Source organism: Oncorhynchus nerka, linkage group LG18 (assembly GCF_034236695.1).
Source record: "Oncorhynchus nerka isolate Pitt River linkage group LG18, Oner_Uvic_2.0, whole genome shotgun sequence".
In the NCBI taxonomy this organism is placed as follows: Eukaryota; Metazoa; Chordata; class Actinopteri; order Salmoniformes; family Salmonidae; genus Oncorhynchus; species Oncorhynchus nerka.
In genome coordinates, this window is record NC_088413.1 from 50909474 (window position 1) to 51031369 (window position 121896).

At 41.6% G+C, this 121896-nt stretch overlaps 6 protein-coding genes and 3 pseudogenes across 14 annotated transcripts; 5 read left to right on the top strand and 4 right to left on the bottom strand.

Annotated features, from left to right (window-relative positions):
- Positions 1 to 18987: 18987 nt before the first annotated feature.
- LOC115146044 (pinin-like) lies at positions 18988 to 24208 on the bottom strand. Its single transcript, XM_029687805.2, has 9 exons — positions 24064 to 24208; positions 23368 to 23439; positions 23202 to 23279; positions 22028 to 22103; positions 21845 to 21939; positions 21665 to 21740; positions 21313 to 21468; positions 20990 to 21128; positions 18988 to 20860 (listed from the first exon to the last, which is right to left on the bottom strand). Exons 1-9 carry the CDS (start codon positions 24174 to 24176, stop codon positions 19584 to 19586), a joined length of 2082 nt encoding a protein of 693 aa, XP_029543665.2. The 5' UTR covers positions 24177 to 24208; the 3' UTR covers positions 18988 to 19583.
- Positions 24209 to 25067: 859 nt separating this feature from the next.
- Positions 25068 to 27671, bottom strand: LOC115146608 (gem-associated protein 2-like). 3 transcript variants are annotated; one of them, XM_029688679.2, is made up of 10 exons: positions 27365 to 27670; positions 27171 to 27255; positions 26731 to 26820; positions 26586 to 26645; positions 26389 to 26502; positions 26235 to 26279; positions 26041 to 26109; positions 25844 to 25954; positions 25604 to 25662; positions 25068 to 25516 (listed from the first exon to the last, which is right to left on the bottom strand). In XM_029688679.2, the coding sequence occupies exons 1-10, from the start codon at positions 27481 to 27483 to the stop codon at positions 25477 to 25479; spliced, it is 792 nt and encodes a 263-aa protein (XP_029544539.1). In that variant the 5' UTR covers positions 27484 to 27670; the 3' UTR covers positions 25068 to 25476. The 3 variants fall into 3 exon arrangements, with proteins under 3 accessions (XP_029544539.1, XP_029544538.1, XP_029544540.1); XM_029688678.2 differs by having other exon boundaries at positions 27356 to 27670; XM_029688680.2 differs by lacking the exon at positions 26235 to 26279 and having other exon boundaries at positions 27356 to 27671.
- LOC135561629 (melanoma inhibitory activity protein 2-like) lies at positions 27667 to 31185 on the top strand (annotated as a pseudogene).
- A 1558-nt stretch (positions 31186 to 32743) lies between these two features.
- LOC135561630 (uncharacterized) lies at positions 32744 to 33956 on the top strand (annotated as a pseudogene).
- A 3012-nt stretch (positions 33957 to 36968) lies between these two features.
- Positions 36969 to 57680, top strand: LOC115146045 (melanoma inhibitory activity protein 2-like). Of its 2 annotated transcripts, none has more exons than XM_029687806.2 (23): positions 36969 to 37294; positions 39432 to 39563; positions 39675 to 39785; positions 39947 to 40018; positions 40171 to 40281; positions 40432 to 40503; positions 40851 to 40955; positions 41185 to 41307; positions 43875 to 43986; positions 44173 to 44219; positions 44310 to 44400; positions 44704 to 44842; positions 45289 to 45390; positions 45656 to 45716; positions 45821 to 45856; positions 48359 to 48426; positions 48547 to 48629; positions 48914 to 49051; positions 49625 to 49753; positions 53438 to 53581; positions 55740 to 55789; positions 56302 to 56473; positions 56708 to 57680. In XM_029687806.2, exons 1-23 carry the CDS (start codon positions 37193 to 37195, stop codon positions 56776 to 56778), a joined length of 2271 nt encoding a protein of 756 aa, XP_029543666.2. In that variant the 5' UTR covers positions 36969 to 37192; the 3' UTR covers positions 56779 to 57680. The 2 variants fall into 2 exon arrangements, with proteins under 2 accessions (XP_029543666.2, XP_029543667.2); XM_029687807.2 differs by having other exon boundaries at positions 36992 to 37211; positions 56708 to 57596.
- Positions 57681 to 59422: 1742 nt separating this feature from the next.
- LOC115146046 (F-box only protein 33-like) lies at positions 59423 to 79355 on the bottom strand. The gene is made up of 4 exons (XM_029687808.2): positions 78809 to 79355; positions 67922 to 68032; positions 66558 to 67225; positions 59423 to 63950 (listed from the first exon to the last, which is right to left on the bottom strand). Exons 1-4 carry the CDS (start codon positions 79234 to 79236, stop codon positions 63685 to 63687), a joined length of 1473 nt encoding a protein of 490 aa, XP_029543668.2. The 5' UTR covers positions 79237 to 79355; the 3' UTR covers positions 59423 to 63684.
- A 407-nt stretch (positions 79356 to 79762) lies between these two features.
- LOC115146047 (protein FAM177A1-like) lies at positions 79763 to 86763 on the top strand. Of its 3 annotated transcripts, none has more exons than XM_029687809.2 (5): positions 79775 to 81694; positions 84509 to 84685; positions 84790 to 84856; positions 84953 to 85050; positions 85183 to 86763. In XM_029687809.2, the coding sequence occupies exons 1-5, from the start codon at positions 81638 to 81640 to the stop codon at positions 85375 to 85377; spliced, it is 594 nt and encodes a 197-aa protein (XP_029543669.1). In that variant the 5' UTR covers positions 79775 to 81637; the 3' UTR covers positions 85378 to 86763. The 3 variants fall into 3 exon arrangements, with proteins under 3 accessions (XP_029543670.1, XP_029543669.1, XP_029543671.1); XM_029687811.2 differs by lacking the exon at positions 79775 to 81694 and adding an exon at positions 81710 to 84056; XM_029687810.2 differs by lacking the exon at positions 84790 to 84856 and having other exon boundaries at positions 79763 to 81694; positions 84509 to 84716.
- Positions 86637 to 95692, bottom strand: LOC115146772 (serine/threonine-protein phosphatase 2A regulatory subunit B'' subunit gamma-like; annotated as a pseudogene).
- An 811-nt stretch (positions 95693 to 96503) lies between these two features.
- On the top strand, positions 96504 to 121111 carry LOC115146049 (mitochondrial ribonuclease P catalytic subunit-like). Of its 4 annotated transcripts, XM_065004161.1 has the most exons (9): positions 96507 to 96607; positions 96797 to 97801; positions 97911 to 97958; positions 98146 to 98278; positions 108232 to 108339; positions 117627 to 117775; positions 117997 to 118192; positions 118348 to 118866; positions 119552 to 121111. In XM_065004161.1, exons 1-8 carry the CDS (start codon positions 96570 to 96572, stop codon positions 118477 to 118479), a joined length of 1809 nt encoding a protein of 602 aa, XP_064860233.1. In that variant the 5' UTR covers positions 96507 to 96569; the 3' UTR covers positions 118480 to 118866; positions 119552 to 121111. The 4 variants fall into 4 exon arrangements, with proteins under 4 accessions (XP_064860234.1, XP_064860233.1, XP_029543673.2 ...); XM_029687813.2 differs by having other exon boundaries at positions 118348 to 121111; XM_029687814.2 differs by having other exon boundaries at positions 96563 to 97801.
- The last annotated feature ends 785 nt before the right edge of the window (positions 121112 to 121896 follow it).

Below are 121896 nucleotides of genomic sequence, written 5' to 3' on the forward strand. Positions count from 1 at the left end.
CACGTAGCCTAAGGCTAGTCGTCTCCCTACTGAGTTTGAAACGTGGGAAAGCCAAATAAAAAATGGATAAGAAAAGGCAATCGAGTTTGACATTTTTTAAGTCCAAAAATACAGAGAAAGATGGTGAATTGAACACAGAACGAGCCAGAACTGTCAGTGCCGGAGGAGAGGGGCAAACTTTTCCTGATGGTGATGTAATCCTTCCAGTTCAGCATCACCAATGGCACATCCACTAGCTAGTAGGCCTACTAGCGAGTCAGACTCAGCAGTATAACATGCAAAAAGGTAGGGAGCTTGGGTCTATAAACTGGAGGGATTCAACTAGAAAAAGAGTGGGCGGAATGTACAGTAACATCCTCTGACGTAAAAATAAAGAGCTCTCAAAAAAAATTGTTTTTGAACATGCCTAAACCAAGGCGCATGTGGTGGCAGCGAGCCTTGTAGACCAGGCTAAAGAGGACACCCAGGTTACAGTTAACACTCAAAATAAAAAAAATACTGTACAGCCAGAGCCTTCTGAACAGTCTTAGGAGGCTAAACGTCACAGGTTCGCTCATAGCTTTGAGCAAGAAATTGACTGTCAGGAGTTAAATGGACTTGACATGAGGGGAGTCATTGTGGGAGGTTTTGAAAACAAATGTATTTTTTTTCTTTACAAACTTCTGTACTGTTAAGTTAATCTGAATATGTGCATCATATCGTCACATAGGCAGGAGGCCTATATATTCTCATGTGTGTTCTGCTTTAGCCTACATTGACCCATTTTATTTGAAGTTATATTCCAATATTTGATCTACTGCTACATTGTTTTTAATTATTTGAAATTCAGGTCCTGTAAAGCCCACAGCTGAGTATATGTGCATATGGCCGGTGTTCTGCAGTGACATCTACAAGATTTGCTGGACATTGTTTAGAAAATTAGGCTATAAGAAATCTGACTTGTGTAAGCCCGCAGCTATACTCAAGTGTGTGGGCATACTGCAGTGACATCTAAAATGCTTTGAATTAATCAGCACCTTGGAGAGGGCTGTCCATTTCACCACCATAGAGAGAAGGCTACTTGGCTGTTTACGCGGTCTGCTGCGCTGCTAAGTTGGGTTTGACACTTTTCTCAATGTGTTTCGGTTCCGCAGAGCCACCCCGATAAACACCCCCCACACCATGTTTTCCAGGACCCCCCGATTTACAAATGAACACAGTCTCCAGGCACTATCGCATGAGCCTGAAGCCAGACTGGCCAAACGTGTTTATAAAGATGTATTCAAAGGCACTAAGTCATTTTGTTTCATTTGTATTTCATTCTAAGTCACAGCCTATATGCGCAATATATAGACTGATTTAATACAACAAAATGTTTAAATGCCAGCTGTCGTGGTAATTTCCTGTATTACTAAACATTAAGAGAGCAAACCACATACAAGTCAGAGTTATATTTTAAAGTCCATCTTTAATTATATATGAGCTTCACCATAGCCCTGTGACTCTCAGATCAATTCAGTGTCTATAAATGAATTCTCTGAGAGTGCTTACAAAACAATTCTTAGTATCATTTATAGCCAAGACACACCCCTCTCAACTCACATGACGAATAACAGATCTTAGTGTAATGGTTTTCTGGGGAAAGAGAGGCGGACCAAAATGCAGCGTGGTTAGTTTTGTACATCTTTAATAAAGATGAGAGTACAACAATCTACAAAACAAGAAACGTGAAAAAACCAACAGTCCTATCTGGTGCCACAAAGACAGGAACAATCACCCACAAAACCCGACACAAAACAGGCTACCTAAATATGGTTCCCAATCAGAGACAATGACTAACACCTGCCTCTGATTGAGAACCATATCAAGCCAAACATAGAAATAGACAAACCAGACACACAACATAGAATGCCCACCCAGCTCACGTCCTGACCAACACTAAAACAAGGAAAACACACACGAACGATGGTCAGAACGTGACACTTAGGAACATTACAAAGGAATACTTTTTTTTTTTTAATTACCCCTTTTTCTCCCCAATTTCATGGTATCCAATTGTTTTTAGTAGCTACTATATTGTCTCATCGCTACAACTCCCGTACGGGCTCGGGAGAGACGAAGGTTGAAAGTCATGCGTCCTCCGATACACGACCCAACCAAGCCGCACTGCTTCCTAACACAGCGCGCATCCAACCCGCTATAAATTATTTTTCAGTTTGGTCTCTTTAGACGAGATTCTAATCTCGTTCTTGGTACCACTTAGGACCAAAACATTATCTCATCCAATGGCATATATCAATTGTCAATTCTAGATACTCCCATCTCAAATACACCCCCTCCTGGACAAGATCAGAAAAGACAGTGAGCCTCTTAGGTCATATACTAAGTCAAGATAAGGGCAACCTCAGAGGGGACATACAATAGTTAGACACATTCCCATAAGACAAGCCTCCATTCTGTCCTCCTCCCCTTCTGATATTCTTCATAGCATCACATGGTTAGATACATTGACATATGAAGACAAGCCTGACCTCTCCCTGGAGAAGAGAGAGGAAAATGCAACTGCCAACAGTACTATCCAAAAGAAGACATTCTAATCACATATCTCACATAAGCATTATGTAAATAAAACATCTTATTTATCAATGTTACCTAACTAATTCTGATTCTGCTACGACACAGCCTATTGTGTCGCACTCGCAAATGATTCACAATGTATCTCTTTGTAAGCTATAGCCTTGAAATAGTATCGCCTAAATAATTCATTTTTGGCTCTCTTAGTTGCAGGTTGGCAAAACTTCTGCTCATATGCCCTGGTATGGGAGGATGCAGAGCGCTTAAAATCTCCTAAATTTTAAATGTACTTCGACTTGACCTCTAACACAAACAGGAAATGGCATCACCAAAACTAGCTTTTATGCTAGCAAGCTACATCTGTTTACATCATACCCAGCGTAGCAGCGTGAGCAACTAGTGAAAGCAATCCAGTGAACAACTATCACAGAATGAAAATATTTAACACGAATAACAAGTAACACAAATCAATTCAGTACCTGTTAATGAATCAAGCTGACACTGACCAGAATAATTTTACATAGGGTCCTCTCGCATATTGCTTGGTCTGCTGCTACGTCGGTGTATAAGGGCACAAGGCGAGACCCAGATGCAGACATAGGAGGCAGATGGTTAGAATCCAAGATGTTTATTAACAATCCAAAAGGGGTAGGCAAGAGAATGGTCGTGGACAGGCAAAAGGTCAAAACCAGTTCAGAGTCCCAGAGGTACAGAATGGCAGGCAGGCTCGAGGTCATTGCAGGCAGAATGGTCAGGCAGGCGGGAATGGAGTCCAGAAAACAGGCAAAGGTCAAAACCGGGAGGAATAGAAAAGCAGGAGCATGGGAAAAACCACACTGGTTGACTTGAACATACAGTAGGGCAAAAAAGTATTTAGTCAGCCACTATTTGTGCAAGTTCTCCCACTTAAAAAGATGAGAGAGGCCTGTAATTTTCATCATAGGTAAACTTCAACTATGACAGACAAAATGAGAAAAACAATTCCAGAAAATCACATTGTAGGATTTTATATGAATTTATTTGCAAATTATGGTGGAAAATGAGTATTTGGTCAATAACAAAAGTTTATCTCAATACTTTGTTATATACCCTTTGTTGGCAATGACAGAGATCAAACGTTTTCTGTAAGTCTTCACAAGGTTTTCACACACTGTTGCTGGTATTTTGCCCGGGCGGTGTGTTTGGGATCATTGTCATGCTGAAAGACCCAGCCACGTTCCATCTTCAATGCCCTTGCTGATGGAAGGAGGTTTTCACTCAAAATCTCACGATACATGGCCCCATTCATTATTTCCTTTACACGGATCAGTCGTCCTGGTCCCTTTGCAGAAAAACAGCCCCAAAGCATGATGTTTCCACCCCCATGCTTCACAGTAGGTATGGTGTTCTTTGGATGCAACTCAGCATTCTTTGTCCTCCAAACACGACGAGTTGAGTTTTTACCAAAAAAGTTATATTTTGGTTTCATCTGACCATATGACATTCTCCCAATCTTCTTCTGGATCATCCAAATGCTCTCTAGCAAACTTCAGACGGGCCTGGACATGTACTGGCTTAAGCAGGGGGACACGTCTGGCACTGCAAGATTTGAGTCCCTGGCGGCGTAGTGTGTTACTGATGGTAGGCTTTGTTACTTTGGTCCCAGCTCTCTGCAGGTCATTCACTAGGTCCCCCCATGTGGTTCTGGGATTTTTGCTCACCGTTCTTGTGATCATTTTGACCCCACGGGGTGAGATCTTGTGTGGAGCCCCAGGTTAAAGAAGAAGTTACAGGTCTGTGAGAGCCAGAAATCTTGCTTGTTTATAGGTGACCAAATACTTATTTTCCACCATAATTTGCTAATAAATTCATTAAAAATCCTACAATGTGATTTTCTGGATTTTTTTTCTCATTTTGTCTGTCATAGTCGAAGTGTACCTATGATGAAAATTACAGTCCTCTCTCATCTTTTTAAGTGGGAGAACTTGCACAATTGGTGGCTGACTAAATACTTTTTTGCCCCTCTGTACAAGACAAACTGGCACAGAGAGACAGGGATAAATACACCAGGGGAAATAAGCGACACCTGGAGGTTGTGGAAACAATCACATGGACAGGTGAAACAGATCAGGGTGTGACAGTTGTGGACGTTTCCCGGGTAAGCTAAACAACCATTTTTGAGTTTAAAAACGACAAATAGCCAGAATAGTGGTGTTTCACTGTGAAGCTAATATTGCATTGCATTAGGACTGCTGGTGTTTTATTTCAATGAGCAGGCTTGCATTGTGATAAATAACACCCATGCTCTTACACCCGTGCATATTATTAAATGACACTGATGTTAAAGATAGATTTTATATTCACCTTATGCATTGATAACTAATTGATAAGTGATATGATGCATTACTAGATTAGAAAGCCTAGACTACTTCATCCTAATGTAACCTAAATGCATTGAATACAAAATACACACTGGCATATTATAAAGGAAAACATGTCTAATTTCATATTATGCATGCATATCAAACAGGAATATATATTAAATTAAATTAATACACCATTGAAATATTATTAATGCTTTTCACTCCTTGCAGGGGATTAGACAAATGAAATGCAGTCCCCAGATGCCTAAACCTCAAAACCGTGGGGACACAACACTTGTCATTTAAAAACAATATGGACCCTTTAATTGGTTTTCCTGTATCTGTGTATGAATTCTTACAACACAGTCCAGTGTACAAAAGAAGTCACATTTCAAGTTTTATTAGTGCTATGTACAGGACACACATGGTCCAATGAAATGCTTACTTGCAGGTTCCTTCGACTATAAAACAACAATAAATAATAAAAGATAATACGAACATAAAATAAATGGCTCAGTAGAATAGAATAAACCTTTTAGCATCCCCAAGTAAGGCACATCAAGGAGATTAACATTCAAAAGCTTGTTCAGTACACGAGGGCACATTTTGTCATAAAAGCCACAGGTTTTTTATACAGAGGACAGGAGTTTACAGGTTTTTGTTCCAGCCTTTCACAAACACCCCATTCAACTTACTGTGGTCTAAATTGTAGACAATAAATAATTTAACATGATTGCTGGGCAGGAATAAAAATGCACACACGGTGCAGTACCCTGGGGCAGAAATCACTCGTCTGTATTTTAGAATGAGCTTTAAGTTACAATGAGCTGACAATTCTGCATGATAGAGAATAACGTGTGGATCTACTTTTAACATAGTGAGGTTTGAAGTTCGGGAAAGAGGTTTGCAAGTTCTTTACATCTGTCTGGCTGATGGGGTGGGATGTGCTTAAACCTGAGGAGAACAGAGCAGGAACATAATGCCAAAGGAGGAGAAATTAACCTTGCTGCTCAAATTTCAGTGCTGGTTCCAGTTGCTGAGAACCAAAACTACCTTGTCAATGTGCAATGATTTTGTAAACAGTTTTGTAAACAGTTTTACATATTCATATACATATTCATATTCATAAACATTTTCTTTATATGCAATGGTGAAATACGAGGGGAGGGGAAAGTAACAAGAAAGTTAGCGAACGTCAGGTGAACAGACTGCATGCATGTATTGACTGATCATGTATGAATGCACAAATAACTTGGCTGGCTGGCTAGCAAGCCTAGATTGAACAGAACACAGGTAGCTGCATTTCTTATGTTTTTAATCAAATGTTGTTCAAATGTCTTGCCTCCAAACCAGTTGGGCACAAATATTTTGTCCTGCCATGGAGTGAAAGGAACGCATCAGTTGCCATCTGTCCCTGAAAACAAAACAAAAAAAAAAAAAAAAAAAACGATTTGCCTCATGTTTAATTAGCTGGCTTGCAAGTTCACAAATTCAGGATTTAAAAAAATGTCCGGTTCTTCAGAATTGACACTGATCATTTTATAATTAGCTTGTTTAGTTAATAACCAGGACGAGATCTCCTGCTCGCTAGCCATCGTGTCCTACGAGCTAACTACGAGCTAACTACTACGAGCTAACAATCACTTTTTATAGCTACTGTTTGCAGGCCTCCTGGGCCATATACAGCGTTCCTCACTGAGTTCCCTGAATTCCTATCGGACCTTGTAGTCATAGCAGATAATATTCTAATCTTTGGTGACTTTAATATTCACATGGAAAAGTCCACAGACCAACATGTCTCTGGACCCACTCACTGTCACAGTCATACGCTGGACCTAGTTTTGTCCCATGGAATAAATGTTGTGGATCTTAATGTTTTTCCTCATAATCCTGGACTATCGGACCACCATTTTATTACGTTTGCAATTGCAACAAATAATCTGCTCAGACCCCAACCAAGGAACATCAAAAGTCGTGCTATACATTCACAGACAACACAAAGATTCCTTGATGTCCTTCCAGATTCCCTCTGTCTACCCAAGGACGCCAGAGGACAAAAATCAGTTAACCACCTAACTGAGGAACTCAATTTAACCTTGCGCAATACCCTAGATGCAGTTGCACCCCTAAAAACTAAAAACATTTCTCATAAGAAACTAGCTCCCTGGTACACAGAAAATACCCGAGCTCTGAAGCAAGCTTCCAGAAAATTGGAACGGAAATGGCGCCACACCAAACTGGAAGTCTTCCGACTAGCTTGGAAAGACAGTACCGTGCAGTACCGAAGAGCCCTTACTGCTGCTCGATCATCCTATTTTTCTAACTTAATTGAGGAAAATAAGAACAACCCGAAATTTATTTTTGATACTGTCGCAAAGCTAACTAAAAAGCAGCATTCCCCAAGAGAGGATGACTTTCACTTTAGCAGTGATATATTCATGAACTTCTTTGAGGAAAAGATTATGATTATTAGAAAGCAAATTACGGACTCCTCTTTAAATCTGCGTATTCCTTTAAAGCTCAGTTGTCCTGAGTCTGCACAACTCTCCCAGGACCTAGGATCAAGAGAGACGCTCAAGTGTTTTAGTACTATATCTCTTGACACAATGATGAAAATAATCATGGCCTCTAAACATTCAAGCTGCATACTGGACCCTATTCCAACTAAACTACTGAAAGAGCTGCTTCCTGTGCTTAGCCCTCCTATGTTGAACATAATAAACGGCTCTCAATCCACCGGATGTGTACCAAACTCACTAAAAGTGGCAGTAATAAAGCCTCTCTTGAAAAAGCCAAACCTTGACCCAGAAAATATAAAAAACTATCGGCCTACATCGAATCTTCCATTCCTCTCAAACTTTTTAGAAAAGGCTGTTGCGCAGCAACTCACTGCCTTCCTGAAGACAAACAATGTATACGAAATGCTTCCGTCTGGTTTTAGACCCCATCATAGCACTGAGACGGCACTTGTGAAGATGGTAAATTACATTTTAATGGCATCGGACCGAGGCTCTGCATCTGTCCTCGTGCTCCTAGACCTTAGTGCTGCTTTTGATACCATCAATCACCACATTCTTTTGGAGAGATTGGAAACCCAAATTGGTCTACACGGACAAGTTCTGGCCTGGTTTAGATCTTATCTGTCGGAAAGATATCAGTTTGTCTCTGTGAATGGTTTGTCCTCTGACAAATCAACTGTAAATTTCGGTGTTCCTCAAGGTTCCGTTTTAGGACCACTATTGTTTTCACTATATATTTTACCTCTTGGGGATGTTATTCGAAATAATGTTAACTTTCACTGCTATGCGGATGACACACAGCTGTACATTTCAATGAAACATGGTGAAGCCCCAAAATTGCCCTTGCTAGAAGCATGTGTTTCAGACATAAGGAAGTGGATGGCTGCAAACTTTCTACTTTTAAACTCGGACAAAACAGAGATGCTTGTTCTAGGTCCCAAGAAACAAAGAGATCTTCTGTTGAATCTGACAATTAATCTTAATGGTTGTACAGTCGTCTCAAATAAAACTGTGAAGGACCTCGGCGTTACTCTGGACCCCGATCTCTCTTTTGAAGAACATATCAAGACCATTTCAAGGACAGCTTTTTTCCATCTACGTAATATTGCAGAAATCAGAAACTTTCTGTCCAAAAATGATGCAGAAAAATGAATCCATGCTTTTGTCACTTCTAGGTTAGACTACTGCAATGCTCTACTTTCCGGCTACCCGGATAAAGCACTAAATAAACTTCAGTTAGTGCTAAATATGGCTGCTAGAATCCTGACTAGAACCAAAAAATTTGATCATATTACTCCAGTGCTAGCCTCTCTACACTGGCTTCCTGTCAAAGCAAGGGCTGATTTCAAGGTTTTACTGCTAACCTACAAAGCATTACATGGGCTTGCTCCTACCTATCTCTCTGATTTGGTCCTGCCGTACATACCTACACGTACGCTACGGTCACAAGACGCAGGCCTCCTAATTGTCCCTAGAATTTCTAAGCAAACAGCTGGAGGCAGGGCTTTCTCCTATAGAGCTCCATTTTTATGGAACGGTCTGCCTACCCATGTCAGAGACGCAAACTCGGTCTCAACCTTTAAGTCTTTACTGAAGACTCATCTCTTCAGTGGGTCATATGATTGAGTGTAGTCTGGCCCAGGAGTGGGAAGGTGAACGGAAAGGCTCTGGAGCAACGAACCGCCCTTGCTGTCTCTGCCTGGCCGGTTCCCCTCTTTCCACTGGGATTCTCTGCCTCTAACCCTATTACAGGGGCTGAGTCACTGGCTTGCTGGGGCTCTCTCATGCCGTCCCTGGAAGGGGTACGTCACCTGAGTGGGTTGATTCACTGATGTGGTCATCCTGTCTGGGTTGGCGCCCCCCCTTGGGTTGTGCCATGGCGGAGATCTTTGTGGGCTATACTCAGCCTTGTCTCAGGATGGTAAGTTGGTGGTTGAAGATATCCCTCTAGTGGTGTGGGGGCTGTGCTTTGGCAAAGTGGGTGGGGTTATATCCTTCCTGTTTGGCCCTGTCCGGGGGTGTCCTCGGATGGGGCCACAGTGTCTCCTGACCCCTCCTGTCTCAGCCTCCAGTATTTATGCTGCAGTAGTTGATGTGTCGGGGGGCTAGGGTCAGTTTGTTATATCTGGAGTACTTCCCCTGTCCTATTCGGTGTCCTGTGTGAATCTAAGTGTGCGTTCTCTAATTCTCTCCTTCTCTCTTTCTTTCTCTCTCTCGGAGGACCTGAGCCCTAGGACCATGCCCCAGGACTACCTGACATGATGACTGCTTGCTGTCCCCAGTCCACCTGACCGTGCTGCTGCTCCAGTTTCAACTGTTCTGCCTTATTATTATTCAACCATGCTGGTCATTTATGAACATTTGAACATCTTGGCCATGTTCTGTTATAATCTCCACCCGGCACAGCCAGAAGAGGACTGGCCACCCCACATAGCCTGGTTCCTCTCTAGGTTTCTTCCTAGGTTTTGGCCTTTCTAGGGAGTTTTTCCCAGCCACCGTGCTTCTACACCTGCATTGCTTGCTGTTTGGGGTTTTAGGCTGGGTTTCTGTACAGCACTTTGAGATATAAGCTGATGTACGAATTTGATTTGATTTGATGATTAACTTAGCTTGGCTAGCGGGCTGCTAAACAGCGGTGACTTAACATCTGAATTCAAAATTCATATGAAATCATTTGTAAAAAACAAAAATGGATTGGTAAATAAATATAATACTTACATTTAACAAAGTTATTTATTCCTTACATTTTCTCCCAAGTGGGGAGGATTATATATATTTTTTTGCTGTGTCGCAAAGTGTTATGGGATAGCTTCTCTGGCGAAGGGAACGAAAAAGTATGCTCCCATGTGTGCTTCATTTTCCAGACCTCCCAAGTATGCTAATAGAACTTCCGGTATACTTATGTTGTGGAAATTCTTAAACAGGGACACTCGAAGTCAATCTTAAATCAATCATTGTTTATTGTCAGCGCACTGGTAAGGTTGCAACCAACTCAATGCACCATAGTACACATGTCAATCAGGAGTTCTCCTTGGGCCACCTCAGTAAACAATGGACCTGATCGGACAGCTCAGAGCTTCTACTCTTTTCTGTCCATAAAAAACAAATGGATTGGTGGAAGAGGCAGGGCAGACCAGGAGCAAGGAAGGAGGGTGTGGTCAAGCAAGGCATCCCCTGAGGCTAAATGCCCTAAGGTTTTTATCAGAACAGGCGTAGATTAGTTTCACCTTTTTCTTTTCCCGAACATGAGTTTGTGGTGTTTAAAAAAGGAAAAAGAAAAAAGTATATATTAATTCATCATTACAGTTTTGTTTCATTCATGTGATTGACCAATACCTCACGAGGCTTCTTCTCTCTAAGCTGAGACCTTGAAATTGAGATATATTTCGTTCTCAAAACAAGGTCTGGGCGTACTGCCAAATTGCAGCTACTGATAGTGAGGATTCGTACAGTCAGTCACTTGCATGAACACAGAAAATGGTTATTAGAACAGCACATGAATAGAACACAAAAATGAGTTATAAGAAAAGCACATGTATAAAATATCCATCACACTTTTTTTTTTTAAATGTATATTTTTTATTGAATATCCGAAACATACAATATACTTGCAGTGAAGCCGCTCAACAACTACATCATACCAGTAATCCTAACAGATTCCCATTCAGAGCGACACACAGAAGCATCCAGGGTCAGTGCCCTGCTCAAGGGCACGGTGACAGATCTACCACCAGGCCAAAAAACGTGAACCCGAACCTTCCAAGATCCCCCCTCAGTTCACAAAAGCTGCCCCTCAACCAACTACTGAGAAAAAAGGAAAAGACAGAAGAAAACAGCAAAACAGCAATGCATTTAAAAAATAATAATAATAATAATACATTTAAAACAAAGGATATCAAGGACAACTAAAATCATAACAGCAATGCCAACTGTATCTGTTTGTGTGCATGTCTGGCACAATTACATATATGTGTGTGTTCTTGTATGTGTTTATTTGAATGAGAGTGTGTGTATATGCATGTGTACAAACACCTGCACGGCATCAGCCTCAGGCAAACCGGCATTGGTTGTAAAAACACTGCCCCTCAGTGTCATTCAAATGTATGTTTTATTTTGACTTTTTTTATTATTTTTTATTAAAAACGTTTATCTTTGACCATCATTCACTCCCACACAGCAACTCCACTCCCACTTGTCTCCAATTCCGTCACACTTAGTACTTTCCTTTTCACGTTCTTATGTTTGGAATCGCCCTTGAAAAATGACAGTTTACTTCCGGACTCGCTAAACGCTCTAGTCTAGATAGAACACAAGTATGGATTTTGGAACACACCCCTAGTGTGTTCCAGCTAGTTTGAGCTGGCTTTAGGGGACACACAGCAGCTTCTAAAGAGCCCTGTGGTCTCATTAAGCCCAGCTCTACCCCCACCCACCCTCTGCTTTGAAGCTTGAAGGGAAAAATCTCACTATTGATCTGAAAATCAGACTACTCTCAAAACAGCTGACCACTGAGAAAGTACTAGAGCTCAAAGAACACCTAAATGCAAGAGTCAGGAGGATTAGATCATTCAGTTCCGCTGTATATGATGAAGGGCCAAGAAGAGAAGTATCGTAACTTATTATTAAACCCTCAAATTATTGTTGACGTCATTTCTCCAATAGCTTGCCTCTTTCACACAGTCACTTGAACTTTTTGGCAATTACCTGATTCTGTAGGAAGACCAGGAACCAAATACATAAAGTTTTTCATAACCCACTCCTGTTTATCAGGCTGGTCACTCACACTGCCCCTCTCTACCATAGTACCCCCCCTACCCTGCCTCCCCCTACACCCCAGCACCTTAACTGTCCTGATGGGCAGCTCTCCAAGAACCGTCCCTTATAGGCTTGTGGACAATCCTCAAAGAGGGCTTTAGTTTTTGAGATGAACAACCATGTTATTTTACACCTGTAATGTCTGCGATTTATGAAATGGATGGTTGTGAAAAAAATGTTTTACCCGAAAACGTGGTTAAATTGATAGATATTGTGACACGCTCTAAACTCAAAAAGTGAATGCCTGGTTGTGGGGGACATAAGCTCGTGTAACTCAATATTGCAAGCTCTGATATTGCTAATGTGGAATACAAGTAGTCAGTTGTCTGCACTACATGCACAAATAAACAGCATTAGGATATCTTAATGCATCTTGGAAATATAGAGATACAATAGGTGGAAATATAAACTATGAATATTTATGAAAGTAAGCTTGGCTTTTTGGTAGCTGATTAATAGACAACTTGCTCTCATTCAGTGCTGCATGGTCCTGTATGACAAAAATACCTACAGTTACACGTTTTTTTGATTTTGTGGGTATTGTAATCTAATCTGTTCTAAGGAAAACAAGTGGGATGAAACAGTGAAAATTGTCTTTTTTTTCAGTAAAAGGTTCCTCTGTGGATGTTATATGTTTAGCCTCTTGCAATTACGTAAGGTGGCTCCGCCCACATTTGACTCCAAATACATTATGGTTGCCACAATACCATTATATATATATGGTGGTTTACAGTTTTCCACAATTGTTTACACACGTTTGCTGAATCTTTGGCTCATTTTCCCAAAACTCTAAACACAAAAAGCAAAAAACTCTACAAATCTCTAGCAAAAGCAAACACTGCATTCAAAACTGTTCTCTTTCCAAAATGTTTTTTTTATGCATCAAAATGACACACACACGTATCATATGAATACATCTGTCTACCAACCAACAACACACTGATGTGCTCAACACAAAACACTACTATGAATATCCCATAAGTAGGTTTATGCCTTTTGCATTTTCAGTGTTTCACTGTAGCCGTGTTACACTGTAGCCGTATTTTTAACACTTGTGTTTTGTATGTAACACTTTCCATACCCAACAGGAGAAAACCAGGAAAAACATTCAGTTAATAAAGACAGAGACTTCATGGAACTTCCACATATCAGGAGGCCATTCAACAGCCAAAATGCCATCCGACCAAAAGTATGTGGAGACCTGCTTGTCGAAGATCTCATTCCAAAATCATGGGTATTAATAGTGAGTTGGTCCCACCTTTGCTGCTATAACAGCCTCCACTCTTCTGGGAAGGTTTTCTACAAGATGTTGGAACATTGCTGCGGGTACTTGCTTCCATTCAGCCACAAGAACATTAGTGAGGTCAGGCGCTGATGTTGGGCGATTAGGCCTGGCTCGCAGTCACGTTCCAATTCATCCCAAAGGTGTTTGATGCGGTTGAGGTCAGGATTCTGTGCTTCAAGGATTCTCAAGTCCTTCCAACCCGATCTCGACAAACCATTTCTGTATGGACCTCACTTTGTGCACGGGGGCATTGTTATGCTGTTGCCACACAGTTGGAAGCACAGAATCGTCTAGAATGTCATTGTATGATTTAGTGTTAAAATGTCCCTTCACTTAAACTAAGGGGCCTAACCCGAACCATGAAATATGGCCCTAGACCATTATTCCTCCACCAAATTTTACAGTTGGTACTATGCATTCGGGCAGGTAGCATTTTCCTGGCGTCCGCCAAACCCAGATTCATCCGTCGGATAGCCAGATGGTGAAGTGTGATTCATCACTGCAGAGAATATGTTTCTACTACTAGTCCAATGGCGGCGAGCTTTACACCACTCCAGCCGATGCTTGTCATTGCACATGGTGATCTTAGGCTTGTGCAGCTGCTCGGCCATGGAAACCCATTTCAGCTCCCGACGAACAGTTCTTGTGCTGACGTTGCTTCCAGAGGCAGTTTGGAACTCGGTAGTGTGTGTTGGAACTGAGGACAGACTATTTTTTACACGCTACGTGCTTCAGCACTCGGCAGTCCCATTCTGTGTGTGGCCTACCACTTTGCGGCTGAGCCACTTCACAATAACAGCACTTACAGTTGCCCGGGGCAGCTTTAGCAGGGCAGAAATTTGACTAACTGACTTGTTGGAAAGGTGGTATCCTATGACTGTGCCACGTTAAAAGTCATTGAGCTCTTCAGTAAAGCCATTCTACTGCCAATGTTTGTCTATGGAGATTGGGAAGTCCAGAATACCCTTCCAGTCATACAGGAAGGATACTGCCCTTGTCGCTGCATCTTGCCCAGAATGACCAGTTAGCTGTTCAACTGGGTAAGGCCCCAGAACTACAACCACAACTGGCTACTTTGTCTCCTCACCCTGTTAGGACACACAGGTCCGGGTCACCTCAAAGACTTTGAATCAACCTTCAGAGGGGGAAAGTTAGACCTGCTATAGTGGCTGACTGTTGTATTAAAGGTTCCTTTCCTGCAACTTGGTTATGCTACTATGGCTACCTTTACACAGGCAGACCAATTCTGATATTATTTCCACAAATTGTTATTTTGACCAATCACATCAGATTTTTTTCAGAGCTGATCTGATTAGTCAAAAACCCAATTAGTGAAAGAATTAACAGAATTGGACTGCCTGTCTAAACACAAGTCTATGTCCTTGTTTCATGAAAAACATTAACACATTGAAAAGGTAGTTGGCTTCAGCTAATCAAACATAACAGAGGCATGGCAGTGCTCATAGTCCTAGTTATAACAAGAGCCGTATGAAACCATTTTAAAGACAGAATGACATAATAAAAATAAAAAACCTGGGCAATTTACATTACCAGTCAAAAGTTTAGACGCACCTACTCATTCAAGGGTTTTTCTTTATTTGTACTATTTCTACATTATAGAATAATAGTGAAGACATCAAAACTATGTATCTCTGTGTTTACCAGTGTTGGGGAGAAGTGAACTGCATGTAGTTTAGTAATTTAACTACATTTTGCAGTAGCTTCATTGTAGTTGAACTTAATTCAAATCTAGGTATTGTTTTCTGTACTTCATTACTATTTTGCTATGTAGTTACCTACTGGAACTACAGTACTCTTTTTTGCCTTGTCACTAGCCTATTATTCCACATCTGTTTATCAGACTGGTCACTCAGTCCCTCCCCTACCCAGCACTCCCTTACTCCACTTACTTCACTTCTGAAATATTGAGAACTGAAGATCTTTCAAATACTTTGACCGTTTTCTCATGCCAGCCTGGAGTGCCAGGGTTCAGTTTTAACACTATTCTATTGGTTCCATTGTGCAAGGCAAGCTCAAAAAGTATTTGAACCCAGGTCTGGTACTGTTTATCCAGCAGTTTTCTTCCGGTGGATCAGTCAGTTGGCTGTTGGGTGGAGGGAGGGAGGATGAGGATCAATAGAAGGGCTGCATTATCCGGCCTCATCAGACGCAGGATGCTAATGAGCCGGGAGAAAGAACAGCTGACTACTCACTTTTGTCCCTTACACACCCCCGGTCTTCTCCAGAGAATCATGCACATCTTCTGGCCAAACACAATATCAAACACCAACCTCCTTAGACAAACAAAGCAGGAAGCCATGGATGCCATACTCAAGAGACCCTGCTGGATTGGACAGGTCCTGAGAAAGAGTGCAGACTCCATCCCAAGAATAGCTGTCCATTGGACTCCAGAAGGCATACGTACAAATTAAATTAAATCAAATGTATTTACAGTGCCTTCAGAAAGTATTCATACCCTTGATTTATTCCACATTTTGTTGAATTCAAAATGGATTACATGTCTTTTTTTTCTCAACCATCTAAACACAATACCCCATAATGACCAAGTGAAAACATGTTTTTAGAAAGTTTTGCAAATTGCTTGAAAATGAAATATAGAAATATATAATTTACATAAGTATTCACACACCTGAGACACCAATACATGTTAGAATCGGCAGCAATTGCAGCTGAGTCTTTCTGGGTAAATATCTAAGAGCTTTACACACCTGGATTATACAATATTTGCATATTATTCTTTTTTTACATTATTCAAGCTCTGTCAAGTCAGTTGTTGATCATTGCTGGACAGCCATTTTCAAGTCTTGCTATAGATTCTCAAGACGATTTAAGTCGAAACTGTGTCTAGGCTAATCAGGAACATTCAATGTCGTCTTGGTAAGCAACTTGTGTATATTTTAGGTTAATGTCCTGCTGAAGGTGAATTTGTCTCCCAGTGTCTGTTGGAAAGCAGACTGAACCAGGTTTTCCTCTAGGATTTGCCTGTGCTTAGCTCTATTCCGTTTATTTGTATCCTAAAAAACTCCCTAGTCCTTGCCGATGACGAGCATACCCATAACATGATGCAGCCACCACTATGCTTAAAAATATGAAGAGCCGTACAGTGATGCATTGGATTTGCACCAAACATAACACATTGTATTCAGTACATAAAGTTAATTTCTTGCCCACATTTATTTCTGTTTTAATTTAGTGCCTTATTGCAAACAGGATGCATGTTTTGAAATATTTTTATTCTGTGCAGGCTTCCTCCTTTACTCTGTCAATTAGGTTCGTGTTGTGGAGTAACTACAATGTTGTTGATTCATCCTCAATTGTCTCCTATCAAAGCCATTAAACTCTGTAACTGTTTTAAAGTCACCATTTGCCTCATGTTGAAATCCCTGAGCGGTTTCCTTCCTTGCTGGCAAATTAGTTAGGAAGGACGCATGTATGTTTGTAGTGACTGGGTGTATTGATACACCATCGAAAGTGTAATTAATAACTTCACCATGCTAAAAGGGATATTCAATGTGTGCTTTTTTTTTTTTACCCATCTACCAATAGGCACCCTTCTTTGCAAGTCATTGGAAAACCTCCCTGGTCTTTGTGGTTGACTCTGTGGTTAAAATTCACTGCTCAAATGAGTGACCTTACAGATCATTGTATGTAGGGGTACAGAGATGAGGTAGTCATTCAGAAATCATGTTGAACACTATTATTAGACCTACGTGACTTAATCCCATTTTTACTCTTGAACTTATTTAGGCTTGCCATAACGATGGGGTTGAATACTTTTTAATTTTAAAAAAAAGTCTAAAAACATGGTCAACTTTGACATTATAAGGTATTGTAAATTAATCCATGTTAAATTCAGGCTATAACACAACAACATGTGGATAAAGTAAATGGGTGCAAATACTTTTTGAAGGCACTAAGAGGTGGAAGCCCAAGACAATGTGGTGGAGAACAATCAAGACCGAGGTCCAACAACAGCTGGGGCACGGTGGAGAAGATGGGCAGAAACAGACAAAAATGGAATGCCTTTGTTGCTGCCCAATGCACAAGCCGGCGTGAAGGTGATTAGTGGGCAATGGAGGAGAAACAAAGTTAGAGTTATATTAAAGGAGTCTTGTTTAGATATATTGTATTACATACATGGCAACACAGTATATGGTTTCAACAAGAACAACTCCGAGCAAAGGGTTAGGGGAAACATCTGCCTTGCTACAGCGATTCAGGGGGAGATCTTGGGGACACAGCTAGACCTCACTATCCACTAGCAGGCCTAGTAAACAACCTTTATCCTTGCACTGACCCCAAATCAAAAGTAAATATTCTATACAGTTAAAAGATAACGAACAACATTGCAATTGATTATGTGGACGCCTGTGTGGCACAGCGGTCTAAGGCACTGAAAGAAGCTTCACTACAGTTCCTGGTTTGATTCCAGGCTGTATCACATCCGGCCGTGATTGGTAGTCCCATAGAGCGGTGCACAATTGGCCTAGGTAGGCCGTCACTGTAAATAAGAATTTGTTCTGAGCAGACTTTCCTAGTTAAATAAAGGTTCGGTTTTAAAAAAAATAACCATTCAGTTCAGCATTGTTTGTCTACGAGTACTCAATGGCTGCATTTACACAGGGAGCACAATTCTGATCTTTTGCCCAGTTATTGGCATGAGCCGATCCTATTGTTCCAAAGATCAATTAGTGGAAAGAAATCTGAATTGGGCTACCTGTGTAAACGCAGCCAGTGAGTCAGCAACAGAAACTCACTGAGGCACTACTGACACCAAGTGGACTTCACAAGTATTGTGTCTCTGGTATAACTAGAACGAAGGACTGACGGCACAAAACATCTATAAAGTCTCAACTTTCTGGGAATTTACATTTCAGAGACATTGTTAATGCCTTTGCATCCAGTGTGATTTGTACAGTTTAACTACATTTGTATGCAGTCACACTACCCAATAACCTTGTTTTAATATTTCCATTTATATGCCAGTTATGAAGAGGGTGGTCAGTCATCTACAAACTTAAATTGTCCATCTGTACATTTAGTACTGGACTCATTCAAATCGCTTTATCTAAGTAATATAACTAACAATAGCATTTGAGAAACACATTACTCTTTGCCTGCACCATGTTTAAATAGGACTACCTTCCATCAAGTCACTTGGCAGACAGCGGTATGAAGGCTGGAACTATGGCAATGAATGACATTACAGATTGAACGTCTGGAACACCATCCTCCATATATCAATGTAAAAAATAAAGTCCTAGTCGGTCAGAGTCTATCCATGAATTCTATGAAACATGTTTCATCAGTTATTCACCTAAAAACATCCTAAAGCGACACTCCGAAATACATGGGAGTCAGGAGTTCAGCATCCTAATTTGCATGTGGCATTTAATGAAACAGGCTGTACAAAAATATCTTGGAGCATTGACATGGAACCATTTCAGACAAGTCAAGTAATCATGTTTTTTTTTTTATTCAATATGCTTAGGTTTCATTTGGACAAAAAAAATATTAACATCACTTTCCAAAACAAGTGTCTTCAACAATGCATAGCTAGACATTGTACATGGTCAGACTGGCTTTATATGGATCAAAAAGCTGTAGGTTACAAGTGTTCAACATTATACAACTGAAAATGCACAATTACCACCAACAGTGGATTCAGAGAATACACCCAGTATGCAACCCACCCTATTCTCATTGCTCCTATGCTTTTGAACAAGTAAAGACATTTATGGGAGAGAAAATGTAAACTTGATGCATCAATTACAGTAAAAGCAGACAACAGTCTAATAAAATAAAAATCGAGGTAAAAGAAGTCCAGAAACCAGAGCAGCAAGACCATGTCAAAACTGACTGGTGACTAGAGAAAAAGCTTGATGATTAAAAACCCACATTATTCGAAGAAAATACACTGAGGCAGTTTAGCTTCCCTCTTCTGGTGAATTGCATTTAAGGAAATCCACAACCTTTCAGTTACGAAAATGTATTTATCAAAAGTAGAAACAAAACTAAGCATGACATGACAGCAGAACTCACTCAACTTTAACGCCTCTTTTCCTTCCTATCTGACTTGCGATCCCTGTCGCCACGAGAGGACCTCTTCCCTGACCGGCTGCCTTCAGAGGTGGTCCTCTTCCTGTCAGACTTGGAGCTCTTATCTTTGGAACCTTTGGATTCACGACCACTGCCCTTGGATGACTTGTGGCTCCTCTCAACTACTGCCTTCTTCCTCTCCCTGTCCCTCTCGGATGGCCTCCTCCTACGTTTCTTGTCCTTCCTCCCTCGGCTGCGGCTCCTGCTAGAAGAGCTGGAGGAGCTGCCACTGGAGGAACTGCTCCTGCTGGAGGAGCCAGTAGAGGAGGAGCCAGAGCTCCCACTGGATGAGGAGCCGGAGGAGCTGCTAGATGAGCTACTGCTGCTTCTGCCACCACCACCCTTCTTGTCCTTTGACTTCTTACGTCCCCTGCTGGCTTCCTTGCTCGGGGGCGCCAGCTCCTTGGGAGCCGCAGCATCATCCTGGGCCTGGGCAGGCTGGGCATTAGTGGTCTGCTTTATGGCACCTTGATCAGCCTCTTGGCTCTGCTCGGTTGTGAGCGGCTCTGGATCCGTTCCCGTCTCCAGTAGGGGGATCTGAACCTCAGGAGCCATAGATGTTACATCAGATACTTCCACACGAGGGTTGCACTCTGAGAGCAGGGGTGTGGCCACTTCTGTACGTGGCTCTTCATCTTCGTTTGGTTGCATTTCAATGCTCTTCTCCTGGCCGTCTGACACAGCTGTGAGGTCCTGACCGTGAAGGGGCTCCTTTTCTGCCTTAACCGGTTGCTGCTCTTCTACTCCTTTCTCATTACCTACCTCCACTGGACTATCCTCCATCTTCTGATCCCCGTCCCTGGCCTGCCCTTCAGCCTCCCTCACTAGTGCAGTACCCTCCATCTGCTCCCCCACATCTCTAAACTCCACTATTCTAGTGTCTTGATTGTCTTCCTCAGCCTCCTCCATCTCATCTGCTTTAGTCCCCCCCTTCTTAGACTCCTGCTCCCCGACTTTCTCTAATGGCTTTTTCTTTCTGTCCTCCTTACGTTTTACACCCTCACCCCCCTCTTCCTCCTCTATTGTTGCCTCATCTTCCTCCTCCATCTCCACATCAAACCTGTTACCTGTCACTTTGACTACCTGACCCGTGGGCTTACCCTCCTCTCGATCTTCTTTCTTCAGGTCCTTACCCAGAGCGGTGTCCCTCTGAGACTGGCGCCGAGGCCGAGCCTCCATCTTATTCAGATGTTCAGCAAATGCCTTGCGTCTCTCCTCAAACATAACTGAAAACAGGGATTTTTTTTATTTATTGTTTATATTCAGTGACACCACAATCCACACCAAGGATAGGAAGTGTATTATGGCTACTTGTTGGAGGGCAGAATAATTTGGCTAATTGCACAATTGCTTACCATTCATTTTTTTCTGAGACTCATCTAAGAGCTTCTGAGTGGCTGAGCACATCCTCCCAGGCAGAAAGAAGATGGGTGGCTTGGTCTTTGTGCGGATGTACTTGACAATTTTTGTGTTGTGCACATTCCACTCCTCTTGCTAGAATACAAAAAAGTTAATGAGCATTCACCCGTCCATTTACATATGGGGAAAACTGTCACACACACAAAGGTTTCATTTCACCTTAGTGCAATGTTATTACAGATTAAAACATTTTATTTTTTGGCACCAGCACAACCAATGAGGTTGAATATTGCTTTCAAGCTTCAAGAAAAGTCTTTACCAACTGAGCAAGCTCCACTTTCTGTTCCAACAGTCTCAGCTCTGTCTGCTTGGCACGCCTCTCCTCAAAGAGCTCTCGTCTTTCGCCCTCTACTTTTTTGCGCTCTTGTTCAGCTTGAACTTCCAATTTTTGTTCAATCTCAATGCGTTTCTTTTGCTGAGAAGAGAGATCAAAAATATATATAAATTCACACATACAATTTCCCCATTGAGCAAATATTCCAAACTATATCCTAACAGCTGGAATAATTTTCACCAAGCTAGCTCGAAGGCTAATTCTGTAAGGTGACTTTCATGCATTTACTGTATTAGAGTACTAGTTCACCAGTGTTAAGAGTAAACAATATTCCTACCCTATCCGTTGCCACATTAGATTCCTGCTTGAATTTCTGTAATGTTCCCATCAACAGGCCAAACATGCGTCGATTCCTATAGGGAAAAAGGACAAAACAAAGAATAACATTTACATGATTTCTTGGAGATACACAAACTAAAGACCATTATTTCCCTAAGCATGTACAATGACATGTTACCTTTGTTTTCCCCTCTCATCCATGGTCTGATCCTGGATCAGGTCTCGACGTGTACGCTCCTTGGAGGTAGCTACTACTGATGACTGCAACACTGGCTGTGTTTGGACAAAGGCAAGTGGAGAGTTGGACTTTTAAAAGATCAAGGTAAAAGAGTCAGACAGTGAGTGTATAATGATGGTCTACCTTTTTGACATCGTCATCATCTTCAGCGTCGCTGTCATGGCGTGAATCTCTCCTCCCTCTCTGGTCACCGGCCAGCCTATACAACAAAGACACGAGCAACACAAGTGTGTGATTAACAGGCCACATCAAATAGAAACCCATTTGAATGCCACCAGGTGTAGGACAATACCTTTTTAGGAGTGCCCACCGCCGATTAATTGACGCCATATGGAAGTGACTGCAATAATCATGCAACAAGGAATGACAGCCTACTAAGTGAAAGTTGGGTTCTTGCACAAGATAAGTCTGCCTTGTCAATACCCTCAGTGTCTATTAGTTTCACTTGTCTGTGCATCCATCCTGTGTACGGTAACTAGCAGATTTGCACTGGTTTTAGAATCTTTTTGTTAACTACTCAACCAAGCATTCGAAAATGAGGGAAGCAAAAATGACTTCATCTTCAAAATTCTTAATCTCTTTAGAGGACATGTATGAGATCTGTCAATTTTATTTTGCTGGATTAATCCCTAAAACATCCTAACACACTGCGAGCCAGTACCAGTTGATCAATTGTTGCAACCGAGAGAGCAAGCTCAAGACAGAGTGGACAGGCAGAGTAAGGAGATTATGCAATTGAAAGACAACTTGAACCAACCTCACTGCATACCCAGTGTGATTTATAGAGGATATTTACATGTTCTGACAACGCAATGTTTTAAATTTGTCTAATTTATAAAACAAAATTAAAAAACATTTTCCCACGCGCTGCAGATGGCTGTATCGATCCACTAATACAGCAGTAGTAAAGGCCCAGCGCACTAACATAACATTTGTCAAAGAAAAATCCCTGTGCTGCAGACTGCTATATCAGTCAGTTATTATTAATAATAACAATAACAACTACTTTTTAAATGTAACCTTTATTTAACTAGGCAAGTCAGTAATAAGAACAAATTCTTATTAAGAATGACGGCCTATAAATGCCAAAACCGGACAATGCTGGGTCAATTGTGCGCCGCTCTATGGGACTCCCTACAGCCTGGATTCCTAATACAAGAAGGCCCATTGAGTATTGTTTTTATATACATTTTTATTACGATTTTTTCAGGGGGTGTTGTAACACCCCTACTTCCCATGACTATGGACTCATCTCCACTACATCTGGAAATGGGCTAGATCTACAGATTACTCTTACCTCAGGAGGGCCCCTTCAATATCCCTCTGTTTCACTGGGGGTCCTCCTGGTCCACCGCTGATGTCGGAGAGTCCACGCCTGCAGACAAATACAAAATAAAGCTCAATGAATTACAAACATCACACATACTGTTGGAGATAAAGCCTAAATATGAAATATGTTTTACCTCAACAAGTTGATTCCTCGCCCCCTACCTCCTCCAACACCTGGGATGGTTGACCGTCTAACTTGGCCGGGTCTGTAAGGAAAGCAGAGAAATTACATTTACATTTAAGTCATTTAGCAGACGCTCTTATCCATAACGTTACATTTAATATAGATGACCAGAGCTAGCTGTAACTATCATTGTTTTTAGGAAAACGTAGCCAACGTTACATAGGGGGCAGGGTTGGAGGTATAGAATAAAAAAGATAAATTAATGTGGCATAGCTAACTACTGTTACTTCAAGTAACGTTAGTTACTCTGACTAGTCTGGAAATTAAACTGAAACGAAACTAGCCAGCCAAAGGACACTAGCGAGCAACAACCGAGTAGCTAGCCAACTTGCTAACTTTACCAGTTGAACAATATATGGACATAACGTTAGCTAAGTAAAAAACAGTAACTTTCGTTACCTAACTATAGTAATTGCATAAGTATTTGTAATTGCAGCTAGCTAGCCAATTAGCACACGGCCGATTCCATTCGACAGCACAGGCACGCAACCAAGCGGCTAGCTGGTTATGCACGAGAATGGAAGATGCCATTTTTGTCGTGGGATTGGCATTTGTTGCTAGCTATTCAGCATAGTTAGCAAAAGAGAACGAACGAATGCTGAAAAGGTTATTACAATTTAAGTTTTAAAATTTATTTTTGTCATACCTCAATTCATTAGGATCCCGACCAGTTAATTTACGAATATTATCGTCTACATTTTTCAAACTCTCTTTCGCTTTCTCAAGCTGGGCTTGCAAAGATCCCACTGCCACCGCCATCTTAGCTACAGTAACTGCCTTTCCTCGCGGGCACGCCAGATAAGTGTTGGTCGCTCGTCGCAAAGCATCACTGGGTGATAAGCGCGTTTCACTATCTTGATTGACAACTCAAAAGCCCAATCCGCAACTTCGTAATCTAAACGCACACGGCCATAAATTATAAGCTTTCTCCAGTCAACAACGTCCATTAGTTTGTTGATCAATGAATGATTTTGATAATGATAAATAATTTGTAATTTGGTTGTTTTGGTCCTAGAGATACACCACAAAACAGTGGAGCCTAAAATATCTGGTAACAGTCACTAAAACACTCATTCAGAATAAAAGGATGTCCAATGTCTTTATGGCATACAGTTTTTCTTGATGGTACAGAGCAGTGGTGGGCTTGTAGAGATGCAAGTGTAACCGATGTGAAATGGCTAGCTAGTTAGCGGTGGTGCCCGCTATTAGCGTTTTAATCGGTGATGTCACTCACTCTGAGACCTTGAAGTAGTGGTTCCCCTTGCTCTGCAAGGGCCCCGTTAGTGACTGTGGTTGATGTGTGCAGAGGGTCCCTGGTTCGAGCCCAGGTTGGGGCGAGGAGAGGGACGGAAGCTATACTGTTACATTGATTCTGTTGACCCGAATCACTGGTTGCTGTGGAAAAGGGGGGTGAGTGTAACCGATGTGAAATGGCTAGCTAGTTAGCGGTGGTGCGTGCTAATAGCGTTTCAATCGGTGACATCACTCTCTTTGAGACCTTGAAGTAGTGGTTCCCCTTGCTTTGCAAGGGCCGTGGAGCGCTAGGTAACGATGCTTCGAGGGTGACTGTTGATGTGTGCAGAGGGTCCCTGGTTCAAGCCCAGATTGGGGCGAGGAAAGGAAGCTGTACTGTTACACAAGCCACAACAATTGTGAAAGCAAACATTTTATTTAATTCCAGCAATAGCAGAAACTGAACACAAACTGTAATAGAAAAAAATAAACTGTCTAATTGCACCAGGTAGCCTAGCAGTTAAGAGCATTGGACCAGTAACCAAAAGTCACTGGTTTGAATGCTGAGCAGACTAAGTTAAAAATATGCTGATGTGCCCTTAAGTAAGGTACTTTACCCTAATTGCTTCTGTAAGTCACTCTGGATAAGAGTGTTTGCTAAATGCCAAATCTATTGGGTCAAATGTTCTCCATAAGACTCAATAGTTGCTTTATCTGAAGGCTTCAAATTGCCACAGATCCTAAATCGGAGCATGGTGATGGGTTCATAGAGCTACAGCTCATGGGGTGATGAGTTCCAGCCTGATCGTGGATTTCATCAACCCGTTTAGTCCTCCTTATCGGCCAAGTCGTTTTGATCAAAGTACCTATGTAAAAAATAAAAATAAATCAAACATGAGCAATCAAATGACACTATTTCCTGGCTATGAGTTTGTGAAGTCAAATAAATTTACCTAGCAACAAGGCAGATCATCAAGTTGAGAGGAGACAACCTTTCATCTTCTTGGTGTTCCTGTAATGGGAAAGAAAGAAACAAAATAATTACTATAATATACTCTGTTCATCATTATCAAATATTATCATGCAAACATTTGAGCATCTAACATTAATGTAGTTACATTGTAATTCTCCATAAGGAAGTTGGTTTGCAACCTTTCATCTCAACATTAATACAAGGCACTATATCACCCTACCAGATTGGTCCGCACTTCAGAACTCCGTCTGGCCAGCTGTCTTATTAGAGAATGTGCTTCAGGGAGGAGAGGTTTCTCAAGGCAAGCCAGCAGTGCATACTGCCATCTTCCCTAGAGAAGTTGAGCACATATTAGCCACGAAAGCATTAAAAAATGCACAAATTCTGTATTGATAATATTAAAGAAACTGAACTCACTAACTGTGGGACAAACTCTCTCTCTTCAAACCAGTTTACCAAGTACTCCAAAACTGCAGAGACTGTGGCCTAGAAGGGAATAATAATTTAGAGAGTGTCAAACACAAGTATTGTCATTTAGGTAATGAAAGAAAGCATCAATTGATGAGAAATTAGTGTAGTAAGTATCATGCCAATGCTGCGAAAACATTCACCTGATTTAACCTGCTCACTATGCTAAGGAAAGGTGGAAAACCAACCTGGTGAAACAGGTGGGTAAATGTCAAACATGATTCATGTCCATTTTTACACAGAAATCCTGCAAGATGCATCACTTAAATATTTCCTCTGTGGTCTATATACAGTTACCTTCACATAATCAAGGCCTGGATCTTCAGTAACATGGTCAGTTGGAGGAGAGTTCAGATAAACATTTTCACCCAGGCAGAACTTTTTCCATTGTTCCTCTGCATCCTGTTTTGGCTAGATACAGAACACGTACTGTAAGGTTGCTGTATTTTACAATTCACTTTTCCAACAACAACAAAAATCATCCTCATACTTACCATTAACACATTGTCATCTAAAGCTTGACCACTCCAGTGTAGTCTGTGCTTACTGATACTCTGCAAGTAGTAAAACATTATCAGAATAAGTCACTTCAAAACAAAGCGACAAACAACTCTAAAGGGTAGTCAAATCTATAGTTACCCGTCTTATTTCTGAGAAGTTGGTGACTTGCTCTCGCTGCCATTTTAAACTTGGTGAAAATCCTTGTGGAGCAGCTTGGCAACCCATGAGCTACCAAATAGAAGATTTGACAGGAAATTATACAGACAGACTCTCTTGCTCTATCTCCCCTTTATACATGTTTTATTTACTTATTTTATTAGGCAAGTCAGATAAGAACAAATTCTTATTTACAATGATGTCCTACACCAGCCAAACCTGAACGATGCTGGGCCAATTGTGCACCTCCCTATGGGACACAGCCTGGATTCGAATCAGGGTGTCTGTAGTGACGGCTCTAGCACTGAGATGCAGTGCCTTAGACCGCAGTGCCCCTCGGGAGCCCAAAAAATATCTGCCTTGGCTGGGAAAAATCAAGACCGTAGGCTACATTTAATTTGTGTCAGTGTGGTGAAACTTACCGACACATTCACTGTCTGTTTCTTTCTCAATTTCTTTGGATCAATCTTAGCCACCACAACATCTGGACAGAGAGACGCCTCTAATCTGAAAATGAGAAAGGCAGTGTTGTTTTTACTTACGTGAATGCGTGTTTCCTGATCATATGCGTGAAAAAAATATCAAAAGACCGAGCTGAGGGACTTACTGAACCTGCCTCAAATATTCCTGGGGATTTCTTGGAGGCTCGTTAAGATTGACGTCTTCCCCCGTTTCAATGCCGCATGTTTCCACAGGCAGAAGCCTTGGCATCAGTTCCTCCGCGTCAGATTTCATGATGATGCTGCAAACCTTATGGTCAGTGTCAGACTGATACAATGTTAAATTAACCAATGACCGTTGCACTTACTATTGTACTTCTTAAAATACCACTTTATAAAGGTTGTTATGTTGGATAACGACACAAGTCTCACATCAAAACAAACGTTGTCGCCATCTTGTTCGACTTTCGAATCAATCATGACGCATATAGAACGCGCCCGTTGCCATGGAGATTTAAAGAAGATGCTGCACGTGTATTTTGCATTCTAAGTTCCACAGGTCAAAGTCGAAAATAGAATGTTCCACATATTTTTTTCTAACTAAATCTACTACGCCATAAGGACTATACGAATAGTTTAAATCACTTGAAGGGAGATAGTTATAAAATCATTGGTTGTTTGTGTTTCTTAATGATCAGCTCTTAATACAATTAAATTGGTATCTTGTTACAAATTAATCATTACCCCTCTCAGTTACATTGTATCTTGAATCCCTCATTTAGCTATTGAAACGTCTATACTTGTTGAGATGTGACATCAACAGCTTGAAGGCACTGTCAATTTGACACTATGGAATTCAATGCAACCTGACTGTTCATCTCAAGGACTGCTTTAGTCAGGTTTTACATTACTGGACTTTCCAACATCAATATGGCTATTTCAACGATATACCTTTGGACATTTACTATTTGTATTTTTCCAACTCTAACTTGGGGATTATGAAAGTAAGTATATTTGTGTCATTCTCAAAACTTTTGGCCACGGCTGTACACAACAAGAGAAGAAAGAAATATGTATCTCATATAACAAATACATTTTTTCTATCCTTTCCTGTAAAGTAAAAATTCCTATGATTTTTTATTTATTTATTTTTATTTAACCTTTATTTAACCAGGTAGGCTAGTTGAGAACAAGTTCTCATTTGCAACTGCGACCTGGCCAAGATAAAGCATAGCAATTCGACACATACAACAACACAGAGTTACACATGGAATAAACAAAACAGTCAATAATAAAGTAGAACAAAAGAAAAGAAAAAGGCAAGAAATAGGCCATGGTGGAGAAGTAATTACAATATAGCAATTAAACACTGGAATGGTAGATGTGCAGAAGATGAATGTGCAAGTAGAGATACTTGGGTGCAAAGGAGCAAGATAAATAAATAAATACACTATAGGGATGAGGTAGGTAGATAGATGGGCTGTTTACAGATGGGCTATGTACAGTTGCAGTGATCTGTGAGCTGCTCTGACAGCTGGCGCTTAAAGGTAGTGACGGAGATATGAGTCTCCAGCTTCAGAGATTTTTTCAGTTCGTTCCAGTCATTGGCAACAGAGAACTGGAAGGAAAGACGAACAAATGAGGAATTGGCTTTGGGGGTGACCAGTGAGATATACCTTCTGGAGCACGTGCTACGAGTGGGTGCTGCTATGGTGACCAGTGAGCTGAGATAAGGCGGGGCTTTACCTAGCAGAGACTTGTAGATAACGTGTAGCCCCTGGGTTTTGCGACGAGTATGAAGCGAGGGCCAACCAACGAGAGAGTACAGGTCGCAATGTTGGGTAGTGTATGGGGCTTTGGTGACAAAACGGATGGCACTGTGATAGACTGCATCCAGTTTGTTGAGTAGTGTTGGAGGCTATTTTATAGATGACATCACCGAAGTCGAGGATCGGTAGGATGGTCAGTTTTACGAGGGTATGTTTGGCAGCATGAGTGAAGGATGCTTTGTTGAGATATAGGAAGCCGATTCTAGATTTAATTTTGGTTTGGAGATGCTTAATGTGAGTCTGTAAGGAGAGTTTACAGTCTAACCAGACACCTAGGTATTTGTAGTTGTCCACGTATTCTAAGTCAGAACCATCCAGAGTAGTGATGCTGGACGGGCGTGCAAGTGCGGGCAGTGATCGGTTGAATAGCATGTATTTCGTTTTATTTGCATTTAAGAGCAGTTGGAGGCCACGGAAGGAGAGTTGTATGGCATTGAAACTCGTCTGGAGGTTAGTTAACACAGTGTCCAAAGAGGGGCCAGAAGTATACAGAATGGTGTCGTCTGTCGTCTGATGACCTTATGTGACTTTTCATAGGCTTTCTGAGTCGGGTCAGGGTCACTAGAGCATCGGGGAGAGGACTGTAGATTCCTTAACTTCTAAATAGGGGATGTAGTATTTGTTTACCACAAACTCAGTGGTAAAGGAGATGATCTATGTACAGGAAGTGTAAGCGTTTTTCATTTACAACCCATATTTTTACAGAAAAGTACCACAATACAACTAAAATTACGATCAATTACATATATTTTGTTGAATGTGAAATATGCAATAATGTCTGTGCGCTAAACTGTATTTCAGATTGATAGACGATATTGGTATTTTCTAAAATATGCTGTGAAAATTTAGGAAATGTATGCAAATCACAGAGAAAGAAGTAGCCACACAGGTAATCTTTGCAGTGCTCTATGCATTTCCGTTTTGGGCCTGTATATCTGTACTGAAAGTATGTAAATTAAAGGGTGAATAATCTGTGCTTTAAACCTTTCTATTAAAGACATTCTGTTAAAGCTCTTCTTCTGTTCCTTCCAGAAACATGACTTCTTCTGCATTGATGAGTATGGCACATTAATTGATAATGACTCCAGTGAGTGGGACAATGAAGTCTATATCGGTTCAGAATTTCAAGAGATCACCACCAATAATGCTCCAGAATCTAAAACTTCCAAAGATGTCTTTGTGTCCAAACATTCATCACAGAGCAGTGATGAAACAAGAACAAAGATGCCAATCAGGTCAGAATGGAAGACTTTTCCATGGATACCAAACCTGCACCTAGCGAAAAAGGTGGGTCTCAGTGGATTGACTCTACAGTAACTGGATTGCTTGGTTTAGGTGGGGAAAGCCCTGATGATTCCAAAGATGACAACCCAGAACAGTCTTTCAAGAGAAGGAAACGTGCTTTGGACATTGATGGGAACCAATTGGAGGAAGAGACAAAGCAGACCGAAATGTCCGTCTGGTTTGGAGATGGACTGACTAGTGCCTTCAGTTTTGATGAAAAAGCTCCAGAGGAAAGGAAGTGGAAGAGCAACCCCCAACTTCTAACTCCTGGTTGAATATTGGCAATAGAGATGTCTTATATTTTGTCAGTCTTATCAGGATAAAGTTGAAGAGAGAGTACCAGCAGCAGGCAGAGAGGAAAACATTGATCCAGATGAAATGATATAACAGACCCACAGGACCTTGACATAAGTCAGTCTCATCATGATGCTACAGTGGAGCAAATAAAATAAACAGAGCACCACAGAGATGATGACACTGGTAAGGAGACAGAGAGAACAGACACACACCCCTCAAAACCTGTTGGGGATTATGACGACGGTCAAAAAGACCGTCAGGAAGAAATGGTGGTGAATTTAGAAAAGAGGAAGATGCAGGGTGGTATGGCAGAATCTATAACAATATTGCAGGCCTTTATGGGGAACAGGATAATGAAGAGGAGGAGAATATAGTTATAGACAAGGATAAAGAGTATAAAGATATCAGCCTTCAGTCAGAAGTCTCAGTCTGTCTTCTCATCCATGTTTGACACTCTGGCATCACTGTTTCAGGCAGATACAGATTATAAAAATGCTCAAATTGATGAGGTAACAGATATAAAACCGGCAGCCGCAGATGCCAATAGAGAGATCTCCGCTACTCCTCAGATGGCTATCCCAAAATGATGGTAATGACAGCAATGAGGCTCCACATCCCCCTCCATTAGATATACAGTGGGGAGAACAAGTATTTGATACCCTGCCGATTTTGCAGGTTTTGCTACTTACAAAGCATGTAGAGGTCTGTAATTTTTATCATAGGTACGTACACTTCAACTGTGAGAGACGGAATCTAAAACAAAAATCCAGAAAATCACATTGTATGATTTTTAAGTATTTGATCGCCTACCAACCAGTAAGAATTCCGGCTCTCACAGACCTGTTAGTTTTTCTTTAAGAAGCCTTCCTGTTCTCCACTCATTACCTGTATTAACTGCACCTGATTGAACTCGTTACCTGTATAAAAGACACCTGTCCACACACTCAATCAAACAGACTCCAACCTCTCCACAATGGCCAAGACCAGAGAGCTGTGTAAGGACATAAGGGATAAAATTGTAGACCTGCACAAGGCTGGGATGGGCTAAAGGACAATAGGCAAGCAGCTTGGTGAGAAGGCAACAACTGTTGGTGCAATTATTAGAAAATGGAAGAAGTTCAAGATGACGGTCAATCACCCTCGGTCTGGGGCTCCATGCAAGATCTCACCTCTTGGGGCATCAATGATCATGAGGAAGGTGAGGGATCAGCCCAGAACTACACGGCAGGACCTGGTCAATGACCTGAAGAGAGCTGGGACCACAGTCTCAAAGAAGACCATTAGTAACACACTACGCCGCCATGTATTAAAATCCTGCAGCACACGCAAGGTCCCCCTGCTCAAGCCAGCGCATGTCCAGGCCCGTCTGAAGTTTGCCAATGGCAATCTGGATGATCCAGAGGAGGAATGGGAGAAGGTCATGTGGTCTGATGAGACAAAAAGCTTTTTGGTCTAAACTCCACTCGCTGTGTTTGGAGGAAGAAGAAGGATGAGTACAACCCCAGAACACCATCCCAACCGTGAAGCATGTAGGTGGAAACATCATTCTTTGGGGATGCTTTTCTGCAAAGGGGACAGGACGACTGCACCGTATTGCGGGGAGGATGGATGGGGCCATGTATCACGAGATCTTGGCCAACAACCTCCTTCCCTCAGTAAGAGCATTGAAGATGGGTCGTGGCTGGGTCTTCCAGCATGACAACGACCAGAAACACACAGCCAGGGCAACTAAGGAGTGGCTCCGTAAGAAGCATCTCAAGGTCCTGGAGTGGCCTAGCCAGTCTCCAGACCTGAACCCAAGAGAAAATCTTTAGAGGGAGCTGAAAGTCCGTATTGCCAAGCGACAGCCCCGAAACCTGAAGGATCTGGAGAAGGTCTGTATGGAGGAGTGGGCCAAAATCCCTGCTGCAGTGTGTGCAAACCTGGTCAAGAACTACAGGAAACGTATGATCTCTGTAATTGCAAACAAAGGTTTATGTACCAAATATTAAGTTCAGCTTTTCTGATGTATCAAATACTTATGTCATGCAATAAAATGCAAATTAATTACTTAAAAATCATACAATGTGATTTTCTGGATTTTTGATTTTAGATTCTGTCTCTCACAGTTGAAGTGTACCTATGATAAAAATTACAGACCTCTACATGCTTTGTAAGTGGGAAAACCTGCAAAATCGGCAGTGCATCAAATACTTGTTCTCTCCACTGTAGGTAAGGTTCAGAGTGCTAATGAAATACAGGAGGCATTCAAAAAGCTCTTGACACTAGCAAGAATATTTAATTGTCCCACGACCCTCAATTAAAGAACACAACTGGCATACTGAATCTTGAAGTTGATACAGCTATCGCTGAGATCAGTGAAAATGATGAGCATAACTCTGCAGGTAGATTAGAGTTAGATGATGTCACCACCACTAATGAACCTTTCAGTTCTCGTGGAGATGTAGAGCCAAACCAATTTGTGTTGGACAATGAGGATGTGCGAAAATCAACTGTGCTCCTCAATGGGCTTATGCATTCAAGTGATGGAGATGTCTCTAATCACCATCAAGAGAGTCCTGCTGCTGACCTCTGAAAATAGCCTAGATGATGGTGAGCCTGATCATTCAGTTGGTCAGAACGTTTTAGAAGGCTCAGGGACTTCAAATCTATCTGATTTTACTCTTATTCAGACAAAATCAGAAATATTAACAGAGGAGCTACCTGATGTATCAAAGGACACGTCTGTAATGCATGCTAACGTGGAGGACATTGACACTACAGGCATTAAAGTGGTCTCATCCAATCAGACAGGAGAGGATAGTATTCTAGTGTCTCAGTGCCCGGCAGAAGAGGACAGTGATAATCAGACAAACACGCCAGCTACTGATGATGCTTCAGTGCTGGAGGAAATTGCACAGACACCTGACCCCTATCTGCATAATGCTGATATAGCTGAATCTATTCTGAATCTATCCCTAGCTGAACCTGTCACTGAAAATGTCTCAGGACAGGAAGGACATCATTTGATTACCTCAAGTGAGGAGGTGGATAAGTAAGGACTAGAATGAGAATACATTCAAGGCACCAGATAAGAATGTTCATGTTGAAGAAATCGACAAAGATTCAGTTTCTCTGAAAGACTCGTTCTCTTCTAAACTATGAGGGGAGTAATTCCAATGTAATGTAAGTTGTTGATCAAGAAGAATTTCTCTCCTCTGATCATTCCAAGGAGTGGCACGAGGCTGATCCCATAGATACAGTAGGGTTGATAAACATAACCCATGACCCAACGTTAGACTCAACTATACTAAATGATGACACTACAAGTAACAAACTTTTATCTGATAAAGCCAATGATGGTAGGGAATGTAATTGAGGACAAAAATCTGCCACAAGAAAACAGGAATCAGATGGATGACAGTAATCACATCTAAGAGTCAGTAGCAAGGAAATACTTTCAAAAAGGACCAAAGGATTGCATAATAAGATCAGTCTTGAGAAGGAGAGAGCACAGGAATTAGGCCAACAGGATAGCGAAACCGATGATGGGCGAATTAGCTTATGAAAATTTACGTGCAGTCAATCAGCTTTCCCCCACTGATGAAGCTAATGATGTCATTACTCTGTCAGAGAGAACAGTAGACCATGATACATTGTATTCAGGTGAGAATTTCCTTTCAGATAGTTGTTCTAATTATCAAGAATTATCAGAACTAAAGGGATGAGAAGAAGAATAACAAGAACCCCTACCTGTTATTCCTGACTTAGACCTCCATGAACCAGAACCACAGTCTCAGTCACCTTCAGTAGAGGACTCTGACAGAGCGACAACATTTTTGAAAGAATACAAGAATATCCAAAAGCACCTAAGTGCAGGTGAGAACTACTTTGTTGGACTTGTTTGGGAAGCACATACTAATGTGGCTTGACTACAACCTAAGACGCTCAGAGACTTTGAATGAGGGCCAAGATGGTGATAAGGACCTTGCTATAATATCAGGCTTTGAGAGGCTCCTGCAGTATTACATGGATTGGACAAAAACTCTGGAGGATGAAGACAAATCCACAAAACGTGTGTCACTACAAAACTAGAAATACTCCTGTCAAACATAACAAAAAGATTCCTACCAGTGTTTGCATGTCTCTTGCATGTCAATATTGGAAAGGTTAGCATATTTTGTCAAAGTTTTTGCAATTCTGTCATTGTTAGAAATGTTCTAAATCCGACCACCATTTATTGACAATGTCTTCATGTTTTAAGAATGAATTGGTGTCATAATACAACATGTTCTCCTGCAGATACAGACAAGACAAACTGCATCAATGATGATTGTTTTACTCGTAAGGAAAACGAAGACCTAACCAACCTGAAAAGAAAATATATCTACTGAGGGGGGCATTCAGACTGGCAGATGGATGGGCAAACCAGGGAGGGAGTTAAAGATAAGCAGGGGTGGAATATCTTTCGACTTCTGCACGTCAAGTCACTGGTGATACTATTGCTCATATGCTGATGGTTAAGGTGCTTCTGAAATGGCTCACTGTACAGGTAAGAATGCTTAAATGACTGCTCTAAATATACCCCTGTGTCATCTATTGAGATGTAATGAGATCTAATTTAAAAGGATTGGACTGCACAATGCATGTGTCAATATGAATGTCCCCTCTTCGTCATCATTATAATAGAATAGCTTAATTCTTCCAAGAGGGAACTTTGGTTGTGGCATTTGAATTAGACATAACAGCCCAATACAAGCTGGTCCTTTAAAACCTCTGGTATGTTTCTCTGGTATGCAATAAATCATCCATCACAGTCATCATCCAACACTTTGAGGAGTTGGCTTTGGTGACTAGGCTATTCACTGGACTGTGGTAGTGCAATAACATGAGCATTTTAAATAGAGAATAGAGATGGATGTTCAGGATGTTGACCAGGTGAGTGAGAGATAGTGTTTTGGACATGCACTGAGAAGTTAGCTGAAAGGTAAACTCCCAACCAACAACAACTTCTGGGCCTACTCTGAAAGGGCAGGGCAGCTGACAGCAGAGGGACTTTAGTAACAGTTGGTCTCAGCTGGAGGGAAAGGTCACTTATTCCATGTTTATAGATTATTTGAGAATGGGTATAGAGGTTGAATATGTGCTGTTTTCAAAACATTTTGTAGAGTACTACAATTTGCATTTGTTTCATCCAGGTTTCATCAGTTTGAGTGTAGGCAAGGATTGTCTATTATATTGACAAGATTGTAAAGTGACCCGCTCTAACAATGGAAAAATATGTCCTCAAAGATGGAAGTAGGCGAGATCAGGTGGGACCATTTTAGCCAATGATAAGGTAGATATGCATGTGAACAAAAGTCTATAGAGATAGAGGACTCATCTTTTATCTGTGCCACTATAGCATCTGTGACAGCATGGGCAGCGCCATTGAGGCTATCTCCATTTGAAAGTATTCAATGTTCTTCTTCTTCATTGGCTAATTGCTCCCAATTCATAGGAATCCCCATTCAGTTGACTACTTTAAAATGGTGGAACCCTCAATGGGAGCGTTGGGCCAGTAACCGAAAGGTTGCTAGATCGAATCCCCGAGCTGACAAGGTAAAAATCTGACATTCTGCCCCTGAGCAAGGCAGTTAACCCACAGTACCCCGGGTCATGATGTGGATGTATATCAAGGCAGCCCCTGAACCTCTCTGATTCAGAGGTTGGGTTAAATGCAGAATTGTATAACCAACGAGGTATCCCCCTTTCCCCACTCTAAAAGGGGTTATGTCCATGCTAAAACTGATTTCATCCATCATAAGCACCTACAATAACATCTGCAAAATGTGTATGACCAATAACATTTTATTTGATGGGTCCTCTATCTCTATGACAACACTGACAACTCTGATATAGTATTTTTTTCCAAAGATGCCGAAATGCCACGTGCCTTCACTTATAACACTGCATTCAAGGTATAACAGTGCATTTGTAACAAACTAACCATTACGAAATTTATAGTCAATCAAATAAGACTGACATAGCAAATTAGCAATTCGATTTTGTTATTCACCAAATTAGACACTGATTGACCTCCATACAAAAATTCCTCACTTCGTGGACAGATTTTGGGCTATTTGGAATCCTTTGGACGTCCCTAAACTAAATATTAACCCTAACCTTAACCTCTACTCTAACCCAACTCTAATTTTAACCGTTTAAAATGGCAACGTCATGGGTTAGGGGTGTCCCAATGATGCAAGATAGCATGGATAGTTCTACAATTGGTGACGTTGAGAATATACCAACTCAACATTAAAGCAGGAAGTGGGGCGCTGAAACATTTACCAATACTCCTTTTGAGTGAAAAGTCAAATAAACACATTATTGTGTAGGGTTAGAATTATACAAATCAACCAATATTCGTTTTAGGACAATATAAACGAAGTGAGTCGTTTGAGCGAGTTCTGGGTGCATAAAATAGCATCAACCTGCGCACGTTTGAGCGTCATACGTGTCCCAACTCTCTAGTTTCATGTTGCCAACGATACTTCAAGATGACAGCTGGGCATTTGTTTTTTCAATGTTAATATAATCATGGAAATAATATTTCAATGAAATATTCGACAAATGGAAGATCAAACAAGTGGTGAGGCAGTTGCTACCCAATTGGCTGATTTTAAAATGACAGCAAGGACCTATTACACTCTAGCCGTGGAGAAAGTGAGAGATGTGAGTGTCAAATCCAGTTAGCATGCTAGATGGCTAGCTTGGACTAGTCAATGCTAAAAACATCAAATGGTGTAGCTAGCGTTACCCAACATTGTAATTTCTGTGAATTCAATGATTCATTGTGTAGGACTGTCAAATATGGCTTATCTACATTGTTTAGTTAACTAGCTAGCTAGTGTCTTGTCTTGTTGTCCACGAGAACACTGTTTCCTTGTAAGATATCGTAACGTAAACTAATGACATGTTAGCTCATTTAGCCAGCTAACTAACGTTAGCTATCTGTTGCATCCTAATGTAAGTGTGTTCACACTTGACTTTGTCCCTTTCAGTCAATTTGTGTGAACTCATTGCGGTTCGCTTAATCATTTAAGCGAAGAGCCCCCGAAGCGAACCGATATCCTCTCGAGAGGTACGGTTCCCTTTTTAGGGTATTGTGAACACAAAACTCCCCAGGTTCGCTTGTAATTATTCCTGTACCACACACTAGACTACTGCAACACATGTCCCCCTACCATAAACCCTCGCATTGGTGCTACAAAAGAGAGAAGATGATGTGCAGATTCGCGGGGGAAAAGCGTGCTGTTTTTAGATATTGATTAAGGATTGTCAAGGATGCGCGGAAATTCAAAAATAGTGTGCGTGGTGCGGGTATACTGACAAGCGAACCTGGGAAGCTTTCTGTTCACATTGCCCTAAAAAAAAGTGAACCGGACCGCAGAATTCATGCAAACGGATCTCAAAACTAAAAAAGAAGCCAACCGCACTGAGTTCACAAATATTTACTGAAATTGACCAAGTGTTAAAACACCCTAAGTAGCTAGATAGCTGCCTAGTTAGTTTCACGTTTGAAGTTTAATGTCACATACACAAGTATAGTGAAATACAGTTCTTGCAAACTCAAAACCCAACAATGCAATAATCAATAACAATGTAATATAAAAAAAAATATATACAAATAAACACCCAATAAATATGACCAACACAATAAGTAAGTAAGCATACTATGTACAGGGTAAGTTACAATACTGTATTTACAATGTGCAGAGATACTTGAGTGATGGTAGATATTTATATGGGAAAGGTGTCTAGGCATCAGGATACTTGGGGATAGAAGCTGTTCAAGAGGCTGTTGGTGCCAGACTTAATGCACCAGTATCACTTGCTGTGCAGAAGCAGAGTGAATAGTCTATGGCTAGGGAGGTTGGAGTCTTCAACGATTGTCCGGGCCTTCCTACCACACTGCCTGATATAAATGTCCTGGATGCCATGGAGCTCTGCCCCAGTGAAGTACTGGCTGTCCTCACCACCCTCTTTATCGCCATGTGATTGAGGGCAGTACTTTTGCCATACCAGGCAGTGATGCAGCCAGTCAAAATACTCTCAATACTCCCTTTTTGAGGGCCCATGCTATCGCAGCTTCTTCATGACTGTGTGCGTGTGTTTGGACCATATTAAGTCTTTTGTGATTTGGACCCCAAGGAACTTGAAGCTCTCGAACTGCTCCACTGCGTCCCCGTCGATGTGGATGGGGGCATGCTCACTCCTCCTGTTTCCTGTAGTCCACGATCGGCTCCTTGGTCTTACTTACGTTGAGGGATAGGTTGTTGTTTTGGCGCCACACTGCCAGGTCACTGATCGCCTCCCTGTAGGGTGACTCATCGTTGCCGGGGATTCGGCCTACCATCGTTGTGTTGTCAGCAAACTTGATGATTGTGTTGGAGTTGTGCGTGGCCACTCATTTGTGGTTGAACAGCGAGTACAGGAGGGGACTAAGCACACAAGCCTGTGTTGAGGGTCAGCGTGACCGAGGTAATGTTGCCTACCCTCACCACCTGGGGTCGGCCCGTCGGGAAGTCCAGGATCCAGTTGCAGAGGGAAGTGTTCAGACCCAGAGTCCTAAGCTTGGTGACGAACTTGGAGTAGACAATGGTTTTAAATGCGAGCTTGTTGTGGCTCCTTGTTGCAATCACTTTACTTTTCAATCACTCACAACAACTAGCTGTGTGTCTGTGTTTAGAGGAAGTTGGACGTTTGCATTTTGACTGTTATGTACCCACAATCCAGGGCCTGAAACCTGAATAAAAATACTATAGCAAGTCTTTTGATTGTAAGCAATTTGTCTGATTTTTCTACCCAGGTTGTGTCATCCCTTCCTGATGACGTAAGGCCAGGTCCTGACCTGTATGGACTTCCATGGGAAGCTGTCATCATCACTACGTTACTTGGGTTGGGCACCCTCCTATTGTTCACCTGCAGGTTCTACCAATGTGTAAGTTGACTGTCTGATATTTATACCAGCATGCAAGTATAGAGATGAACAACAGCATTCTTTCTTTTGATCGGGGAGTGACCAAGCTCACAAAATTGTTCTTGTTTCCAGATAAAGAGCAGACTATATTCTGGCAAAGAGAGGCGGATGGGCCTGAAGGTGGCTCAACTATTAGATGAAAAGTGCAAAGTACTTAAGACTTTGAGTGAGGTTCAACAAAAAGTGAGTCCAATGTCAAAGATTGCAGTGTGTGTGTGTGTGTTTCTGACTGACTGGATTCGCAAACTATTCAATGCAATACTCTCGGAAATTACATGTTTTGTATAGACCTGTGTGTTATGAATGCCTTTGCTACTGTTTGTTTATTTATGTACCTTTTTTAGTATGAAAAACTGGAATCTGCCCTGCGGAATAGTGGCGTTTTGGCTCACGCCGCAGAGAGGGAGAATCTGGAGGTAAGACACAGAAATTACACAGTATAATTGTTCTCAATACTGAATAAAGATTCTCATATTTCACCTCTAAATACACTGGCAAATGGCATAAAAGGACTTGGTATGCGTGTGACTTTCAAGTCCGAGTAAACCTATAATGGTCTCCTCTTCAGGTGATGTTCCAGAGGCTGAAACAGTCAAATACACAGCTTGGAGATGATATAGAAAGGTTAAAGGAGGACCTACATATCCAGAGAGCGAGGAGGTTGCAGCAGGAGGAGACGGTGAGTTTGACTTCGGACTGGACATTTTTCACCTTTTCCTGTGTTTTGATGTTTATGCGTTACATCTTTTCTTTTTTCAGTTTCACTCTTTGCTCTCATATTTCACAGTTCATTTATTTTTGAGGTGTGGTGATTTGAGTGATTTTACAGATTGCAGATATGCAGGAAACCTTGAAAACTGTAGAAGAAGAAACCAGGGACCTCAAGTCCCAGACAGAACAGGTACACTGACACTGGTCCGCATTACAGTGTTATATATCATGAACAACACGTTAATGGTAATTCCTTCCTGTTTGGCATGTTAATCATGTCGGGGCGGCAGGTAGCCTAGTGGTTAGAGCCTAGTGTTGGACTAGTAACCGAAAGGTTGCAAGATCGAATCCCCGAGCTGACCAGGTAAAAATCTGTCGTTCTGCACCTGAACAAGACAGTTAACCCACTGTTCCTAGGCCGTCATTGAAAATAAGAATTTGTTCTTAACTGACTTGCCTAGTTAAATAATGGTAAAATTTAAAAAATGTCCACACACTTAGAGCCAGGATAGATGTAACACATTTTGCTCTTTTCAGGCACAGACAACCCTAAAAATATATGACATGAACAGTGAGAGGAATCAGAATAATCTGGAGGCAGCAAAAGAAGAGAAGGCCTTGCTCCAGGAGAAAAATGCACAGGTATGTAACCTGACATATAAGATGTCAATTTACAGCTATACAGTGCCCACGAATCAGAGCCATTGATATCTGTATGTATGGCTCTGTCACTTATTGTGTTTTATACTCCAGTTCCATATCAGGCCTGGTTGCCGTTTATACAAAGAACCTGCATGGGTTGTGCTGAAGAGAAAGCAGAAAGTGTCCTATATTCTGGTGGGGACCTCACTCTCTCCCCCTCTTCCCACAGCTGGTCCAGGAAGCAGAGGACTGGGGGGAGCGGATGAGTGAACTGGAGGAGGAGATGAGGATGTGTGAGAGCTCCTACACTGGAATGGTGCAGGATGCTGCCACCAAAGACGAGAGCATCAAGGTTTGCATTCATATTACTGCACTGGCAAAAACCACATGCAGCTAAATGTGTGCCTATAACAAACATTTGCATATTCTTCCCTGTACTGGGAAAAAAGCAATCACCACACACTTTGAATATTACTGAGGGTGTCAACTAGGACTGTTGCGGTGACCGTATTACCGCCACATCGGCAGTCATGAAGGCAGTCAAATTCCAGATGACTGTTTAGTCACAGTAATTAAGCTTCTCCAAGGGCTGCTGCTGGTCATTAGTAGCCTACCAAACTTGTTTACTACCTGGTACTCAGTTCTCTGTTGTCCCTCTAATCACTCTGACATCAATGTAAACACTTCATAGGAGCTCATGTTGCGCAACATTTCTATAGGCAATTGCGGGAGAAAACCGAGTGATGGCCGCTAATAAAAAGAGGATCCCATCAGCTTTTTATAGTTATTTCTCAACTTTCCTAATATTAAGCACATTGCTTATATTTACAACAGGAGTAGAGCCTACCTGGCTGGCATGAAAATAAACCACAGGGAAAAGCATCCTCTGTTTGCAGGTGCATGATAATGGTCCATTCGAAATCAAAACAAATGTCACACATAGTATTTAGTATATGTAAAGACCAGATTAAATCAAAGAATAGTCTGATCGGTGACAATATTAGCCTATCACTTGTGATTTCTATATTATCATTTGTGAATGATGCCCATCATAAGAAACAATCATAGTCGCACACCTCATGTAGCCTAGCCCATAGGTCTATATGGTTTGTATCACAACTAAAGTGGCCAAATAACTTCTTAAAATTAAGCACATTGATCAGTTTTACAAGGGGTGTAGACCCTAACTGGCATATATAAGCAGCGAGTGAGTTTCAAGATTGGGGAAGATAATTTTCACCATAAAATGCACCTTTTATAATAAAAGCATTACATGCATAATTGCATTTACGGTCATTTTTGATAATGTTGTTTTGAAACATTCGGGCCTATAGCACTTAACCATGTGCGCATTGCTGTGCTTATAATGTGAAGAAATAGCCTAATAGTTTATCAAAATTTTTAAGCTAAACATTCTGATCTGACGCAACGTCAGCCACATTGCATAAAAAACGTTTGCATCATTTGGGATCTATCACATCCCACAACTGTCCCAGACTGTTTGGAATATTTATTTGTTGCACAGAGTAGAATAGGTCGACTTTTGTACTGTGGGGGATAGTAGATTGACATAGGCTAGTGCTTTTGTTGTTTGTTAGGCAATGCACCTCTGAATTGGATAAGGGCGCAGTTGCGTCTCTGATGTTTCTGTCTTAACTTGTAGCCTGTGAGGAAGACCGATCTCAAAACAACAACAAAAAAGATCACGTGATGGAAAGCAGTGTGAGTGAGAGACGCTTCGGATTGCACAGCACACACCGGGAGAAGGGCTCAATGCAGCACTCTGGCCGCAAAAGGCATGGATTTTTTAGGGGGAGCGTTATGGCCGCAAAGGGGTTGCCGCCATGAAATTTGAGGAATTATCAAGTGCTTGTCAAATATGTGAATGAGACTATTTGTGTGTAGAGCCTTGCGCGAAACAAACAGACTTCATTCAAATCATCATTCATCTCATCATGCAGCATTACAATGTTTTATAAATCAAAACATATAGCCCAACATTTGTGGAACTTAAGTTACATTAATAACTCTAAATTAAGCATATAGGAGTACCTATTTCCTTGTTAACCGCTCAACACAGAATAGCCTCGTGTGCACTCACTCAAATTGTTTGGAGAAAATATTTATATTTGCTCAGCATATAAAATAAGGCCAGGGAATTCTAAGCAAATCTTGTCTGCTAAATTAACTAGTGTAGCCCACAGCCATTTGGCACAGCCACATCAGGACCTAACATAAGGACATCTGAGTTCTATTCTTTTCTTCTGAAATAGACTACATGTTCTTCATATCATGCTTCTTTAGACCTGTCTAAAATAATGGATTTATTGTGAAGGTGTAGGCTATATTACAGGAATTTATTAGAATTTTTAAAATGGCTTGTAGGCGGCAGGTAGCCTATTGGTGTTGGATGAGTAACCGAAAGGTTGCTAGATCGAATCCCCGAGCTGACAAGGTAAAAATATGTTGTTCTGCCCCTGAGAAAGGCAGTTAACCCACTGTTCCTAGGCTGTCATTGTAAATAAGAATTTGTTCTTAACTGACTTGCCTAGTTAAATAAATAAATAAGAAAATGTGTGGAAGCCAAGAGATGCTTAATGTTTTTATATTAACGGTCAATTACCGTGAGACCGACAGTTTATTTGCTTGACAATCACCGGCTGATGACATTTTGTGACCGCCACAGCCCTAGTGTCAACTAACAATTAGTTAGGCTGCGCCACTTAGGGTGTCAACTATTTGAGGCTATGGTCATAATGGTAATCCTCGATTGCCTGTTAATTATTTTAAATGGGATATACTGTGTTTTGTTGTATCACTCAACAAAATAAGTTTCCTTGGGGGGAAAAAACTATAGTTATTTAAATGGTAAAGCCTTCTCACGCTTTCTCTCGCTCTCACTCTCTCTCTCTCCATTAGTCCCTGACAGACTGCCTGTTGAAGATAAAGGACTGGGACTCAGTGCTGGAGGATGGAGCCAACGGAGAGGAGAGAAATGGGACACGAGGGGTGGAAAATCGAGAGGGGCCAGGTGAGGTTCCGGTAGATAAGACTATAACCGCCAGTAGGTATGATCAACTGGCTTTCGCTCACCATTTCTTCGTATTATTATGCAAGATCATCGGATGGGATTAAAAAAAAAAACATTTGTCAGGATATTGAGGAAGTGGGATATCTGTGTCTTCCCAGATTTAACTTTTTTTTTTTTTATACACAGATAACCATCAACGACAAAGAATACAGAAACTCATTCATGCAGCCAAGGTATGTCTTCACTTAAATAAAATTCCGTTTTACAAACAAAACTCTTGTCAGCAATAGATGGGAAATGAGACTTATTTTTTATTTTTTCAGATGAATGCAGACTTGAAGTCTGTGGATGAAGACAAGGACAGGGTGTTTGCCAAGCTAGCAGATGAAGTCAAGGCCATGGAGGATCTCAAAGGTAAGCAGAGTATTATGCTTTTCAGTAGTAACTTTTCACTGCGGAGAACAAAACAAGAATATAACAAAGTTAATTTTATAATGTACATAAAATGACTAGGTTTATATTGAAATGAGCTTCAGTTGTTCATAATACAACAGACACAAAGGGTTTGTTTCCCAGATGCATATTAAGCCTTGTCCTCCTGGATTAAAAAGGACATGCGTCAGTGTCCGGGAAACCGGCCTAAACTGCTGTAAACTTCTGACCTTTAACGAAAAACCTTGTCTAGTTTTTAACACCAGGTTGACTCTTGGGTTGCAGAGGGGATTAAGAAACTTGAGAATGAGAAGGACTCTCTGCAGACCGAGAGTGAGAAGTACACGGGCCAGGTGCAGAAACTACAACAGAAACTGCAGATCATGACAGAGATGTACCAGGAGAATGAGCTCAAACTACACAGGTACTGTACAGGAGCCACTCTAAGGCTGACCCAAATGCACAGCTTCATCCATGAACATTATGTAATTTTATACAGGCTGATCATAACAAACAAAAAAACATTTATGAAGGATTTATACGCATTTATAATGGCTGATTTATGAAAGTTTGGTTACACTTCATAATAACTATATTCAATAAGTGGGACTATTGAACTGCTGCATGCCTGGTAATATAATACTATATGTAATTTAGCAGACACTTATGCAAAGCAACTTAGTCATGCGTGCATACCTTTTTTATGTAAGGGTGTCCCCAATGGGCATCGAACCCACTATCTGTGGCATTGCAAGCGCCTTGCTCTAACAACTGAGATGCACTGGACCACACAAGGCCTGGTAATGTTTGTCTGATCATGGCTGTTCCACTCTGTGGTATGCATATAATGGGTGTTCTCCCTGGTGTCAGGATGCTGACGGTGGAGGAGAGGGAGCGTCTGCAGAAGGAGGAAAAGCTGACCAAGGCTGACAGGAGTATCAGCCTGGCCGTGGAGGAGCTCAGCAGCTACAGGTCGGCTACTGGACACACACACACACACAAACAAACCATCCCTGACTCCAGATATCACCTGTCTCCAAACCTACCCTGCAAATCTCTTGTTTACGGTGTTTTCATACAGGCCTGAAATTGAAAGGTATACTTCCAGTACACTTGCTGTCAATCGAATACATCCAATTAATTTTGTGAAACAGAGTTGCACATGTCCACAATTTTTCACAGGGCGTTTTGTATTGCGAGTGCTTGCATCAAGGTGCTGTTTTGTTTCCACACAAAGGCAAAGAGCACAAGACCTGGAGGATGAGCTGGAGAAGACCAACCAGGCCTACAAGATCCAGGTGGGAGATCTGACAGTCTGTCATAAGAGGCGGGAAAACATCAACCACATGCAATTATCTGATGTATGGCCAATAACAAATGTCATTCTCCCTCCATTTTTCAGATAACCTCCCAGGAAAAGAAGGCACACAATAACTGGGTAAGTACATAGTAGTAACATACATACACACACTATGGCGCACACCTCAGCTCATAGTCATGTTAAAGAGCAACTGAATGCATTTCTGGTTGAAAACAGCCTATATGGCATCGATATTAGAAATGTTTATTCCAGTGCCAAAATTGACTAAAAGTGTAAGTAGGATCATTTTGGTCATAAGGTCAGTATATTCCTAAACTGAGTTTTGTGAGATTTGTGTAACTGATGTCATCACAATTTACATAAGGGCTGGGTTTGGATTGCAACCATGCCCACTAACACGAGACGGTAACGCCAAAAATCTGATCTGATTGCGCTCTATCCAATCGCAGAACCTCCAGGCAGTGAGACAAACTTGCCCAAACACTGCAAGACAGATGCAAACTCTGGTAATGGATTGTAAAAAAAAAAAAATAAAATAAAACTGCACCGAAGCGCACATCGCCACTCGCCAGTGACTTGATAAGCTGATTAGCTAACGTGGCCTGCCTGCTAGCTACTACTACATGGAACTTAGCTAGCTAGTGATGTTTGGGCACTGGTAAACAGCGTGAAGCTTTTGCTTTATTTAAGATTTTTTGACAGCTTGCTGATGATGTTGTAGACATGTTCTCCGAAATCAGTCATGAGTGCAGCCAACAGCAGCTGACTCTGTACACTTGAGAAATACTGCACCAAACACCTTAGCTAGGTGTAAAATTGTGTGACTAAGACCTCCTTAGATCAATTCTAACCATTTTTAGAAAGTGATAGTGGCTATGTTGTTGCCACGGTGTCTCAAGAGGGACAAACAACAGTAACTTGCCAGGGTACAATATATACGAACATAACACAACACATTTTTTTACTTGAGAAATACTGCATCTAACACCTTAGTCACACACTTTTACATCTAGCTAAGACCTTAGATCAATTCTGACTATTTTGAGGAAGTGATAGTGGCTATGTTGCCACGGTGTCTCAAGAGGGACAAACAACAGTAACTACCATGGTACGATCTGAAAACATGACACACCCACATCAAGCCACACCCCCAAGACCCACATCAAATTTTTCTTGATGAGCAGCAGAAAGACACATGTGGGATCGGTGCTTAACCTGTTGCGACGAGCAATCCCGTATCCGGGATCCTATTTATAGCCTCAAGTTCATTACCATAACGCAACGTTAACTATTCATGTACATCACAAATGAAATAAATATATTTGCTCTCAAGCTTAGCCTTTTGTTAACAACACTGTCATCTCAGATTTTCAAAATATGCTTTTGAACCATAGCTAAACAAGCATTTGTGTAAGAGTATTGATAGCCTAGCATAGCATTCAGCATGCAACATTTTCACAAAAACAAGAAAAGCTTTCAAATAAAATTATTTACCTTTGAAGAACTTCAGATGTTTTCAATGAGGAGACTCTGTTAGATAGCAAATGTTCAATTTTTCCAAAAAGATTATTTGTGTAGGACAAATCGCTCCGTTTTGTTCATCACGTTTAGGTAAGAAAAACCCCGAAAATTAAGTCATTACAACGCAAACTTTTTTCCAAATTAACTCCATAATATCGACAGAAACATGGCAAACGTTGTTTAGAATCAATCCTCAAGGTGTTTTTCACATATCTATCGATGATGAATCATTCGTGGCAGTTTGGTTTCTCCTCTGAAGAAATGGAACGCGCATGGACCTGGAGATTACGCAATAATTTTGACGCAGGACACCGGGCGGACACCTGGTAAATGTAGTCTCCTATGGTCAATCTTCCAATGATATGCCTACAAATGCGTCACAATGCTGCAGACACCTTGGGAAAATGACAGAAAGTGCAGGCTCATTCCTGGCGCATTCACAGCCATATAAGGAGACATTGGAACACAGCGCCTTCAGAATCTGGGGCATTTCCTGTATGAAATTTCATCTTGGTTTCGCCTGTAGCATTAGTTCTGGGGCACTCACAGATAATATCTTTGCAGTTTTGGAAACGTCAGAGTTTTTTCTTTCTAAAGCTGTCAATTTTTTTATTTTATTTATTTATTTATTTACTTTTCTGCTCTTTTGCACACCAATATCTCTACCTGTACATGACCATCTGATCTTTTATCACCCCAGTGTTAATCTGCAAAATTGTATTATTCGCCTACCTCCTCATGCCTTTTGCACACATTGTATATAGACTGCCCATTTTATTTCTACTGTGTTATTGACTTGTTAATTGCTTACTCCATGTGTAACTCTGTGTTGTCTGTTCACACTGCTATGCTTTATCTTGGCCAGGTCGCAGTTGCAAATGAGAACTTGTTCTCAACTAGCCTACCTGGTTAAATAAAGGTGAAATAAAAATAAATAAAAAAATTACATAGTCGAGCATCTTTTCGTGACAAAATATCTTGTTTAAAACGGGAACGTTTTTATCCAAAAATTTAAAGAGCGCCCCCTATCTCGAAGAAGTTAAATAGGATTTCCTCAGCTTGGCGACTCATCTGTAATCTCTATTGTCTGCATTGTAGCTAGCAGCACGAGCTGCTGACCGTGACCTGGCTGACATTAAAAGAGAGAATTCACACCTCAGGCAAAAGTAAGTACTAAAGAAAACAGTCAGTTTCACCAGACACCAGTGTTGTCACGTGTTGCTACAAAATAGTATTTCCCTGCAGTGTGGAAAGTATTCTCCAGCTTGTGGTGTGTCTCCATGCAGATTGACTGATACTCAGTTCAAGCTAGATCTGGTGGAGAAAGACCCCTATGCTCTGGACAACATGGGCAGACCTCCATTCAGAGGTGAGTCTACAGTAACCCTCCTATCACTCTAACTATAATCATATCCTCCGCTGAATCCTAACTCGACCCCTAGCTCCTATTCCCTACATTGAGACGATTAGATAGGTGAAAGCAATATGGTGACAATCCAAAAGTCAAGATGAAGTTATTATTAACAGAACTACTTACAGTATATCCATCCAATCCTCTCAGATCTACAGGAGTGCCTATCGTGTAATAGGGACTAGGTGTTGAATAGGCCATTATTCTGATATTTGAACTTTCTGTCTCTCCCTGACCTGCAGGTGAAAGGTCACCGTATGGCCCCTCCCCCCTGGGTCACCCTGCCTCCGAGAACAGAACCTTCCTGTCTCCGCCCACCCTGATGGATGGCCCGCCACACCTCTCTCCAAACTTCCCTCCCATGGCACCGGGAGGCAGAGGTGACTTCTCCAGTCCAAACCCCCTCTTCAGTGCAACATGTGGCACTGCACCGCAGCCAAATGTACATGGCTTGAGGCGTGTGTCCTTGAAGCATTGCAGAGTATCATGTTCTAATCGTTGGCATGTCATGAGTTTATAATTAGGAATCTATTTACGTTTTCTATTTAGTACCAACTGATGAAAATGCCATTAAGAAAGCAGGATAAATAGATTATTTAATTCAGTTTGGATTATTATTTAATCCCTGTCAATTAAATTGAGTAAAGCAATGCTGAAGTCTGTTCTTAATCACCTGATACAAATACATGCTGAATCTTAATTTGCTTGAAGGTTGATGCATCTGTTACAGAGATGCTTATCTTTATAGTCTAAATTGCCTTGGTGGTGAGCATGCACCAGCAAAATGGGGAATGATATGCAGGTGTATCACCTACAGAGGGAGCATTGTCTTTGCACATGATGTATTATTCTGGTCTTGTCATCCTTGCTTCATGAACTCATTGACATTATGCTGTCTCTCTCTCTTTCTTGCTCACCTACCACTCCCACATGTCTCTCTCTCTCATAACCAGTATCCCGAGGCCTAGTAGATCCCACCGGTGGGATGGACTCTGATCGGAGTGGTGGTCCTCACTCTGACAGTGGCTCGCTATCTCCCACCTGGGAGAGGGATCGCAGGGGCCCACCTATACCCCCTCCAGGTACAGTGATGACCCCCCCCACACTTATGATCTCAGCAGCCCCTCCAATCACTACAGACAGAAGTTATTCTAATCTTCTAGCCTACTATATTGTGTGTGAAAAATACTCATTCAGTATCAGCCCTAAAGGGTGTGTGTTCGTTATTTATTTACGTCAGTATGATTTACCATCTTTTGCTATGTAAAGATGTCCGTAGTTTCTTTTGGGTTGTAGAGAAATATAATTAGTTATAGGGTGAGAGTGAGTTATATTTGTTAATCGACTGTCAGATTATTTCACAGCTAAACAATTCCCCTCAGTTGGTTACTGTTGTGGTCAGCCGGCCCTGTGAGAGGTTTGAGATACTCTTTATTGGTTCAAATCACTGTTGTTATCAGTCTGTGAGGTGCAGACCTAGTCGTGGTCAGTGAGTGTATGACTACTCTATATATACAAAAGTATGTGGACACCCCTTCAAATGAGTGGATTCAGCTATTTCAGCCACACCCTTTGCTGACAGGTGTATAAAATTAAGCACACGGCCTTACTGAGGAGCTCAATGACTTTCAATGTGGCTGCCTTTCCAACAAGTCAGTTTATCAAATTTCTGCCCTGCTAGAGCCGCTCAACTGTAAGTGCTGTTATTGTGAAGTGGAAACGTCTACATTTACATTTACATTTAAGTCATTTAGCAGACGCTCTTATCCAGAGCGACTTACAAATTGGTGCATTCACATTATGACATCCAGTGGAACAGCCACTTTACAATAGTGCATCCACTATCAGTATTGATACTGATGTATCATCAAATGAATTATCTAAGTAAGTCTCAGAAATTGCTAATATATGAATGTTATCTGATGTTTTTAGCAAGTTATTGATTTCATTAACCTTATTTCTAAAGGTTACATATATTAATATGGGCTATTTTCAGCCCTTTCCTGGGTAGCTTATCAGCGATAGACATAAATACTGAAAAGAGCAGACAAAGCAAAAGAAAAAAAATACATTCAGCAGTCCATTAATCAATTGGTGTGTGTGTGTGTGCGCGCGCTGCAGAGTTGAGGCTACAAACCATATGATTAGCTCGCTCATCCATTCCATGCTTCTGGGAGGGAGGGTGGACAATGAGCCTGTCATAGCGGATGTACGCAATGTCCCCACGCGCTCTGGCAGCTTTCATGGCAGGGATCAGTTCTTTCCTCTTCTGGCGCACAGCTTCAGGATAGTCCTCGTAGAGGAAGATATACTTTCTTGGCTCTTTCCAGAACAGCAACCTTGTCCTTGAACTTCAGGAACTTGACCACTATTGGCCTGGGCCTATCACCTGGGCCGGTGGTGGGTTTTCCAGTCATTTGTGCACGCTCCACCTCAATCTTCCTGTGGTCCATCTTCAATTTCTCAGAGATCATTTCCCTCACTTTATCCTCAGACTCTGTCCAGGTCTCATGTGGTGATTCCATCCACAACTATGTTGTTCTGCCTTGATTGTCCCTCGAGATAATCTGATTTATCGGTCATTGTTGTCATGAATTCACACACAGAACCGATGTCCTCAATGACTTACAGATTGCTGTCATCTTGCCATTCTCTTGTTTCAACTCATGGAGCTGACCCTGGGAAAACTGCAAACTGTTCTTCAGGTCCTGGAAATCTCTGGTCAGAATTTGGACAAAACACTTGAAGCTATTTTCTTGTAACAACTGCTCGTAGGTCTCTTTTGTTCAATTAAAATATCCTTCACGTGTGATAGACACCACTGTCCTCAATGGTACTCCCGACGGCTTTGGTCTTGTCATAGTAGCTAGCAACGTATGTTACGCTGTTACTCCTCTCAGTTCCAGACAGGGCAGGTCACAGGGAAGATTGAAAACAACAGCAGGGATCTAGACAGCCACAAACCCGGGACAATCCGCGGTCCCAGCCACAATGGCTAACCTCGTCGTGGGCTGCATTCAAGAAAACCTCGCTAGCTTGATATGCAGCTAGCTAGCAGCTAGGCTAGCTGCGATGCCAAATAGCTTCTCAGACCCCTCCTTGGTCAGCAGGATCACTGGAAAGAGATAAGTAATCCCAGAAACTGATGCCAACTGCTTTCCAACTTTCCAATACACTTTCCAAACAAAAACCGAGCTCTTCCTCATTTAACAGAAAGTGATAAGAGGGGAGGCCATTATATCCATAATTTGGCAGGCTAAAAGCAAAATTGTGGAATAATGGAGGGACAAATGACTATTCTACTCAAATCAACAGCTTCTGTTGTGTTCTTCCCCCCTTTAATAAAAACAGACCTGTGCATTACTAGTGAATGTTTATTTTCATTAATGAGTGACAAACGCTCACGTGCACACTCATGTTCATATACACACACTCATAACGTCACACTCGGCCACACAAAGACAAAAGCCCACCAGCAGGGGGGACCTATTGTGTCCTGGTGTCAGCTCAATGTGACCTCTGGCCATGTGGCCCCTGTTAACACAACAAGAACTAATCTCAGTCGCTGACCAGGCAGCAAACAAAACACTGGCTGAGGCTGTCGCTGCCTCCGGCGGCACTCTACTCTGCACAGCACTAAACCAGCCACAGTAGCAGAACCATCTGAGAACTCTCCCAGGAGAGAGGGAGCGAGAGAGGCAGAGAGAGAGGAGTCGAGGATAATAATAATAGGTCTAGGAGCAACCATGGGTCAGCCGTGAAGTGGTAGGCCACATAAGCTCACAAAATGGGACCGCCAAGTGCTGTAGTGCATAAAAACTGTCTGTCCTCTGTTGCAACACTCTACCTATTTCCAAACAGCCTCTGGAAGCAACTTCAGCACAAGAACTGTTTGTCAGGAGCTTCATGAAATGTTTTTTTTTTTTACAACGCTACCTGCCCGACTGCGTAGTGCCAACTGTAAAGTTTGGTGGAGGAGGAATAATGGTCTGAGACTGTTTTTCATGGTTTGGGCTAGGCCCCTTAGTTCAAGTGAAGGGTAATCTTAACGCTACAGCATACAATGACATTGTAGACGATTCTGTGCTTCCAACTTTGTGGCAACAGTTTGGGAAAGGCCCTTTCCTGTTTCAGCATGACAATGCCCCTGTGCACAAAGCGAGATCCTTACAGAAATGGTTTGTCGAGATCGGTGTGGAAGAAATTGACTGGCCTCCACAGAGCCCTGACCTCAACCCCATCGAACACCTTTGGGATGAATTGGAACGCCAATTGCGAGCCAGGCCTAATCGCCCAACCTCACTAATGTATTGAGGAGTCCGAGCCTGAGCTGCCACTGGTTTGTGTCAACTCGAACCAGGATCTCTAGTGGCACAGCTAGCACTGCGATGCAGCGTCTTAGACCACTGCGCCACTCAGGAGTTCCTGGAGCTAGGAACTTTTTAACCATTTAGTTAAGTTATCATGGGGGAGCAATTAGCATGTGGCATCAGTGTATTTTTGGTTAGTCAATGACAATTCCATCATACCCATTCTACTACTGTCACTGTTCTGTGTACTAAGTAAATGCATCATGATTTTATGCTTGTTTGTTTTCGTTGTTAGTTTTTTTGACCTGCAATTGAGGCTTCTGCTTTTGGCTCCAGTCCCCTTTGGACAGCACACTGGTTGTTTTGATTTGGACATTTCTGCTCTGATCCCCATCCTCAGTGCAGCTGGTCTGAATAAGGCTGCTGAAACGGTGCTCTCTCTCTCTGCTCATAAAGGGTATATGTATCCAGACCCAGGCCTTCCCTACAGGAGACCCCTGCCTGGAGCCTTTCCCCTTGGGCCTATGGGCCCTCCCCCACCCAGAGGCCCCGGTCCTGCTGAGCCCCACAACTTTGGGCACCATCCTGGAGATCAATCTGGTGAGAACCCTCCTTTTTGACCTTTTCTCTCTCTGTATTACAGCGCCGTATAATTAGTTTTAGTGATTGATACTGTATCTCTGCACCATAGCCACTCTGTCAAATAAACTTCAAAAGGATGTTTAGTGCTTGGAGTATGTAACTGAAGTGATGAAATACATTTCAGGACAGTATCTTTTTAATGCTGATGTGATTCAGACCAAGCTCCTTTGTCAGCAGCACACTGAATTAGGAGGAGTGTACATGATTAGTATACCTCTGAAGAATAATATAATGTTAGCTAGAGAATGAGCAGGATATTTTGCCCAGTGTTGGGTAACTCATTACGTAATCAGATTACTTTTATGAGTAACGGAGTACATTTTTAAAATTGGGTGATATTATAACATTCTTTGTCAACTAACGTGTGCGTTACTTTCAGATTCATATCCCTACTGGACGCGTTTCCATGATCCGATCTCGACTTGTTTCCTCATTTGATTCTTGAGCGAGCCATTGATCGCTTCTTTGATAGCAAAAGCCCGTAAAGGGCTTTCCATCTAGTGGCAAGTGTGCCCTCTATACATCTCTAGGGTCCGTATTACGTGTAATCTATAACCAGAACTGGGGGCTCGAGAGAGAGATTTTGAATGAAAAGATGGCCAGATATCTGTACAGATTTTCTTAGTGTACAGTGCATTTGGAAAGTATTCAGACCTGTTTTTCCACATTTTACATTACAGCATTATTGTAAAATGTATTAAATTTTAAAAAAAAAAAAAATCCTCATCAATCTACACACAATACCCCATAATGACAAAGTGAAAAACATTTTTTTTTAGAAATGTTTGCTAATTTAAAAAAACAAAAACAGAACTGAGACTCGAAATTGAGCTCAGGTGCATCCTGTTTACATTGATCATCCTTGAGATGTTTCTACAATTTGATTGGAGTCCACCTGTGGTAAATTAAATTGATTGGACATGATTTGGAAAGGCACACACCTGTCTATTTAAGGTCCCACAGTTGACAGTGCATGTCGGAGCAAAAACCAATCCATGAGGTCCAAGGAAGAGAGCTCAAGAACGGTTGTGTCGAGTAACAGATCTGGGGAAGGGTACCAAAAAATGTCTGCAGCATTGAAGTTCCCCAAGAACACAGTGGCATCATTCTGAAATAGAATAAGTTTGGAACCAACAAGACTTTTCCTAGAACTGGTCGCCCGGCTAAACTGCGCAATCGAGGGAGAAGGGCCTTGCTTAGAGAGGACAACGACCCTACGCACACAGCCAAGACAATGCAGGAGTGGCTTCGGTACAAGTCTCTAAATGTCCTTGAGCCAGAGCCCAGACTTGAACCCGATCAAGCATCTCTGGAGAGACCTGAAAATAGCTGTGTAGCGACACTCCCCATCCAACCTGACAGAGCTTGAGTGGATCTGCAGAGAAGGGGAGAAACTCCAAATATAGGTTTGCCAAGCTTGTAGCATCATACCCAAGAAGACTGGAGGCTGTAATCGCTGCGGAAGGTGCCTCAACAAAGTCGAGTAAAGGGTCTGAAAAATACTGAAATATCACATTTCCACAAGATATTTATTTTTGACAAGCATTTCTAAAAAACTGTTTTTTTGCTTTGTTATTGTGTGTAGATAAGGGGATAAATATATATTTTTTAGAATAATACTAAGGTAACAATGTGGAAAAAGTCAAGGGGTCTGAATACTTTCTGAATGCAGTGTGTAAGCAGCCCATATGATAGCACAGCTTTTGTAGACTATCACAGGAAAGCAGCGCCATAGATGAAAGGAGAAACTTGTGATCAAACTTGAGTTAGTAAGTAGCCTATCTTTGGTAGAGCGTGCGCGGCTCCCTCTGACAGTCAAACAAACTGAGTTTGAGATTTTGTTTCTTTCATGAAAGTAACTCAAAGTAATAACACCTTACTTTCCGCACAAAGTAATCCATAAAATGTCATGCATTACTTTTTCAAGCAATACATATTAATCTGAACACTGTGTCCAATGTGGAAACTCCCTTGTTTTGACAGAGTTGAGCATTAAAGAGCATGAATGAACCCTCTTTTCATCAAGTTCTTAAGGCTGGAATTAAATAAACCCACCAAAGACTGAAGTGGATATAGCTAGGTTCTTACTGTGTTTTTGTCTCTTGTGTTCTTGCAGACTCAACATTTATGGAAAACAGCATGGGCCCTGGTGAAAATGAAAGGGATGTAAGTATTCTAACCCTTATATTAACAATACATTGGCTCATTCATGTACTGTCTCTCTGTCCATAGGTGCATATTTGGCTGTAAAACCAATTTCCCATTGGGGATCATAAAATGTTCTACTACAGGGATGGTTAACTTTGACAGGGGTGTGGGATTACAAAAAATCTGAGTTTGCCATCATGGCCGCAGTGGCTCATGGGTCTACGTACCCACATTCAAACCCACACATTCAGTCAGAGCTGGCCCTTTTGGGGGCCCCGGGTGAAAGAAATCCCCCCCAAAAGAGAGAAACAGCGCTTTGCTGCTATTCTACTTATTTGCCATGGGGTGGAGAGAAAAATGAGCAGTTTCACAGACATTTTACCACATTTTGAAATTGCCCTTTTATTTGACTATTCAGACCCTGACTGAGTAACTAAAATTACTAGTATATATTTTTTTCCCCTGAAATTTTTCCTGCAAAAGGGGGATCAAATTAAGATCCTACATCTATATTTAAAATGTTTCCGCAGTCCCACATGTCAGCACCTGGAGATCTGAGGATGGGGCCTCCTCCCTTAGTACCCCCTGGTATGGGTCCCCTCCCCCCCATGGACCCTTACTTTGCACGCAGAGGCCCCCCAGGCCCTTACGGACCCCCAGACTTCTTCCCCCCACGAGGTCCAGCAGGGCCACCCATAGGCAGTAAGTATTATTCTCTGTATCCCTTACATATTAAAGGCTCATATGTGCTTTGTACTTATAATGCATTTATAACTGAAGGTTTTTATGTAATTTGGTTCTATTAACAAGCTATGGGTGGGAGATGAGGAATATCATTTTATACCACATTCACTACATCTTGCAGGTTTAATGACTCTGCATGTATACTGTTAGACTGACTATACGTAAAGCTTTCCCCCTTGTTTTCCTCTGAAGTGCGAGGACCACCTCCCCGGGAATGTTTGGGCGATTTCCACCTCTGCTGCATATGGGCTACGCTCCCATGAGGCCCCACCCAGACAGTTTTCCCCCTGGACCCCTTCCAAGGCCCTCCCCACCAGACAGCGAACAGCCTCCTGACCAGTCCCCTTCTCCACACGATGTCATCTGAGCCATCTCTCCCCCTCCCTATGAGGGAGAAACTCTCTCACCGCCTGCTTCCTGTGTGGCACTTCACTTCCTGTTGTGCTGGTAGTGAGCGACTTAGGGTATGCTCAAGGACTGTTTCATGAAGTGTAACCAATTGTCATTTGACTGTCTTTCCCTTTTTTTAGAGGCCGACAGTGGAATTGTTTCCCCACTGTCTCGCGCACACACACAAATAGATTAGTGGCTTATTAGGACTGTTGAGAGAATACAATACCACCATGAACTGGAACTATTGAGTGATCACTGTTGCTATGTGTATTTCTGGTGTTGAATGCAGTGTCTTTTTGAAGAAGTTCCATAGTTATGTGAATCTGCTGATGGTGAACTGCCTGTGAGACTGCCTTTTTCTGAGTTGTGACTTGGGCAAATTTGAGAAGGCTGTGTTTTCTTGCAATGTCAAAGCCTTTTTCATTTTACTTTGAAATAAGTCCCTAATTTCTCCCTTGCATTCTTGCCATGTGTATATATTAAGATATTGTGAGAAGGGAAGTGTGTGTATACCACCCTTAGTCCATTCACATTTTCTGTCAATTGACCTGAAAGATGTTCACTACTTTTTAGCTGGGAGTTCTTGACCGTCCATAGTTTGATCATTAAATGTCAAGAAATTACAGTAGTGTTAGCCTTGAGGGAATATGAGATATTGTGAAAGTCTAATAAATGATGCTCAAGTGTTTAGTTGTCTTACATTTTCATAGATCAAATGATTTAGGGGATAAGGATGGAATCACAAATTATAGAATAAATGAATGGCAGCTCACTTTTCTGCTCAAGTCGTCTTTACAAATGGCATGCCATATTGGTCTTCTTCAGGTAGAACTAACCCTTACATGACCTGAAAAGGACCGTATCAGCTGTGCCATAACACAACGTCTAGCTCTGACATGTAGTTGAAGTTTACATCCACCTTGGCCAAATACATTTAAACTCAGTTTTTCACAATTCCTGGTAAAGATTCCCTGTCTTAGGTCAATTAGGATCACCACTTTATTTTAAGGATGTGAAATGTCAGAATAGAGATTTATTTAGGCTTTTATTTCTTAAATCACATTCCCTGTGGGTCAGTTTACATACACTCAATTAGTATTTGGTAGCATTGCCTTTCAATTGTTTAACTTGGGTCAAATGTTTCAGGTAGCCTTCCACAAGCTTCCCACAATAAGTTGGGTGAATTTTGGCTCATTCCTCCTGACAGAGTTGGTGTGACTGAGTCAAGTTTGTCGGCCTCCTTGCTCACACAAGCTTTTTCAGGTCTGCCCACAAATCTTCTATGGGATTGAGGTCAGGGCTTTGATGGCCACCCCAATACCTTGACTTTGTCCTTAAGCCATTTTGCCACAACTTTAGAAGTATGCTTGGGGTCATTGTCCATTTGAAGACCCATTTGCGACCAAGCTTCAACTTCCTGACTGATGTCTTGGGATGTTTTTTTCAATATATCCACATAATTTTCCTTTCTCATGATGCCATCTATTTTGTGAAGTGCACCAGTCCCTCCTGCAGCAAAACACCCCCACAACATGCTGCCACCCCCGTGCTTCAGTTGGGATGGTGTTTATCGGGTTGCAAGCCTCCCCCTTTTTCCTCCAAACATAATGATGGTCATTATGGCCAAACAGTTCTATTTTTGTTTCATCAGACATTTCTCCAAAAAGTACAATCTTTGTCCCCATGTGCGGTTGCAAACCATAGTCTGGCTTTTTTAATGGTGGTTTTGGAGCCGTGGCTTCTTCCTTGCCGAGCGGCCTTTCAGGTTATGTCGATATAGACACTTTTGTAGCCGTTTCCTCCAGTATCTTAACAAGGTCCTTTGCTGTTGTTCTTGGATTGATTTGCACTTTTCGCACCAAAGTACGTTCATCTCTAGGGGACAGAACGCGTTTCCTCCCTGAGCGGTATGACAGCTGTGTGGTACCGTGGTGTTTATACATGCACGCTGAACGTGGTACCTTCAGGCGTTTAGAAATTGCTCCCAAAGATGAACCAGACTTGTGGAGATCTACAATCTTGGCTGATTTCTTTTGATGATCCCATGATAAGCAGAGGCACTGAGTTTGAAGGTAGGCCTTGAACTTCAGCCACAGCTACACCTCCAATTGACATTTATCAGAAGCTTCTAAAGCCATGACAATTTTCAGAAAATTTCCAAGCTGTTTAAAGGCACAGTCAACTTAGTGTATGTGAACTTCAGACCGACTAGAATTGTGATACAGTGAATTATAAGTGAAATGTCAAACAATATTTGGGAAAATTACTTGTCATGCAAAGTTGATGTCCTAATCGAATTGCCGAAACTATAGTTTGCTCATTTGTGGAGTGGTAAAAAAAAAGAAAAGTTAACGACTCCAACCTACGTGTATGTAAACCTCCGACTTCAACTGTACCTGTACACTGGGTTAATGGGAAGTAAAATTACACCAAAGGTAAAGCACTGCCATAAACTAGGATCAGCACAGGATTATTGTAATTCAAATTAAGCCACCATGAATAACAAAGACCATGTTTGTGTTTAATGCTTTTATTCACTGGTTTGAAAAGAACCATTCAACATTCAGCTGGTTTACACAATGTCACTTAGGCTTTTTCCTTTAATCTTGCATCACTTTTTCAAATCAAAATTTCCTACACTTGCCATTTTCACACCTGCACCAGTGGAGTTCCCATTTGCAGATGTACTGTACATATCCAATGCTATGCGCTCACTTGAGACAAAGTTGACAGAACACACCAGTCCAAATATTTCAACATTTAGCGAAAATGGTAAAACCATCTTAAAGCTTACAAATGTTCATAAATAGAACCCGGACATATGTTGCATAAGAGTATACATTATGTATTGATATATACAAATACGCAGTTATTTTCTTCCCCGAAAGCTTATAAGGACACAGCCTAGGTGTTCGCACTGCTAGTGCCCCATGGTGGCCTCTTGTAATGCATTACTTATTTTGCAATAAAATATCCTGATTTTAAACAAATGCACAACATTCATACCACTTAAAACTGGGGCCTGCTGGCCAGTCTCATAGAGACCATGTCTGTAACCCACGGTAGCCTTTGAAACGGAGTTTGGCTTCCAAAGAATCAAGATCTTAAAACAATCACATTGTTATTTCCATTTGTAAGTGACAGAAAGATAAAAGCCACTGGATTATATGCGTTTGACTTGGCTGTAACGCAAGCCAGCCATTAAGAGATGTGACATGTTTAAGCTCACCTCCCTCCTGACCCCCACAACAGTGAACTTGTGGTATGATAGTGGTGCAGGTTTTTAATAATGGAATAAAACAAAACAATTCTCCTCACTCAGGTCTCTTGACGTCAAGCGTTTACGTTCATAATAAGGCTGGTATGAGGTAATTTAGCTGTAGCTTCTGCAGCACAATGAGGTTCTACAGGTAACAGTTAACTCTCAGATGGACCTGCCCTCAAGCAGCTCACTGTCGCTATATATAGGTTCCTCCTTTTCAACAAGAGATGTGGATTGTGATAGCATAAAAAATGTCAAGCATAAAAAATGTCAAGAAAAAAAAGGGAACCAACTGATTTGTAAGCTGTAATAACCCAAATGGTATGTTTCTCCAGAGTATAAAAAGAAAAGAACTCCACTGCTATGCCTGTTAACATGCAGAGTGAGACTGGGCTACACAACCACTTCTATAGGACTTCACACAGCAAAATACCAATTTTGCATCATTTACTCTAATTTACTCCAATTGACCCTAAAATTTTTTTTTTTTTTAAATTCTGACATTGGCAATTTTCTGTTGGTTTTTAACTCCCCAGTGGAATGTTCCTTACACGTCTGATAGCAGCATACATGGCTGAAAGAATCAACAAAACTTGATTTTATCTATACTTAAATGACATTCACTTTTCACAATGAAACTGGTGAGCGAGAGCTCGGTTGTTGACAACAGAGAGAGCTGTTGTTGATCAAGCCACAGCACAGCTGTGCACCACATGGTCCATCTTCACCCCATATTCAGTAGGTATATTTCTAGTAGTATTTGTGGAGGAGCAGTCATAGTAGTACATTTTGGCTGATCAGCCATTGGCCCTTCCCTATGCCAGCACGTGGGCACTTCATAAGGGTCGTTTCACACAGTTATCTTTGGCAGCTGATGCAGACACGCTGACAGACCGTTTTGTTTAATCCAGTGACTTGTTGGAAAAAAGATTCTTCCTAACTTTCATCATTTATTTTTTAGGCATGGAACACCTCTCCTCAACTGACAGTAACCCTGAGAAAGGCTGTTTCCTGCTCACTGGTGAGAAAGAGGTACACCATGCTTTGCTTCAAGCACACCATACGGCTAATTCTTTGATGTATGCACTTCTGAAACTTTACACACACACACACCCCCCCCCATTAAAAACAAAACCATGCGGAAATAAAATATGCTTTAACGGTAGTCAAATGCTGTACTAGACAATGAATGGTGAATTGGAAACGAACACACACAAAAAAAAAACAGAGCGAAAGCTACACTGAATTTAGGCACAGCATTAGGATGTTTTACACATTGTAACAATTGACTGGCATTTGTCATCCTCTAAAAAGGTCTTACACTACCCCTGTTCAGCACAAACAAGTTTACTCCAAATATAGAATATTATCTACATCCTCTTTGGTGTGGTACTAAAAACAAAAAAAACGTAAGAATCCCTCTGTTAACATGTATATCACTTCTCATGCATCAACCGTCAATAGACTAAGTTTAACCCAAGTGGAACCTTGCATGCAGGCTCATATCTTACTGCCACAACTAAACAGGTTAGTAGTGGATCCCATAGGCTGATCGTTACATTGTTTGAATCATGGATCACACACACACCTTGCCATCCGATGCCAGCTGTTTCTAAGCAAACTTATTTTTTCCTCAATATACAGAACTCTGCATACTGCGTTTCTCTTCCTTGACTAAAATGGCTGGCTTTGGTAGTACCAATGAAAGTTATGGGCACGGAGGAACATAACAAAAAGTAATAGCCGACCGACAGCTTCACAAATCACACAAGATCAAGAGAAACCTACACTCTTTTCCCGGAATGCTCCAACATCTCAGCAGCACAAAGCAACCACAGGTCACCTATTCCAAGCCCCACACACTACTGCGTTATCAGTCAAGACTGGCTCCCGAAGCTTTACAAGCAACAAAAAAAGATATGCGTATATAAGGGGAATTCTGGATAGCAGACAACTTTACACATTAAGGTTGTTAGCTTCATATTTACATTCTACCACTGAGCAATCAACCTCAGATTCCCTCTACTACTCTGAGCTCTAAAACGTCAAATACACGATAGAAAACGCCATTAAAAGTATTTTCAGACGTACATCGAGGATGTTAACCTTTTTAAAAGTTAAGAGGACACGAGAAGGCGCGTCTAGAAAAATAAAACTGCGTAGTGTTGGAAGAGCTCTTTCCACAGTATTAGTATCCAGTATTCAGTCACACCACCACGCACACTGGCCCGCAGATCAACAGAAAGCTTTTTATTAAAAGAAAGCCTTCAAATGGACAAATTTACTGAAAAAATCCTGAGATTTGGAACAAGCAAGCAAATGCTTCCCTCCATCCAACGTTCAGCTGGTGAAACACTGTGGCCCTGGAGTCAGCGAACATAGCTGTGAACAAGAGAAACATGTGCAAGGAGTAGCTTTTTGCCATTCTTTAAACACCTTAATCTTAAAACAAATGTACGACTAAGTTTGTTTACCCCATGGTAAAAAAGGGGCCGATTGGATGGCAAAAACTACTGATACTAGAAAACAAGGGGTTTTCCAAGGCAAATGTGAAGAAAAGAAAACTGCATTAGACTGAGAGACTAGCTGATTGTTTCATAGTATATACATCCTCATCATCACCATCTTCATAGAATCATGTTTTGCCCACCTGAGACAGAGGATTTTTCTGAGCGCAAACTGCAGCGTATGACTCGCAACGCTAACCCCTGACTTAAGTACTGCAGCAGAACGTAGGAAACTCAGTGTCAGTGTGGAAACCTATCATATCCCACCTCTGGGTTGAGAAGAACCAGCAGGATCTTAGTCCCGTAACATAGCAACAATATCATCTCCAAAACACAAAAGTAAAGAGCAGACAGGATCTTGCTGGGCTGAGTGGGGGGGCCTAACCACACACTCCATCAGCACAGTCCCTCCCTCTGCCGGAAGACTACTAGACTAATCTCCCATTTAAAAAAATGTGCACGAACAAGTACACAGGATTCCATCATTGCAAAAAGCCAAGGTGGATTAACTGATAACTCAGCACTTGCTGATAGACAAAACACAAAGCAAAAAATAAAACTTGCAATACAACTAACTAAGCTAGCTGTGTAGAAAAGCCCCCTTGCAACACCAACCTCTCATTTAGCTACTAAACAATTATTCGACTATACTCTCCTAATCATAAGCAGGATATATATAGATAGATATAAATATAGAGCTAATACTGATAAACACAGCACAAAGGATGCTACAGAGAAGAAAATAAACATAAAAGACAAAGTATGTAAATGAGATTATCCTCGAATCACCTTATAGGTCCCAAGACAAACACTGAGCATGTGCAGCAGGAAAGACCAGACCAGGGTTGTGTTCATTAGGTCATTCAATGGAAAACATTTAGTAACAGAAAATTTGCATTGCTTATTGGTGAAGTGGGGTCCCTCCTGTTTAGGTCTGGTTTTCTTTTGTTTGATGCCTAATGAACACAACCCAGATGGCTGCCCGGTCTGGCGGCTGCAGCACTAGCCTACATGCCCAAGCTGAAGCTCTGCATCTCCCTGTGGAAGTGCTGGGTGGGCTCGCTGAGGACCAGGTTGGAGTCCATAGAAGGGTGCCAGACGCGCCCCAGGCCCAGCGACACCTCCTTCACCAGGTTGTGGACGGGGTCACCCTCCATGAAGACCCTCTGGTCCGGGTCGAAGTCAATGCTCTCCTCGGACACAGCCAGGACCTTGAGGCTGGAGCCACGCAGACGGGAAATGGCCACCAGGTTGTGGGACCACACAGTGTAGCCTGTGGTGTTCAGACAGAGGAGAATCACATTGAACGCCACTGTAGAAAGAACATACTGGATACTGAATGTAAAACAACTCCATTTGATCTGTGCTATACATATCAACATGCTGCCAATATGACCTCTACAACACACACACACACACTAGACATTAGGGCTGTTCCCTAAAATGTATTAGTCGACCAAGATACTGTTCTTTCAACCAATCGATAGGTCAGTTTTAAAACATGTATTTTTCCATATACTGACACATCCTATGAGTTTTAATCATATCAACTATATGCACTGAGCTTGTCGGATGCTTTAAGCAAACCATTTGTTGAAATAATTAAAAGACAAAAGGACTAGAGGGAGTTTGACCGCAATTGATTTGATTGTACCGGACCTGGCTCAGACATGCTGCACTGTGTATTAAAATAAAAAAGACAGCGAGTGACTGTGACTGGTTCCCGTTGTCTCGCTCTCCTCACTGCTGCCTCGACACCACAGAACATCAACAGTGTGTATCGCGCTGTCCGTGTTGCAGAAGCTGCAACATAATTTGTCATTTCTGACTGAAAAATTGTGTTACCGAAATCCCTAATTTGATTAGGAAAAATATTCCTTATTCCCTCAACCCTTGCTCTCTCTACGTAACCAATACGGCCTTACCTACAGCATATCATAACATCAATAAATTGGTTAGAAACTCTGAACACCCTAACAGCAAATTGGATGCAGAGGACTGACAAGTAAACTCGAAACGGGATAATGTTTACTTGTTGCTCACTGGTAAAGGGGAATTCAGATGTGTGGAATAAATTTGACTACTTGTGGAAAATACTAAAGATCAAGAAAAATGAGGTAAGGAGCAAGTGCTGCGTGCATATTATGTGTGCCAAACAGGTGCTGTTAGATTACAATATCATTTCTCTGACCGTTTGGAACAATGTAAACTACACAAAATAAATTATAAGTGGACCAGAGACTTGATTGAAAATTCTTAACTTAAATGCTTGATTGAATTTCAAATCATGAATGACTGTGATGACATGAATTAATAAATGATTGATTCATGCAGTAGCCTATTTACAGTGCCCTTGACTTTATCCCCCGTTACGTTACAGTCGTATTCTAATATATATTAAATAAAAACATTTGCTCGGGAATCTACTCACAATACCCCCAAAAGACAAAGCGAAAACAGGTTCTTTGAAATGTTTGCCCCCCCCCCCACAAAAAACCAACGAAATACCTTATTTACGTAAGTATTCAGACCCTTTGTCATACACCTGTTTATATAAATGGTCCCACAGTTGAAAGCGGAGCTCAATTTTGAGTCTCATAGCAAAGGGTCTGAATAATTATGTAAATAAGCCATCTGTTTTATTTTTATTTTTAATACATTTGCAAACACTTCTAAAAACCTGTTTTCACTTTTTCATTATGGGGTAGTGTGTAGCTTGATGAGGAAAATGTTATATTGAATCCATTTCAGAATAAGGCTGTAACGTAACAAAATGTGGAAAAAGTCAAGTGGTCTGAAAACTTTCCGAATGCACTGTAAGCACTGAAATATAGGCCCAAGTTATGGTATTTATATTAGACCTACAGCTCAATGGTGGTTATACAAGGCTGCTATACTAAGCCGACTAATGAGAATGAAATTACTTATTACCATCATTATAATAATAACAATAAGAAGGAGATCAAGGAAAAAGGGCCAATTGTGCGCCGCCCTATGGGACTCCCGGTCTCAGCCGGTTGTGACACAGCCTGGGATCGAACCCGGGTCTGTAGTGACACCTCAAGCACAGCAATGCAGTGCCTTAGACCACACTGCATCAGTTGGGAGGCTTATGGATGATTTATAAAGTCAGGCACAATTTTCTTGGGCACTTAAGGCAAAGTCTGTTTTCTCATCTCTCCGAACTTCACTGCTGCCTCCACAGCATTGTTCTCAACACCATGCTGGTTAACTATTACGCACTTAGCAACATGGTCTAGTAAAAGGTGCCAATTCAACAGTGTACTGGTGCGTTTCAGAACTGAGGACAGTGACTACTATCCAAAGTGTGAGAGGGCGCAGTTGTTAAAAATGTTTGATTTGTATTGCGCCATTGTTCTTACATAAAATAACCATATACATTTTCAGTAGCACATTCACAATACACTCAGACAGATGTCTTGTACACCATGATGTTTTTGTTGTTATTGCTACTTGGTCGACCAACAGCCTATCGCCCAAAACAATCAACCAGTCGACTAAATGGGGTCAGCCCTACTAGACATTTTATTTTACCTTTAGGCAAGTCAGTTAAGAACAAATTCTTATTTTCAATGACGGCCTAGGAACAGTGGGTTAACTGCCTTGTTCAGGGGCAGAACAACATATTTTTACCGTGTCAGCTCGGGGATTCGATCTAGCAACCTTTCGGTTACTCTCTAACCACTAGGCTACCTGCCGCCCCACATAACAGTACTCCCAGAAATAACCAGTAATAAATATTTCTATCAGAACATCTTGTAGAACCCATGCCACTGGAAATCAATCATTGCCATTCAAATGTTAGGCTACACTAAAAGAGTGGTGAGCTATGTAATGCTAACATCTGGGCCAGGCTCACCGTGGATGACCAATACAGAGAGGTGTACGCAGCGCCAGGCCAGTAGGACCAGTGGGTCCTCGTTTCGGTTGATGCCAAGGTCAGGGAAGCCGGTGTCATCCCTCATCAGGACGAAGTGGCTCAGGGTCTTGTTGTACTGCTGGGCAATGAGCTCCAGGGTTCCGTCTGTGACCAAGGTGGAGTAGCTGTCCAGGTGGATCCTCTCCAGGGGCAGGCTTGGTTTTAGCACCCTCAGCAGGTCCTGGCTGCACACATCCAGTGCCATCACGTAAACCCGCAGGTTAGCGCTGCGTTGGACCAGGGCCTTCCAGTCGTCCTCACTGGCGGTGCCATCGAGTGGCTTAGCCTCCAGAGCAGCGCCGTTGAGCATCAGGGAGAGGCGGTGTAGAGGAGCACGGTCTCCTCCAGCCAGTAGGTGGCTCAACTCAGAGGTGAAGTCACAGAAGTCGAGGGCCAGGGAACGCAGGTGGACCAGCCGCTCCAGCTCCACAGGTGAGACCAGGCAAGGCAGCTGGTTGTCCAGCAAGCAGAGGTGCTCCAGGGAGCCTGCGCTGGGGTTGGACAGAGAGGCCAGGGAGCATGGGGTCACCACGCCCAGCATGAAGGCGGAGGACAGCCACTTTATCTTCCTGCTGTTAGACAGAACCTCCAGTAACAGCTGTTGGATCCTACCCCGGCCCAGAGGAAAACACAGAAAGAAAGTTTGAAAACTTTAGACATTTTTTCTCTGTTCCATTTCTGCAAATAAAGACCTACTCACTAACAATGAATAGATTTTTAAAAAACTGTATGGGCAGAACAGAGATCCTATTAAATGACCTATTTGTGTTCTATGTAATTATATGAGGCAGAATTTCAACAGAGGACAGTTTGAGTGTATTTTACTTTTACAGGGACAGTGCACATTAATCAACGTTTCAGTAAAAGTGCCGGTTTAAGCCAGCCGGCTAATTTTCAACCGCAGTCCCTGGGCAGGTTATTAAAAACAATTACAATATAGACAACATTGAGCAGTGAGCACACGCAGTACACCATAGTACAAGCAAGACATAGCATCCAGACATGGGAAGCGCTCACAGAGAAAGCGGATTTACTAAAGGTGCTTTACCTTAAGGGAACTATACTGTTTGTACTGTGATTTTGAATGATTGTGCACCTAAGTATTTTGCTGTGCGACCTCGAAGAAAAATCAGGATCCTAGCTTTATTAATTCAAATAATTTTCATTGTGTCCCTAAATGTCTTTATGTGTGACGACATTTTTCAATTTAGACATGTTCCTTGTAAGAAAAGTAAGTGTAGAGCCCTGCTGTATGCCCTTTTGTCGCCCTGGGCAAGATGTAGCTTTTAGGCAAGGCTACTCACTCTTTGATTTTCTTGCCTCCTGGGTCAACCTGCTGTAGATAGGCACTGTCCAGAATGCCCTCATCCTGAAGAATGCAGGTATCCCCATACAGACTCAGCTTCTGGAGATTTCTGAGAGAGGGCCGAGAGAGAGAAGGAGCCGAGCGAGCGAGAGAAAGAGCCGAGCGAGCGAGAGAAAGAGCCGAGAGAGAGGGCCGAGAGAGAGAGAGGGCCAAGCGAGAGAGAGGGCAGAGTGAGAGAGAGGGCAGAGCGAGAGAGAGCCGAGAGAGGTGGGTGGGGGGCGGGGAGAGAGATATGAGCTTTAGTCAAAACCAGACACAAATCAGCCATAGTGGAGGTCAGTGAATGTTCTAATTGTGGTCTGCAACAAACACAATCAAACCGTATACATGTCCTCACCAATTTGCCAGAAGGCCTCTGACAATAAATACCTTTCAACATCACACACTCGTGTCCACCACAAACCTAGCGGCTAGACACCACAAACATGGCAGACTAAATTCCACTCCATGGTGACTTCCTTCACCATTGAACGGAGTTTGGTCCACTACAACAAACCCAGCTTCCGACATTTGATTGCGCCACTAAATCTCTCGAACGCTCTTAAACAAGTGTGTTGTAATTGAATGAACACTGGAATTAAATATCAACAAAGAAATGCCTCAAGACACCTTTAAGCCATCTCTGTGGCAGTGGAAGTGTAACTTTTCAGGACACAAATGTGTCCAAAAGATATTAGCTGAAAGTACATGTTTGAAAAGGCAGAGTTGCATATCACCAGGGTTGGGGAGTAACGGATGACATGTAGTCCGTTACATGGAAGTGATTACAAAAAAAAGAACGGTCATCCATTTCCAGCAAAAATATTGTAATCTGGTTACAGACACTTTTGAAAAACTAGATTACTTTAATGATTACTTTTAAATTCAGAAAGGATGTTTGCGGGAAAACAAAATCTTTGACACTTCTGTTCTCAATTACATTCAAATCAGCATTGAAAAGGGTGCAAGTTTAAATGTATTCAACGTGTGTGAGTCTGGCCGTAAGTCAGAGACCACTATGATGACAAACCAAATGTGCTTGATGGATCGCGGGAAAACAGCAGGAATATACTTTTGTAGGCTACAGTCCAAGCTATGCCATCCAATGGTGTGACTGCTGTCAGCATCTAAAGATTATCCAACTTGAATAAATAAATGGAGGTGAGGATGACAGCAGAGGTGTAGTCTACGACGATACGGATATCACTTATTGAATAATACATAGCAGCAGTGTGATTCACAATCACACTTGTGAGGAGTCTGAAAAACAGACAAGTACATTAGTGTCTAGTTTGAGAAACAGACACCCCCACAAGTCTCCAACTGACAGCTTCATTAAATAATACCGGCAAAACACCAGTCTCAATGTCAACAGTGAAGAGGTGACTCCGGGATGCTGGCCTTCTAGGCAGAGTTCTTTTGCCCATCTTAATATTTTATTTTTATTGGCCAGTCTAAGATATGGCTTTTCCTATGCAACTCTGCCTACAAGGCCAGCATCCTGGAGTTACCTCTTCACTGTTGATGTTGAGACTGGTGTTTTGCAAGGTACTATTGAATGAAGTTGCCAGTTGAGGACTTGAGGCGTCTGTCTAGTTTGAGAAACATGCTAATGTACTTGTCCTCTTGCTCGGTTGTGCACCGGGGCCTCCCACTCTTTCTATTCTGGTTAGAGCCAGTTTGCGCTGTTCTGTGAAGGGAGTAGTACACAGCGTTGTATGAGATCTTCAGTTTCTTGGCAATACCTCGCATGAAATAGCCTTCATTTCTCAGAACAAGAATAGACTGACGAGTTTCAGAAGAAAGTTCATTGTTTCTGGCCATTTTGAGCCTGTAATCGAACCCACAATTGCTGATGCTCCAGATACTCAACTAGTCTAAAGGCCAGTTTTATTGCTTCTTTAATCAGAACAACAGTTTCAGCTGTGCTAACATAATTGCAAAATGATAATGATCAATTAGCCTTTTAAAAATATAAACTTGGATTTGCTAACACAACATGCCATTGGAACACAGGAGTGATGGTTGCTGATAATGGGCCCCTTTACGCCTATCATCCGTTTCCAGCTACAATAGTCATTTACAACATTAACAATGTCTACACTGTATTTCTAATCAATTTGATGCTATTTTAATGGACAACATTGTTTTGCTTTTCTTTCAAAAACAAGGACATTTCTAAGTGACCCCAAACTTTTGAATGGTAATGTGTGTGTACATCAAAAGTTGAACACCCCCCCCCCATTTAAGGGTTTTTCTTTATTTTTACTATAAAAACTATGAAATAACACATATGGAATCATGTATTAACTAGGGATGCACCAATATGACATTTTTGTCCGATACCGATATTTTCCTTGCCAAAACACCCGATACTGATAAACGATATTGAAAATTTGGGTGGCATTCTTGTACAGTTAAATAGTTGAAAACACACACACACAAAGAAGTTATTTTGTTAGCATTTATGTCTGTCCCAATTACCAGTAAAACATAATCAAAACTAGAGGTCGAACGATTAATCAGAATGGCCGATTAATTAGGGCCGATTTCAAGTTATTATAACAATCGGAAATCGTTATTTTTGGGTGCCGATTTGCCTTTTTTTTATACCTTTATTTAACTAGGCAAGTCAGTTAAAGAACACATTCTTATTTTCAATGACGGCCTAGGAACGGTGGGTTAAAACCTTTTGTAACTAGGGGGCAGTATTTTCATTTTTGGATAAAAAACGTTCCCTTTTTAAACAGGATATTTTGTCACGACTAGATGCTCGACTATGCATATAATTGACAGCTTTGGATAGAAACACTGATGTTTCCAAAACTGCAAAGATATTGTCTGTGAGTGCAACAGAACTGATGTTACAGGCAAAACCCAGATAAAAATCCAACCAGGAAGTGCCCCATATTTTGAAAGCCCTGCATGCCAATGACTCCTTATATGGCTGTGAATGGGCTACGAATGAGCTTACGCTTTCTCCGTATTCCCCAAGGTGTCTACAGCATTGTGACGTCTTTTTACGCATTTATGTTGAAGAATAGCCGTAAGGGACCACATTGAGCAAGTGTGTAAAGTACTGAGGTAGCCATTATTCCAATCGCTTCTAATGAGAAACCAATTGTCCCGACGGATATATTATCGAATAGATATGTGAAAAACACCTTGAGGATTGATTCTAAACAATGTTTGCCATGTTTCTGTCGATATTATGGAGCTAATTTGGAAAAAAGTTTGGCGTTTGTAGTGACCGTTTTCCGGTCGATTTCTCAGCCAAACGTGAAGAACAAACGGAGCTATTTCGCCTACAAAAATAATATTTTGGGAAAAAAGGAACATTTGCTATCTAACTGGGAGTCTCCTGAGTGAAAACATCCGAAGTTCTTCAAAGGTAAATGATTTAATTTGATTGCTTTTCTTATTTTCGTGAAAATGCTGCCTGCTGCGAGCAGAGCCTAGCATTATGCCATGATAAACACAAATGCTTGTCTAGCGTTGGCTGTAAAGCATATTTTGAAAATCTGAGATGACAGTGTGATTAACAAAAGGCTAAGCTGTGTCTCAATATATTTAATTTGCGATTTTCATGAATAGGAACATTTTCTAGGGATATTTATGTCCGCTGCGTTATGCTAATTAGTTTGAGGCGATGATTACACTCCCGCATGCGGGATGGGTAGTATCAAGAAGTTAACTGCCTCATTCAGGGACAGAACGACAGATTTTCACCTTGTCAGCTCGGGGGATCCAATCTTGCAACCTTACAGTTAACTAGTCCAACGCAATAACGACCTGCCTCTCTCTCGTTGTACTCCACAAGGAGACTGCCTGTTACGCGAATGCAGTAAGCCAAGGTAAGTTGCTAGCTAGCATTAAACTTATCTTTTAAAAAACAATCAATCACTAGTTAACTACACATGGTTGATGATATTACTAGATATTATCTAGCGTGTCCTGCGTTGCATATAATTTGACTGAGCATACAAGCATACAAGTATCTAAGTATCTGTCTGAGCGGTGGTAGGCAGAAGCAGGCGCGTAAACATTAATTCAAACAGCACTTTCGTGAGTTTTTCCAGCAGCTCTTCGTTGTGTGTCAAGTATTGAGCTGTTTATGACTTCAAAGCCTATCAACTCCCGAGATGAGGCTGTTGTAACCGAAGTCAAATGGCTAGCTAGTTAGCGCGCGCTAATAGTGTTTCAAACGTCACTCGCTCTGAGCCTTCTAGTAGTTGTTCCCCTTGCTCTGCATGGGTAACGCTGCTTCGATGGTGGTTGTTGTTGTTGTGTTGCTGGTTTCTTACATAGCACATATTGCACTTTTACTTTCTTCTCCAACACTATCATAACCGCCATCGATAAAAGACAGTACTGTGCAGCCGTCTTCATCGACCTGGCCAAGGCTTTCGACTCTGTCAATCACCATATTTTTATCGGCAGACTCAGTAGCCTCGGTTTTTCTAATGACTGCCTTGCCTGGTTCACCAACTACTTTGCAGACAGAGTTCAGTGTGTCAAATCGGAGGGCATGCTGTCCAGTCCTCTGGCAGTCTCTATGGGGGTGCCACAGGGTTCAATTCTCGGGCCGACTCTTTTCTCTGTATATATCAATGATGTTGCTCTTGCTGCGGGCGATTCCCTGATCCACCTCTACGCAGACGACACCATTCTGTATACTTCTGGCCCTTCCTTGGACACTGTGCTATCTAACCTCCAAACGAGCTTCAATGTCATTACAACACTCCTTCCGTGGCCTCCAACTGCTCTTAAACGCTAGTAAAACCAAATGCATGCTTTTCAACCGTTCGCTGCCTGCACCCGCACGCCCGACTAGCATCACCACCCTGGATGGTTCCGACCTTGAATATGTGGACATCTATAAGTACCTAGGTGTCTGGCTAGACTGTAAACTTTCCTTCCAGACTCATATCAAACATCTCCAATCTAAAATCAAATCTAGAGTCGGCTTTCTATTCCGCAACAAAGCCTCCTTCACTCACGCCGCCAAACTTACCCTAGTAAAACTGACTATCGCCGATCCTTGACGATGTCATCTACAAAATAGCCTCCAATACTCTACTCAGCAAACTGGATGCAGTTTATCACAGTGCCATCCGTTTTGTTACTAAAGCACCTTATACCACTGCGACCTGTATGCTCTAGTCGGCTGGCCCTCGCTACATATTTGTCGCCAGACCCACTGGCTCCAGGTCATCTACAAGTCCATGCTAGGTAAAGCTCCTCCTTATCTCAGTTCACTGGTTACGATGGCAACACCCACCGGTAGCACGCGCTCCAGCAGGTGTATATCACTGATCATCCCTAAAGCAAACACCTCATTTGGCCGCCTTTCGTTCCAGTTCTCTGCTGCCTGTGACTGGAACGAACTGCAAAAATCGCTGAAGTTGGAGACTTTTATCTCCCTCACCAACTTCAAACATCTGCTATCTGAGCAGCTAACCGATCGCTGCAGCTGTACATAGTCTATCGGTAAATAGCCCACCCAATTTACCTACCTCATCCCCATTCTGTTTATATTTATTTACTTTTCTGCTCTTTTGCACACCAGTATCTCTACCTGTACATGACCATCTGATCATTTATCACTCCAGTGTTAATCTGCAAAATTGTAATTATTCGCCTACCTCCTCATGCCTTTTGCACACAATGTATATAGACTTTTTTTCCTACTGTGTTATTGACTTGTTAATTGTTTACTCCATGTGTAACTGTGTCATTGTCTGTTCACACTGCTATGCTTTATCTTGGCCAGGTCGCAGTTGTAAATGAGAACTTGTTCTCAACTAGCCTACCTGGTTAAATAAAGTTGAAAAAAATAATAATAATTGCATTATTTAAACCAAATTGAACATGTTTCATTATTTACTTGAGGCTAAATTGATTTTATTGATGTATTATATTAAGGTAAAATAAGTGTTCATTCAGTATTGTTGTATTTGTCATCATTACAAAAAATATATATTATATAAAAAATAATAATAAAATAAAAATTGGCCGATTAACCTCTTCCTTCTACCCCCTAATTTTTCGAACATTCTGTTAAAAATCGCGCAACATTTCAGCGCCCTGCTACTCATGCCAGGAATATAGTATATGCATATGATTAGTATGTGTGGATAGAAAACACTCAGACGTTTATAAAACTGGTTAAATCACGGCTGTGGCTATAACATAACGTGTGTTTCATCGGAAAGCGCAGGAAAATCAGATCACTGAAAATGGAAAAATATATCCCTGCGTGACTTGAACCCATTGATAAAGGTGAACCACAATTAATGGGGCTGAGGTTGCAGTACCTACAGCTTCCACACGGTGTCTAGAGTCTTGTCATTTCCCTACTATTTGTTTCTTGGTCAAACAGATGCAAGGCAGCGCAGTTCTTCAGGTCTTAGGACCGGATATTTTGGTTGAGTTTCTAGCCTGACATTTTTCCAGACGGACAGCTATAGAATATACTTCGTCTTGTGATTAATTTGATTGCTTATTAACGTTTACTAATACATAAAGTTGCATTACAAAAGTATTTTGAAGTGTTTTGTGAAAGGTTATCGTCGACTTTTTGAATTTTAAAAAATGACGTTACGTTATGAAACGCTTTTTTTTCCCGTTGATCACACAGTCTACATATAACGATATCTAGGCTATATATGGACCGATTTAATCGAAAAAAAATACCCAATAGTGATTATGGGACATCTAGGAGTGCCAACAAAGAAGAAGAAGATGGTCAAAGGTAATGAATGTTTTCTATTTTATTGTGCGGTTTGTGTAGCGCCGAATATGCTAATTATTTTGTTTACGTCCCCTGCGGGTCTTTTGTGGTGTTACATGCTATCAGATAATAGCTTCTCATGCTTTCGCCGAAAAGCATTTTAAAAATCTGACTTGTTGCCTGGATTCACAACGAGTGTAGCTTTAATTCCATACCCTGCATGTGTATTTTAATGAACGTTTGAGTTTTAACTAATACTATTAGCATTTAGCGTAGTGCATTTGCATTTCCAGAGCTCTGGATGGGACGGAAGCGTCTCAGTAGGAGCAAGAGGTTAATCGGTATCAGCTTTTTTGGTCCTCCAATAATCGGGATCGGCGCTGAAAAAATCAGTCGGTCGACCTCTAATCTAAACGTATTTATTTCATTTATTTCTGGGCCATTTCGTTGTTCATTTGTTCAGTCGTTTTATTCTCCAGGATTTCATCATACATGTCAAGCAGTGAAGTTTCAACTCCGTCTGTCCGTGGCCTCTCTTTCTCGGTGCGCACTGTCACCACGTCCGTTTCCATCTTGTCCAATTGTGTCTAACATTTCACGTAAACCCTGTTTCTTGTCTGCATCGAAGTGGCGGTCCTTGTACCTAGCATCGAGCAGGGTGTGACACAGTAAAGAGGCTCAGAGAGACTGCCACCGAAGAGCTTGTTCACAGCCTCTAGTAGAGTACTTTTGCAAGTTTTAACCCCACGGTCTGTGTTGGCAGTTTTGTTGAGCAGGCATTTCAATGCCATGACAGAGGGTATCACGTCTGCTGCAGATGCAGTTGATGAGCTTATGTCTTGAGTCAGTTGTTCAAATGGCGCTAGGAGTGTGTTCATGTTTCCAAGTTTCAAACATGTTCTCAAATGCCATTGAAATGGCAGCAGCGGTATGAGAACCAGCATATTCTTGAGCATGCAATACAGCTTTCCTCAATACGAAATCCTTGTCGACCCACTGCTGTCAGACTAAGCGCGCTCATGGGGCTGACATAGCTGGTCCAACTGTCAGTCGTGAAGCTAATAGCAGTGACGCCCATAGCAAGTAGCTCATGGATGTGCGTTTCAACAAAACTAACTCCAGTAGGGCAACATCTGAAAAATAGCGCCTACTTGGTAGTGTGCACTGGGGCTCGAAGTGCTCGACCAGTCGGCGAATGCAAACATCATCTACGACAGAGAACGGTTGATTGTCAAGGGCAATGAATTCCATCATCTTGGCGTTAATGGATTTTGATTTGAGTTGTCTCGCTGAAATGTTCTTACTCTTTCAAATGACTGCTGGACTTGAACTTGTTTAGTTGTTGGAAGTGTGTGCTTAGTTTTTTTTTTCTACTTTTGTTCTAAGTAACTGCTGAATGTTTGGGGGTGATGCACTTTCAAATGACTAATTAGGTTTGTGGTATTGAACGATTTCACTTTCATTTCGGGAAATAATAGCAGCACAAACGTTGCATATGACCTTTCTGTTATCTTCCTTTGAAACTTCAAAATAAATCCACACAGCAGACATTGTGGGCTAGGTTAGGAATGCTGTGTTGCACGTGTAACGCTGTATTGTTCGTGGCATCATTACGTCATCCACCTATGTTATATAGGTATGCACGTCAGCTTTGACATCGGTTTTGCACATCGGCGTTGAACTAGACATCGGGCCAATGCCGATGTTGGCATTTTTTAGCTAATGTCGGCCGATGCCGATATGCTTACCAATATATCGTGTATCCCTAGTAGAAACCAGAAGAGTGTTAACCAAATCAAAATATATTTTATATTTGAGATTATTCAAAGTTGCCACCCTTTACCTTGACAGCTTTGCATTCTCTCAAACAACTTCATGAGGAAGTCAACCTGGACTGCATTTCAATTAACAGGTGTGCCTTAAAAAGTTAATTTGTGGAATTTCTTTCCTTCTTAATGCGTTGTGACACAGTATGGGGGGGTTATACAGAAGATAGCCCTATTTGGTAAAAGACCAAGTCCATATTATGGCAAGAACAGCTCAAATAAGCAGAGCGAAACGAGAGTCCATCATTAATTTAAGACATGAAGGTCTGTCAATACGGAACATTTCAGGAACTTTGAAAGTTTCTTCAAGTGCAGTCGCAAAAACCATCCAGCACTATGACGGTTCTACAGCTGCACCATCAAGAGCATCCTGACTAAGAAGAGACTTGTTTGGGCCAAGAAACACACGCAATGGACATTAGACTGGTGGAAATTTGTCCTTTGCTCTGAAGTCCAAATTGGAGATTGTTGGTTCTAACTGCCGTGTCTTTGTGAGATGCAGTGCGGTTGAACAGATGATCTCTGCATGTGTATTTCCCAATGTAAAGCATGGAGGAAGTGGTGTGATGGTGTGGGGGTGCTTGCTGGTGACACTGTCAATGTTTTATGTAGAATTCAAGGCACACTTAACCAGCATGGATACCACAGCATTCTGTAGCGATACGCCATCCCATCTGGTTTGGGCTTAGTGGGACTATCATTTGTTTTTAAACATGACAATGACCCAACATACCTCCAGGCTGTGTAAGGGCTAAATAGGAGGCTCAAGGAGGAGAGTGATTTAGTGCTGCATCAGATGACCCGGCTTCCACAATCCCCCAACCTCAACCAAATTGAGATGGTTTGGGATGAGTCGGACCGCAGAGTGAAGGAAAATCAGCCACCAAGTTCTCAGCACATGTGGGAACTCCTTCAAGACTGTTGTAAAAGCATTCCAGGTGAAGCTGGTTGAGAGAATGCAAAGCTGTCATCAAGGCTAAGGGTGGCTGCTTTGAAGAATCTCAAATATATTTTGATTTGTTTAACACTTTTGGTTACTACATGATTCCATATGTGTTATTTCATAGTTTAGAGGTCTTCACTATTATTCTACAATATATAACATAGTAAAAATAAAAAACATTGAATGAGTAGGTGTTAAAACTTTTTGCCAGTAGTGTATATCCATTGATTATTGAAGAATATAATTTAAATGCATCATGAGCTTAGTTCATCTGTCACTCCACGAGAACCCAAAATATAAGCTTGTTTTTCACAATGTTTGTAAACATTGGAAATGTAAACAAACACTGGATAAAACAAGTTTGATATCATGGATGGTCAGTCCTTGCATCAATAGCTTTGTCTATTAATCTGAGAGTGGTTACATTTCATGACAACAAAATCATAAACAACAATAGGGATGGCTAATAAATCCTTAGTTTTGGGGTTATGCTCAAGTAAAACAATTTGGCTAATCTATACCTCCTAGTCCTATTCTTGAAGATCACGTAGTATAGAGTTTATTGAAATGCCTGGAATTCTGATAGACTTCGGTTATTAATGTAAAGATATAATTTAATCGTATTATTATATGTAGTAGAAAACAATGGGTTGGAAGAAGCCTAAATAACCAACCCATAAAGTAAAATGTAGCATCCATAAGGCCAGCTAAGTAAACTTTAACATTGATTTATCCTGCGATAGATATCGTTCAATTGGTAACATACATTTTTGCATTCTTCTTATGCCTCTTAAGGGGAAGTCATCTAAAAGTAACTTAATGTAATCAGTTTACGTTACAGAGTTTGGGCAAGCCAAAAGTTACGTTACTGATTACTATTTTGGACAGGTAACTAGTTACGGATTACATTTAGAAAGAAACCCATCCAAACCTGAATGACAGCATGCTGCCAATGTCATTGTTGACCTCAATGGTTGAGCCTAGCTAGTTTCCCTGGGCATGACCACCACTGCTGCAATGTTGTTCAAATGTCATTTAAAAAACTCCTTGCAACATTCTTTGCGCAACAAGCATAAAAACAGATTTCTAACTGACATGCCTGCTCCAAGTAGTTAGATTGTAGCTAAAAACAGACTGAAACCACACAAGCAGTATAACGTTAAGCAGAAATCGGTAGAGTAACGACATGACCCGATTACGTAATGATAGTTTGTTTATAGCTAGGCTAGCTATTTAACGTTAGCTGACTACGACCCAACAAACACTCAAATTGACACGTAATGGAGTTGCTGACTCCATTTACTTTAAACATGTATTGAATCATTGTAGTAACTATCCAACTACCTGTTGTTTCGAATACATCTGAGCACACACAACACCTGTTCCAAATAGGTGATCCTTGCGTCTTTCCAGCGATCAAGCAATTGAGGGTCGCGTTCTACAGGTTCTATCCTGCCCTCAACTCCGCTCAGTGGGCTTAGATATCCGTCCACAGGGGCAACCTCGAGATGTAGCTCGCGCACGAAGGCGCCAAACTTCCTCATGAGAAATTCTAATCTTGGGGTCTGTTCGGAGCCAGAACCTCCCCAGTTTACACCACCTCCGACACGCAACTTCAGCTCCGTCCAAAGCGATGGGTAAAACAGACACTCCCTCCAGCGAGAGCACACGGACGAGGCCCGAAGCTTGTCACGGTCGGACAAGAATGAAAATATATGGACGATAAGCTCGCTAGGTAAAGCCATGGCTCCGACACACCCGTACAAAGCCATGGCGCAGACCACTAAACTACTGTATTAATCGCGGACAGAAAGTGTACATATAACCGTTGTAAGATTGTGCGACAACAGTCCAGTTCCGGTACTCGCTCTCCGTAAAACTAAACATCCAGCAGATTTGCGTTCAATACTATTGGATCATACCACTTATGACTACGTGGGGATGAAAACAATCCTCCGCAACGTTCCACTTTTTGAAAACAGGCCGACATAATTTATGTATAAGTTACATATTCTTATGTTTGATCATAATTTATGTTTAACTTATATATTCATATGTTTGATATACTTTCATTTTCTGTAGAATATGTTGTTCATTTAATTGTCATCTGCAAATATAGTTATTTTATCAAACCATTTGCAGTAGTGGTTTGGCCCAATTACTTATTTTTGCCATACCTCTCAAGTGCGCAAGGGGGGGAACTTTTACTGCAGTTGAGTCCCCAACATAAGGGGACATTTTATTGAATTCTCTGCCAACGACAAGACCACCTCGTTTTCTCTTTGCACACTCTCTTTACCGTTATAGTGTAGGATACCATATTATTGACCTAACTAGCACAGCCAATGCTGTAGAAATGTAAAAGGAATTTATTTTCAAGAACAATATCCAATAGCAGATACCTTCATCACATTCAGGGGTATTTGATTGAATGCCATATACACATATTTGGTTGCATCCAACAATTTCTTATCTGTAAACTGATGGAATGGGAAAAAATAACCAATCAAGTCGAGGCAGGAATCATGGTGTTATTGAATGCCGAGTTTGAAATGCATCATGTAGAGAAGGAGAGAGAAAAATTGCATTTTTGGGCTGGATTGCCTGTGAGATAGAGGACCGGACAAAATAATGAGGAAGGAACATATGAGTAAATATGGAGTGGGGGATTGCACAAGCCTGCAAGATCTGATGAGGGAGAAAATGGTGGACAAGGAAAAAAGGAGAAAGGTGGAACATGTTTTGAGTGAATATGGAAAAGAGGATCATGAAGAACTTTTGGAAGAGCTACAGAAGGAATTGAATGTGACGAGAGTGAAGATGAAGTACCTGCGGTGAAGACCGCCGAGTTGGAGCCTCGTCCCGATGATGACAAGGATGATTCTGGCCCAGTGGGAGTGAGATTTGTGGAGAGAATGGATACCGGTATTCTGGCTGATCCATATGTGGTTTCAGGTTGGATGGAAAAAGAGGTTTGGGACTGTTGAGTTGGTGAAAGTAACTCAACAGTGATTTATTGTGTTTCTTCCATCCAGAGGGAGAGGGCGCTCCGGACCATGCGATTAGGGACAAGAACTGTCTTGCTTTGCTCTTCGGAGCAGGGCGCTGTTGAAAGCCGTGATAATTGGGGTAGCATTAAGTATTGCGGAAGATCAACTGAAATGGAAGATTCCTGGTGTCTGTGAGGCCCGCCGTTTGGTGCGATGCAGACCCGGTGGAGAGCGTGGTGAAATGGAGGTGACATTGGCTGTTCTGCTGAGTTTTGATGCAGAGTCTTTGCACAAGATCAAGTTAGGATGTGTTAGTTATCCCGTGAGAGTTTTTGTTCCCGAAAATACTACAGTGTTATAGGTGCCAAGCTTATGGTCGCAGCAGTGTGTAGGAGGGAGATTCCTAGATGTTAGAAGTGTGCAGGAGGGCATGAGATTAAGGAATGTGTAGTATCGGTGGAGAAAGTTGTGTGTGTAAACTGTGGGGGTGCCCATGGCGCTGGAGATCGGAGGTGTCCGGTGAGAGAAAGGCAGGTTGAGGTTTCCAGGCGTCAGAGTAGTACAGAATGTGTCATATGCTGAAGCAGTGAAGAAAGTTGTAGAGAAAGATGGGTGCAGGGTGAGAGATCCTGAGGGGATTCCTGTGAGTAGGCAGAGACCAATAGAGAGGGATGGATGGGAATAACATGTGCTTCAGTAAGGTGGGTTTCTTAGCATTCATAGCCATGGTTGTCAACTGTACTGTAGAAATGGAACATAAGTCACAGAAAATAAAGGTGGTGATGGCAGCTGCAGAGAAGTACTTAGGATTGTGAGGTTGTACTGCAGAAGATTTGCAGGGGGTGTTGAGTGGTAGTGTTCTGTCCTCCCAGACCATTGGCCTAGAGTAAGATTAAATATTGGAATGGGGTGGTGAGATTTTTAGTGAGGGTTAATATTTGGCAGGGTAATGTTCCTTTTCTCCCAATTTTGTATTACCGGAAGTTAATGTAGGTAGGCCGTGACTGGCCTCACACTCCAATACAGTAGGTGGCAGTGTTATCCCGTTAAAGTTGGTTGCGATCCGCCAACCCAATACCGAAGAAGAATGGACAAAAGTAATGGTGAAGAATGGAATGAAAAATAAGTGTCGATAATTGAAGGGGATGATAGTATATCAGACAAGGATTCGTTTCTTGTTGGGATGCGATTTTTTGAAAAGGGTGATTATCTGGGAAATCAGTTTGGCGTCTCGAAGACGGTAAATCATAGCCTGCTAGGAAAAGTTCAATCAAATCAGTGACCAGGCGTGGGCTTGTCCCTGATTATGTCTTAGGAACAGGGCAGTGGGTCTCACAAGAATCATGCTTCAAACACTGGAGTAGGGGTAGGGCACCTGTTTTAAGAGAGTTATCTCTGGGTTGTCAATGGAAATTGAGGAAAACCTTGCGAAAGGAATCCTTTGCGACAAGAATCCCAGGTGTAGTTAGTGCCCGTCACTTGACCCGCATGGTGGATGGAAGAAAATTGGTCGGTTCTATTTTTTTGGAATGATGTCACCTTTTACGTTACAAGCTTATTCTAAACATTTTAATATATTTTTTTCTCGTCTATCTACACACAATACCGCATAATGACAAAGCAAAAACCTAAATACCTTATTTACATACTGTAATTATTCAGGCGCTTTAGCAGCGGTGTCTGCTCAGTTTGGCAGCTGCGCGAGAGGTAGAGGGAGATGCCCGTGTGCTTCGCGGTTTACCGGATATTTTTCTGCTGTGTTGAAGATCACTGCGACCCACACGCTGCAGCGCTGTCGTTCAAGCCACTGACTTGTTATTCCCACTCGCCATCACGAAATGGACTCATGCTAGCCACAAGTTCTGACTGAGCTCAATCGTCATGAAACGCAAATACAGTGATTACTTTTTGTCTCTTTCATACAAACTTTGAGAAATAACGAGGAGCGCCCACAGTTTGTTTTGTGTGGGGAAGTGCTTAGAAATGAGTCTCTCATAACGAACAAGTTAATAAAACGACACGACTGTAAACCCAGTGAGTTATTTCAGAACAGGGCAGAATGCTTCAGGAAACAGTGCTTTGAAAGTGGAAAGTAAGTCAACTAGCAAGGCATTGTTGTCATTTTATAACAGGTGATGATATGCAGAAATAAGGGAGTACTATCTCATAGTAGAAGATGTGAGTTTCTCTTTCAAACAATCCCCTGGCCTTGTAACTTTACACAGCTAATAGCTAACGTTAGCCAAAGCAAGCTAACTAGCGACTGATGGTGCAACCTAAAGAAACGGTACAGATGAAGATTTTTTTTAAATCAGGAATACTGTACATTTTACTGTAGAAATAATTGTTGTAAACAAGTCTAGATTGGAACTGTTGCTGTTAAAATACAAGTAATACTTTTTATTCTGAACTGGAATAAACTGATTGAAGCAATATGCTTTTTGAGGCAAATACTCACACATTTCTGGGTTGCTCATCTGCAGCAGGTAGCAGTCTCCTGCCTGACTGAGAAAGCAGTAGATGTTCTAATCCAGTTTGGCACCACATACCTATGCAAGTCAGGGTTCTCAAGTACAGAAATGCTGAGCATGACCTCAGTGTTGCACTATCAAAAACTGAGCCCAGAATAGACCTGCTTGTTGAAAACTTCAACCAGCCACACACCTCTCATTAGGATTGTGTGTTTTCTGGTCTACATCTGTGTGATGTGATCAATCCAGTTCAGTTCAGAATAAAAAATATGTATTTTAACAGCAACAGTTCCAACCTAGACTTTCTATCAACAATAATTTATACAGTAAGATGTACAGTAGGCCAGAATTTCTCCATCTGTGCTGTTACTTAGGGATGCACGATCAAAAAGCCTGTGTGTGTGTGTTCTGTTATACATCTATGGGATGTGATCAATCTGTTTATTCCAGTTCAGAAGGAAATTATTTATTGTATTTTAACAGCAACAGTTTCAACCTAGATGGGTACATACGTGTTTTTAATGGGGGAAAATAAACATGAAAATATATTTGTTTTTGTCTATATTGCATTTTTTAGGCAAATAGGAAAAAATGCAGCTATACATAACTAAGCTTGGGTCACAGGAAAACACAGAATTTCTAATTTGGGTCCCAGGCTAACAAAGTTTAAAAACCCTTGAATTACAGTGATCTGTCTGAGCCCGAAAATGCGTCATCACATTCCCTAATCTGATTGGTCGAATAGGCGAGCCTTCTGATTTTGTGGCTACTCCTGATAGCCCCGCAGAGGAGAGAGGCAGTGAAGTGTGATCTCTGAGCTAATAATGGTGCGTTCAAAATAACTGGGATCTCGAAAAAAAATACGAGGATATATCATGACATCTGTGATCTTCAGGTCGGAAAGTGGGAGCTCTATGAAGAGGCCCGAGTCCACATGTGAATTTAGAGTTGGATTACCGTTCAAAATATGTTTTCCAGTCGGAGTTCGTTTTTTTCCTAGTTCAAGTTGTCTTGGAACAAACTTATGTTGGAAGTAGGACACTACCGAGTTGATTTGAACGCGGCATAAGAACGGCGTCGCTGTATCTCTCTAATGTCATCTCTTTGGGGCAAGCTATGGACACTGAAAAGGTGTGATTATTCAAATGTTATACCTGTTCTCGTGAGCTTAGCCAACAAAAAAACGATTGTGTGTGTGTGTGTTTTATTTTAGCTAGCTAGCTACTTCATTGTACTGTAACGTTAGCCTCAGCAGCTGGCTAGTAGCTATCTAGCTAGTAGCAAGCTGTCTCGAACAGGAATTCGTTCACAATTGTATATTTATACGACATGCGTAGCTAGCTACCATAGTAACAACCACTAGCACTCTGTCATTTGCTGCGGTACGAATTAAACACTCACAGAAACTGCTTGAATAAACATGCTGCGTTGGAATGTTTTCATTCACATGTGTGACAAATGTCAACAACCATAATGTAGCTGCTATTCTTTCTAATAGTTAAATTATGATAGTAAAATTCTGTTTCTACCAGCTGTATGTAACCAAACACGTCTGGAGAATGAACTGTTATGATGATTGACAGAGCTCCAATATGGTGAAGGAGTTTGAGAGTGTGGAGCTGGGAGACATGCGGATGAAAAAGCAGAAGGTGCCCCGTAGAACGATTTACTTTGCCAGTGGCGAGACCATGGAGGAATACAGCACAGATGAAGATGGGGAAGTGCAAGTTTCTATCTCTGTTAAGACCTCAGCTGACCCGGTTGGTTTCTCTGGACTTTACTCCATGACATGCACGTGAATATAATTAATAATTCCCACATTTTGTTAACTTTGTTTTCTTATTGTGTCATGTTTTTGATACAGTCCAAGTTAAATTGGGGTCCATACTTTTGGTTTTACATGTGGAGAGTGGCAACCTCCACTATTTCAGGTAACTGTGGGATTTTGTATACTACACTCTAAAGATAAACATGTATTGCATATTCTGTGTGTTAGTAATACTGTGCCTTGTGCTTTTTACTTTCAGTTTGTGACTATCTTGGGGAGAGAATGGCCTCATTGTTCGGAATTACCTCACCCAAGTACCAGTATGCTATTGACGAGTACTACAGAATGAAAAAGGAGGTACGTTGTTGTCTTGTCTTTGTGGAAAGCATCTATTTACAGACCTTGGAATGCTTCATTACTACTACTTTGTTACTACTCCATGATGTAGTTTGTAATATGCTTGCTTCTCATTCATGATGTGACTGACAGGAGGATGAGGAGGAGGAGGAGAACCGGCTGTCTGAGGAGGCAGAACGTCATTTTGAAGAAGAGCACAACCAGGAGATCCAGCAGCCAGCCATGGAGCAGCCGGAGGGCAAAGCCTCCTTTGTCAACGTCAGCTTCGAGCTGGATCAAGATCCCACACCTGATGCCAACCGATGTCCTGCCCCCATCCCCACCTAACAGTTCAATTAAATAGGTGTTTCCATTTTTCTCATTTCACGATGTAGCCTCCTCAGCCTTTTTTTTGTTGCTATAGCATAAATTCTTATTTTTATCATATTGATTTGATGTATCCTCAACATTTTTTTCCTATAGTGTAGTTTTCTTATCTTTGCCTAAATGATCATGTTCTATGTAAGTCACAGATTTAAAAAATAATAATATATATTTTTTTTTAGTTGCTGCGTTGTAAATATGCATTAACTTTTGTGTGCAATGAACATTGCTGTGCTGATGATATCTGATGCTGGTTAGCTATTTCCAGGTTTAAGAAATGTCTTTGATTTATTTTTTCAGGTACATAATAACCTTGTTATACAGTAAGTTATTTTCAGCAAGATAAGTTACCTTTTTCTAAAACCATTCCAGATGTGCACAATGTTATGGAATAGTACAGATTTATTTGAATGGAAAATTATTTATATTCATGGCCAACCATGAAAATCTATTTATTTCAGAATGCCCACAAACATGTTACTGTTAGAATATGTCCCCAGGCCTTTAATGTAATAACTTCACACGTTGCTCATTGGCATCTGTGCAAAGACTTTAGACATTACTGTTGTCCAGGGCTATATATTTAGAAATACAGTGAGCTCCAAAGGTATTGGGACAGTGACCATTTGTTGTTTTGGCTCTACTCCAGCACTTTGAATTGTAAATGATACAGTGAAACACACACAAAACAGCAAATGACTCCAACGAGTTTGTAGAGTCATACGCTTGATGTAATCATTGTGTGCTAAGAATATGGGACAAAATAAACTTTTGACAACTTGGATACACATGTGAATTTGTCACAATACTTTTGGGCCCCTAAAATGGGGGGGGGGGGGACCATCTACAAAAAGTGCTGTCATTTCTAAACTGGTCATATGGATGAAAATACCTTCAAATTAAAGCTGACAGCCTGCATCAAAAGTGCTGGAGTACATAGCCAAAACAAAAACGTGTCACTGTCCCAATACTTTTGGAGCTCACCATCTCTGCTAGAGCTGACCTTATCTGCTATTGTCCCTTCTCAGTGTACAGGGCTTGAGAGGGATGCCTAAGGTAAAGCCAAACATGTTAAAATTGGCTACTCTCTTTTGGAACGCAGTATTGTCAAGATAACTACTTTTTACCGTGTGTAAAATTGCCCAAAGAGTTTGAAATGCCAAGAGACACTTTATTAACTCTACTATGTACACACAAGGAAAGAAAATCTTAAGAGTCCAACATACTGAAAAACAAATGTTCAAATTTATTAATGGAAACCGGTTTCATTTGAAAACTTTTTATAATAATTTGAGTAAAATATAGTATTTTCTTTTTCTATATGAACTGTACATTAAACATTTAACTGTCTTGCCAAGTCCACAGGAGTGTGTGTCAAGAATCAACTAACACAGTACAGTTGGGAAGTATTCAGGCCCCTTGACTTACCCACTTTTTTTTTTACGTTACCTTATTCTGAAATGGATTTTTTTTTTTTTTTTGCATTCCTCAATCTACACAATACCCCATAATAAAGCAAAAACAGATCTTTAGAAATGTTTACAAATGTATCAAATGAAAGAAAAAAAACACAAAAACAACTTTAGTCAGTACTTAGTTAAAACACCTTTGGCAGCGATTGCAGTCTTGAGTCTTCTTGGGTATGACGCTACAAGCTTAGCGCACCTTTATTTGGGGAGTTCCTCCCATTTTTCTCTGCAGATCCTCTCACACACACACACACCCAGGTTGGATGGGGAGCATCGCTGCACAACTATTTTCAGGTCTCTCCAGAGATTTTAGATCGGGCTCTGGCTGGGCCACTCAAGGACATTCAGAGACTTGTCCCAAAGCCCCTCCTACATTGACTCGGCTGTGTGCTTAGGGTCGTTGTCCTGTTGGAAGGTGAACCTTCGCCTCAGTCAGAGGTCCTGAGTGCTCTGGAGCAGATTTTCATTAAGGAGCTCTATACTTTGCTCCGTTCAGCTTTCCCTCGATCCTGATTAGTCTCCCATTCCCTGCAGCTGAAAAACTTGCCCACAGCAGGATGCTGCCACCACACTTCACCATAGGGATTGTGCCAGGTTTCCTCCAGATGTGACGCTTGGCATTCAGGCCAAAGAGTTCAATCTTGGTGCCTTTTGGCAAACTCAATGCGAGCGGCCATGTGCCTTTTACCGAGGAGTGGCTTCCATCTGGCCACTCTACCATAAAGGCCAGATTGGTTGAGTGCTGCAGAGATGGTTGTCCTTCTGGAAGGTTCTCCCATCTCCACAGAGGATCTCTGAAGCTCTGTCAGTGTGGCCATTGGGTTCTTGATCACCTCCCTGACATAGGCCCTTCTCCCCCATTGCTCAGTTTGGCCGGGCGGCCTGCTCTAGGAAGAGTTGGTGGTTCCAAACTTCTTCCACTTAAGAATGTTGGAGGGCAACGTGTTATTGGGGAGCTTCAATGCTGTAGAAATGTACCCTTCCTCAGATCTGTGCCTCGGCACAATCCTGTCTCGGAGCTCTACGGACAATTCCTTTGACCTCATGGCTTGGTTTTTGCTCTGACATACATGGTCCACTGTAGAACTTAGACCGTAGAACATGGAAAGACACACACTTGTCTAAATCATGTCCAATCAATTGAATTTACCACAGGTGGACTCTAATCAAGTAGTAGAAACAGCTCAAGGATGATCAATAGAAACAGGATGCACCTGAGCTCAATTTCGAGTCAAATAGGAAAGGGTCTGAATACTTATTTTATTTTTAATACATTTTCTAAAATGTCTAAAAAAAATGTTTTTGCTTTGTAATTATGGGGTATTGTGTGTAGATTGATGAAACATGTTTGTTTAATACATTTTAGAATAAGGCTGTAACGTAACAAAACGTGGAAAAAGCAAGGGGTAGGAATACTTTCCGAGTGCATTGTATATCCTTTTAATGTTGGTCTTGCAGTCCTTCCCCGTTTGACAGAAGATTTGTGTATTTTCAAGGTCAGCGTTGTCGCTGTCATTAGCAACCAGAACCTTTCTGTTTTCAAAAGTCCACAAGCCATTGAAATCAATGAGGATGCTGGTTTCTGTGTCTCATTGGCTGCTGTTCACTAGATGCAGGATCCACCTGCATGGATCCTTTGGCTTCACCATGTCAAAGATATCATCCTGAAGGCACAACATTGCAAATTGTTTTAAAATGACTTATTATTGAATTAATTATTCAAATCATTATTAAAAACATTCAAATCCCAACGAGTACAAATGAGAATGCAGGTTGGGTCTGTAAAAAGTTGTCAGGGAACCATAAGATTTAATTGCATGACACATCAGTAGCCATCTTTCCATCCAATTAGCTACAGATTTTCATGGGAATATTCTAAAATCAGCATAAAGAGAATATGCACATTTTCACCAGTGGTGTTTTCACCAAACTAACTTGAAGATAAACGTGTGTGTGATGATGTAGTGCAAACAAACAAAACAATTTTTTGCTTAAGTTTTCATGTACTGAATAAAAAACTAAAGTAAAATGTGTTTCCATCGCATTTTCAGCTCTATCGATAGTTGTCACAAACAAGCAAATATGACTACTTTCATCTTGACACTTGTATTCTAGCCAACAGCTCGCAGAAACTGTGCTGGTAGGCTAGTCTACATGAGACTATTATGGATAAGAGCGAGAATATTTCTATTTGTCAAACAGCAGTCAAGCATCAATCATCATGTCACCAGACCATGACCCTCGATATTTATTGGAAATGAGCATCAATATCAGCATTAAAAAAAATGATGAACTTCACAGGGTGGTGAAAGTGTATGGCGAAGAGATGTGATGCTCCTTTCAAATATTGTGGGTCTTATTCTGGTGATCATCGATGCTTGGCTGCTGTTTGAAAAATGCAAATATTTTTGTCCATAATAATATCATCATGTATTAGGCTACCTGCACTGTATCTGAGCTGTTGGCTAGAGCCCACGTGCCAAGACCAGAGTGGGCACATTCGCTATACAACGCAATTTTATGTTGTTGACAAAACCATCAGTTGAGTTAAATGCGATGGAAACCCCTTTAAACTTGTATTTTCTATTTGATACCTGGGAATTTAACCCCAAAATTATTTTTATGTGCACTGTCATCACACACTGTCTTTTATCTGCAACATGTCAATTTGATGGAAACTCCGGTGGGAAAATGTGCATATTGTTTTTATGCTCATTTAAAAACAATATTTGCATGAAAATCTGTCACCAATTGGATAGCTTCTGGTGGGAAAATGCACATTTTGTTTTTATGCGGATGTAGAATAGGCCATTTGCATGAAAATCTGTCGCCAAATGGATGGAAACCTAGCTACGTTTTCATCCACAGTAATGGGAGTAAATTCATACAAATTTCACAGGGTGGTGATAGTGAACAGTGATGACCTTGATGTAGAGGTCTGCACGAGACTGATCACTTGCTTGCTGTCCAACTCCCACCCACTACCGCAAGAACTGGTCCCGAACCCAACCGTGGTAATTGTGAGTATTTCTGTCTGCAATAATGCCCTTTTGTGGCAAAAATCTCATTCTAATTGGCCCAAGTGGGTGGGTCTATGCCTTCCCAGGCCCACCCATGGCTGTGCCCCTGCCCAGTCATGTGAAATCCATAGATTAGAGCCTAATGAATTTAAGTCAATTAACTGACTTCCTTATATGAACTGTAACTCTGTAAAATCGTTTAAAGTTGCGTTTATATTTTTGTTCAGTGTAGCTAGCTTTTAGCTACTTGAAAACCGAAGCACGTGTCTCAGTATGGAAAATGCGGCCTAGACATTCGGCAAAACAAAATGCATATGTATCTGGTGGACATCTGGCATTAATGGGCTATATCAGCCAATAGGCTAGATGTAGTTTGAAGAGAGCAGAGTTTGGAGCGAGAGCAGACACTTGCACTTTCTCTTGAGCTAAGTTTGATAGCCTGCTTTTTAAGAGTGAGACGATTTTCAGACAAACAAATATGGGTGATCAATGTGTATTTCTAGGCAATGTTGTAAACTATAGCCTATTCATATTTAAGAAGTTAATTTCCTTGGAAAGATAACTGCCCCATGCTTCTCTGCCCATGCATAGGCTAGCCTACTATTTTAACCACACACGCACCTGATCTTGCACCTATCTACTGAACTTGAAGCAGCAAGAATGATGAGAGTGAACACTTGATCTTTCTCTTGAGCTACAGTCGTTTTGCATATGGGATATAGCCTACCTTTTAGAAGGACAATTTGCATGCAAAGACAATTAAATGGGTAATCAATATTTATTGAAAATAAAAAAGGTGCAATGCTCGCTCACCATGGTAGCCAATAACTGTGTTGACCTTTTCAATACCGACCAAATTTTTTGATTGCACCTCGACTCAAGTTAGTTGAGCGCCCTCCACTTCTTTCCATTATCAATATTAATTTACAGACACTGAACTATAGCCTATTCATATTTAAGTGAATTTACTTATTTCATAGAGCCCCACAGTGGAGGTGTCATAATACCCATAAAACCTTGCGGTTAAACAGAGAAATGTTTCCAATCATTTTTCCACCATTCACTTTTCCCATTGGGTATTTTAGAAAGACTTAAATTAAGGGCTGTGTTTTGTGTAGGCTAACTCTGGTGTGAAGTTTTGATAACCGTGTAACTCTCTCTCAATACAATATAATATATTAGGCTCTATTTAATCTCAGATTTGAAAATACTAATTAGCATCAAAGTGGACATCATGCAAGACCACAAATCCCTGCAAGCTCCAGTATGTTATCTCAAGCTGGCACCTTTGCTAATAGGTAGTGTCAATTTTAAACTTGCACAAGACAGTTCACAGAATTGTAAATTTCAAAGACATTTTGACAATTTATTCATTACTACATTAAACTAGCATTAAATAGTTAATCCAGAGATTCTTACTTTTGCCTCTATTTGGCAGTCTCATCCAGATCATCATGGAATTTGTAGTTCTTTATGCCACATTAGCAGCTAATTAGCATTTCATTGTTGGGGGGGTAAATACAGGTGAATATATTGATAAAAGTCACCTTGTCCTAGAGAGATTTACAGTTATCAAAACGTCACGACATGAAACACAGCCCTTATTTCAAGAATTTCTAAAATCCCCTATGGGAAAATGAATGATGGAAAAACAATTGGAACCATTTCCCTGTTTGACCGCTAGGTTTTATGGGTATTATGACTCATACTGTGGTACTCTATTTAGACCACACATACCAGGCACTCTTGATCTCACACACCCAACTAGGAGAGGAGAGGTAGGCTACTGAAATTTAAGCGGCAAATTCTGTGTGTGCATAATGCCGCAAAGAGGTGCTTTTAATACAATAGGTAGGATAATGCCTACAAAGCAGACAGTTTCCAAATAATTTGCAGGACCAAAAAAATATCCTCATCCCAAAGTTGTCTGAATGACCATGTGCTTCCTCCCGCAGCATTAAAAATGCCGACACAAACAGCCTACCGACACTGTGTCTGCGAGCTTTTGGCTAGAGCGCATGTGCCAAGACCAGAGTAGGCACATTTGCTACAATTTCTGTAACAAAACTCTTGGTAGAGTTGAAAGTGCGATGGAAACACATTGAACTTTAGATTTGTATTCAGTACATGAAAATTTACACAAAAAGTACATTTTGTGTACTCTCTCATGCACTGAAGTCTGTTTGGTGGAAACACACCACTGGTAGGAAAATAAACATTTTCTTTATGCACATTTTTGTATATTCGCATGAAAATCTGTCACCAATTGGAGGGAAACCTAGTTAGCATTAAATATTGTATCAGCAAACTCAGATTAGATCTTGGGGAAACAAAAGCAGCAGCACTGAACACCTACTGAGCACCATGGTTTATGGTTAACTCCATACAAATCCTTGACAACCACAACCTAATCCCTCCCCAACATTTCTGGATGAGACTTATTTCCAGATACTTCCAGCTGATTTTACAGTAACCAGCAGTACACTTCAGTTACTTCATCCATGGTGAATATGGTAACAGGGGGCAAAGTCTATTTACCTTGACATCCTGGAAGAATATCGTCTCCTGCCCATGGATTTTCATCAACTCCTGAATGGCCTGGTGGATTTTTTAAATGTTTTACATAATAGATGACAACACTTTTCATACAGTGAGCAGGATAGCAAGGTCCCGCTGTCTGCCGTCTCCATTGACTTCTATTATCTCTGGCCCAATGTGGCATGTGTCCATCTCACCCTGAAGAAGTAATTGAGAGCGAAGACATTGAGGTAGCCCTTGTTCCCCATGTCCAGCAGCTTGAAGATGTACTGCAGCGCTGCAGGCTTCTTCCTGTTATCCAGAGCCAGAACAAAGTCCACGTACGTCTTATATTCCTGGGAGAGATACACACAAAGTCAAGACCAGATTTAGTATTAAATCAGGTCCAGTGTTTCCCCTATATTCATTTAGCAGCGGCTGCTATATCGTTGCCACCACTCCAAAAAATGGATAAAAATAAATAATAATTTTAAGGTAAGAATGACAAGTTACACATCTTCCTCAGATTCTCATGATTGTCAGAAATCTCCAAGGTAACTAGCTAGCTAGCTTGTAATCTTGGAAGTGTAGTCAACCCTATTAGTAGATGTACTGTATGTAATAATTGTTAGCTAAAATACAGTAATGTTACGCTAGCAAAAAACTTTTGGAGTTCATATAGAATTGGCTATGATATCATTGAGATCAAGACATAAAATTAAACTGTCCTCAATTTTGAGATGAGTTTCAAAGGAATTGTACTCATGAATTTGAGTAGAATGTCCTTTAAAAAAGTCAGCGGTAGTTTAACAAAAAAAACTCCCAAGGGAAGACCCCAAGCAGATAAGGTTTTTACAATTTCTCCGTCGTAGGTGAGGCACTCCAGGTACATGCAGTCCAGAAAGACGCTGGTCAGAGTGCCAGTGCCGTAGCGAGACAGCTCCTCCTTACTGAGCATGCCGTTGTGGTCCTTGTCCAAATTCAGGTATTGACCTGCAAGAGGAAACAGAGGATCGACCATCTTACCAAGACAGAACAAAGACATGTAGAGTACCTTTTTTTATTTTAACATTCAGGTATTACCGGCTTCAGATTAGTCCGAAACTATTAGGCAAAATGTTGAAATCAAATAGCTGCTGCTTACAATAAACTTGAAGAGCAGAGGGTCCAGAGAACCAGTTGGATTCCTGGCTCACCTTGGAAAGCTCCTCATCTCTCAGCTTAAGTAGAACATCCAAAAAAAACTGCAGGCCAAGATGTCTTGAATCTTAATTTCCTCTGGAAATTAACATAAATAAATGGAGCAAGTTGTTTGTTTTTAAGAGTGGGCACAGGTAAACAAGTTGTAGGCATGAAGATAAATCATCGGAATCTTACAGATAGGAATTCAAAACCTCAACGTCTCTTATACATGTATAAGTCTGCACATTTAACTAGTGTTTCTGGTTAGTTATCGTTAACTAACCAGTCCGTAAAGAATCCAGGAAGAAGAAGAACTTGCGGACAGCGGTGCAGACATAGAAGGAATAGAAGGACGTCTCCAGGCCATCCAACTGAGGGAGTGTGGGGATCAATTTTAAAATGTAGTTCTCCACTTCCTGTCACATAAAAAGACAACACACATACCAACTCAATCCAACCTAAATTCCAAACAGCCTGGTGTTCAACCTATTTATGGGTTGCACATTGTCACAATATCGTTTTGAACATTTGTTTTAGGACTGATGGCCAACTGAACATTCTACTCAATGCATCCTCAATGGGCGATGATGAAGATTTGGTCTAATGCATTACTAAACTTTGAAAACACAATGACATTTCTAAAAGAAGGCAAATTATTACTAGGAAAACCTTTGGTCATCATTTTGATGTCGCCAGATTGACTTTATTTGCAGTATAACGTTAGCTAGCTAGCTAGGATTGCGGGGAGACCACCGAATTTTTAGCGCACTACCGTTAGCATTGCAAGCTATTTTTGAGGAACTTTGCTAGTTAATGACAACATTGCCATCTGTCTAAAGTAAATTTAACAACATGATGATGGTGACAAAGTTTTTTCCTACTTTAGCAATGTCATCTCATCTTATTTCTAAATCACTAATGTAATCTAGGCAAATATTCATTAGCTCCCATTCTACTTTTGGGCATCAACATGGCTGCAGTGTCTGTAAAATGTTGATAACAATGGCAACTACGCAACCAAGTGATGGAGGTGCACGAATCTGGGGCTACTTGGACAATTTACACCCCAAAAGTCATAACATTTGTCTCTTTGCTGGAAAAGACAGCAATACAGAAAGGTTATCCAAAAGGTAAAAGGGTCACTGAGAAAAACATGATGTCACAGTGAAGAAAAACATTACTGTAACCAAAGCTGCTTCACAAGAGGGTGGTTCCTGCTTCAAGGTCATAGTACATATCATCTTTCACAACTCTGAAAGGCGCAAATGGGCAACCTCAATTGGAATCATGAGAAAGTAAGGAGGGAAGGGATATCCCTATTTCAGTAAGGAGCCACCAACACAAACTTTTGGTCTGAAAGTATAGTAGTAGTGAGAGTGCTTACAGACTCGCAGAGGTAACCCTGTCCGGCCATGTCATGGAGACTCAGCCCTAGCTGTGTTTGCTAGGGATGGGGGAAAAGTGTGACACCAATCAGGCCCCCGAGGTCTGGAATTGCCCAGGCCTGCTCTAAACGCTCTGCAACGTGAAGTAAAAGCTGTTGAATTCCCTTTAGTTGTAGTTAATTATTTTGAAGCAGAGTGGCAGAGCGAAAGGCCTATGAACTACATCTTCTGTTTAAGAATAAAATGATACTCAACAGCCTTTACATCATGTTGAATAAAGCCCTAGCTTACAAATACACCATGTCTCATCACGGTATTCATGTTGCCTTTTAACACCAGCTAAAAACATGCTTTTGGGCTAATGTGAATGTACACAGAGGTAATTCTGCTCAAGATTAGCACAAAACTTTGTGGCTCCAAAATGACTAATATGCAGAGTACTCACTTGCACTTTACTCCTGCTTTGTCTTCAAACTTCAGACAACAGTCATAGCTTATCATTGCCTCCTCTCCTGTCATGGGTGACACTTGGTGTTTGTCGAGCAGAAACCACATGATCTATATAACAGAAAGAAGATTTAGGTAAAATAATTAGGTTTGATTACTTGAATAGACTTATGCACTTTTCCAGTGCTTGTAAAGTGTTCTATTTTAATAAACATGTGTTTGATTCTGCCAGATGTTAGTCTCACCTGTAACTCCTCATTTGTTGAGAAGCTCCAAGCTCTTCCTCTGCAGAAAGATGGCTCTGGACTCCTCTCGCAGTTTCTGCAGAACTTCATCCTCTGCAGGAAGCTATATGGGTCACAAGATAAAATACTTCATTAAACATGATCCTTTCAGCCCCTCAAAAAAGTCAAACAGAAGCAGGCTAATGATATAAAAGTGGATCCGTTGACACACGTCAATAATATCATAATTATTGTAGGCTATAAAGCTGTTAAAAACGGCTGAGGAGTTAAAATGTTAGGTTAGAATGTTAGAGATTGTCAGAAAATGCAATTGCTTGCTCTGTAGTAGAAGAGTGGAATGTTCTTGTAGTTCTCTGTGCTGCTTCCTCCCCTCTACTCTGTGTAGTAGTATTTAGTGAAAAGTATTGTCTCGTCTACTTTCTTTTCCTCAGTCCTCTCATGTGAACAGAAAATTATAAGTCAACGTAACATGTTGACACAATAAGGCTGTGTGAATGTTCAATCATTGAAATACGTGGGTAGTTGGCTAGTGTGGCTACCGGTAGTTAGTTATCTAGCTGGATAGCTACTTCTTACTCAAAAATAAAGAAGTAACGTTAACTAGCTATTCAGGTTTCTATGAAATTTGCCTAGCTAGCTAAATAAACACAACCAATATATGGATGCAGTAAACCATTAATGGAGGATGCCAATCTTCTTTTCCAGTGCACTACTTTATCGTTTGACATTTTACTTCTGTTTATTCGTAATAACCTGAAAACTAGCTAACCAAAGTTATGATAACTTCTAACTCCAGCGTCTAAAATTTCTAAACAATCGTAGCTCGCTTGGGATTGGTCGGCTTCGACGTGACCTCTGAACTCCAATGTCTCACGATTGTGGCGTCATCATATGCGACTTTCTGATCACAGACATGCCTTCTTCTGCAGGTGAATACTCCGTAAAGTGTTATTTAGCTACATTTATTTAGCCAAATTATCATCCAAAACAAGTGCATGTAGATATTGGGTCTCCTGACTCCTTATCAAAATAATAAAACTGGCATGCTGGTTAGTTTGAACCTAATTTCTTAAAGTATCCCTGACTTCACTTGACTGTTTTTTGTTTGTTTAACACAGACATGAGACATCACATCTGACAGTGTACAGGTGTAGTATATTGTTACTAACTATGAGCTCCCTCCTGATATTAAAAACAAGAATATGTCTGAAATACATTAGCCCACTCTTTAATCCAAGCACTGCTGGCTTTACTCCCCTGAATAATGTGATTAGCAAGCTATCAGTTAGTTCCAGGCTTTTATGCACTAAAGGAGGGAGTAGACATGCAGGCAACAACAGGAAAGAGGACAGACAGAGAGAATTCAATATCAGAGAGAGGCTCCCTTTTCCCAAGTCAGTGTTTGCTTCTGGGACAGCCAAGAGAACTGCTGAATACCAAAAGAAGAGGGCTGAGGAGGAACCAGACTTCCCCAGAAAGAACAAGAGAGTGAAACCCCCAGACCACCCTCTCACTGCCTCAGAATGGAAGAGCCTAAAATTGACTTCACCGAATCCTGATCGCTTTGACGTCCGGATGATGTCATCAATGCTGGCCGATGGGACAGACATCAACGTGGCCAAGTCCCTGCTGGCCTATGTTGCCATGGATACCGGTACGCTGTCTTACGAGCTGCTACTGCGGTACCTCACCCTGTGTGTCGGCAGCGGCCATCACTCTGAGGTGTTTGACATGTATGATATCATGAGGAGCCGGTTCAGGACATTAGACACTGGAGCCTCCAGCCTGTTCATAAAGGGCTTCAGCAGGACAGAACGCTGGAAGGAGGCGCTGACCATCCTGGAGAACATCAAGAGGGCCATCACGCCATCACCGCGTAACTACGGCGATACCATCGCTGGGGCGGTGCTGCATGGTGATGGTGACACTGCCTGGGCCCTGTATGCTGAGCTGATGGAGAAGGGCCTCATTCCCAACCAGGAGACATGGCAGGCCCTGTTCCAGTGTGGTCTCTCTCATCAGGGCCACGAGGACGGGCTGCAATCCATCCTGCTCCATATGAGGGACAACCAAATCTATCCCGAGGAGACTCTGGCTAAAGATATCAAAGCTTGGTTTGAGAGGTAAGTCCTGAATATAGGTTACTGAATAGGCCTACAATCACACAATGTTATTGGGACAAAGCATGGACTGTGCCTATTTTGGTTTGATTATGATATCTTCTCCTGCCAGTCATCCAGAACAGAAGTGGATTGGAAGCTGGTCCACCGTAGACCCCAGGTAACAACATAAACATTATTTTAATTTTCTTCATTAAACCATTAGACCTAATGAATTCAGAGTTTGAATCAGCACTTCATACACTACTTCTTCTATACTTCTTCTACTTCTATTCGAAACCTAGATGGCTGGAAAATGGAAATTCTTTATTAACCTCTGACCCTGTTACCTTTGCCTTTTTAACCAGGGGAGTGTGTCGGAGCTGCCAGGCAGAGCTGGAGTCCATCCAGCTGAGTCGGGAGGAGTACGCCCAGCTCAAAGACAGGGTGATGGGGGACGTGATCCAAGGCAGAGACGTCTTCAATAAGACCACTCCAGAGGTTTGTGAACCTCTTTTTCTTAGTTTGTCTCCCTCTTGTCCTCTATCTCTGCATTGATAGTGTCCACACACATTATGCAAATTGTCTACACTACAAGTCAGCTTTATGTAATTGGTCAGCCAATCCTTTTGAGTACAGTTGGTTGTAATATATACGCAACATGCAGCAATTTCAAAGATTTTACTGAGTTACAGTTCATATAAGGAAATCAGTCAATTGAAATAAATTAATTTGGCCCGAATCTATGGATTTGACTGGGAATACAGATATGCATCTGTTGGTCACAGCTACCTTAAAAAAAAGGTGAGGGTGTGGATCAGATAACCAGTCAGTATCTGGTGTGACCTCAATTTGCCTCATGCAGTGCAATATATCTCCTTCACATAGAGTTGATCAGGCTATTGATTGTGGCCTGTGGAATGTTGTCCCACTCCTCCTCAATAGCTGTGCGAAACTATTGAGCCGTGCATTATCATGCTGAAACATGAGGTGATGGCTGCGAATGAATGGCATGACAATGGGCCTCAGGATCTCGTCACGGTATCTCTGAATTCAAATTGCCATCGATAAAATGCAATTGTGTTCGTTGTCCGTAGTTCATATGCCCATACCATAACCCCACCACCACCATGGACACTCTGCTGACACAACTTTGACATCAGCAAACCGCTTGCCCACTCGATACCATACACACGGTCTGCGGTTGTGAAGCCAGTTGGACATACTGCCAAATTCTCTAAAATTATGTTGGAGGCGGCTTATGGTAGAGAAATTAACAATCAGTTATCTGGCAACAGCTCAGGTGGACATTCCTGCAGTCAGCATGCCAATTTCACGCTCCCTCAAAACTTGATACATATGTGGCATTGTGTTGCGTGGCAAAACTGCACATTTTAGAGTGGCCTTTTATTGTCCCCAGCACAAGATATGCCACACTTGCAGTGGTGTAAAGTACTTAAGTAAAAATACTTTAAAGTACTACTTAAGTAGTTTTCTGGGATATCTGTATTTGACTTCACTATTCATATTTTTGACGAATTTTACTTCACTACATTCCTAAACAAAATTATGTACTTTTTACACCATACATTTTCCCTGACACCCAAAATACTTGTTACATTTTGAATGCTTTGCAGCACAGGAAAATGGTGAAATTCACACACTTATCAAGAGAACATCCCTGGTCATCCATACTGCCTCTGATCTGGAGGACTCATTAAACACAAATGCTTTGTTTGTAAATTATGTCCGACTGTTGGAGTGTGCCCCTGTCTATCCATACATTTTAAAAACTAGAAAATTGTGCAGTCTGGTTTCCTTAATTTAAGGAATTTGAAAGGATTTACACTTGTATGTTTACTTTAGTATATTTTTAGTATATTTTTGCAATATCATTTACTTCTGTTATTTAAGTATATTTAAAACCAGATACTTTTAGACTTTTACTCGAGTAGTATTTTACTGGGTGACTTTTTCACTTTTACTTGAGTCATTTTCTATTAAGGTATCTTTACTTTTACTCAAGTATGACAATTTGGTACTTTTTCCACCACTGCACACTTGTCAGGTGGGTGGATTATCTTGGCAAATGAGAAATGCTCAATAACAGGAATGTTAACAAATTTGTGAACAAAATTTGAGATAAATAAGCTTTTTGTGTGGAACATTTCTGGGATCTTTTATTTCAGCTCATGAAACATGGGACCGACACTTTACATGTTGCGTTTATATTTGTGAAGTTGTGTAGTTCGACAGCAGAAAATAGTTGCGTACAATGGCCACTAGACAGTGCTAGTGTCGTATCAAACCAAATCTGCACATGTGAATTCAACGACAAGCACTGCATGTTTCTCCACATGCACACATTGAGAATTGCACAAGAAATATGAAAAACCTATGGCAAAGTTTTATTTTGGATTTAACTATTCCTTTGGTTCTAGATGTTTTGGGGCTACATTTTTTAAGTATTGGTCAAACTTTTCAGCCATTAAATGCAGTGTTTCATGATTCAAGTGTTGTTCAGGGCTGATCTTGCTTTACTCTTAGGGTTTGCTGTTGTTTAGGGGTTTATCTCCTGAATTAAACAAGATATTTTGCTGCATGAGGGCCAGTTGTATGAGCTTGGGGGTCTACTGCTTAAAATAGCAAGTCGTCCTCCAAGGGATCAGGCCTGTCCCACAATTAGATGAGATGATGGGGATTTCCAGTTGCAGAACATGTATCTCCTCGTCTCTCTCTCTGCATCTGCACTGAGCCCGCTCTTAGAGTCGGTCAGCACAACCACACATTTCAAACATTGGTAAAGGCTGGTCAATATGTAAGTGACAAAATACATTTGACCCTTTACTGGCGAAGACCCGTTTCACCTCATTGTAAGGGTATTTGATGATAGCTGCTTGTAGGCTCTTCTCAGGTCAAAATAAGTGTACTGTAACTAGCTTACCTCCATTTGTCATTGTCCTATATGTGGTCATTTATGTTTCATCAATAAGAACTCTTCAGATGCATGGTAGGAAACATACAAGTATTTGTTTATTTGAATCCCCATTAGCTTTTGCAGAGGCAGCAGCTATTCTTCCTGGGGTCCACAAAAAACAGGAAACATGACAAGTAACAAAGAACAGTCACATAAATGTAAAATACAGCTATATACAAACAATACAACCACAACAATACAACAACAACAAAAACGTGTGTGTGTGCATGTATTTGTTTGTGTGTGAGTGTGTGTCCCCTCACAGTCCCTGCCGTTCCATGAGATGTTGTTACAAAAAAAAGAGTGTTTGCTTGAGTAATTGGAGATGGGAGTTTCATGCGATCTTGGCTCTGTATAATACTGTGCGTTGCTGTGAATTTGGCTCTAAGCTATTATAAGTTAAGACTTTCTGGAACGTGGACGTGCCTTCTGTTTCCTGCTATGATGATCACAGGCCGTGTTAGGAGTGTCAACAATTTGGCCCACATTAGAATATAGTTGAATAGCCCTGTCATAGCCCTTCTAAGGATAGCTGTTCCACTCCCTATTTAATCTTGTTCTTGTGACTGACTGGGTTTGAACCAGGGCTCTTGCATGTCACAAGACTTTGTTAGTAGAGCTGGGACACCGTCCATATCTTTCACTTATTGCATGCATTTAGCTGATATCGTTCATTACGGTAAGTAGCCTATACCATAGAAATGTAAAGTTTGAAATTAAATAAGTTTGCTGATATGGCTGATTCTTAATGGGACAATTGATGGCCACAACCATCAAACTAGTAGTAGTAGTTTAAAGGATAATAACAAACAAAACAGTTGCAAATTGTTATGAACATATTGTTCTATTTATCGTTATTGCATCAATTCAGGCAGTTTATCACAATATGGATTTATACCCATATTACCCTGCTCTATGTGTTAGCCCACTTAGCTAAACCCTATAGGCATCCGTTCAGGAGTTTAATGTAAAGGATGACACATTGCTTGCCTAACGAGTACCGCATCCCCCTGATTCAGCTCATACTGAGACTCGAACACAGGACGTCTGCCTTGCAAACATACTTGACCGCCCTCCTGAAGTGTTCCAACCCACCAAGATATTTAAAAAGGCCTTCTTCAACTGCACAAGGGGCGACACTTCAGGCTTATGAGTGTGTTTCACAGAGACCTGAAAAGTTGCATTGTCTGGCACACAGGATACCTGGGTTAGAAAGCGCATCAGTCAAGCTGATACCGGTCTCAGGCAAGGTTGCTCATCACATGCATGGATCACCAAACCACCTCTGTTACACTCTCATTAAATGGGGTGCAGAGATCCTTCTGCTTCTGTTTGCCACAGAAAGTGTTGTTGTTGTTGTGCAGTACTTTTAGACTTTTCCTCAAGTAGTATTTTACTGGGTGACTCACTTATACTTGAGTCATTTTCTATTGAGATATCTTTACTTTTGCTCAAGTATGACAATTGGGTACTTTTTCCACCACTGAGAACTACTGTGTTAAATCTGTTTTGGCTTAAAGGGATACTTTGGGATTTTGGCAATGTGGCCCTGTATCTACTTTCCCAGAGTCAAATGAACTTGTGGATTAATGTTTTGTGTCTCTGTCGGGTAGGAAGGAAGTTAGAGGTAGTTTCACAAGCCAATGCTAGCTAGTGTTAGCGCAATGGGAACTATCCTTTATAGAGACTGTTTCATGGGAAATATAATTTTTGTACAGATGTACAAAGCATTAGGAACACCTTCCTAATATTGAGTTGCACCCCCTTTTGCCCTCAGAACAGATTTACTTTGTGGGGCCATGGACTCTACAAGGTGTCAAGTGTTCCACAGGGATGCTGGCCCATGTTGACTCTAATACTTCCCACAGTTGTTGTCAAGTTGGCTGGATGTCCCTTTGGATAGTGGACCATTCTTGATGCAGACAGGAAACTGTTGAGTGTGAAAAACCCAGCAGCACCTGGCACCTACTACCATACCCCGTTCAAAGACACTTAAATCTTTTGTCTTGTCCATCCACCGTCTGAATGGAACACATACACAATCCATGTCTCAAGGCTTAAAAATCCTTATTTAATCTGTCTGCCCCCTTCATCTACACTGATTGAAGTGGATTTAACAAGTGACATCAATAAGGGATCATATAGCTTACCTCTGGATTCACCTGGTCAGTACGTCATGGAAAGGGCAGGTGTTCCTAATGTTTTGTACACTCAGTGTATATTGTATAATAAAGTGATTGGCTATTTCATGGCAGTTTTTTGGGGGAAATTCAATTTTCTTTTGATTACTTGATTGCATGTCAGGATGAACTGTAATACATTAAGTCCCTGTTTTGAGCTGTAATCCCTCTTTGTTGCTTTAGGTAACATTAGTTTTGTTTATATCTGGGCATAGCTTGGACATTTTTTGGGCCTGCTGCAGTCATATAAGCTGCACAAAAGAGTTTCACATTTCAACCCTCAACAGGCTCTCACATGAGTGACCCTGGAAAGTCCCTGTGTGTGTATATGTGCGTTTGTGTGTGCGTGCGCGGACTCTAACCCCCCATGGTTACATGAGTGAGTAGTTTATGATGTGAAACCAGTGTGAGGCACTGAAAACTAACGCCCTCAGTCCTGGTGCAGGAGCTTTGCTCCTATGCAGCATTGGTGTTTTCTTTGCAAGGTTCAACTTCATTGTATAGTCTATCACATGAAAGAGTGCAAGAAAAATGCATTTAGAATAAATTGAAAAGCAACGGTACCATTTTTTAATTAATTCATTTTGTCTATGATTCACAGATTAAAATTAGAACCCACTTGTTATGGTTTGTCTGTGGTGCAGCACTGCTTTATATTAGCCTATTTCTTTGTCTGTCCCAATTAATACTTTCAGAGGTGAATTCCTATAATAAGCATAACATAGTCTTGCACTGAGAAGTAAGATATTATTGTTGTTCTGTAACTAACCAGGATATAAAGGGCAACATTTTGCAGCAGGTTGACAGGGAACATCCTGGCTTGCAGGGTTTTAGAATATAGAACCAGCCATAGAACATAACATAACAACCTGTTCCTCGCGCTTTAGACTAGAGGGAGATGACAGACCGGTGGAACAGCCACATGTATTTTTATCTACCATTTTTGTTTTGGGAGGTTGGATTGAATACAGTTATGTGGAATGTCACTGTATAGCCTAATGCTATTAAGATATCAATGCAAATGTTATTGGTCACGCGCTACATACAACGGGTATAGAATTTACCATGAAATTATTGCTTGTATGAGGTATTTCAGATCGATACAGTGCATTCGGAAGTATTCAGACCCCTTCCCCTTTTCCACATTTTGTTACGTTACAACCTTATTCTAAAATGGATTCAATACCGTTTTTCCTCATCAATCTACACACAATACCACATAATGACAAAGCGAAAACAGGTTTTTAAAACAGTGCATGTCAGAGCAAAAACCAAGCCATGAGATTGAAGGAATTGTCCTTAGATCTCTGAGACAGGTTTGCGTTGAGGAACAGATCTGCGGAAGGGTACCTAAACATTTCTGCAGCATTGAAGGTCCCCAAGAACCTTCCAGAAGGACAATCATCTCTGCAGCACTCCACCAATCAGGCCTTTTTGATAGAGTGGCCAGCCTGAAGCCTCTCCTCAGTAAAAGGAACATGACAGCCTGCTTGGAGTTTGCCAAAAGGCACCTAAAGGACTCTCAGACCATGAAAAACAAGATTCTCTGGTCTGATGAAACCAAGATTGAACTCTTGTATGTGTATGTTTGTGTGTTTTGTTTTGTGTCTGTTTGTGTGCTTATGTAGTGTATGTGTTTGCGTTTTGTATGAAAGTGTCAGTGTAGTGTGTGTGTATATAGTGTGTATATATATAGTCTTGTGAGTTTGCATAGAGACAGTAGGGTCCGGGCAGATAGTCCGGGTAACCATTTGATGAACTATTTAATAGTCTTATGGCGTGGGGTAGAAGCTGACCACATTTAAAATACCCAAATGCGGGACAACAGGATGATTTTGCTGGACAATGTAGTCTGTCTGTGTGACCCCCCCTCAACCTTTTTTTTCTAAATTAGTAGTGTTTGAATTTGTTGATTAAATGTGGGACATGATTGTGGGACACGGGACCAAGGACGAAAATGTAAGACTGTCCTGCACAATCTGGGACATGTGGGCACCTTACTGTGCAGGTGTGAGTGGGCCATGTTATGTCCTTAATGATGTGGAGGCCAAGAAACGTGAAGCTCACGACCTGCTCCACTACAGCCCGATCGATGTGGATGGGGGCGTGCTCTCCCCTCTTTCTACTGTAGTCCTGTTCTCCTTGGTCTTACTAGCGTTGAGGGAGAGGTTGGTGTCCTGGCACCACACTGCTATGTCTCTGACCTCCCTGTAGGCTGTCTAATCGACGTCGGTGATCAGGCCGACCACCGTTGTGTTGCCAGCGAATTTGATGATGTTGTAGTTGTGCGTGGCCACACAGTCTTGGGTGAACAGGGAGTACAGGAGTGGACTAAGCACACACCCCTGAGGGCCCCCCATGTTGAGAGTCAGCGTGGCAGAAGTGTTGTTGCCTACTCTCACCACCTTGGGCCGGCCCGTTAGGCAGTCCAGTTGCCGAGAAAGGTGTTCAGTCCCAAGGTCCCCAACTTGGTGATGGGTTTGGAGGGGACTATGGTGTTAAACGCTGAGCTGTCGTCTGAACAACATTCTCACGTAGTTTTTTCCCCTCTTGTCCAGGTGGGAGAGGGCAGTGTGAATTGACATTTTGCGTCATCTGTCAATCTATTGGGGTGGTATGCGAATTGGACTGGGTCCATGGTGTCTGGGATGATGGTGTTGATGTGTGTCATGACCAGCCTTTCAAAGCACTTCATAATTACAGACGTGAGTGCCAGGATGATTACAGTATTTTAGGCAGGTTACCTTGGAATTCTTGGGAACTGGAACAATGGTGATCAGTTTGAAGCATGTTGAGATTACAGACTAGGACAAGGAGAGATTGAACATGTCTGTGAAGTCACAGTACTGAGGCGACACTACAGCCTGGGGTTGGATCCCGTGACCGGGAGCCCCATAGGGCGGCGCACAATTGGCCCCGCGTCGTCCGGGTTAGGGGAGGGTTTGGCTCATCGCGCTCGAGCGTCTCGAACTAGTACTTGTCCTCTTGCTCAGTTGTGCACCAGGGCCCCTTTCTATTCTGGTTAGAGCCTGTTTGCACTGTTCTGTGAAGGGAGTAGTACACAGCATTGTACGAGATCTTCAGTTTCTTGGCAATTTCTCGCATGGAATAGCCTTAATATCTCAGAACAAGAATAGACTGATGAGGTTCAGAAGGAACGTCTTTGTTTCTGGCCATTTTGAGCCTGTAATTGATCCCACAAATGCTGATGCTCTAGATACTCAACTAGTCTAAATAATGCCAGTTTTATTGCTTCTTTAAATCAGCAAAGCAGTTTTCAGCTGTGCTAACATAATTGCAAAAGGGTTTTCTTAATGATCAATTAGCCTTTTAAAATTATAAACTTGGATTAGCTAACACAATGTGCCATTGGAACACAGGAGTGATGGTTGCTGATAATGGGCCTTTGGCGCCTATGTAGATATTCCATTAAAAATCAGCCGTTTCCAGCTACAATAGTCATTTACAACATCAACAATGTCTACACTGTATTTCTGATCAATTTGATGTTGTTTTAATATACGAAAAATGAGCTTTCTTTCAAAAACAAGGACATTTCTAAGTGACCCCAAACTTTTGAATGGTAGTGTAGGTTCCTTGGTGATTTAGACATTTTATTGGTTCCAGACAGTATTGCAGATGAGCAGTTGATAAAATTGTTTCTCAGCATTGTCTCCTTTTTCCATGTGGAAAACTCAGTTATGCAAGAACAATGAAGAAGAGCCATCAAATGTGAAATATTCTCTCCCTAGCAGGGAGAAACTCTGGAGAGATGCAAAGGTGCCTCCTATCAAGTGTAACTGGGTGGTTGCCATGCTATGCTCAGCTAAACCCATTCCCTCCACAATGGAACTAAAGTGGAGATCCATTGTCTCTGACTCCATCAAAAACAACATCTAGGCACAAGTCACGTGACCCTACAACCTCTGGGAATTCCCAGTTCTTCCAGTCCCAACTCGCCATGACAACTGCTAGTGCTGCAGGGGAGCAGATAGCAACACAACAAGCTGTGTTAATAAGGTAGAGGTGAAGTAAAGGGGAAAGTAAGCTCTTCCCCAGACTATTGGTTAACGAGATGTTAACATCCTGCCTTTATCCCAGAGGCCTAATGATGTATTAGAATGTCTATGGCCTGAAACAGGGCCTGAATGTCTCTTCAATACTTAATGTCCTTTAGTTGCAGAACTCGTTCTCCCTTCTGCACCACAGGGATTCCCCAAATATTATTCCTCTTTCCGTCCCATATAGATGTCTCATTGTGATGCTGTTGCTTACAAAGTCAAAAGCTTTAGCTAAATTTGCTACAGTTTTTTTTGTATTATTTTTCTCAGGGGTATACAGTACTTTACTGTTGTTCTGGTGGACTTTAGGATTGTATTGGGGGTGTGTCGGGATTTTTCAGGCTCTTTGCTAGCAGAGACAAAGAAGTGAAAGTACTGGCCTGTTCCATGGGCTACAGTATTGGATAATGGACACTTATACCACATTATGTGTTGGTTTGTAGGCTGTAGTTGGTCTGTCTTGTTGCATTCTCAGGAAACATGGTGAGTATATTAGCATCTATATGTGATGAAATTAATTTAAAAAATATATTTTTATGTATGTCGCAATCCATTTTTCTTTCATCACAAATAGATGCTAATATATATACACCATGTTTCCTGAGAATGCAACAAGACTGACCATGTATGTCGCAATCTAAAAAAAGTATTTCCACTCATAACGTTCATGTGTCAGTGGATCTCTATTTCCTATGTACTAAGCAGCAGTGACGACAACATGAGAGACCTATGCATACATGCAGTGTAGAATGTACATGATAGACAGACAGACAGGTGGAGGTGTGGCCTGGGTTGACATGTGGCCTATCCAGAAATTCTGTGCTGTACTGTGTACTGCCAGATTTATATCTGAGGCCAGTCCAGGTTCCCATTGAAACGGAAACAATGAAAGAAAAACAAGAGCGAGAGGGAAGTCCTGGCTGTCGAGTTAAGTAAATATTGACCATGCCATATTTGATTTATCTTGCCCTGCTACTGAAGTTCATCCTTGTTGTGTACAGACCAGCATGCATCATGAGCTGGTGCTCAAGACTTTCAAGTTTTTTTTTTTGTGAATAAGTATGTGAATTTCCCACCCCCTCATGGATCACCTGATAGCTGTGAGACATTTCATTTAAAAAATATTAAATATAATATGGACTTGACATGCACAAACATTTCAAATGGAAGCATAAAACATTTAGCCACATATGTAAACCTGAAGCTTGGGTAACCAAGTGTTTCTCCCTCTCCTAGGAGCTGGAGAGCTTCAAGAACTTTGTCAAGCGGAAGCCGGCCTTTGACGTGGTCATAGATGGACTCAATGTGGCCAACATTGGCATCAAAGGGAACCAGTCGCAGACGGTGAGTTCTCTGCGAATGTGAGTCCAGAACAACAATGTTATGAAATGTTCTGAGTTGGCACCATTGATCTGACATTTAAGGATGTGGTGTTGTGCTATTGATTAGTGATGGGGGGGACGATAGTTACATTTTGGGATAATATTTATATATTTTTACCCCTTTTTCCTTCCCATTTTCGTGGTATCCAGTTGGTAGTTAGTCTTGTCTGATTGCTGAAACACGACCCAACCCAGCCGCACTGCTTCTTGACAAAATGCCCGCTTAAGCCAGCCACACCAATGTCTCGGAGGAAACACCGTAAACCTGGCGACCATGTCAGCGTGCATGCGCCTGGCTTGCCGCAGGAGTCGCTAGAGCGCGGTGGGACAAGGACATCTCTGCCAGTCAATACCTGCCCTGCGGCCCAGTCTCCGAAGGGAGGGGATCATGCTCTGCTTCAGTATGTCACAGTACATGTTGGCATTCATGGTTCCCTCAATGAACTGTAGCTCCCCAGTGCCGGCAGCACTCATGCAGCCCCAGACCACTCCCACCACCATGCTTGACTGTAGGCAAGACACACTTGTCTTTGTACTCCTCACCTGGTTGCCGCCACACACGCTTGACACCATCTGAACCAAATAAGTTTATCTTGGTCTCATCAGACCACAGGACATGGTTCCAGTAATCCATGTCCTTAGTCTGATTGTCTTCAGCAAACTGTTTGTGGGCTTTCTTGTGCATTATCCTTAGAAGAGGCTTCCTTCTGGGACGACAGCCATGCAGACCAATTTGATGCAGTGTACGGCGTATGGTCTGAGCACTGACAGGCTGACCCCCCACCCCTTCAACCTCTGCAGCAATGCTGGCAGCACTCATAGGTCTATTTCCCAAAGACAACCTCTGGATATGACGCTGAGCACGTGCACTCAACTTCTTTGGTCGACCATGGCGAGGCCTGTTCTGAGTGGAACCTGTCCACACACCTGCTCCCCATTCACACCTGAGACCTTGTAACACTAACGAGTCACATGACACCGGGGAGGGAAAATGGCTAATTGGGCCCAATTTGGACATTTTCACTTAGGGGTGTACTCACTTTTGTTTCCAGCGGATTAGACATTAATGGCTGTGTGTTGAGTTATTTTGAGGGGACAGCAAATTTACGCTGTTATACAAGCTGTACACTCACTAATTTACATTGTAGCAAAGTGTCATTTCATCAGTGTTGTCACATGAAAAGATATACTCAAATATTTTAAAAAAATGTGAGGGGTGTACTGTACTCACTTTTGTGATATACTGTATATATATATATATATATCAGAAGAAAAAAACGTCCCTTTTTCAGGACCCTGTCTTTCAAAGACAATTCGTAAAAATCCAAATAACTTCACAGATCTTCATTGTGAAGGGTTTAAACACCGTTTCCCGTGCTTGTTCAGTGAACCATAAACAATGAATGAACATGCACCTGTGGAACAGTCGTCAAGACACTTACAGCTTACAGACGGTAGGCAATTAAGGTCAGAGTTATGGACACTAAAGAGGCCTTTCTACTGACTCTGAAAAACACCAAAAGAAAGATGTCCAGGGTCCCTGCTCATCTGCGTGAACGTGCCTTAGGTATGCTTCAAGGAGGCATGAGGACTGCAGATATGGCCAGGGCAATACATTTTAATGTCCATACTCTGAGACGCCAAAGCGCTACAGGGAGACAGGACGAACAGCTGATCGTCCTTGCAGTGGCAGACCACGTGTAACAACACCTGCACAGGATCGGTACATCCGAACATCACACCTGCGGGACAGGTACTGGATGGCAACAACAACTGCCGAGTTACACCAGGAACACACAATCCCTCCATCAGTGCTCAGACTGTCCGCAATAGGCTGAGAGAGGCTGGACTGAGGGCTTGTAGGCCTATTGTAAGGCAGGTCCTCACCAGACATCAATGGCAACAACGTCGCCTATGGGCACAAACCCACCGTCGCTGGACCAGACAGGACTGGCAAAAGTGCTCTACACTGACGAGTCGCGGTTTTGTCTCACCAGAGGTGATAGTCGGATTTGTGTTTATCGTCGAAGGAATGAGCGTTACACTGAGGCCTGTACTCTGGAGCGGGATCAATTTGGAGCTGGAGGGTCTGTCATGTTCTGGGGCGGTGTGTCACAGCATCATCGAACTGAGCTTGTTGTCTTTGCAGGCAATCTCAACAATGTGCGTGACAGAGAAGACATCCTCCTCCCTCATGTGGTACCCTTCCTGCAGACTCATCCTGACATGACCCTACAGCATGACAATGCCACCAGCCATACTGCTCATTCTGTGCGTGATTTCCTGCAAGACAGGAATGTCAGTGTTCTGCCATGGCCAGCGAAGAGCCCTGATTTCAATTCCATTGAGTACGTCTGGGACCTGTTGGATCGGAGGGTGAGGGCTAGGGCCATTCCCCCCAGAAATTTCCGGGAACTTACGGGTGCCTTGGTGGAAGCGAGGGGTAACATCTCACAGCAAGAACTGTCAAATCTGGTGCAGTCCATGAGGAGGAGATGCACTGCAGTACTTAATGCAGCTGGTGGCCACACCAGATACTGACTGTTACTTTTGAATTTGACCCCCCCTTTGTTCAGGGACACATTATTCAATTTATGTCAGTCACGTGTCTGTGGAACATGTTCAGTTTATGTCTCAGTTGTTGAATCTTATGTTCATACAAATATTTACACATGTTAAGTTTGCTGAAAATTAACGCAGTTGACAGTGAGAGGGCGTTTCGGTTTTTGCTGAGTTTATATAGCATTGTGAGAATCCCAATACATATCGTATCGGCGCGTAAGTAAAGTGATAATATCGTGAGGTCACTGGCAATTTCCCAGCACTACTAGTGATGTGCCTTCTGCAGTGCAATTAGACTGCAACCTATATACAGTAGCTATTAGAACATAGTGCACATGCACAGCTGGTGTTACCACTTCCATTTCAGTGTGTTTAGGTTCATACTGACTCACTGTTAGTCTTACTCAGTCTTCCACACTAACCAAACCACAGTCAGCGTCAATCAAAAGCAATATTCCAATGCAGGGGATGTTTCCTAAATCTGAACTTTTTTACCACTTGAGTGGTCGGGCATCAGTCATCATCATGAAAGCAAATACTCTCGAACGTCTCAGACTTGGGTTGAATCAGTGGGAGAAAATTACTTTTTCCCCCACTGATGACTAAGGCTGGAATCACTGTCAATATTACGAATTCCTAGTAACGGAATATAAAGGGTGCCTATCTTGTATTTGTAACTCAGTACAATTAAGTCATTCTGGACAGGATGTACGGTGTGTCTGCGCCCTCTCTCCGGTTGCTACTAGGGGATGATATAGTGCACAGCACAGCCACGCCAGCATGTATAGACCCCTCGGAAAGAGCCAAATACAAATATCCGTCTTGAATTCCAATGAAAGGAATAAGTTGTAATGCCAGCCCACATAAGTTACCCATGTGCTTCTCCCACTTGAGACACAGAGGAGATGGCATTGTCACGGCTGCATGGGGCTATGGGAGGCTGTTAATAAATGACAACACTTTTTCATGTGGGAAAGATGGGTATATTTTTAGTGCTGTGTATATTTATTTAACCATGGGCTCATAGCCGAAGAAACCCACAGAGTATTATATCTGTGCTCTGTAAGCAGAACCCTCAGTCACCACAGTCTGGCCAGCAGTCTGCCATGCATACACAAACACACACACACAGTGTGAATAATCCCTCCACCTCCCCACAGCTGTTTAGCCTCTTGTTTCTCTGACAGGTGAGCTGAGCATTAGTGAGGAGCAGGAGAGGACTGTGGCCTCTTGGCACTTACTGCATACTGCATAGTAGTAGATATGAATAACCTGCTCCCAGCTTTCAAATACAGCAGTTCTGTATTTCTATAAATGCAGCACATGTAGCTTTGTTTCAGCACACATGCAGACTCTGATGCCTTATTGAGGGGATTTCTCTTCCATTGTAATATGACTAAAATCAGTATTTGTGTATTTGTGGTGCTGACTTCTGTCCTAGTTATCAGCTAAAGGTCACATCTCCCCAACCCACTCGTCTGCATTCTCAACCACATCAGACAGACATACAAACGGACATGTCAGAGTTTTTGCATGTGTGTGAAACTATTATTATACTGAAAAAATATATAAATGCAACATGCAACAATTTCAAAGATTTTACTGAGGTACAGTTCATATAAGGAAATCAGTATTTCACATGACTGCGAATACAGATATGCATCATTGGCCACAGATACCTTAAAAAAAGGAAAGGGCTGTCCGGGATGACCAAGCAGGCAACGAGAGACAACTTATTAGGGTGCAAACAATATTAGGGTCAGTAGCGGTGTGTGGGTAAATTCACTGGGGAAGACAGAAAAAATGGCATATTATAACATATGTGTTGTGATAATTGCGTTGTTTGCTCTATAACCTGTTAATTAATATGCCTAAAGGCAGACAATAAGAAGACACAGTGGCAGAATAAATTCAACCATACCTTTTATTTTGTCACAAAACCGGAAAGCAACCTCTGTCTGGTTTAGTCCTCAAAGCATATTGCATGTAACAGACCTACAGCTTGGTCAAGCAAGTTAATGTTTCCGACATTTTTGGACCACTTAACAACTATTGATTTAGAACCACAGAGAGTTACCTCAAGTCTCAAAGAAAACAGGAGCTGCCTCCACTATTCCAGCTCCATTTCAACTTCAACATTTCAACATCATCAAATCACCTCTGCTTCATCTAATACAGTAATAACTAAAAGGTACCAAAAACAATTTAGTCCAATCAACGTAAGCTAAATATGATGTGGCTGCCCATGGTTCTGATTTCTGTGTGTGAACATGTGTGTGTGCGTATTTTAACGTTGACGAAACGGTCATTAGGTACACACTTTTATTTTTGTTGTCCTAGGCTACCTGGCTAAAATGCTTGCTCGCTAGCCTAACTTAGATTCATGGGCAATGTTAGCTAGTTAACATTAGCCTTCTACATCTAGCTACATATTGAACTTCCATCCTCTCAGGCCAGGGGCACAACAATGTATGAATTAATGGTTGGATCAGAATAGCCGTTATAATCATTGGCCAGTTTGGAGAATTAAGTAAAATCACAAGTCCAAATCCCTATCAACATCCATGGCTAATTTAGGAAAGGGCCAATTTTAGCTAGCTAGCTAGTCACCGGAGGACAACAACACAACATGATGCAACAATTAAAATGGTTTATTTCAATGGCGTATGCTCTCAATGCGATTTGATAGGAGTGACGCCAAAATCCAAGCTGGCTTCCCTTGTCACTTTTTTTTGGTGTGCCAGGACCATTCACAGTTGAGCTCGCTTAGTTTAGCTCAATGCTGATTGGATCATTTTTTTATACTTTTTTTTAACAAGGGAGGACAAATGCTCACTGGCTTCCCTTGCATCCCATTCAGTGCTACTGGGAGCAACAAGGTTATACTAATTTGGACCAGACCGCATCAGATAGATGGCCTACACATAGAGACAGTGGGGTGCTGTTTGGCTCGCTCGGATGCTTTCTCCGGTGAGATACATTAAGCCTCTTGCGAATTGAAGAAAAATTATGAAATACATAGAGATGAAAGATACATTTTTATTTTTATTTTTTATTGGCACATTTTTTAGGGAAGCATGGCTTCCCTTGGCATCCATTAATACACACCACTGACAAAGGTTTTATTTCTCAAAACTTAGAAAATACAAATTATGTCAAGGAAATAAACCAAAGTGCTTTAAAATATACAAAGGGATACGTTATTTGAAATGAAAAACGGACTGTCCTATACAGTCTTAACTTAAAAAATAACTTTGATCCAACGTGCAGGAACAGAACGTACACGAAGGCAAGACTATAAGGAGAGTGGCCAGTTCCATTCCCTGGTCCAAGGGGAGTCTGCAAACCATCAAGTTTACATTATAACAAGAATGATATAACGTTTAGATCATTATTTTAACAATAACAGTACACGATATCAATGTATAACTGTACTTCACTATTTTAAACTGAACAGAGCGTTGTCATTTCCCAACGCCCCACCGGAACCCTATTTTCAGCCTGAGATTCCGTTTGGGCCTCCTTTACCAGAACACCGCGGCATCCCATGCTGCAGACATGAGGCTGTAAAAGCCTATTTATGTTTGATCCAAAAATGTGGTCGGAGACCGTGTGGATGGTGTGACGCAATTGCGGAGCCTCGGAAGGCACGCAGAGGCCAAATCGAGCTCTCTACCGCATCGCTGTGCGCCTCTTAAATGTTGTAACAATGTTGTAACAACCACGTAAACTATGGAGCATGCACTCAACATAGAAACAATGATAGCAAATGCCAAACTGTATTTCTGCAATAAAGTTATGTATGGGATATAAGAAACAAGCTATGTGTCACATCATCATTTATTTGATATTTGATTTATTTCACCTTTATTTAACCAGGTAGGCTAGTTGAGGACAAGTTCTCATTTCCAACTGCGACCTGGCCAAGATAAAGCGTAGCAATTCGACACATACAAATACAGATGGAATAAACAAAACATACAGTCAATAATACAGTAGAACAAAATAAAACAAAAAGTATATATACAGTGCGTGCAAATGGGGTAAGTTAAGGAAATAAATAGGCCATGGTGGCGAAGTAATTACAATATAGCAATTAAACACTGGAATGGTAGATCAGCAGAAGATGAATGTGCAGGTAGAGATACTGGGGTGCTCCCACAGTTGATTTCTTCAAACCAAGCTGCTTACCTATTGCAGATTCAGTCTTCCCAGTCTGGTGCAGGTCTACAATTTTGTTTCTGGTGTCCTTTGACAGCTCTTTGGTCTTGGCCATAGTGGAGTTTGGAGTGTGACTGTTTGAGGTTGTGGACAGGTGTCTTTTATACTGACAACAAGTTCAAACAGGTGCCATTAATACAGGTAACGAGTGGAGGACAGAGGAGCCTCTTAAAGAAGAAGTTACAGGTCTGTGAGACCCAGAAATCTTGCTTGTTTGTAGGTGACCAAATACTTATTTTCCACCATAATTTGCAAATAAATTCATAAAAAATCCTACAATGTGATTTTCTGGATTTTTTTTTCTCATTTTGTCTGTCATAGTTGAAGTGTACCTATGATGAAAATGACAGGCCTCTCTCATCTTTTTAAGTGGGAGAACTTGCACAATTGGTGGCTGACTAAATACTTTTTTGCCCCTCAATATCTGGTGTGGATGTCGATTAAGGCAGACCCCGCACCTCTCTGATTCAGAGGGGTTGTGTTAAATGCAGAAGACACATTTCATTTGAAGGCATTCAGTTGTACAACTGACTAGGTATTACCCTTTCCCTTTTAATGGCTGTACGATGTTGCTGGATATTGTCGGGAACTGGAACACGCTGTCGTACACGTCGATCAAAAGCATCCCATATGCAGGCCATGGAAGAACTGAGACATTTTCAGCTTCCAGGAATTGTGTACAGATCCTTGCGACATGTGGCTGTGCATTATCATGCTGAAACATGAGTTGATGGGGGCGGATGAATGGCACGACAATGGGCCTCAGGATTTTGTTGTGGTATCTTTGAATTCAAATTGACATCGATAAAATGCAATTGTGTTCGTTGTCCGTAGCTTATGCCTTCCCATACCATAACCCCACTGCCACCATGGGGCACTCTGTTCATAACGTTGAAGGCAGCAAACTGCTCACCCATATGACGCCATATACAGTGCCTTCGGAAAGTATTCAGACACCTTGACACATTTTCTTACGTTATAGCCTTATTCTAACATGGATTAAATTGTTTTTGTCCCTCATCAATCTACACACAATATTCCATAATGACAAAGAAATTTGAGCAAATTTATATAAAATATCACATTTACTTAAGTATTCAGACCCTTTACTCAGTACTTTGTTGAAGCACCTTTGGCAGTGATTACAGCCTCGAGTCTTCTTGGGTATGACACTACAAGCTTGGCACACACAGTTGGGGAGTTTCTCCCCTTCTCTGCAGATCCTCTCAAGCTCTGTCAGGTTGGATGGGGAGCATTGTTGCACAGCCATTTTCAGGTCTCTTCAGAGATGTTCGATTGGGTTCAAGTCCGGGATCTGGCTGGGCCACTCAAGGACTTTCAGAGACTTGTCCCGAAGCCACTCCTGTGTTGTATTCTCTGTGTGCTTAGGATCATTTTCTTTTTTGGAAGGTGAACCTTGCCCCAGTCTGAGGTCCTGAGCGCTCTGGAGCAGGTTTTCATCAAGGATCTCTCTGTTCTTTGCTCCGTTCATCTTTGCCTCAATCTTGACAGGTCTCCCAGTCCTTGCCACTGAAAAACATCCCCACATTATGATGGTGCCAGGTTTCAGGCCATCTTGGTTTCATCAGTCCAGAGAAACTTGTTTCTCATGGTCTGAGAGTCTTTAGGTGCCTTTTGCCAAACTCCAAGCGGGTTGTCATGTGCCTTTTACTGAGGAGTGGCTTCCGTCTGGCCACTCTACCATGAAGGCCTGATTGGTGGAGTGCTGCAGAGATGGTTGTCCTTCTGGAAGGTTCTCCCATCTCCACAGAGGAATTCTAAAACTCTGTCAGAGTGACAATCAGGTTCTTGGTCACCTCCCTGACCAAGGCCTTTCTCCCCCGATTGCTCAGTTTGGCTGTGCGGCCAGCTCTAGGAAGAGTCTTGCTGGTTCCAAACTTCTTCCATTTAAGAATGATGGAGGCCACTGTGTTCTTGGGGACCTGCAGTAATGTTTTGGTACCCTTCCCCAGATCTGTGCCTCGACACAATCCTGTCTCGGAGCCCTACGGACATTTCCTTCGACCTCATGGCTTGGTTTTTGCTCTGACACACTGTCAACTGTGGGACCTTATATAGACAGGTGTGTGCCTTTTCATGTCCTATCAATTGAATTTACCACAGGTGGACTCAAATTAAGGTGTAGAAACATCCTCAAGAATGATCAATGGAAACAGGATGCACCTGAGCTATTTTTCAAGTGTAATCGCAAAGGGTCTGAATACTTATGTAAGTAAGGTATTTCTATATTTTAGTTTTAATACATTTTCGAAAAATGTCTAAAAACCTGTTTTCAATTTGTCATTATGGAGTATTGTGTGTAGATTGATGAGGGGGGAAAATCTATTTAATTCATTTTAGAAAAAGGCTGTAACGTAACAAAATGTGGATAAAGTCAAGGCATCTGAATACTTTCCGAATGCACTGTATGTGATGATGACTAATCGTGTTGGTGTTTCTATGCAGCTCCTGGAGGTGGTGTCGGAGCTTGAGCGCCAGGGCCTGGTCATCCTGGTCCTGGGGAGGAAGCATATGCAGCGGCCCTCACGCAGCTGGGACAGACATGACATGAGCTTGGTCCAGCAGAAGGCCCACTGCTTCTTCACTGACAACATGTGAGTTCAGCCCTATGTGTCTTTCAAACCATAGCTTTCTGGTAGATCATTCATATCCATATTATAAGAGTACAGGTCACTCTTGCAAAAGAGACTTTATCTCATTGAGAATAACTAAAGGCTGAAAGAAAATATATGTTTTTGTGCAATACATTGGGTAAAGTAACCAATGTGTATTCTTTGGGTTTGTTTGGATGTTGACACCTCTGATTGTTTGTCAGTTCTGAGGATGACCCTTTCCTGCTGTATGCCACACTGCACTCTGGGAACCACTGCAACTTTGTTAGCCGGGACCTGATGAGGGACCACAAGGCCTGCCTGCCAGACGGTGCCACCCGACGCCTCTTCTTCAAGTGGCAGAGAGGCCACCAGCTGGTGCTGAGCAGCTACACCCCGGGAAAGAGAGTACGATTCCAGGTGAGAGTAACAGGGAGATAGAGCTTGCTTATTTATTACACATCAATGCATAGTATCTGTTGTCTACATGAGGACCTAAAAGGCATATTGATTTTTTTTTAAAATATGGCCTGTGTATGTTTATTACAATTCTTGTGTTCTGTACATTTTTCCAGAGGATATTAAGTTATGACACCATTGTCCAGACAAATGGAGGCTCCTGGCACATCCCCTATGATGAGAATGGGGCAGAGAGATGCACTTATGAAGTTCCACAGAAGTGGCTGTGTCTCACCAAGGCAAAATAAGGACCCACTTAGAACTGGTTGATCTTCACAAACCTGTCAATACAGTGTTCGTCAATGAAACTATAGCATGTGAAAAAGAATAAAAGACTGAAAAAAATCTTTGTACTTTTCTTGTAGTCCTAGAATATTTTTTTTCAAAATGCATTCAGTAAACCAAGAGGTGTCTTAAAACAACGTTTGTTGGATTGACCCGGACATCAACTACTGTTCCTTAAACCAATTCCGGGGTCATTATCTTGCATGTTTTTTTTCCTCAGCCAGTTCTTTTTTCAGTTTACAACTGTTATACAAATGTACTTGTTTGCCAACACAATGTCCCGAGGGTCGAGTGCAGGATTTGACCGATATATTACCATCTTCTCTCCGGAGAGCAGACTAAAAAAGTCGGTTAGTATGGGATAGTTATGAAGAAATTAAAATACCAACTTGCCCAGTCATTATTGTAGCCAACTATAGTAGGTAGCTAACGTTAATGTTATCTAACCTGGCCATAGCTAACGTTAGCTTTAATATTTTTTAACTGAGCTAACTAGCTGCTTTATAATGTCAGTGAATGGATAAACCTAGCTAACTTTGCAAGCTGATCAAATTCAAATCTGCCAGCCTTCATGCTGAGTTTGAAACAGTTACTATAGTAAGCTAACTTTTACAACTAGCAATTCCTGTCAAGTTATTTGACAGAAGTAGACCGTTACACCATGGCCATAGGAGGCTAACTTAGCAGCAACTAGCTGTCCAGTAATGAGTTGTCATTTGTTGAGTGTCTTGGCACAGATGCGTTCATGGTCTGAGCCCGTCAATGTGGTGAATAGCCTTCATCATGACATGCAGTGACAGCTTTGAAGCTGTTGATCTCTCACCTTAACAAAAGTCTGGAGTGATGCATCATTTTCCCCTGTTCTGTTTATTTTCCCAGAATATGCATTCAAGGCTATCAACCAAGGTGGCCTTACCATAGTAGCTATCAGAGGGCAAGACTGTGCAGTTGTCATCACACAGAATTCACAAGAACACCCTTTGTGATGTGATGTTATATGCAGTCATCAGATGTACTCTTCAATCTCTCCCATAGGACAAGCTTGTTGATGCCATCCACAGTCACACACTTATTCAGAATCACAGAAAACATTGGCTGTGTCATTTTGGAATGACGGGTAAGAAACATGTTCATGTTGAAATATCCACTACACACTAATTATGAACCTTATGAAAGGCATTAGTTAATGTATGTAATAATGACTGTAATCGTGACCGATTCATTTGAGTTCAGCTGACAGCAAGTCCCAAGTCTAGAGGGCTCGTTACGAGGCAGCCAACTGCAAGTACAAGTACGGTTATGAGATCCCAGTGGATATGCTGTGTAAGAGGATGGCTTTTACATCTCTCAGGTGTACACACAGAACGCTGAGATGAGACCTCTTGGTTTCTGTAAGTGTAAAAAAACACCAGTGTAGCTGAGAAGTTTCAAGATATACAGTACATGTCAGAAGTTTGGACACACCCACTCATTCCAGGGTTTTTCTTTATTTTTACTATTTTCTACATTGTAGAATAGTAGCGAAGACATCAAAACTATATGGAATCATGTAGTAATTGTTAAACAAATCTAAATATATTTTAGATTCTTCAAAGTAGTCACCCTTTGCCTTGATGACAGCTCTGCACACTCTTGGCATTCTCTCAACCAGCTTCACCTGGAATGCTTTAACAACAGTCTTAAAGGAGTCCTCACATATCCTGAGCACTTGTTGGCTGCTTTTCCTTAATTCTGGGGTCCAACTCATCCCAAACCATCTCAATTGGGTTGAGGTCAGATGATTGTGGAGGACAGTTCATCTGATGCAGCACTCCATCACTCTCCTTGGTCATATAACCCTTACACAACCTGAAGGTCTGTTGGGTCATTGTACTGTTGAGAAATAAATTATTGTTCTACTAAGTGCAAACCAGCTGGGATGGCGTTTTGCTGCAGAGTTCTGTGGTATACATGCTGGTTGTATGCCTTGAATTCTAAATAAATCACTGACAGTGTCACCAGCAAAGCACCATCACACCTCCTCCTCCATGCTTCATGGTGGGAACTACATATGTGGAAATCATCCATATACCTAATCTAAATCTCACAAAGGCACAGCAGATGAAACCAAAAATCTCACATTTGGACAGATTTCCACCGGTCTAATGTCCGTTGCTTGTGTTTCTTGGCAAGTGTCTTTTTATTGGTGTCGGTGAAGCATTTATTTGGGCTGCAATTTCTGAGGCTGGTAACTCTAATGAACTTTTCCTCTGCAGCAGAGGTAACTCTGGGTCTTCCTTTCCTGTGGTAGTCCTCATGAGAGACAGTTTCATCATAGCGCTTGATGGTTTTTGCGACTGTGCTTGAAGGAACTTTCAAAGTTCTTGAAATGTTCCATATTGACTGACCTTCATGTCTTAAAGTAATGATGGACTGTCGTTCAGGCAAAGGGTGGCTACTTTGAAAAAAGTAAAATATCAAATATATTTTGATTTGTTTAAACACTTATTTTTGTTTACTACATGATTCCATTTGTGTTATTTCATAGTTTTGATTTCTTCACTATTTTTCAATAATGTAGAAAATAGTCGAAATAAAGTAAAACCCTTCAATGAGTAGGTGTCCAAATTTTTGACTGGTACTGTATATATTTAAGAAAAGTTGTGTGTTACGGGGAAGACATCCTCCAGCATGACAATGCTACCAGCCATACTGCTCATTCTATGCTTGATTTCCTGCAAGACAGTCTGTGTTCTGCCATGGCCAGCGCAGAGGCCGGATCTCAATCCCATTGAGCACGTCTGGGACCTGTTGGATCGGAGGGTGAGGGCTAGGGCCATTCCCCCCCAGAACTTGCAGGTGCCTTGGTAGGAGAGTGGGGTAACATCTCACAGCAATAACTGGCAAATCTGGTGCAGTCCATGAGGAGGAGATGCACTGCAGTACTTAATGCAGCTGGTGGCCACACCAGATACTGACTGTTACTTTTGATTTTGACCCCCCCCCTCCCCCCCTTTGTTCAGTGACATATTATTCAATTGCTGTAAGTCACGTCTGTGGAACTTGTTCAGTTTGTGTCTGTTGTTGAATCTTATGTTCATACAAATATTTACACATGTTCAGTTTGCTGAAAATAAACACAGTTGACAGTGAGAAGAAGTTTATTTTTTTGCTGAGTTATATATATATATATCTTTGCAGGATCCTGACAGAGACTGAAATTGATGTCCACCTTGTGTCCCAGTCAGAGCCAGATTGAGTGTTTCCTTGTGTTCCAAACTAGAGGGGAGACTACCCTAGAGAAATGAGCACTACCACAGATCTTCAGAACAAAAGCTCTGACTTGCTGTACATTTACGCTGTTCAGTTCATGTTTTTGAGATTATTTTCCCATATAGTTT

Bases quoted from the DNA above. Each gene is read 5' to 3' on its own strand.
- LOC115146044 (XM_029687805.2), bottom strand. From the start codon at position 24,176: ATGGCGGTGGCAGTGGGATCTTTGCAAGCCCAGCTTGAGAAAGCGAAA. The intron at 23,440-24,063 runs GTATGACAAAAA...CTTTCCTTACAG, and splicing joins CGGGATCCTAATGAATTGAG to ACCCGGCCAAGTTAGACGGT. The intron at 21,741-21,844 runs GTAACATGTCAT...TTTTCCCTATAG, and splicing joins GATGAGAGGGGAAAACAAAG to GAATCGACGCATGTTTGGCC.
- LOC115146046 (XM_029687808.2), bottom strand. From the start codon at position 79,236: ATGGCTTTGTACGGGTGTGTCGGAGCCATGGCTTTACCTAGCGAGCTT. The intron at 68,033-78,808 runs GTAGTTGGATAG...GCCCTCTCTCAG, and splicing joins AGATGTATTCGAAACAACAG to AAATCTCCAGAAGCTGAGTC. The intron at 67,226-67,921 runs GTGAGTAGCCTT...GGGCCGGGGTAG, and splicing joins GGAGGCAAGAAAATCAAAGA to GATCCAACAGCTGTTACTGG.
- LOC115146049 (XM_029687813.2), top strand. From the start codon at position 96,570: ATGCGACTTTCTGATCACAGACATGCCTTCTTCTGCAG. The intron at 96,608-96,796 runs GTGAATACTCCG...TGTTTAACACAG, and splicing joins AGACATGCCTTCTTCTGCAG to ACATGAGACATCACATCTGA. The intron at 117,776-117,996 runs GTGAGTTCAGCC...ATTGTTTGTCAG, and splicing joins TGCTTCTTCACTGACAACAT to TTCTGAGGATGACCCTTTCC.
- LOC115146047 (XM_029687809.2), top strand. From the start codon at position 81,638: ATGCGATTTTTTGAAAAGGGTGATTATCTGGGAAATCAGTTTGGCGTC. The intron at 81,695-84,508 runs GTAAATCATAGC...GATGATTGACAG, and splicing joins AGTTTGGCGTCTCGAAGACG to AGCTCCAATATGGTGAAGGA. The intron at 84,686-84,789 runs GTTGGTTTCTCT...TTTTTGATACAG, and splicing joins TTAAGACCTCAGCTGACCCG to TCCAAGTTAAATTGGGGTCC.
- LOC115146045 (XM_029687806.2), top strand. From the start codon at position 37,193: ATGGAAGATCAAACAAGTGGTGAGGCAGTTGCTACCCAATTGGCTGAT. The intron at 44,220-44,309 runs GTATGTCTTCAC...TTATTTTTTCAG, and splicing joins AACTCATTCATGCAGCCAAG to ATGAATGCAGACTTGAAGTC. The intron at 45,391-45,655 runs GTCGGCTACTGG...TTCCACACAAAG, and splicing joins GAGGAGCTCAGCAGCTACAG to GCAAAGAGCACAAGACCTGG.
- LOC115146608 (XM_029688678.2), bottom strand. From the start codon at position 27,483: ATGAAATCTGACGCGGAGGAACTGATGCCAAGGCTTCTGCCTGTGGAA. The intron at 26,821-27,170 runs GTAAGTTTCACC...TCTATTTGGTAG, and splicing joins AACAGACAGTGAATGTGTCG to CTCATGGGTTGCCAAGCTGC. The intron at 26,280-26,388 runs GTAACTGTATAT...CTGTTTCACCAG, and splicing joins CAGGCCTTGATTATGTGAAG to GTTGGTTTTCCACCTTTCCT.